This window comes from Schistosoma haematobium, chromosome 2 (genome assembly GCF_000699445.3).
Source record: "Schistosoma haematobium chromosome 2, whole genome shotgun sequence".
NCBI lineage: Eukaryota > Metazoa > Platyhelminthes > Trematoda > Strigeidida > Schistosomatidae > Schistosoma > Schistosoma haematobium.
This window is the reverse complement of record NC_067197.1, coordinates 4,325,631-4,453,688: the sequence shown is the minus strand read 5'-3', so window position 1 is coordinate 4,453,688 and position 128,058 is coordinate 4,325,631. Positions and strand designations below refer to the sequence as shown.

At 38.1% G+C, this 128,058-nt stretch overlaps 3 protein-coding genes across 8 annotated transcripts; all 3 read left to right on the top strand.

The window, feature by feature from the left end:
- Positions 1-44,313: 44,313 nt before the first annotated feature.
- Positions 44,314-63,462, top strand: MS3_00006056 (uncharacterized protein). Of its 4 annotated transcripts, XM_051214156.1 has the most exons (8): positions 44,314-44,434; positions 44,477-44,640; positions 44,687-44,906; positions 45,572-45,640; positions 45,675-46,020; positions 53,561-53,648; positions 59,842-59,899; positions 63,367-63,462. In XM_051214156.1, exons 1-4 carry the CDS (start codon positions 44,342-44,344, stop codon positions 45,620-45,622), a joined length of 528 nt encoding a protein of 175 aa, XP_051067300.1. In that variant the 5' UTR covers positions 44,314-44,341; the 3' UTR covers positions 45,623-45,640; positions 45,675-46,020; positions 53,561-53,648; positions 59,842-59,899; positions 63,367-63,462. The 4 variants fall into 4 exon arrangements, with proteins under 4 accessions (XP_051067300.1, XP_051067301.1, XP_051067303.1 ...); XM_051214157.1 differs by lacking the exons at positions 45,572-45,640; positions 45,675-46,020; positions 63,367-63,462 and having other exon boundaries at positions 44,314-44,452; positions 44,492-44,640; positions 59,842-60,694; XM_051214159.1 differs by lacking the exons at positions 53,561-53,648; positions 59,842-59,899; positions 63,367-63,462 and having other exon boundaries at positions 45,484-45,640; positions 45,675-45,940.
- A 368-nt stretch (positions 63,463-63,830) lies between these two features.
- On the top strand, positions 63,831-106,458 carry MS3_00006055 (uncharacterized protein). Its single transcript, XM_012942176.2, has 16 exons — positions 63,831-63,931; positions 65,755-65,878; positions 72,091-73,335; positions 75,655-75,815; positions 76,733-76,892; positions 81,026-81,139; positions 83,769-83,949; positions 84,922-84,963; positions 87,450-87,559; positions 90,358-90,534; positions 93,719-93,878; positions 95,195-95,311; positions 97,077-97,271; positions 101,743-101,841; positions 104,098-104,350; positions 106,148-106,458. The coding sequence occupies exons 3-16, from the start codon at positions 72,242-72,244 to the stop codon at positions 106,309-106,311; spliced, it is 3,027 nt and encodes a 1,008-aa protein (XP_012797630.2). The 5' UTR covers positions 63,831-63,931; positions 65,755-65,878; positions 72,091-72,241; the 3' UTR covers positions 106,312-106,458.
- A 9,945-nt stretch (positions 106,459-116,403) lies between these two features.
- DYNC2LI1_1 (Cytoplasmic dynein 2 light intermediate chain 1) lies at positions 116,404-121,665 on the top strand (the record flags this gene model as incomplete). Of its 3 annotated transcripts, XM_035734138.2 has the most annotated exons (9): positions 116,404-116,523; positions 116,563-116,612; positions 116,662-116,766; positions 116,802-116,890; positions 116,937-117,195; positions 117,228-117,305; positions 117,341-117,491; positions 119,027-119,121; positions 120,999-121,199. In XM_035734138.2, exons 1-9 carry the CDS (start codon positions 116,472-116,474, stop codon positions 121,197-121,199), a joined length of 1,080 nt encoding a protein of 359 aa, XP_035589151.1. In that variant the 5' UTR covers positions 116,404-116,471. The 3 variants fall into 3 exon arrangements, with proteins under 3 accessions (XP_035589151.1, XP_051067298.1, XP_051067299.1); XM_051214154.1 differs by having other exon boundaries at positions 116,802-117,195; positions 120,999-121,665; XM_051214155.1 differs by lacking the exons at positions 116,662-116,766; positions 116,802-116,890; positions 116,937-117,195; positions 117,228-117,305 and having other exon boundaries at positions 120,999-121,407.
- Between the last annotated feature and the right edge of the window lie 6,393 nt (positions 121,666-128,058).

Genomic DNA, 128,058 nt, shown 5'->3' with positions numbered 1-128,058 from the left:
GGATACCACTGCTTCAGGCAGCAGGTTCCAAGTATTGATGACTCGGTGTGAAAACCTGTATGCCACGGGTATTTTGTTCGTTCTTGGCTTTTCTACTCGCCTGCTATGTCCTCTGAGGTGTCCCGATCTAGTGGGAAGGAAGAGAGAGAATAAGTTAGGTCCGAAATCATTTCTCAGTATTCTGTACATCAATATTAGATCTCCCTTAGTCTGCGATAGGACAGAGTAAAGAGGTTCAGTTTTTCAAGCCGCTCTTTATATGATAAACCCCGGAGTTCCGGAATTTCACGCGTAGCTGCCCTCTGTACCTTGTCTAGTATGTCTGAGTCACCTTTTAAACAGGGGCTTGCAGCCTGAACACAGTTCTCTAACTTAGTTCTCACTAAGGATGTGTATAATGTGGTGAACCGGGTAGTATCAAGCTTAGTGAATGTCCTTTTTAAAGCCCAGAGGGTTCGAAACCCCTTAACTGCGACCTCCCGGCAATGGGCCGTCGTCTTAAGATCATTGCTCACTGTCACCCCTAGGTCCTTATGAGACCGGACTATGGGTAATGACACATCCCCTATGTTGTACGTTTTAACCTTTGAATCCCCCAAGTGCATGTAGACACTCTTTTCCGAGTTGATAGGCATTAGCCACTCTTTAGACCAGTTTATCATATTATTTAAGTCCGCCTGAAGAGTAAATGCGTCTTTGTCTCCAGTTATAACTCGCCAAATTTTTACATCGTCAGCGTATAATAACATTGGAGACTGTACTATACTTGTAAGATCATTAACGTACATTATAAAAAGTAAAGGACCTAGGACGGAACCTTGGGGTACTCCACTAAGTACTGGTCTCCAGATGGAGCACTTGGAATTTATTCTTACTTTTTGCCTACGACCTACTAGGAAATCCTTAATCCATTTTAAAAGAGGTCCGGCAATACCAAGGTTTGCCAACTTCAATAGCAGTCTGTTAGTTGGCACCTTGTCAAAAGCCTTACTGAAGTCTATGTAGACAACATCCACTGAGTTTCCATTGTCTAGCGCATTAATCCAGAGCTCCCTAGCTAAAGTAGTTCGAGAACACTTGAGCCTTACCAAAGTCGTCTTCCACTAATGATGAAGCAGTACTGTCTCCCCATAGAGCAGGAATATTTCCTTTTCTCCTTGTCCTTTGGTTTATAAAGGAATACAAGCGTTTAGGAAAATATATGGATTCCTTAACAAGTTTTCCTTCGTACAATTTTCTAGACTTACGAAGGGTCAAGGCACAAGTATTCGGAGCCTTTTGATACTGAGATTTCGACTCATCAGTCCCCAGTAACCTAAATCTATCCCACATTTTCCTTTTCTTACGGAGAAGGATACGGACCTCCCTACTGAACCATGGTGGTGAGTTTTTCGGCCCCTTCGGTATAGTGCAAGGGATGTGAGGTGTAGTAACTTTTAAGTATGAATTTCGAAATGCGTCCCAGGCCGTTTCAATGGAGAACTCTGGGTATATTGTCCAATCTATTAACGATGCTGAGTGCATGATGTCTGGTATGTTTGCTTTCCGGACGCTGGGTCTGGACTGGACTGACGCGTGCTAGTGATTGGCAGCCTAAGTTTTCCTATTAAGATTTCAGCGATCTGGACGTCATAACCAAACAAATTGCATCAGTCATATCTTAAAAAGCACTCTCACAAAAAACTGAGTTCTAACCGGAAAACGTACAGCAAAAGATGACGTCTGACAAATGACAGAAAGGTCGTTAAGTCTGTAGTGTAAAAATCGGTCAGTCCTCCAATAGGACGAGTACAAATGCTTAGCTTAATTAGTATCCAGCTGACTATAATCGTCCAATTAAGGATATTGATTCAACCGACAATTAAAGCAATAACCTTCAAAACAACAGGTTGGAGTTAAGCTATTCTAAATAGCCCTCGCACTTGAACGACCTACAGATTCAGATTCAGATTTGTTTAGTAAGGACAGAAGGCCTACGGCCTATGTTATTCCTTTTCTAGTATGCTTCTGTGAGTGTCCAGTCTTCTCTTGAAAGAGTCAATTGAAGGTGCGGATACCACTGCTTCAGGCAGCAGGTTCCAAGTATTGATGACTCGGTGTGAAAACCTGTATGCCACGGGTATTTTGTTCGTTCTTGGCTTTTCTACTCGCCTGCTATGTCCTCTGAGGTGTCCCGATCTAGTGGGAAGGAAGAGAGAGAATAAGTTAGGTCCGAAATCATTTCTCAGTATTCTGTACATCAATATTAGATCTCCCCTTAGTCTGCGATAGGACAGAGTAAAGAGGTTCAGTTTTTCAAGCCGCTCTTTATATGATAAACCCCGGAGTTCCGGAATTTCACGCGTAGCTGCCCTCTGTACCTTGTCTAGTATGTCTGAGTCACCTTTTAAACAGGGGCTTGCAGCCTGAACACAGTTCTCTAACTTAGTTCTCACTAAGGATGTGTATAATGTGGTGAACCGGGTAGTATCAAGCTTAGTGAATGTCCTTTTTAAAGCCCAGAGGGTTCGAAACCCCTTAACTGCGACCTCCCGGCAATGGGCCGTCGTCTTAAGATCATTGCTCACTGTCACCCCTAGGTCCTTATGAGACCGGACTATGGGTAATGACACATCCCCTATGTTGTACGTTTTAACCTTTGAATCCCCCAAGTGCATGTAGACACTCTTTTCCGAGTTGATAGGCATTAGCCACTCTTTAGACCAGTTTATCATATTATTTAAGTCCGCCTGAAGAGTAAATGCGTCTTTGTCTCCAGTTATAACTCGCCAAATTTTTACATCGTCAGCGTATAATAACATTGGAGACTGTACTATACTTGTAAGATCATTAACGTACATTATAAAAAGTAAAGGACCTAGGACGGAACCTTGGGGTACTCCACTAAGTACTGGTCTCCAGATGGAGCACTTGGAATTTATTCTTACTTTTTGCCTACGACCTACTAGGAAATCCTTAATCCATTTTAAAAGAGGTCCGGCAATACCAAGGTTTGCCAACTTCAATAGCAGTCTGTTAGTTGGCACCTTGTCAAAAGCCTTACTGAAGTCTATGTAGACAACATCCACTGAGTTTCCATTGTCTAGCGCATTAATCCAGAGCTCCCTAGCTAAAGTAGTTCGAGAACACTTGAGCCTTACCAAAGTCGTCTTCCACTAATGATGAAGCAGTACTGTCTCCCCATAGAGCAGGAATATTTCCTTTTCTCCTTGTCCTTTGGTTTATAAAGGAATACAAGCGTTTAGGAAAATATATGGATTCCTTAACAAGTTTTCCTTCGTACAATTTTCTAGACTTACGAAGGGTCGAGGCACAAGTATTCGGAGCCTTTTGATACTGAGATTTCGACTCATCAGTCCCCAGTAACCTAAATCTATCCCACATTTTCCTTTTCTTACGGAGAAGGATACGGACCTCCCTACTGAACCATGGTGGTGAGTTTTTCGGCCCCTTCGGTATAGTGCAAGGGATGTGAGGTGTAGTAACTTTTAAGTATGAATTTCGAAATGCGTCCCAGGCCGTTTCAATGGAGAACTCTGGGTATATTGTCCAATCTATTAACGATGCTGAGTGCATGATGTCTGGTATGTTTGCTTTCCGGACGCTGGGTCTGGACTGGACTGACGCGTGCTAGTGATTGGCAGCCTAAGTTTTCCTATTAAGATTTCAGCGATCTGGACGTCATAACCAAACAAATTGCATCAGTCATATCTTAAAAAGCACTCTCACAAAAACTGAGTTCTAACCGGAAAACGTACAGCAAAAGATGACGTCTGACAAATGACAGAAAGGTCGTTAAGTCTGTAGTGTAAAAATCGGTCAGTCCTCCAATAGGACGAGTACAAATGCTTAGCTTAATTAGTATCCAGCTGACTATAATCGTCCAATTAAGGATATTGATTCAACCGACAATTAAAGCAATAACCTTCAAAACAACAGGTTGGAGTTAAGCTATTCTAAATAGCCCTCGCACTTGAACGACCTACAGATTCAGATTCAGATTTGTGTAGTAAGGACAGAAGGCCTACGGCCTATGTTATTCCTTTTCTAGTATGCTTCTGTGAGTGTCCAGTCTTCTCTTGAAAGAGTCAATTGAAGGTGCGGATACCACTGCTTCAGGCAGCAGGTTCCAAGTATTGATGACTCGGTGTGAAAACCTGTATGCCACGGGTATTTTGTTCGTTCTTGGCTTTTCTACTCGCCTGCTATGTCCTCTGAGGTGTCCCGATCTAGTGGGAAGGAAGAGAGAGAATAAGTTAGGTCCGAAATCATTTCTCAGTATTCTGTACATCAATATTAGATCTCCCCTTAGTCTGCGATAGGACAGAGTAAAGAGGTTCAGTTTTTCAAGCCGCTCTTTATATGATAAACCCCGGAGTTCCGGAATTTCACGCGTAGCTGCCCTCTGTACCTTGTCTAGTATGTCTGAGTCACCTTTTAAACAGGGGCTTGCAGCCTGAACACAGTTCTCTAACTTAGTTCTCACTAAGGATGTGTATAATGTGGTGAACCGGGTAGTATCAAGCTTAGTGAATGTCCTTTTTAAAGCCCAGAGGGTTCGAAACCCCTTAACTGCGACCTCCCGGCAATGGGCCGTCGTCTTAAGATCATTGCTCACTGTCACCCCTAGGTCCTTATGAGACCGGACTATGGGTAATGACACATCCCCTATGTTGTACGTTTTAACCTTTGAATCCCCCAAGTGCATGTAGACACTCTTTTCCGAGTTGATAGGCATTAGCCACTCTTTAGACCAGTTTATCATATTATTTAAGTCCGCCTGAAGAGTAAATGCGTCTTTGTCTCCAGTTATAACTCGCCAAATTTTTACATCGTCAGCGTATAATAACATTGGAGACTGTACTATACTTGTAAGATCATTAACGTACATTATAAAAAGTAAAGGACCTAGGACGGAACCTTGGGGTACTCCACTAAGTACTGGTCTCCAGATGGAGCACTTGGAATTTATTCTTACTTTTTGCCTACGACCTACTAGGAAATCCTTAATCCATTTTAAAAGAGGTCCGGCAATACCAAGGTTTGCCAACTTCAATAGCAGTCTGTTAGTTGGCACCTTGTCAAAAGCCTTACTGAAGTCTATGTAGACAACATCCACTGAGTTTCCATTGTCTAGCGCATTAATCCAGAGCTCCCTAGCTAAAGTAGTTCGAGAACACTTGAGCCTTACCAAAGTCGTCTTCCACTAATGATGAAGCAGTACTGTCTCCCCATAGAGCAGGAATATTTCCTTTTCTCCTTGTCCTTTGGTTTATAAAGGAATACAAGCGTTTAGGAAAATATATGGATTCCTTAACAAGTTTTCCTTCGTACAATTTTCTAGACTTACGGAGGGTCGAGGCACAAGTATTCGGAGCCTTTTGATACTGAGATTTCGACTCATCAGTCCCCAGTAACCTAAATCTATCCCACATTTTCCTTTTCTTACGGAGAAGGATACGGACCTCCCTACTGAACCATGGTGGTGAGTTTTTCGGCCCCTTCGGTATAGTGCAAGGGATGTGAGGTGTAGTAACTTTTAAGTATGAATTTCGAAATGCGTCCCAGGCCGTTTCAATGGAGAACTCTGGGTATATTGTCCAATCTATTAACGATGCTGAGTGCATGATGTCTGGTATGTTTGCTTTCCGGACGCTGGGTCTGGACTGGACTGACGCGTGCTAGTGATTGGCAGCCTAAGTTTTCCTATTAAGATTTCAGCGATCTGGACGTCATAACCAAACAAATTGCATCAGTCATATCTTAAAAAGCACTCTCACAAAAAACTGAGTTCTAACCGGAAAACGTACAGCAAAAGATGACGTCTGACAAATGACAGAAAGGTCGTTAAGTCTGTAGTGTAAAAATCGGTCAGTCCTCCAATAGGACGAGTACAAATGCTTAGCTTAATTAGTATCCAGCTGACTATAATCGTCCAATTAAGGATATTGATTCAACCGACAATTAAAGCAATAACCTTCAAAACAACAGGTTGGAGTTAAGCTATTCTAAATAGCCCTCGCACTTGAACGACCTACAGATTCAGATTCAGATTTGTGTAGTAAGGACAGAAGGCCTACGGCCTATGTTATTCCTTTTCTAGTATGCTTCTGTGAGTGTCCAGTCTTCTCTTGAAAGAGTCAATTGAAGGTGCGGATACCACTGCTTCAGGCAGCAGGTTCCAAGTATTGATGACTCGGTGTGAAAACCTGTATGCCACGGGTATTTTGTTCGTTCTTGGCTTTTCTACTCGCCTGCTATGTCCTCTGAGGTGTCCCGATCTAGTGGGAAGGAAGAGAGAGAATAAGTTAGGTCCGAAATCATTTCTCAGTATTCTGTACATCAATATTAGATCTCCCCTTAGTCTGCGATAGGACAGAGTAAAGAGGTTCAGTTTTTCAAGCCGCTCTTTATATGATAAACCCCGGAGTTCCGGAATTTCACGCGTAGCTGCCCTCTGTACCTTGTCTAGTATGTCTGAGTCACCTTTTAAACAGGGGCTTGCAGCCTGAACACAGTTCTCTAACTTAGTTCTCACTAAGGATGTGTATAATGTGGTGAACCGGGTAGTATCAAGCTTAGTGAATGTCCTTTTTAAAGCCCAGAGGGTTCGAAACCCCTTAACTGCGACCTCCCGGCAATGGGCCGTCGTCTTAAGATCATTGCTCACTGTCACCCCTAGGTCCTTATGAGACCGGACTATGGGTAATGACACATCCCCTATGTTGTACGTTTTAACCTTTGAATCCCCCAAGTGCATGTAGACACTCTTTTCCGAGTTGATAGGCATTAGCCACTCTTTAGACCAGTTTATCATATTATTTAAGTCCGCCTGAAGAGTAAATGCGTCTTTGTCTCCAGTTATAACTCGCCAAATTTTTACATCGTCAGCGTATAATAACATTGGAGACTGTACTATACTTGTAAGATCATTAACGTACATTATAAAAAGTAAAGGACCTAGGACGGAACCTTGGGGTACTCCACTAAGTACTGGTCTCCAGATGGAGCACTTGGAATTTATTCTTACTTTTTGCCTACGACCTACTAGGAAATCCTTAATCCATTTTAAAAGAGGTCCGGCAATACCAAGGTTTGCCAACTTCAATAGCAGTCTGTTAGTTGGCACCTTGTCAAAAGCCTTACTGAAGTCTATGTAGACAACATCCACTGAGTTTCCATTGTCTAGCGCATTAATCCAGAGCTCCCTAGCTAAAGTAGTTCGAGAACACTTGAGCCTTACCAAAGTCGTCTTCCACTAATGATGAAGCAGTACTGTCTCCCCATAGAGCAGGAATATTTCCTTTTCTCCTTGTCCTTTGGTTTATAAAGGAATACAAGCGTTTAGGAAAATATATGGATTCCTTAACAAGTTTTCCTTCGTACAATTTTCTAGACTTACGGAGGGTCGAGGCACAAGTATTCGGAGCCTTTTGATACTGAGATTTCGACTCATCAGTCCCCAGTAACCTAAATCTATCCCACATTTTCCTTTTCTTACGGAGAAGGATACGGACCTCCCTACTGAACCATGGTGGTGAGTTTTTCGGCCCCTTCGGTATAGTGCAAGGGATGTGAGGTGTAGTAACTTTTAAGTATGAATTTCGAAATGCGTCCCAGGCCGTTTCAATGGAGAACTCTGGGTATATTGTCCAATCTATTAACGATGCTGAGTGCATGATGTCTGGTATGTTTGCTTTCCGGACGCTGGGTCTGGACTGGACTGACGCGTGCTAGTGATTGGCAGCCTAAGTTTTCCTATTAAGATTTCAGCGATCTGGACGTCATAACCAAACAAATTGCATCAGTCATATCTTAAAAAGCACTCTCACAAAAAACTGAGTTCTAACCGGAAAACGTACAGCAAAAGATGACGTCTGACAAATGACAGAAAGGTCGTTAAGTCTGTAGTGTAAAAATCGGTCAGTCCTCCAATAGGACGAGTACAAATGCTTAGCTTAATTAGTATCCAGCTGACTATAATCGTCCAATTAAGGATATTGATTCAACCGACAATTAAAGCAATAACCTTCAAAACAACAGGTTGGAGTTAAGCTATTCTAAATAGCCCTCGCACTTGAACGACCTACAGATTCAGATTCAGATTTGTGTAGTAAGGACAGAAGGCCTACGGCCTATGTTATTCCTTTTCTAGTATGCTTCTGTGAGTGTCCAGTCTTCTCTTGAAAGAGTCAATTGAAGGTGCGGATACCACTGCTTCAGGCAGCAGGTTCCAAGTATTGATGACTCGGTGTGAAAACCTGTATGCCACGGGTATTTTGTTCGTTCTTGGCTTTTCTACTCGCCTGCTATGTCCTCTGAGGTGTCCCGATCTAGTGGGAAGGAAGAGAGAGAATAAGTTAGGTCCGAAATCATTTCTCAGTATTCTGTACATCAATATTAGATCTCCCTTAGTCTGCGATAGGACAGAGTAAAGAGGTTCAGTTTTTCAAGCCGCTCTTTATATGATAAACCCCGGAGTTCCGGAATTTCACGCGTAGCTGCCCTCTGTACCTTGTCTAGTATGTCTGAGTCACCTTTTAAACAGGGGCTTGCAGCCTGAACACAGTTCTCTAACTTAGTTCTCACTAAGGATGTGTATAATGTGGTGAACCGGGTAGTATCAAGCTTAGTGAATGTCCTTTTTAAAGCCCAGAGGGTTCGAAACCCCTTAACTGCGACCTCCCGGCAATGGGCCGTCGTCTTAAGATCATTGCTCACTGTCACCCCTAGGTCCTTATGAGACCGGACTATGGGTAATGACACATCCCCTATGTTGTACGTTTTAACCTTTGAATCCCCCAAGTGCATGTAGACACTCTTTTCCGAGTTGATAGGCATTAGCCACTCTTTAGACCAGTTTATCATATTATTTAAGTCCGCCTGAAGAGTAAATGCGTCTTTGTCTCCAGTTATAACTCGCCAAATTTTTACATCGTCAGCGTATAATAACATTGGAGACTGTACTATACTTGTAAGATCATTAACGTACATTATAAAAAGTAAAGGACCTAGGACGGAACCTTGGGGTACTCCACTAAGTACTGGTCTCCAGATGGAGCACTTGGAATTTATTCTTACTTTTTGCCTACGACCTACTAGGAAATCCTTAATCCATTTTAAAAGAGGTCCGGCAATACCAAGGTTTGCCAACTTCAATAGCAGTCTGTTAGTTGGCACCTTGTCAAAAGCCTTACTGAAGTCTATGTAGACAACATCCACTGAGTTTCCATTGTCTAGCGCATTAATCCAGAGCTCCCTAGCTAAAGTAGTTCGAGAACACTTGAGCCTTACCAAAGTCGTCTTCCACTAATGATGAAGCAGTACTGTCTCCCCATAGAGCAGGAATATTTCCTTTTCTCCTTGTCCTTTGGTTTATAAAGGAATACAAGCGTTTAGGAAAATATATGGATTCCTTAACAAGTTTTCCTTCGTACAATTTTCTAGACTTACGGAGGGTCGAGGCACAAGTATTCGGAGCCTTTTGATACTGAGATTTCGACTCATCAGTCCCCAGTAACCTAAATCTATCCCACATTTTCCTTTTCTTACGGAGAAGGATACGGACCTCCCTACTGAACCATGGTGGTGAGTTTTTCGGCCCCTTCGGTATAGTGCAAGGGATGTGAGGTGTAGTAACTTTTAAGTATGAATTTCGAAATGCGTCCCAGGCCGTTTCAATGGAGAACTCTGGGTATATTGTCCAATCTATTAACGATGCTGAGTGCATGATGTCTGGTATGTTTGCTTTCCGGACGCTGGGTCTGGACTGGACTGACGCGTGCTAGTGATTGGCAGCCTAAGTTTTCCTATTAAGATTTCAGCGATCTGGACGTCATAACCAAACAAATTGCATCAGTCATATCTTAAAAAGCACTCTCACAAAAAACTGAGTTCTAACCGGAAAACGTACAGCAAAAGATGACGTCTGACAAATGACAGAAAGGTCGTTAAGTCTGTAGTGTAAAAATCGGTCAGTCCTCCAATAGGACGAGTACAAATGCTTAGCTTAATTAGTATCCAGCTGACTATAATCGTCCAATTAAGGATATTGATTCAACCGACAATTAAAGCAATAACCTTCAAAACAACAGGTTGGAGTTAAGCTATTCTAAATAGCCCTCGCACTTGAACGACCTACAGATTCAGATTCAGATTTGTGTAGTAAGGACAGAAGGCCTACGGCCTATGTTATTCCTTTTCTAGTATGCTTCTGTGAGTGTCCAGTCTTCTCTTGAAAGAGTCAATTGAAGGTGCGGATACCACTGCTTCAGGCAGCAGGTTCCAAGTATTGATGACTCGGTGTGAAAACCTGTATGCCACGGGTATTTTGTTCGTTCTTGGCTTTTCTACTCGCCTGCTATGTCCTCTGAGGTGTCCCGATCTAGTGGGAAGGAAGAGAGAGAATAAGTTAGGTCCGAAATCATTTCTCAGTATTCTGTACATCAATATTAGATCTCCCCTTAGTCTGCGATAGGACAGAGTAAAGAGGTTCAGTTTTTCAAGCCGCTCTTTATATGATAAACCCCGGAGTTCCGGAATTTCACGCGTAGCTGCCCTCTGTACCTTGTCTAGTATGTCTGAGTCACCTTTTAAACAGGGGCTTGCAGCCTGAACACAGTTCTCTAACTTAGTTCTCACTAAGGATGTGTATAATGTGGTGAACCGGGTAGTATCAAGCTTAGTGAATGTCCTTTTTAAAGCCCAGAGGGTTCGAAACCCCTTAACTGCGACCTCCCGGCAATGGGCCGTCGTCTTAAGATCATTGCTCACTGTCACCCCTAGGTCCTTATGAGACCGGACTATGGGTAATGACACATCCCCTATGTTGTACGTTTTAACCTTTGAATCCCCCAAGTGCATGTAGACACTCTTTTCCGAGTTGATAGGCATTAGCCACTCTTTAGACCAGTTTATCATATTATTTAAGTCCGCCTGAAGAGTAAATGCGTCTTTGTCTCCAGTTATAACTCGCCAAATTTTTACATCGTCAGCGTATAATAACATTGGAGACTGTACTATACTTGTAAGATCATTAACGTACATTATAAAAAGTAAAGGACCTAGGACGGAACCTTGGGGTACTCCACTAAGTACTGGTCTCCAGATGGAGCACTTGGAATTTATTCTTACTTTTTGCCTACGACCTACTAGGAAATCCTTAATCCATTTTAAAAGAGGTCCGGCAATACCAAGGTTTGCCAACTTCAATAGCAGTCTGTTAGTTGGCACCTTGTCAAAAGCCTTACTGAAGTCTATGTAGACAACATCCACTGAGTTTCCATTGTCTAGCGCATTAATCCAGAGCTCCCTAGCTAAAGTAGTTCGAGAACACTTGAGCCTTACCAAAGTCGTCTTCCACTAATGATGAAGCAGTACTGTCTCCCCATAGAGCAGGAATATTTCCTTTTCTCCTTGTCCTTTGGTTTATAAAGGAATACAAGCGTTTAGGAAAATATATGGATTCCTTAACAAGTTTTCCTTCGTACAATTTTCTAGACTTACGGAGGGTCGAGGCACAAGTATTCGGAGCCTTTTGATACTGAGATTTCGACTCATCAGTCCCCAGTAACCTAAATCTATCCCACATTTTCCTTTTCTTACGGAGAAGGATACGGACCTCCCTACTGAACCATGGTGGTGAGTTTTTCGGCCCCTTCGGTATAGTGCAAGGGATGTGAGGTGTAGTAACTTTTAAGTATGAATTTCGAAATGCGTCCCAGGCCGTTTCAATGGAGAACTCTGGGTATATTGTCCAATCTATTAACGATGCTGAGTGCATGATGTCTGGTATGTTTGCTTTCCGGACGCTGGGTCTGGACTGGACTGACGCGTGCTAGTGATTGGCAGCCTAAGTTTTCCTATTAAGATTTCAGCGATCTGGACGTCATAACCAAACAAATTGCATCAGTCATATCTTAAAAGCACTCTCACAAAAACTGAGTTCTAACCGGAAAACGTACAGCAAAAGATGACGTCTGACAAATGACAGAAAGGTCGTTAAGTCTGTAGTGTAAAAATCGGTCAGTCCTCCAATAGGACGAGTACAAATGCTTAGCTTAATTAGTATCCAGCTGACTATAATCGTCCAATTAAGGATATTGATTCAACCGACAATTAAAGCAATAACCTTCAAAACAACAGGTTGGAGTTAAGCTATTCTAAATAGCCCTCGCACTTGAACGACCTACAGATTCAGATTCAGATTTGTGTAGTAAGGACAGAAGGCCTACGGCCTATGTTATTCCTTTTCTAGTATGCTTCTGTGAGTGTCCAGTCTTCTCTTGAAAGAGTCAATTGAAGGTGCGGATACCACTGCTTCAGGCAGCAGGTTCCAAGTATTGATGACTCGGTGTGAAAACCTGTATGCCACGGGTATTTTGTTCGTTCTTGGCTTTTCTACTCGCCTGCTATGTCCTCTGAGGTGTCCCGATCTAGTGGGAAGGAAGAGAGAGAATAAGTTAGGTCCGAAATCATTTCTCAGTATTCTGTACATCAATATTAGATCTCCCCTTAGTCTGCGATAGGACAGAGTAAAGAGGTTCAGTTTTTCAAGCCGCTCTTTATATGATAAACCCCGGAGTTCCGGAATTTCACGCGTAGCTGCCCTCTGTACCTTGTCTAGTATGTCTGAGTCACCTTTTAAACAGGGGCTTGCAGCCTGAACACAGTTCTCTAACTTAGTTCTCACTAAGGATGTGTATAATGTGGTGAACCGGGTAGTATCAAGCTTAGTGAATGTCCTTTTTAAAGCCCAGAGGGTTCGAAACCCCTTAACTGCGACCTCCCGGCAATGGGCCGTCGTCTTAAGATCATTGCTCACTGTCACCCCTAGGTCCTTATGAGACCGGACTATGGGTAATGACACATCCCCTATGTTGTACGTTTTAACCTTTGAATCCCCCAAGTGCATGTAGACACTCTTTTCCGAGTTGATAGGCATTAGCCACTCTTTAGACCAGTTTATCATATTATTTAAGTCCGCCTGAAGAGTAAATGCGTCTTTGTCTCCAGTTATAACTCGCCAAATTTTTACATCGTCAGCGTATAATAACATTGGAGACTGTACTATACTTGTAAGATCATTAACGTACATTATAAAAAGTAAAGGACCTAGGACGGAACCTTGGGGTACTCCACTAAGTACTGGTCTCCAGATGGAGCACTTGGAATTTATTCTTACTTTTTGCCTACGACCTACTAGGAAATCCTTAATCCATTTTAAAAGAGGTCCGGCAATACCAAGGTTTGCCAACTTCAATAGCAGTCTGTTAGTTGGCACCTTGTCAAAAGCCTTACTGAAGTCTATGTAGACAACATCCACTGAGTTTCCATTGTCTAGCGCATTAATCCAGAGCTCCCTAGCTAAAGTAGTTCGAGAACACTTGAGCCTTACCAAAGTCGTCTTCCACTAATGATGAAGCAGTACTGTCTCCCCATAGAGCAGGAATATTTCCTTTTCTCCTTGTCCTTTGGTTTATAAAGGAATACAAGCGTTTAGGAAAATATATGGATTCCTTAACAAGTTTTCCTTCGTACAATTTTCTAGACTTACGGAGGGTCGAGGCACAAGTATTCGGAGCCTTTTGATACTGAGATTTCGACTCATCAGTCCCCAGTAACCTAAATCTATCCCACATTTTCCTTTTCTTACGGAGAAGGATACGGACCTCCCTACTGAACCATGGTGGTGAGTTTTTCGGCCCCTTCGGTATAGTGCAAGGGATGTGAGGTGTAGTAACTTTTAAGTATGAATTTCGAAATGCGTCCCAGGCCGTTTCAATGGAGAACTCTGGGTATATTGTCCAATCTATTAACGATGCTGAGTGCATGATGTCTGGTATGTTTGCTTTCCGGACGCTGGGTCTGGACTGGACTGACGCGTGCTAGTGATTGGCAGCCTAAGTTTTCCTATTAAGATTTCAGCGATCTGGACGTCATAACCAAACAAATTGCATCAGTCATATCTTAAAAAGCACTCTCACAAAAACTGAGTTCTAACCGGAAAACGTACAGCAAAAGATGACGTCTGACAAATGACAGAAAGGTCGTTAAGTCTGTAGTGTAAAAATCGGTCAGTCCTCCAATAGGACGAGTACAAATGCTTAGCTTAATTAGTATCCAGCTGACTATAATCGTCCAATTAAGGATATTGATTCAACCGACAATTAAAGCAATAACCTTCAAAACAACAGGTTGGAGTTAAGCTATTCTAAATAGCCCTCGCACTTGAACGACCTACAGATTCAGATTCAGATTTGTGTAGTAAGGACAGAAGGCCTACGGCCTATGTTATTCCTTTTCTAGTATGCTTCTGTGAGTGTCCAGTCTTCTCTTGAAAGAGTCAATTGAAGGTGCGGATACCACTGCTTCAGGCAGCAGGTTCCAAGTATTGATGACTCGGTGTGAAAACCTGTATGCCACGGGTATTTTGTTCGTTCTTGGCTTTTCTACTCGCCTGCTATGTCCTCTGAGGTGTCCCGATCTAGTGGGAAGGAAGAGAGAGAATAAGTTAGGTCCGAAATCATTTCTCAGTATTCTGTACATCAATATTAGATCTCCCCTTAGTCTGCGATAGGACAGAGTAAAGAGGTTCAGTTTTTCAAGCCGCTCTTTATATGATAAACCCCGGAGTTCCGGAATTTCACGCGTAGCTGCCCTCTGTACCTTGTCTAGTATGTCTGAGTCACCTTTTAAACAGGGGCTTGCAGCCTGAACACAGTTCTCTAACTTAGTTCTCACTAAGGATGTGTATAATGTGGTGAACCGGGTAGTATCAAGCTTAGTGAATGTCCTTTTTAAAGCCCAGAGGGTTCGAAACCCCTTAACTGCGACCTCCCGGCAATGGGCCGTCGTCTTAAGATCATTGCTCACTGTCACCCCTAGGTCCTTATGAGACCGGACTATGGGTAATGACACATCCCCTATGTTGTACGTTTTAACCTTTGAATCCCCCAAGTGCATGTAGACACTCTTTTCCGAGTTGATAGGCATTAGCCACTCTTTAGACCAGTTTATCATATTATTTAAGTCCGCCTGAAGAGTAAATGCGTCTTTGTCTCCAGTTATAACTCGCCAAATTTTTACATCGTCAGCGTATAATAACATTGGAGACTGTACTATACTTGTAAGATCATTAACGTACATTATAAAAAGTAAAGGACCTAGGACGGAACCTTGGGGTACTCCACTAAGTACTGGTCTCCAGATGGAGCACTTGGAATTTATTCTTACTTTTTGCCTACGACCTACTAGGAAATCCTTAATCCATTTTAAAAGAGGTCCGGCAATACCAAGGTTTGCCAACTTCAATAGCAGTCTGTTAGTTGGCACCTTGTCAAAAGCCTTACTGAAGTCTATGTAGACAACATCCACTGAGTTTCCATTGTCTAGCGCATTAATCCAGAGCTCCCTAGCTAAAGTAGTTCGAGAACACTTGAGCCTTACCAAAGTCGTCTTCCACTAATGATGAAGCAGTACTGTCTCCCCATAGAGCAGGAATATTTCCTTTTCTCCTTGTCCTTTGGTTTATAAAGGAATACAAGCGTTTAGGAAAATATATGGATTCCTTAACAAGTTTTCCTTCGTACAATTTTCTAGACTTACGAAGGGTCGAGGCACAAGTATTCGGAGCCTTTTGATACTGAGATTTCGACTCATCAGTCCCCAGTAACCTAAATCTATCCCACATTTTCCTTTTCTTACGGAGAAGGATACGGACCTCCCTACTGAACCATGGTGGTGAGTTTTTCGGCCCCTTCGGTATAGTGCAAGGGATGTGAGGTGTAGTAACTTTTAAGTATGAATTTCGAAATGCGTCCCAGGCCGTTTCAATGGAGAACTCTGGGTATATTGTCCAATCTATTAACGATGCTGAGTGCATGATGTCTGGTATGTTTGCTTTCCGGACGCTGGGTCTGGACTGGACTGACGCGTGCTAGTGATTGGCAGCCTAAGTTTTCCTATTAAGATTTCAGCGATCTGGACGTCATAACCAAACAAATTGCATCAGTCATATCTTAAAAAGCACTCTCACAAAAAACTGAGTTCTAACCGGAAAACGTACAGCAAAAGATGACGTCTGACAAATGACAGAAAGGTCGTTAAGTCTGTAGTGTAAAAATCGGTCAGTCCTCCAATAGGACGAGTACAAATGCTTAGCTTAATTAGTATCCAGCTGACTATAATCGTCCAATTAAGGATATTGATTCAACCGACAATTAAAGCAATAACCTTCAAAACAACAGGTTGGAGTTAAGCTATTCTAAATAGCCCTCGCACTTGAACGACCTACAGATTCAGATTCAGATTTGTGTAGTAAGGACAGAAGGCCTACGGCCTATGTTATTCCTTTTCTAGTATGCTTCTGTGAGTGTCCAGTCTTCTCTTGAAAGAGTCAATTGAAGGTGCGGATACCACTGCTTCAGGCAGCAGGTTCCAAGTATTGATGACTCGGTGTGAAAACCTGTATGCCACGGGTATTTTGTTCGTTCTTGGCTTTTCTACTCGCCTGCTATGTCCTCTGAGGTGTCCCGATCTAGTGGGAAGGAAGAGAGAGAATAAGTTAGGTCCGAAATCATTTCTCAGTATTCTGTACATCAATATTAGATCTCCCCTTAGTCTGCGATAGGACAGAGTAAAGAGGTTCAGTTTTTCAAGCCGCTCTTTATATGATAAACCCCGGAGTTCCGGAATTGCACGCGTAGCTGCCCTCTGTACCTTGTCTAGTATGTCTGAGTCACCTTTTAAACAGGGGCTTGCAGCCTGAACACAGTTCTCTAACTTAGTTCTCACTAAGGATGTGTATAATGTGGTGAACCGGGTAGTATCAAGCTTAGTGAATGTCCTTTTTAAAGCCCAGAGGGTTCGAAACCCCTTAACTGCGACCTCCCGGCAATGGGCCGTCGTCTTAAGATCATTGCTCACTGTCACCCCTAGGTCCTTATGAGACCGGACTATGGGTAATGACACATCCCCTATGTTGTACGTTTTAACCTTTGAATCCCCCAAGTGCATGTAGACACTCTTTTCCGAGTTGATAGGCATTAGCCACTCTTTAGACCAGTTTATCATATTATTTAAGTCCGCCTGAAGAGTAAATGCGTCTTTGTCTCCAGTTATAACTCGCCAAATTTTTACATCGTCAGCGTATAATAACATTGGAGACTGTACTATACTTGTAAGATCATTAACGTACATTATAAAAAGTAAAGGACCTAGGACGGAACCTTGGGGTACTCCACTAAGTACTGGTCTCCAGATGGAGCACTTGGAATTTATTCTTACTTTTTGCCTACGACCTACTAGGAAATCCTTAATCCATTTTAAAAGAGGTCCGGCAATACCAAGGTTTGCCAACTTCAATAGCAGTCTGTTAGTTGGCACCTTGTCAAAAGCCTTACTGAAGTCTATGTAGACAACATCCACTGAGTTTCCATTGTCTAGCGCATTAATCCAGAGCTCCCTAGCTAAAGTAGTTCGAGAACACTTGAGCCTTACCAAAGTCGTCTTCCACTAATGATGAAGCAGTACTGTCTCCCCATAGAGCAGGAATATTTCCTTTTCTCCTTGTCCTTTGGTTTATAAAGGAATACAAGCGTTTAGGAAAATATATGGATTCCTTAACAAGTTTTCCTTCGTACAATTTTCTAGACTTACGGAGGGTCGAGGCACAAGTATTCGGAGCCTTTTGATACTGAGATTTCGACTCATCAGTCCCCAGTAACCTAAATCTATCCCACATTTTCCTTTTCTTACGGAGAAGGATACGGACCTCCCTACTGAACCATGGTGGTGAGTTTTTCGGCCCCTTCGGTATAGTGCAAGGGATGTGAGGTGTAGTAACTTTTAAGTATGAATTTCGAAATGCGTCCCAGGCCGTTTCAATGGAGAACTCTGGGTATATTGTCCAATCTATTAACGATGCTGAGTGCATGATGTCTGGTATGTTTGCTTTCCGGACGCTGGGTCTGGACTGGACTGACGCGTGCTAGTGATTGGCAGCCTAAGTTTTCCTATTAAGATTTCAGCGATCTGGACGTCATAACCAAACAAATTGCATCAGTCATATCTTAAAAAGCACTCTCACAAAAAACTGAGTTCTAACCGGAAAACGTACAGCAAAAGATGACGTCTGACAAATGACAGAAAGGTCGTTAAGTCTGTAGTGTAAAAATCGGTCAGTCCTCCAATAGGACGAGTACAAATGCTTAGCTTAATTAGTATCCAGCTGACTATAATCGTCCAATTAAGGATATTGATTCAACCGACAATTAAAGCAATAACCTTCAAAACAACAGGTTGGAGTTAAGCTATTCTAAATAGCCCTCGCACTTGAACGACCTACAGATTCAGATTCAGATTTGTGTAGTAAGGACAGAAGGCCTACGGCCTATGTTATTCCTTTTCTAGTATGCTTCTGTGAGTGTCCAGTCTTCTCTTGAAAGAGTCAATTGAAGGTGCGGATACCACTGCTTCAGGCAGCAGGTTCCAAGTATTGATGACTCGGTGTGAAAACCTGTATGCCACGGGTATTTTGTTCGTTCTTGGCTTTTCTACTCGCCTGCTATGTCCTCTGAGGTGTCCCGATCTAGTGGGAAGGAAGAGAGAGAATAAGTTAGGTCCGAAATCATTTCTCAGTATTCTGTACATCAATATTAGATCTCCCCTTAGTCTGCGATAGGACAGAGTAAAGAGGTTCAGTTTTTCAAGCCGCTCTTTATATGATAAACCCCGGAGTTCCGGAATTGCACGCGTAGCTGCCCTCTGTACCTTGTCTAGTATGTCTGAGTCACCTTTTAAACAGGGGCTTGCAGCCTGAACACAGTTCTCTAACTTAGTTCTCACTAAGGATGTGTATAATGTGGTGAACCGGGTAGTATCAAGCTTAGTGAATGTCCTTTTTAAAGCCCAGAGGGTTCGAAACCCCTTAACTGCGACCTCCCGGCAATGGGCCGTCGTCTTAAGATCATTGCTCACTGTCACCCCTAGGTCCTTATGAGACCGGACTATGGGTAATGACACATCCCCTATGTTGTACGTTTTAACCTTTGAATCCCCCAAGTGCATGTAGACACTCTTTTCCGAGTTGATAGGCATTAGCCACTCTTTAGACCAGTTTATCATATTATTTAAGTCCGCCTGAAGAGTAAATGCGTCTTTGTCTCCAGTTATAACTCGCCAAATTTTTACATCGTCAGCGTATAATAACATTGGAGACTGTACTATACTTGTAAGATCATTAACGTACATTATAAAAAGTAAAGGACCTAGGACGGAACCTTGGGGTACTCCACTAAGTACTGGTCTCCAGATGGAGCACTTGGAATTTATTCTTACTTTTTGCCTACGACCTACTAGGAAATCCTTAATCCATTTTAAAAGAGGTCCGGCAATACCAAGGTTTGCCAACTTCAATAGCAGTCTGTTAGTTGGCACCTTGTCAAAAGCCTTACTGAAGTCTATGTAGACAACATCCACTGAGTTTCCATTGTCTAGCGCATTAATCCAGAGCTCCCTAGCTAAAGTAGTTCGAGAACACTTGAGCCTTACCAAAGTCGTCTTCCACTAATGATGAAGCAGTACTGTCTCCCCATAGAGCAGGAATATTTCCTTTTCTCCTTGTCCTTTGGTTTATAAAGGAATACAAGCGTTTAGGAAAATATATGGATTCCTTAACAAGTTTTCCTTCGTACAATTTTCTAGACTTACGGAGGGTCGAGGCACAAGTATTCGGAGCCTTTTGATACTGAGATTTCGACTCATCAGTCCCCAGTAACCTAAATCTATCCCACATTTTCCTTTTCTTACGGAGAAGGATACGGACCTCCCTACTGAACCATGGTGGTGAGTTTTTCGGCCCCTTCGGTATAGTGCAAGGGATGTGAGGTGTAGTAACTTTTAAGTATGAATTTCGAAATGCGTCCCAGGCCGTTTCAATGGAGAACTCTGGGTATATTGTCCAATCTATTAACGATGCTGAGTGCATGATGTCTGGTATGTTTGCTTTCCGGACGCTGGGTCTGGACTGGACTGACGCGTGCTAGTGATTGGCAGCCTAAGTTTTCCTATTAAGATTTCAGCGATCTGGACGTCATAACCAAACAAATTGCATCAGTCATATCTTAAAAAGCACTCTCACAAAAAACTGAGTTCTAACCGGAAAACGTACAGCAAAAGATGACGTCTGACAAATGACAGAAAGGTCGTTAAGTCTGTAGTGTAAAAATCGGTCAGTCCTCCAATAGGACGAGTACAAATGCTTAGCTTAATTAGTATCCAGCTGACTATAATCGTCCAATTAAGGATATTGATTCAACCGACAATTAAAGCAATAACCTTCAAAACAACAGGTTGGAGTTAAGCTATTCTAAATAGCCCTCGCACTTGAACGACCTACAGATTCAGATTCAGATTTGTGTAGTAAGGACAGAAGGCCTACGGCCTATGTTATTCCTTTTCTAGTATGCTTCTGTGAGTGTCCAGTCTTCTCTTGAAAGAGTCAATTGAAGGTGCGGATACCACTGCTTCAGGCAGCAGGTTCCAAGTATTGATGACTCGGTGTGAAAACCTGTATGCCACGGGTATTTTGTTCGTTCTTGGCTTTTCTACTCGCCTGCTATGTCCTCTGAGGTGTCCCGATCTAGTGGGAAGGAAGAGAGAGAATAAGTTAGGTCCGAAATCATTTCTCAGTATTCTGTACATCAATATTAGATCTCCCCTTAGTCTGCGATAGGACAGAGTAAAGAGGTTCAGTTTTTCAAGCCGCTCTTTATATGATAAACCCCGGAGTTCCGGAATTGCACGCGTAGCTGCCCTCTGTACCTTGTCTAGTATGTCTGAGTCACCTTTTAAACAGGGGCTTGCAGCCTGAACACAGTTCTCTAACTTAGTTCTCACTAAGGATGTGTATAATGTGGTGAACCGGGTAGTATCAAGCTTAGTGAATGTCCTTTTTAAAGCCCAGAGGGTTCGAAACCCCTTAACTGCGACCTCCCGGCAATGGGCCGTCGTCTTAAGATCATTGCTCACTGTCACCCCTAGGTCCTTATGAGACCGGACTATGGGTAATGACACATCCCCTATGTTGTACGTTTTAACCTTTGAATCCCCCAAGTGCATGTAGACACTCTTTTCCGAGTTGATAGGCATTAGCCACTCTTTAGACCAGTTTATCATATTATTTAAGTCCGCCTGAAGAGTAAATGCGTCTTTGTCTCCAGTTATAACTCGCCAAATTTTTACATCGTCAGCGTATAATAACATTGGAGACTGTACTATACTTGTAAGATCATTAACGTACATTATAAAAAGTAAAGGACCTAGGACGGAACCTTGGGGTACTCCACTAAGTACTGGTCTCCAGATGGAGCACTTGGAATTTATTCTTACTTTTTGCCTACGACCTACTAGGAAATCCTTAATCCATTTTAAAAGAGGTCCGGCAATACCAAGGTTTGCCAACTTCAATAGCAGTCTGTTAGTTGGCACCTTGTCAAAAGCCTTACTGAAGTCTATGTAGACAACATCCACTGAGTTTCCATTGTCTAGCGCATTAATCCAGAGCTCCCTAGCTAAAGTAGTTCGAGAACACTTGAGCCTTACCAAAGTCGTCTTCCACTAATGATGAAGCAGTACTGTCTCCCCATAGAGCAGGAATATTTCCTTTTCTCCTTGTCCTTTGGTTTATAAAGGAATACAAGCGTTTAGGAAAATATATGGATTCCTTAACAAGTTTTCCTTCGTACAATTTTCTAGACTTACGGAGGGTCGAGGCACAAGTATTCGGAGCCTTTTGATACTGAGATTTCGACTCATCAGTCCCCAGTAACCTAAATCTATCCCACATTTTCCTTTTCTTACGGAGAAGGATACGGACCTCCCTACTGAACCATGGTGGTGAGTTTTTCGGCCCCTTCGGTATAGTGCAAGGGATGTGAGGTGTAGTAACTTTTAAGTATGAATTTCGAAATGCGTCCCAGGCCGTTTCAATGGAGAACTCTGGGTATATTGTCCAATCTATTAACGATGCTGAGTGCATGATGTCTGGTATGTTTGCTTTCCGGACGCTGGGTCTGGACTGGACTGACGCGTGCTAGTGATTGGCAGCCTAAGTTTTCCTATTAAGATTTCAGCGATCTGGACGTCATAACCAAACAAATTGCATCAGTCATATCTTAAAAAGCACTCTCACAAAAACTGAGTTCTAACCGGAAAACGTACAGCAAAAGATGACGTCTGACAAATGACAGAAAGGTCGTTAAGTCTGTAGTGTAAAAATCGGTCAGTCCTCCAATAGGACGAGTACAAATGCTTAGCTTAATTAGTATCCAGCTGACTATAATCGTCCAATTAAGGATATTGATTCAACCGACAATTAAAGCAATAACCTTCAAAACAACAGGTTGGAGTTAAGCTATTCTAAATAGCCCTCGCACTTGAACGACCTACAGATTCAGATTCAGATTTGTGTAGTAAGGACAGAAGGCCTACGGCCTATGTTATTCCTTTTCTAGTATGCTTCTGTGAGTGTCCAGTCTTCTCTTGAAAGAGTCAATTGAAGGTGCGGATACCACTGCTTCAGGCAGCAGGTTCCAAGTATTGATGACTCGGTGTGAAAACCTGTATGCCACGGGTATTTTGTTCGTTCTTGGCTTTTCTACTCGCCTGCTATGTCCTCTGAGGTGTCCCGATCTAGTGGGAAGGAAGAGAGAGAATAAGTTAGGTCCGAAATCATTTCTCAGTATTCTGTACATCAATATTAGATCTCCCCTTAGTCTGCGATAGGACAGAGTAAAGAGGTTCAGTTTTTCAAGCCGCTCTTTATATGATAAACCCCGGAGTTCCGGAATTGCACGCGTAGCTGCCCTCTGTACCTTGTCTAGTATGTCTGAGTCACCTTTTAAACAGGGGCTTGCAGCCTGAACACAGTTCTCTAACTTAGTTCTCACTAAGGATGTGTATAATGTGGTGAACCGGGTAGTATCAAGCTTAGTGAATGTCCTTTTTAAAGCCCAGAGGGTTCGAAACCCCTTAACTGCGACCTCCCGGCAATGGGCCGTCGTCTTAAGATCATTGCTCACTGTCACCCCTAGGTCCTTATGAGACCGGACTATGGGTAATGACACATCCCCTATGTTGTACGTTTTAACCTTTGAATCCCCCAAGTGCATGTAGACACTCTTTTCCGAGTTGATAGGCATTAGCCACTCTTTAGACCAGTTTATCATATTATTTAAGTCCGCCTGAAGAGTAAATGCGTCTTTGTCTCCAGTTATAACTCGCCAAATTTTTACATCGTCAGCGTATAATAACATTGGAGACTGTACTATACTTGTAAGATCATTAACGTACATTATAAAAAGTAAAGGACCTAGGACGGAACCTTGGGGTACTCCACTAAGTACTGGTCTCCAGATGGAGCACTTGGAATTTATTCTTACTTTTTGCCTACGACCTACTAGGAAATCCTTAATCCATTTTAAAAGAGGTCCGGCAATACCAAGGTTTGCCAACTTCAATAGCAGTCTGTTAGTTGGCACCTTGTCAAAAGCCTTACTGAAGTCTATGTAGACAACATCCACTGAGTTTCCATTGTCTAGCGCATTAATCCAGAGCTCCCTAGCTAAAGTAGTTCGAGAACACTTGAGCCTTACCAAAGTCGTCTTCCACTAATGATGAAGCAGTACTGTCTCCCCATAGAGCAGGAATATTTCCTTTTCTCCTTGTCCTTTGGTTTATAAAGGAATACAAGCGTTTAGGAAAATATATGGATTCCTTAACAAGTTTTCCTTCGTACAATTTTCTAGACTTACGGAGGGTCGAGGCACAAGTATTCGGAGCCTTTTGATACTGAGATTTCGACTCATCAGTCCCCAGTAACCTAAATCTATCCCACATTTTCCTTTTCTTACGGAGAAGGATACGGACCTCCCTACTGAACCATGGTGGTGAGTTTTTCGGCCCCTTCGGTATAGTGCAAGGGATGTGAGGTGTAGTAACTTTTAAGTATGAATTTCGAAATGCGTCCCAGGCCGTTTCAATGGAGAACTCTGGGTATATTGTCCAATCTATTAACGATGCTGAGTGCATGATGTCTGGTATGTTTGCTTTCCGGACGCTGGGTCTGGACTGGACTGACGCGTGCTAGTGATTGGCAGCCTAAGTTTTCCTATTAAGATTTCAGCGATCTGGACGTCATAACCAAACAAATTGCATCAGTCATATCTTAAAAAGCACTCTCACAAAAAACTGAGTTCTAACCGGAAAACGTACAGCAAAAGATGACGTCTGACAAATGACAGAAAGGTCGTTAAGTCTGTAGTGTAAAAATCGGTCAGTCCTCCAATAGGACGAGTACAAATGCTTAGCTTAATTAGTATCCAGCTGACTATAATCGTCCAATTAAGGATATTGATTCAACCGACAATTAAAGCAATAACCTTCAAAACAACAGGTTGGAGTTAAGCTATTCTAAATAGCCCTCGCACTTGAACGACCTACAGATTCAGATTCAGATTTGTGTAGTAAGGACAGAAGGCCTACGGCCTATGTTATTCCTTTTCTAGTATGCTTCTGTGAGTGTCCAGTCTTCTCTTGAAAGAGTCAATTGAAGGTGCGGATACCACTGCTTCAGGCAGCAGGTTCCAAGTATTGATGACTCGGTGTGAAAACCTGTATGCCACGGGTATTTTGTTCGTTCTTGGCTTTTCTACTCGCCTGCTATGTCCTCTGAGGTGTCCCGATCTAGTGGGAAGGAAGAGAGAGAATAAGTTAGGTCCGAAATCATTTCTCAGTATTCTGTACATCAATATTAGATCTCCCCTTAGTCTGCGATAGGACAGAGTAAAGAGGTTCAGTTTTTCAAGCCGCTCTTTATATGATAAACCCCGGAGTTCCGGAATTGCACGCGTAGCTGCCCTCTGTACCTTGTCTAGTATGTCTGAGTCACCTTTTAAACAGGGGCTTGCAGCCTGAACACAGTTCTCTAACTTAGTTCTCACTAAGGATGTGTATAATGTGGTGAACCGGGTAGTATCAAGCTTAGTGAATGTCCTTTTTAAAGCCCAGAGGGTTCGAAACCCCTTAACTGCGACCTCCCGGCAATGGGCCGTCGTCTTAAGATCATTGCTCACTGTCACCCCTAGGTCCTTATGAGACCGGACTATGGGTAATGACACATCCCCTATGTTGTACGTTTTAACCTTTGAATCCCCCAAGTGCATGTAGACACTCTTTTCCGAGTTGATAGGCATTAGCCACTCTTTAGACCAGTTTATCATATTATTTAAGTCCGCCTGAAGAGTAAATGCGTCTTTGTCTCCAGTTATAACTCGCCAAATTTTTACATCGTCAGCGTATAATAACATTGGAGACTGTACTATACTTGTAAGATCATTAACGTACATTATAAAAAGTAAAGGACCTAGGACGGAACCTTGGGGTACTCCACTAAGTACTGGTCTCCAGATGGAGCACTTGGAATTTATTCTTACTTTTTGCCTACGACCTACTAGGAAATCCTTAATCCATTTTAAAAGAGGTCCGGCAATACCAAGGTTTGCCAACTTCAATAGCAGTCTGTTAGTTGGCACCTTGTCAAAAGCCTTACTGAAGTCTATGTAGACAACATCCACTGAGTTTCCATTGTCTAGCGCATTAATCCAGAGCTCCCTAGCTAAAGTAGTTCGAGAACACTTGAGCCTTACCAAAGTCGTCTTCCACTAATGATGAAGCAGTACTGTCTCCCCATAGAGCAGGAATATTTCCTTTTCTCCTTGTCCTTTGGTTTATAAAGGAATACAAGCGTTTAGGAAAATATATGGATTCCTTAACAAGTTTTCCTTCGTACAATTTTCTAGACTTACGGAGGGTCGAGGCACAAGTATTCGGAGCCTTTTGATACTGAGATTTCGACTCATCAGTCCCCAGTAACCTAAATCTATCCCACATTTTCCTTTTCTTACGGAGAAGGATACGGACCTCCCTACTGAACCATGGTGGTGAGTTTTTCGGCCCCTTCGGTATAGTGCAAGGGATGTGAGGTGTAGTAACTTTTAAGTATGAATTTCGAAATGCGTCCCAGGCCGTTTCAATGGAGAACTCTGGGTATATTGTCCAATCTATTAACGATGCTGAGTGCATGATGTCTGGTATGTTTGCTTTCCGGACGCTGGGTCTGGACTGGACTGACGCGTGCTAGTGATTGGCAGCCTAAGTTTTCCTATTAAGATTTCAGCGATCTGGACGTCATAACCAAACAAATTGCATCAGTCATATCTTAAAAGCACTCTCACAAAAACTGAGTTCTAACCGGAAAACGTACAGCAAAAGATGACGTCTGACAAATGACAGAAAGGTCGTTAAGTCTGTAGTGTAAAAATCGGTCAGTCCTCCAATAGGACGAGTACAAATGCTTAGCTTAATTAGTATCCAGCTGACTATAATCGTCCAATTAAGGATATTGATTCAACCGACAATTAAAGCAATAACCTTCAAAACAACAGGTTGGAGTTAAGCTATTCTAAATAGCCCTCGCACTTGAACGACCTACAGATTCAGATTCAGATTTGTGTAGTAAGGACAGAAGGCCTACGGCCTATGTTATTCCTTTTCTAGTATGCTTCTGTGAGTGTCCAGTCTTCTCTTGAAAGAGTCAATTGAAGGTGCGGATACCACTGCTTCAGGCAGCAGGTTCCAAGTATTGATGACTCGGTGTGAAAACCTGTATGCCACGGGTATTTTGTTCGTTCTTGGCTTTTCTACTCGCCTGCTATGTCCTCTGAGGTGTCCCGATCTAGTGGGAAGGAAGAGAGAGAATAAGTTAGGTCCGAAATCATTTCTCAGTATTCTGTACATCAATATTAGATCTCCCCTTAGTCTGCGATAGGACAGAGTAAAGAGGTTCAGTTTTTCAAGCCGCTCTTTATATGATAAACCCCGGAGTTCCGGAATTGCACGCGTAGCTGCCCTCTGTACCTTGTCTAGTATGTCTGAGTCACCTTTTAAACAGGGGCTTGCAGCCTGAACACAGTTCTCTAACTTAGTTCTCACTAAGGATGTGTATAATGTGGTGAACCGGGTAGTATCAAGCTTAGTGAATGTCCTTTTTAAAGCCCAGAGGGTTCGAAACCCCTTAACTGCGACCTCCCGGCAATGGGCCGTCGTCTTAAGATCATTGCTCACTGTCACCCCTAGGTCCTTATGAGACCGGACTATGGGTAATGACACATCCCCTATGTTGTACGTTTTAACCTTTGAATCCCCCAAGTGCATGTAGACACTCTTTTCCGAGTTGATAGGCATTAGCCACTCTTTAGACCAGTTTATCATATTATTTAAGTCCGCCTGAAGAGTAAATGCGTCTTTGTCTCCAGTTATAACTCGCCAAATTTTTACATCGTCAGCGTATAATAACATTGGAGACTGTACTATACTTGTAAGATCATTAACGTACATTATAAAAAGTAAAGGACCTAGGACGGAACCTTGGGGTACTCCACTAAGTACTGGTCTCCAGATGGAGCACTTGGAATTTATTCTTACTTTTTGCCTACGACCTACTAGGAAATCCTTAATCCATTTTAAAAGAGGTCCGGCAATACCAAGGTTTGCCAACTTCAATAGCAGTCTGTTAGTTGGCACCTTGTCAAAAGCCTTACTGAAGTCTATGTAGACAACATCCACTGAGTTTCCATTGTCTAGCGCATTAATCCAGAGCTCCCTAGCTAAAGTAGTTCGAGAACACTTGAGCCTTACCAAAGTCGTCTTCCACTAATGATGAAGCAGTACTGTCTCCCCATAGAGCAGGAATATTTCCTTTTCTCCTTGTCCTTTGGTTTATAAAGGAATACAAGCGTTTAGGAAAATATATGGATTCCTTAACAAGTTTTCCTTCGTACAATTTTCTAGACTTACGGAGGGTCGAGGCACAAGTATTCGGAGCCTTTTGATACTGAGATTTCGACTCATCAGTCCCCAGTAACCTAAATCTATCCCACATTTTCCTTTTCTTACGGAGAAGGATACGGACCTCCCTACTGAACCATGGTGGTGAGTTTTTCGGCCCCTTCGGTATAGTGCAAGGGATGTGAGGTGTAGTAACTTTTAAGTATGAATTTCGAAATGCGTCCCAGGCCGTTTCAATGGAGAACTCTGGGTATATTGTCCAATCTATTAACGATGCTGAGTGCATGATGTCTGGTATGTTTGCTTTCCGGACGCTGGGTCTGGACTGGACTGACGCGTGCTAGTGATTGGCAGCCTAAGTTTTCCTATTAAGATTTCAGCGATCTGGACGTCATAACCAAACAAATTGCATCAGTCATATCTTAAAAAGCACTCTCACAAAAAACTGAGTTCTAACCGGAAAACGTACAGCAAAAGATGACGTCTGACAAATGACAGAAAGGTCGTTAAGTCTGTAGTGTAAAAATCGGTCAGTCCTCCAATAGGACGAGTACAAATGCTTAGCTTAATTAGTATCCAGCTGACTATAATCGTCCAATTAAGGATATTGATTCAACCGACAATTAAAGCAATAACCTTCAAAACAACAGGTTGGAGTTAAGCTATTCTAAATAGCCCTCGCACTTGAACGACCTACAGATTCAGATTCAGATTTGTGTAGTAAGGACAGAAGGCCTACGGCCTATGTTATTCCTTTTCTAGTATGCTTCTGTGAGTGTCCAGTCTTCTCTTGAAAGAGTCAATTGAAGGTGCGGATACCACTGCTTCAGGCAGCAGGTTCCAAGTATTGATGACTCGGTGTGAAAACCTGTATGCCACGGGTATTTTGTTCGTTCTTGGCTTTTCTACTCGCCTGCTATGTCCTCTGAGGTGTCCCGATCTAGTGGGAAGGAAGAGAGAGAATAAGTTAGGTCCGAAATCATTTCTCAGTATTCTGTACATCAATATTAGATCTCCCCTTAGTCTGCGATAGGACAGAGTAAAGAGGTTCAGTTTTTCAAGCCGCTCTTTATATGATAAACCCCGGAGTTCCGGAATTGCACGCGTAGCTGCTCTCTGTACCTTTTCTAGTATGTCTGAGTCACCTTTTAAACAGGGGCTTGCAGCCTGAACACAGTTCTCTAACTTAGTTCTCACTAAGGATGTGTATAATGTGGTGAACCGGGTAGTATCAAGCTTAGTGAATGTCCTTTTTAAAGCCCAGAGGGTTCGAAACCCCTTAACTGCGACCTCCCGGCAATGGGCCGTCGTCTTAAGATCATTGCTCACTGTCACCCCTAGGTCCTTATGAGACCGGACTATGGGTAATGACACATCCCCTATGTTGTACGTTTTAACCTTTGAATCCCCCAAGTGCATGTAGACACTCTTTTCCGAGTTGATAGGCATTAGCCACTCTTTAGACCAGTTTATCATATTATTTAAGTCCGCCTGAAGAGTAAATGCGTCTTTGTCTCCAGTTATAACTCGCCAAATTTTTACATCGTCAGCGTATAATAACATTGGAGACTGTACTATACTTGTAAGATCATTAACGTACATTATAAAAAGTAAAGGACCTAGGACGGAACCTTGGGGTACTCCACTAAGTACTGGTCTCCAGATGGAGCACTTGGAATTTATTCTTACTTTTTGCCTACGACCTACTAGGAAATCCTTAATCCATTTTAAAAGAGGTCCGGCAATACCAAGGTTTGCCAACTTCAATAGCAGTCTGTTAGTTGGCACCTTGTCAAAAGCCTTACTGAAGTCTATGTAGACAACATCCACTGAGTTTCCATTGTCTAGCGCATTAATCCAGAGCTCCCTAGCTAAAGTAGTTCGAGAACACTTGAGCCTTACCAAAGTCGTCTTCCACTAATGATGAAGCAGTACTGTCTCCCCATAGAGCAGGAATATTTCCTTTTCTCCTTGTCCTTTGGTTTATAAAGGAATACAAGCGTTTAGGAAAATATATGGATTCCTTAACAAGTTTTCCTTCGTACAATTTTCTAGACTTACGGAGGGTCGAGGCACAAGTATTCGGAGCCTTTTGATACTGAGATTTCGACTCATCAGTCCCCAGTAACCTAAATCTATCCCACATTTTCCTTTTCTTACGGAGAAGGATACGGACCTCCCTACTGAACCATGGTGGTGAGTTTTTCGGCCCCTTCGGTATAGTGCAAGGGATGTGAGGTGTAGTAACTTTTAAGTATGAATTTCGAAATGCGTCCCAGGCCGTTTCAATGGAGAACTCTGGGTATATTGTCCAATCTATTAACGATGCTGAGTGCATGATGTCTGGTATGTTTGCTTTCCGGACGCTGGGTCTGGACTGGACTGACGCGTGCTAGTGATTGGCAGCCTAAGTTTTCCTATTAAGATTTCAGCGATCTGGACGTCATAACCAAACAAATTGCATCAGTCATATCTTAAAAAGCACTCTCACAAAAACTGAGTTCTAACCGGAAAACGTACAGCAAAAGATGACGTCTGACAAATGACAGAAAGGTCGTTAAGTCTGTAGTGTAAAAATCGGTCAGTCCTCCAATAGGACGAGTACAAATGCTTAGCTTAATTAGTATCCAGCTGACTATAATCGTCCAATTAAGGATATTGATTCAACCGACAATTAAAGCAATAACCTTCAAAACAACAGGTTGGAGTTAAGCTATTCTAAATAGCCCTCGCACTTGAACGACCTACAGATTCAGATTCAGATTTGTGTAGTAAGGACAGAAGGCCTACGGCCTATGTTATTCCTTTTCTAGTATGCTTCTGTGAGTGTCCAGTCTTCTCTTGAAAGAGTCAATTGAAGGTGCGGATACCACTGCTTCAGGCAGCAGGTTCCAAGTATTGATGACTCGGTGTGAAAACCTGTATGCCACGGGTATTTTGTTCGTTCTTGGCTTTTCTACTCGCCTGCTATGTCCTCTGAGGTGTCCCGATCTAGTGGGAAGGAAGAGAGAGAATAAGTTAGGTCCGAAATCATTTCTCAGTATTCTGTACATCAATATTAGATCTCCCCTTAGTCTGCGATAGGACAGAGTAAAGAGGTTCAGTTTTTCAAGCCGCTCTTTATATGATAAACCCCGGAGTTCCGGAATTGCACGCGTAGCTGCCCTCTGTACCTTTTCTAGTATGTCTGAGTCACCTTTTAAACAGGGGCTTGCAGCCTGAACACAGTTCTCTAACTTAGTTCTCACTAAGGATGTGTATAATGTGGTGAACCGGGTAGTATCAAGCTTAGTGAATGTCCTTTTTAAAGCCCAGAGGGTTCGAAACCCCTTAACTGCGACCTCCCGGCAATGAGCCGTCGTCTTAAGATCATTGCTCACTGTCACCCCTAGGTCCTTATGAGACCGGACTATGGGTAATGACACATCCCCTATGTTGTACGTTTTAACCTTTGAATCCCCCAAGTGCATGTAGACACTCTTTTCCGAGTTGATAGGCATTAGCCACTCTTTAGACCAGTTTATCATATTATTTAAGTCCGCCTGAAGAGTAAATGCGTCTTTGTCTCCAGTTATAACTCGCCAAATTTTTACATCGTCAGCGTATAATAACATTGGAGACTGTACTATACTTGTAAGATCATTAACGTACATTATAAAAAGTAAAGGACCTAGGACGGAACCTTGGGGTACTCCACTAAGTACTGGTCTCCAGATGGAGCACTTGGAATTTATTCTTACTTTTTGCCTACGACCTACTAGGAAATCCTTAATCCATTTTAAAAGAGGTCCGGCAATACCAAGGTTTGCCAACTTCAATAGCAGTCTGTTAGTTGGCACCTTGTCAAAAGCCTTACTGAAGTCTATGTAGACAACATCCACTGAGTTTCCATTGTCTAGCGCATTAATCCAGAGCTCCCTAGCTAAAGTAGTTCGAGAACACTTGAGCCTTACCAAAGTCGTCTTCCACTAATGATGAAGCAGTACTGTCTCCCCATAGAGCAGGAATATTTCCTTTTCTCCTTGTCCTTTGGTTTATAAAGGAATACAAGCGTTTAGGAAAATATATGGATTCCTTAACAAGTTTTCCTTCGTACAATTTTCTAGACTTACGGAGGGTCGAGGCACAAGTATTCGGAGCCTTTTGATACTGAGATTTCGACTCATCAGTCCCCAGTAACCTAAATCTATCCCACATTTTCCTTTTCTTACGGAGAAGGATACGGACCTCCCTACTGAACCATGGTGGTGAGTTTTTCGGCCCCTTCGGTATAGTGCAAGGGATGTGAGGTGTAGTAACTTTTAAGTATGAATTTCGAAATGCGTCCCAGGCCGTTTCAATGGAGAACTCTGGGTATATTGTCCAATCTATTAACGATGCTGAGTGCATGATGTCTGGTATGTTTGCTTTCCGGACGCTGGGTCTGGACTGGACTGACGCGTGCTAGTGATTGGCAGCCTAAGTTTTCCTATTAAGATTTCAGCGATCTGGACGTCATAACCAAACAAATTGCATCAGTCATATCTTAAAAAGCACTCTCACAAAAACTGAGTTCTAACCGGAAAACGTACAGCAAAAGATGACGTCTGACAAATGACAGAAAGGTCGTTAAGTCTGTAGTGTAAAAATCGGTCAGTCCTCCAATAGGACGAGTACAAATGCTTAGCTTAATTAGTATCCAGCTGACTATAATCGTCCAATTAAGGATATTGATTCAACCGACAATTAAAGCAATAACCTTCAAAACAACAGGTTGGAGTTAAGCTATTCTAAATAGCCCTCGCACTTGAACGACCTACAGATTCAGATTCAGATTTGTGTAGTAAGGACAGAAGGCCTACGGCCTATGTTATTCCTTTTCTAGTATGCTTCTGTGAGTGTCCAGTCTTCTCTTGAAAGAGTCAATTGAAGGTGCGGATACCACTGCTTCAGGCAGCAGGTTCCAAGTATTGATGACTCGGTGTGAAAACCTGTATGCCACGGGTATTTTGTTCGTTCTTGGCTTTTCTACTCGCCTGCTATGTCCTCTGAGGTGTCCCGATCTAGTGGGAAGGAAGAGAGAGAATAAGTTAGGTCCGAAATCATTTCTCAGTATTCTGTACATCAATATTAGATCTCCCCTTAGTCTGCGATAGGACAGAGTAAAGAGGTTCAGTTTTTCAAGCCGCTCTTTATATGATAAACCCCGGAGTTCCGGAATTGCACGCGTAGCTGCCCTCTGTACCTTGTCTAGTATGTCTGAGTCACCTTTTAAACAGGGGCTTGCAGCCTGAACACAGTTCTCTAACTTAGTTCTCACTAAGGATGTGTATAATGTGGTGAACCGGGTAGTATCAAGCTTAGTGAATGTCCTTTTTAAAGCCCAGAGGGTTCGAAACCCCTTAACTGCGACCTCCCGGCAATGGGCCGTCGTCTTAAGATCATTGCTCACTGTCACCCCTAGGTCCTTATGAGACCGGACTATGGGTAATGACACATCCCCTATGTTGTACGTTTTAACCTTTGAATCCCCCAAGTGCATGTAGACACTCTTTTCCGAGTTGATAGGCATTAGCCACTCTTTAGACCAGTTTATCATATTATTTAAGTCCGCCTGAAGAGTAAATGCGTCTTTGTCTCCAGTTATAACTCGCCAAATTTTTACATCGTCAGCGTATAATAACATTGGAGACTGTACTATACTTGTAAGATCATTAACGTACATTATAAAAAGTAAAGGACCTAGGACGGAACCTTGGGGTACTCCACTAAGTACTGGTCTCCAGATGGAGCACTTGGAATTTATTCTTACTTTTTGCCTACGACCTACTAGGAAATCCTTAATCCATTTTAAAAGAGGTCCGGCAATACCAAGGTTTGCCAACTTCAATAGCAGTCTGTTAGTTGGCACCTTGTCAAAAGCCTTACTGAAGTCTATGTAGACAACATCCACTGAGTTTCCATTGTCTAGCGCATTAATCCAGAGCTCCCTAGCTAAAGTAGTTCGAGAACACTTGAGCCTTACCAAAGTCGTCTTCCACTAATGATGAAGCAGTACTGTCTCCCCATAGAGCAGGAATATTTCCTTTTCTCCTTGTCCTTTGGTTTATAAAGGAATACAAGCGTTTAGGAAAATATATGGATTCCTTAACAAGTTTTCCTTCGTACAATTTTCTAGACTTACGGAGGGTCGAGGCACAAGTATTCGGAGCCTTTTGATACTGAGATTTCGACTCATCAGTCCCCAGTAACCTAAATCTATCCCACATTTTCCTTTTCTTACGGAGAAGGATACGGACCTCCCTACTGAACCATGGTGGTGAGTTTTTCGGCCCCTTCGGTATAGTGCAAGGGATGTGAGGTGTAGTAACTTTTAAGTATGAATTTCGAAATGCGTCCCAGGCCGTTTCAATGGAGAACTCTGGGTATATTGTCCAATCTATTAACGATGCTGAGTGCATGATGTCTGGTATGTTTGCTTTCCGGACGCTGGGTCTGGACTGGACTGACGCGTGCTAGTGATTGGCAGCCTAAGTTTTCCTATTAAGATTTCAGCGATCTGGACGTCATAACCAAACAAATTGCATCAGTCATATCTTAAAAAGCACTCTCACAAAAACTGAGTTCTAACCGGAAAACGTACAGCAAAAGATGACGTCTGACAAATGACAGAAAGGTCGTTAAGTCTGTAGTGTAAAAATCGGTCAGTCCTCCAATAGGACGAGTACAAATGCTTAGCTTAATTAGTATCCAGCTGACTATAATCGTCCAATTAAGGATATTGATTCAACCGACAATTAAAGCAATAACCTTCAAAACAACAGGTTGGAGTTAAGCTATTCTAAATAGCCCTCGCACTTGAACGACCTACAGATTCAGATTCAGATTTGTGTAGTAAGGACAGAAGGCCTACGGCCTATGTTATTCCTTTTCTAGTATGCTTCTGTGAGTGTCCAGTCTTCTCTTGAAAGAGTCAATTGAAGGTGCGGATACCACTGCTTCAGGCAGCAGGTTCCAAGTATTGATGACTCTGTGTGAAAACCTGTATGCCACGGGTATTTTGTTCGTTCTTGGCTTTTCTACTCGCCTGCTATGTCCTCTGAGGTGTCCCGATCTAGTGGGAAGGAAGAGAGAGAATAAGTTAGGTCCGAAATCATTTCTCAGTATTCTGTACATCAATATTAGATCTCCCCTTAGTCTGCGATAGGACAGAGTAAAGAGGTTCAGTTTTTCAAGCCGCTCTTTATATGATAAACCCCGGAGTTCCGGAATTGCACGCGTAGCTGCCCTCTGTACCTTTTCTAGTATGTCTGAGTCACCTTTTAAACAGGGGCTTGCAGCCTGAACACAGTTCTCTAACTTAGTTCTCACTAAGGATGTGTATAATGTGGTGAACCGGGTAGTATCAAGCTTAGTGAATGTCCTTTTTAAAGCCCAGAGGGTTCGAAACCCCTTAACTGCGACCTCCCGGCAATGGGCCGTCGTCTTAAGATCATTGCTCACTGTCACCCCTAGGTCCTTATGAGACCGGACTATGGGTAATGACACATCCCCTATGTTGTACGTTTTAACCTTTGAATCCCCCAAGTGCATGTAGACACTCTTTTCCGAGTTGATAGGCATTAGCCACTCTTTAGACCAGTTTATCATATTATTTAAGTCCGCCTGAAGAGTAAATGCGTCTTTGTCTCCAGTTATAACTCGCCAAATTTTTACATCGTCAGCGTATAATAACATTGGAGACTGTACTATACTTGTAAGATCATTAACGTACATTATAAAAAGTAAAGGACCTAGGACGGAACCTTGGGGTACTCCACTAAGTACTGGTCTCCAGATGGAGCACTTGGAATTTATTCTTACTTTTTGCCTACGACCTACTAGGAAATCCTTAATCCATTTTAAAAGAGGTCCGGCAATACCAAGGTTTGCCAACTTCAATAGCAGTCTGTTAGTTGGCACCTTGTCAAAAGCCTTACTGAAGTCTATGTAGACAACATCCACTGAGTTTCCATTGTCTAGCGCATTAATCCAGAGCTCCCTAGCTAAAGTAGTTCGAGAACACTTGAGCCTTACCAAAGTCGTCTTCCACTAATGATGAAGCAGTACTGTCTCCCCATAGAGCAGGAATATTTCCTTTTCTCCTTGTCCTTTGGTTTATAAAGGAATACAAGCGTTTAGGAAAATATATGGATTCCTTAACAAGTTTTCCTTCGTACAATTTTCTAGACTTACGGAGGGTCGAGGCACAAGTATTCGGAGCCTTTTGATACTGAGATTTCGACTCATCAGTCCCCAGTAACCTAAATCTATCCCACATTTTCCTTTTCTTACGGAGAAGGATACGGACCTCCCTACTGAACCATGGTGGTGAGTTTTTCGGCCCCTTCGGTATAGTGCAAGGGATGTGAGGTGTAGTAACTTTTAAGTATGAATTTCGAAATGCGTCCCAGGCCGTTTCAATGGAGAACTCTGGGTATATTGTCCAATCTATTAACGATGCTGAGTGCATGATGTCTGGTATGTTTGCTTTCCGGACGCTGGGTCTGGACTGGACTGACGCGTGCTAGTGATTGGCAGCCTAAGTTTTCCTATTAAGATTTCAGCGATCTGGACGTCATAACCAAACAAATTGCATCAGTCATATCTTAAAAAGCACTCTCACAAAAACTGAGTTCTAACCGGAAAACGTACAGCAAAAGATGACGTCTGACAAATGACAGAAAGGTCGTTAAGTCTGTAGTGTAAAAATCGGTCAGTCCTCCAATAGGACGAGTACAAATGCTTAGCTTAATTAGTATCCAGCTGACTATAATCGTCCAATTAAGGATATTGATTCAACCGACAATTAAAGCAATAACCTTCAAAACAACAGGTTGGAGTTAAGCTATTCTAAATAGCCCTCGCACTTGAACGACCTACAGATTCAGATTCAGATTTGTGTAGTAAGGACAGAAGGCCTACGGCCTATGTTATTCCTTTTCTAGTATGCTTCTGTGAGTGTCCAGTCTTCTCTTGAAAGAGTCAATTGAAGGTGCGGATACCACTGCTTCAGGCAGCAGGTTCCAAGTATTGATGACTCTGTGTGAAAACCTGTATGCCACGGGTATTTTGTTCGTTCTTGGCTTTTCTACTCGCCTGCTATGTCCTCTGAGGTGTCCCGATCTAGTGGGAAGGAAGAGAGAGAATAAGTTAGGTCCGAAATCATTTCTCAGTATTCTGTACATCAATATTAGATCTCCCCTTAGTCTGCGATAGGACAGAGTAAAGAGGTTCAGTTTTTCAAGCCGCTCTTTATATGATAAACCCCGGAGTTCCGGAATTGCACGCGTAGCTGCCCTCTGTACCTTTTCTAGTATGTCTGAGTCACCTTTTAAACAGGGGCTTGCAGCCTGAACACAGTTCTCTAACTTAGTTCTCACTAAGGATGTGTATAATGTGGTGAACCGGGTAGTATCAAGCTTAGTGAATGTCCTTTTTAAAGCCCAGAGGGTTCGAAACCCCTTAACTGCGACCTCCCGGCAATGGGCCGTCGTCTTAAGATCATTGCTCACTGTCACCCCTAGGTCCTTATGAGACCGGACTATGGGTAATGACACATCCCCTATGTTGTACGTTTTAACCTTTGAATCCCCCAAGTGCATGTAGACACTCTTTTCCGAGTTGATAGGCATTAGCCACTCTTTAGACCAGTTTATCATATTATTTAAGTCCGCCTGAAGAGTAAATGCGTCTTTGTCTCCAGTTATAACTCGCCAAATTTTTACATCGTCAGCGTATAATAACATTGGAGACTGTACTATACTTGTAAGATCATTAACGTACATTATAAAAAGTAAAGGACCTAGGACGGAACCTTGGGGTACTCCACTAAGTACTGGTCTCCAGATGGAGCACTTGGAATTTATTCTTACTTTTTGCCTACGACCTACTAGGAAATGGATAATCCTGCACCGGATATATTCAAAGCGATTATCCTGAACTTGTGGAATTGATTTTCAACATGCTTTTAAATTATGTACGACTGATGAAATATACATACATTTCCTAAATGTTTCTTGCAACGGTCCAATAATATTCTGAGAGTCACTTCTGCTCTGCAACAGTCAGTCGGCGCGCTTTTGTCAATTTGCTGAAGGGGTATAGATTAGGTAGCCATACGAACTTGAAACAAAATGAAATCGGGCTGCCTAAAGTATTATTTAAATCCTCTTATGAACTGGATACTGATGAGACTGTGGAGATAGGTCTGACAAGCTTATTTTGTAAATAGTTTTTAATATTGTTTGTGTTTATTTTGTCAATCTTTCACTGTCTGTATGTTTATCATTAGATGATTGTACCTGTCGTTTTAATAAATGACCTTGAACACTTTCTGTTGCAATGATGACGTAGCGTGACACACTTGTGGTTGTTCGCAAATACACCACTACGTACACACTCCTTGTTCTATTCTTACTCGTTACCGAGCCAATTGCATTCTAAGTCGAATATTATCCACATTTTAGACTGTTGTGCCATTACTATTACATCCCATGTCAAAGGAAACTTACTGGGGTCATATTTACCTCATCGGAGTTATTACTGATTTATAATTGTGGATTTTGGTACCAAAACTCAACGGAATGCGCGACAACTAGCTGATTTAAGTAACGTCCCTGAACTTTTATTTGTGTTACTAATTTATAAGTTGTTATTGTTACATTAACCTTTGGACGTAATAACTTTACTGTTAATTTTTTGGTTTGTATACTTTTTGGTCCACCACAAAACAAAATTTTAAAATTGAGAAGCGCGAAATACTTGTGCCTCGACTCCTCGTAAGTCTAGTGTTGTACGTAGAAAAAAAGGAATGCTACAAACGCTTGTATTCGTATGTAAATCAAAAGACTAAAAGAATTGTAAATATTCCAGCGCTATGGGGGACAGTAATGCTTCATCACTAGTGGAGGTTGACTTTGGAAAACCTGAAGTATTCTCAAATTTATTTAGTAAAATATATACCGTAGAAGCGCCTGAAGATGCAACAGGTACTTGAAATTTTGACAACGCTTTAACCAGTAACACCTAATATGAATCGTACACATCAAGTGAAATCAGAAGACAGAAACAAGGAGGTTCGAAGACATAGTTGATAGGCTATCAATATACCATGGATCGCCTGGTCTAGTTAGGCCAGCGATTGCACGGGATGTTGGGCTCAGCGTTCTCGCCTGTGGTTTGGTGCAGATGAATGACCGAGCGCCTTCAGCCAGGTGAGTCCATTAAAACTAATGTGGTCAGCATCAAACGCCGAAAACTTACAGAGCTACTTATTTTGGGGATTTATTTACCGCTACACGCCCTTCCCGTCAGTCGATACAAATCCCCTAAAATACACACTGTACAACTCGAGCGCTTATAAGCTCGATGTCGTTGGTCTGCTAAATCAGCTAGACAAAGGAAAATTCACGAAAACCTATGAACTTCATTCTAAGTTACTAAAGGAATCAACTAACTTTGTCGCAAACCCCATCAGTATATGCTTTAATCTATCCGTAACACAGGATCGTTCACAAGCCATCTGAATTATCAAAGCTTAACCGACATCCAGAATTACTACAGTCCTGAAGACTACATAATTTTTCCTCTTTGACGGGCTCCAGCGAATCAGCTTGTACCATGTTATCGGAAGTGAGCCTAGATAACTGAACACTCGAAGGAGTAGAAATTTTGTCCGCTGTCCAGCTCAATCTGTTGTGTTTCTGGTTTCCAGATATTTCCTGCAACATTTGTTTCTGAACTGGACGTAGATAAGTTGTAGAATTATGGTGTACTACGATATTAGTACTGCTCTAATAATAGACCTAATCCTAAAATTGTAGATTTGTCATGATATAACTGCTTAATCTTTAAGATCTTACGTGGAAGTCACACCATCGACTACACCAACTCACTGTATCGTATCAACTACCAATACATGATGTAGAACAAGGTTAGGCTAGAGAAGGAATAATATATTTATTATGAATAGAAAATATAAGGTAATATTCAGAGGGACCACGCCTGCATGGACGAGTCATGCCATCCGACCAACTCCAATTCATTCAATTCCTTGTTCGCGCCTTCTCCATCGTTAGGTATTTCTCCGCGTTAAATATTGAATATATCTATTTTCCGAGTAATTTCGTATTCAACTTTGAGGATTGTGTGGTTATGGTCCAATGCCACTACAAAGTAAACCAGGACTTCTAGAGATATTCTTGATGCTCCAAGTCATTAACTTGTCACCCCCAGGTTGTTTACATCCTAAGAGCCCCACATTAGTTTTCTGTTTCGGAATGGAAGAGGAGGCATTATGTCTACATACTCGAAGTAGAGTGAAATAGAACTATCAAAAAATAGCTGAAATTTTCCACTGTAAAACTAATGGAAATGTGCTTCAAGGCTACCAGTGTATGGTTTCACTTATGAGAATTTTTGTCACATTCTTCATACGATTTTTAATTATAAATAATCAATATACTCAACTTCTTCCGTTGAAGAGTCTTCTAAAGAGGACCTATTTAACTAGGGTGTGTAATTTACGGCATTTCACACATGAAGTGTCATACACTTCGAGGATTTGAACTCAGCCACATTATTGTCTTCCCAACTTTGCGGTTAAGTCAAATCCTCCAGGATCATCCTGGTTGCAAACTTCTCTTCAAAGTTCGCAATCGCCACCCGAGAATAATAAATTGGGGAACACTTTCTGGGGAGGGTAACTGACGTAAATTAAACAGAGAAGGTCCTTAGGCTGAACCCTTGGAAAAATCATTTGGACATCCTGAAACCTGAGATAACGAGTGATTTGAACTAGCCTTGAATGGTCTATCTGTCTTTCGGTGCTGAATGACTATCTAATAACTTGCGCGTAATTAAAAGACATTCGTGGTTGACCCTGTCAAAGATTTTAGGGATAATGTTTCATCAGTCCACTATGCTCAAAATATACTCTGTGCAGAAATGACCCAGCCTAAAGTCATCTTGCTCAAGCGAAAATAAATTTATGAATTGACGTAAACCAGCGATTTTATGACTTTTAAGGGCATTTATAGAATAGCTATCGCCCAGTAGTTTGAGGGATAGATGTTTCAGCCCCAATGAAGACTGGGGTGATGTGGCCCAGCTTTCATCTGTCTAACGCCGTTCATTCGGTCTCGAAAGTGTGAGGACGGTCAGCTAAGTGATTTCGTCAGAAGTGAGATATCTTCTTCCAGGTCAGTAGGTTAAACCACGCCATTCATTGCCGGCAGTTACGCAATCAGATAACTCGATCATTTATACCCTGAGTAGTCCCAGAGAAGCAGCACGGCCATCCCTGGATGTTCCAGGATATTCGCAGTTTACTAAGACAAAAGAAGAAATGTTGGAGTGTTGCCTTCAGCATTGGCACAGCAAGTACGATGTTATGCTACAGGTCAGTGAAAAATAAGCTTATAATTGTAATCCAGAAAGCTCAGAGGAAATATGAAATGCACAATTTGTAATCAAGCCGCCTAAGAGACTAGTCTCGTGTATAAATTACGGAACAAGGACGCATCATTGGATCCCCAACCTAATTACGGAAGAGAGCGGACCTAAATTGATAAGGGATGATCGGAATAAAGCGGGGCCTATGAGGAGCACTTTTCACTCAGGATCCTCTTCTAGATGATGAACTAGATTCATATACAAAGCTGATAAATCATCTGTTCACTCTGAACTTCGATCGGGACGATGTAATAATAATAATAGAATTCTGCCAGGACAGATACATGACATTTTACAGGTATAATCTACAAATGAGAATACTCGTTGGCTCACGGTATGCTCCCCCAAGTAGAGTCGTCAAATAGATAAAATCAATAAAAGTGGATAATAGTGCATTCGTGTAGATGTCTTAGAGCCCTTAGCACTCTAGACACGGAAAAGTCAACACGTCCGGATAGACTACACCTCAAAATCTTGAGACAAATTGCATAATATATTGCGGCCCCACTGACTGATATTCAGTATGTCACTTGGTCGGGGTGTGTTATCTACGGACTGGAAGGATTCAGTCGTCGCTCCAATACATAAAACAGGACCAAGACAACTTCCAGCGAACTACAGACATACCAGCCTCACCGATGTCGTAAATAAAATGCGGAAAAAGAGTAGTCAAAAGCCCATAGTGACACTCCTGGAAACCGACAACTAGTTAAACAGAAATAAATTTGGTTTCAGGAAAGGAGTATTTTGCACAACAGACCTCCTTATAAAAGAAAGTAATGGATAGGGGCTCCAGATAATGGAAAATCTGCATAGACTTTAGCAAAGCATTTCATAAGGTGCCGGAAAATAGATCGCTCTTGGAGACTACGTCTCAGTGCTGTTAGGTTGCATCTTAGTGGTTTAGAACCCTATGGGCTTAAAGACGGATATTCGCCAAGTAAGATACGGTTATGTTCACCATAGTATATACAACCTTGGTGAGAACTAAACCTGAAAACTGCGTTCAGGCTGCAAGCCCTTGATTAAAAGGTGACTCTAATATCCTGGAAAAGTGAAGAGGGCAGTTACCCACGCAATTCCATAGGTCCGAAATTCGCCATACACAGAGCGGTTTCAGAAGCCAGACCTATTTATTCTATCCAAACTCAGATTAAGAGGCGATCTGATTTCGACACATATTATACTAAGGAATGATTCTGGCCCTGATATATCTTCTCTTTATTCTTCTATCAGATCAGCGGACGAAAAAAATACCAGTGGCATGCATGGTTTCAGGATGGGTCACTCTCGTATAACCAACCGGCTGACTGCTATGGACAGGTGAACAACCACCCTTGATCGCAAGGGGAACGTTGACGTCGCTTGCCTTGAATTCTCAGAAGCTTTTGGTAGGGTCAACCATATAAGTCTTATCGTTAAGCTCAAACGATTGGGTATCAGACCACCTCTAATTGAATGGCTCACTTCATACCCTAAAAAGTCGACATTTTAAGGTCAGGGTTAACTCCACTTTCTCTCAGGCTATGGAATGTCCTATTGGGGTCCCCTAGGGTTCAGCACTAGGACCTCTTCTGTTCTTGGTTTATAGAAACGATCTTCCCCAACAGGTACCATCTGGCTTATTACTTTTTGCTGATGATTTGAAACTTTGGGGAGACACGCAACCAAGAGGATAAACCGGCACTTTAGAAGGATCATACCCGATTTCAGAATTGAGCAGATGACAATGGACTTATCTTTCACACTTCAAAGTGTAAAGTAGTCCATCTGAGACATGTTGCAGACTACAGTTGCAACTTAGGAAATTCCTCTCTAGAAGTATCCCAAGTTGAAAAAGATTTGTGAGCGCTGGTACCCTACGGTTTGAAGTCTTACGCTAACTGCGACAAAACTGCCTTTCGATCAAACCTTACACTGGTAACATTGAAGTGAATTTTCGACCAGTTTGACGGTGGAACTTTCCACCTAATTTTTAAAAGTTTCGTTCATTCCCATTTAGAGTACAGAGACATAGTATTTCCCCCTCATTCCAGTAGGATAAGGACACTCTGGAGTATATCCAACGGCGAGCCAAGAAACCAGTTCAGGGAATATAATTCAAGCCTTATGAAGAGCGCCTCCAATCACTAAAACTTTGCCCATTATAGTATAGGCGTCTTAGAGGAGACCTAATGGCTTACAGTATCCCTAACACTTCTGTACATCCCGTCAAACACCTAATTAAGTTTAGCTCTAATACAAACGTAAGAGGTAACACCCAGAAACTAGAGACAAAACACAGCAGAACGGTCTGTAGACACAACTTCTACTCCTCAAGAATTGTCAAATGCTGGAATTCGCTTCCGACTAAGCTAGTCCAAGCGACTTTCCAGGAGTCCTCTGAGAAGCAACTTGACATATTCCTAAGGGCTATGAATAATATCGTACCATGATTTACCAATTTCTTTTTCCTCTACTATCGTTAATATACCTAGGTTCCTGTCTGGAGGTACTGGTGATCCACAGCCAATAGACACGGAAGCCCGTAAATCGAAAGCCAATTTTTTTTCCGTCCACAACCTTTTGAACCATTTGAACGTTTTCACAGAGTCATCAATTCTTGGAACCTGTTACCCGGAGCAGTGGTGTCCGCACCTTCAGTTGACTCATTAAAGAGAAGAGACACTAACAGGAACAGAGTGGAAAAGAGTAACATAGGCTGTAGGCCTTCTGCCCTTACTATACAAATCTGAATCTGATCTGAAACTAAAAGATGTAGTTCGCGATGTCCTAACCCAATACTTGAATTACTATAAAATAACAGTTCTAGTTAAAGCATAAACATGGTACTCATCTAGCAATGAATTATCATTAATGTCATCTCGAAATATATGCATTGGATTCATAACGTCTTTTGAATGAACTACAGTTTGGTTTCTAATACCACTAGCACTGTTTCAAATAGTACCAAGGTCGCTGGATGGATCTACTTGCTAATTTTAATGACTTAGAAGAGTGTTTAATATCCGATGATCTTTTCGAAAATTACTTCAATTATTTCCTGTCGCTTCCGGTTAGAAATACATTTTCAGTATATACAGTATATTTATAACAGGTTTTTTCGCTTAAGTTACAGTACAATAGACTAAGTGGTGAATTTACCCTCACGGATTCGCATGAACTTGATACCAAAGAGTCATCACGTTTGGGTCTTTCGGAAGAAGATCGAGAACGCGTTATTAAATGGGCTGAGTCGGAACGTCTTCCATACTTTATGCGGTAACTTACCTCTTTGTAAAGATATTTTCAACACTTCCGTAAACAGGAGCGATATTTACAGGGAACTACTATTATGCAAGTTCTTGATAGCCCCACTTGAAATGAATACTGATCTCATCGATTATTGGGAGCCGTTCAGTGCAGATTTAGCTAGCACTTTAGGTTGTCATCCTGGAGTTAGTAGGCATACTTATACTTCCTGGACGACAGATCTCAGCACTTATGATGATGAAACAGAAAGCAGTTATGATTACAATTCTGAAAAAGTTAGTGAATTTTGCTTGGTCCGAGTTTATATATGAGGAAAATGCTGTGATTTTTAATGAACTATACTGATGACCTACGTAAAGCTAACGAGTACTCGTTAGTTTTACGTAGGTTTATATCAGTTTGTTGAAATAGCTCTCATTTAAGGAATTTTTCTTCAGCCTACGGTGATACGTTATTAAAAATAAATACCTGGCACTATTTTTTAAGCTTTTAGTACGGTGACGACATACTTTCCCTCTGAATGACTAAGTATTAGTTGCTTTCATGAATAACACTGGTAGAGGATTTCACCGTGTTACCGTGTCATGTCAAGAATTAGCTTCGGTACTCAGACGATTTTTTTCGTTTGCAAATCCTTTCATAATGCCTAATCACCCAGTCAAATGTAATTGGTAATCACTATAGAATCTGGCAATAACGAAGTCCAACTCAAACACAACCATCAAACTAAATTACTTAAAAATCTAAACTAAGAAGAGTTATTTATTTTTTGGACACTAATAAGGCAAGAAAAATGCTACGTAGTCGCAAAATGGCTGTCCTGATTATTTCATATATCATTATTACTTCTAGTGATTACAAATAATACTTTTGCACAGAAATAATTTGAAAATCTGGATTTCCTTAATGTATTCTATATCTTATCCGTGAGTTTATCTAGTGTTTCCCCATTTCCGGATTGAGCATAAAATTCGTACTATCGAAATCCTGAAAGTGTACTTCATCAGATGTAAGTTGTGCATTCCTAAATCTTTAGTGTCTAGAATCCGTACCATGCATATTCAAACATTCTTCACCAGAATCTCCGTGGACTGTTGAAAGTCATTCCCATGATAACATCTTACCCCCACAAACTGAAAGGATCTCATATTCGGACAATAAATACCCTCATCCAATAATTTTTGAGCAGTCTGTCTCGTTGGAGAATGTTTGGAATCCCTATTTTGCATCAAAAATGTGTTCACACTCTTCATTAGTTTATCTATTGTTGCGGTAGTAATGGAGTTATCAACATTTTTTAACACCTTGACGAAATTGTCCTTCTGACCGTCAGAACGAGTGTCTTTGGGAGCAACAAAGAGATGCTTTCAACCTATCTCATCCAACGAGGTAGAAACTTCATTTGTAGTAATATGAGAATCACAATTAGTCACTAATATCATAAGAACCTCTTTCCGACTGAACTGTTTTCCAAATTCTTGGATTGAGAGGTCAGTGCTCGCTAAGATTATAAAAAATAATTCGTCATAATTAAGAAAGGAACTAGTAAAAACAAGTGCATAATATTTGCCGAGAAATTGACTATAATAGTCTACATGAATTCTCTCCCAGGCCTCAAATAATACTGGTCATCTGGTCTACTTTGAGGGATGCTTTTTTGAGTTATGACATTTCTCACAGGTGTGCAACATCTTGATGAAATAGACAGGAAATCTCTGTTTCATATTATCGTTCCAATCTTTTTGTATAGCATTAAATAGAACTCTAAATAGTGAACGAGTTTCTCCACTAGGATCTGAATAGCTGACCGTTAAACACTGTATTGATCAAGTCAGAAGTATTCATAGGTTTATCTTGCGACGAATTTCTAGACAGCTAGTCTACGTGTTGAATTTATTCAGCACTTTTGTGCTAATTGGTTTGGTTTTAAGCTTTTGTAGTAACACTGTCGTTAAACCATGGCGGATGGGGAACATGCTAAAAATGTTTCGTGATGATAAATGATTTCTAAAACTTAATAACCCGGAACAAAAGTGAATTGCTTTCCAAATAAGTGTTTGCAAAGTTGTTTATCAGCCAAAAATACAGCTAATGCTTCTCGCCACATATAATAATAACATTATTTAGCGACAGTAAGTTCTCGTGAAACATAGATTACTGGTCTACCTCCCTGCTTTGAAACTCCACCAATACTCACAGGTGACGAGTCAATAACAAGTAAAGAATGTATACCATAAGAAAAAGTTCAAAGAAGTGCATCACGCTGAAAAGCACTTAGCAGACTTTGTTAGCACAACTTTTGCCCCACATTGCATATAAATGAGTTGTATGTTTAAATTTGAGATAGACAGCAAACACAATATAAGTGATTGGAAATTAAACGGGGATAATATTAAAGGGGACCTACCAATGAGTCTAATTCTGTAACGGATTGTGACGATGGTTCCTTTGTAAGCGAGTTTTTCCGCTTTAGACCTAGCTATAAACCACTGTCATCAAACAAACATCCAAGAAATTTAAAGACGGATACACAGAATAAACACTTATTTGAATATACAGGAATATTCTGCTCAAGAAGACGATTTAATGAGACAATAAGTCTCTGATGATGTTTATCTTTATAAACTTCATACCTTTAGGATTACCGACTATGTTATTCGTTAGTTCTTGAGAAATAGCTAGAGAACAACTTCAATGAAATGAAATGTAGTTCTATTTGAATAAATCAAGAGGAGTGTTAATCGTTATTAAAATGAATGAAGATTGATACAAGGGAATTCTAAGGTAAGGATCTTTTAAATTATTTTTCAAGGATGCTTAAGGATCACGAAGTCAATTAAGAATATCTTCAGCCTCAACCGTGGTGCGCGTTTGCTTCAATAAACAAGAGGTCGATGTTAACGTGCAACCACCATATATTGTGGGGACTTCACCATAAAATTTCACAAGATTGCATAGGATTTCCGAGGAGAAAGTTAATCGCGAGATAAACGCTTGTCAAAATTATGCTCACTTTTGTATGCTTCTTTAAAATTCTTTGTTGAATTAGTTATTATGTTTCCACGACAATGAAAGTCCTTACTAACTAACCACGAATTTGAGAGAGCCTAAGAACAGATTTTCACTATGAAAAATGAATAAGGTATCAGAGATTTTTACATGCCGAAAGTCAAGTTCATTCACTACCGTAAAATTAATACGACTTGTTCTAATCTCTTGAAGTGAAACTTTAAGTATTTAAATTAAATGTCTTTCAAATTTCGGGATGTTTATACCAGCAATCAAACTACCACGAGGTTGAATTTACAGCAGATTTTCAAATTTCAATTCTCACCCTGTTTTGGCAGTTCCAATTAGGAAGCCACAGAATTTCAGGCTATTTTAAAACACTATTTTATGGGAATTAGATCATTCTGCATTCAGATTAATTCACTGAAGATGGTTGAAAAATGATTGTTCGAGAGATTTTTCTGGAAGCGAAATTGGATCGTCCGGGAAATCAAGATTTTTGAGTAGGTTATATGTATATTTACTAAGGAATACAAGGAAATGAGGGCAAAGTTTATCATGCTTGACACTTTTTCTGATCAAACATCAGATTTCAAATCACTATATATGGTTTTCAAAACTTTCCCACTTGAATTAGCATCCAATTACCCAAGAGCTAACACCATCATGACCCTAATACGATAATTAGTAGCCGAATTCGATATACTAACTAGCAATTACCCGAACTATTCGATTTGTACTTGAGTAGTTATGAATGAAACAATATTCAAGTCATAGAAAATCAGTCAACACAAACAACAGTATTGTATTTTGTATTCAAATAAAGTGAGGAATGACGTAGAAAGGAACTGTTAATTAAATCAAACATCAGATCATCGTTAAAAAGTAAGGACTACTTACATCAAATCCCGAAAATTCGTGATTTAGTTAATAGCAAACAACTTAGATATTCTTCGTTTAATGGGTCGAAAAGTTGATTCGCACATATTAATCAAGTTCATAGTCAATTGCATTGTAGTGATCTATACTCTAGTTACCACGGTACACTGGCATCTTGACAACATTCTAATGCTATTAACCTTAGCAACTTGAATCGGTCTTTCGTATCTCTTAAATAAATATCATAATAAGTTAGTGTGTGATCACACCCTCATATTACATTATTCTGATGTACTCAGTTGTAAGAAAAGGAAAGGAACGACAATCAGGAAACTTGAGCATTTATTTTTGAGTGAATTAGTTAGTATATTTTTGATTTATGATATGATTCATGATATTTTCTGTAGCTTTAACTCTAAGCCAGCTTTTGTACTACTCTTACTACTCATAACTATCTTACTCAGAATTATGTCAATAAGAAAGAGACTATTGCCAGTTCAACGTCAAATATATGTTACTGCACATTTACATATCTCTTATGTTTCTGCTACAAAAATACTTAGAAATTCGCCAGAAATTTATAAGTTTCATACTTTGAACATGAATTCTGAGATGCAGGTACACCCAGCTGATGAGTCTTAAGTAGGACGAAACGCACGTTCTGGATTCCATTGCTAGCCACTATCTATCTTTGCTTAAAAAGCTTCTGAATTGAGACAATATCGAGGCAATCTGTACAGGATGTACATATGCCAACATGAGATTGACCAATGCGGTCTTAAACCTCAATGGGAAGATTCAAACAAAACAATACTAAGTGAATTTTATTTGTTTAGCTTAGAACTAGTAGGTTCGGAAGGTGAACATTCCTAGACATATGACCCGATTGTCCATAAATACTCTTGAGTATTCCAATGGACTTGAGCGACGTAATGAAATTGGTAGTATTGTTTATTACATACAATAGATTACTCCTAGTCTCTAAATAAGCAAGAAAACACTTCATCTCGATGAATGTATAGGATATTGTCAGATGGAATAGTACTTATTACCATGTGTTTCTAAAATGTGGTAGGACTATAGATTTAGATTAGTATAGAATTCAATTCGTCAACAGAGAATTCGAAGTCAGCAGTATTTAATTGTATGACGGAACTGACTAGAACTCAAATACTTATAAAAGTGAACCCAACAGAATGCGAATAAAAATCTGTTGAGAATATTCAGTTGACAACTGTCTGTAGTTTTGTTAGTCAATAATAACCTAGTTGTGCTTGTATTGTGACTGATTATTTTTGAAGTACTTTGTTTTCGTATAATAAGTGTATAAAAACGCTTATAAATAGTTACATCAAGTTTGTAGATAAGCCTTACTAAGAATTCTAAGCTAACATGAAATCTAGGTGAAGTGTAGTGAACAAGAACACTAGTGGGGGCAATCGAATGTATCCAACACAAAATTACAGGACTTGTTCATAAAATCTAACAATCATAAAGTAAATACTTAATTTGCAAAATGTCCATCAATTGTCTCCAAAATGACTCAGACTTCATTGTTCTTGCATTTTCATACAAATTGCATTCTGTTCCCATTCTTTACTGTTCGATTCTCTTGTGTCTCTGCTGCCAGACCTTCTGTTCACGACTAACTTCATCTACTACTTATGTCAATATAAGTAGCACACACCACAAAAGTAGTTTCCTGCTAATCTCTGCCAACTATCATCACATTATTGCTGTTATTTGACAACTAAATTTCTTGTGAAAATATACATATAATGACTCTCATTAATAGTTATACCTTAAAAATCTCAATTTGAGTATATTAAAAGAAATGGATGTATTTTCATTTTATCAACAATGTACATTACTTATATATAACGTATTGTTTTGTTAAATTACGGAATAATGACTCCGAGACACGTTAGTAGCTTCTATAGATGTTTCGTAACATTATAAAAATTTAGTAACTAGTAAGATGGATAGATTTTTCAAATAATTCAGTCAGTCAGTCAGCAACAACATAGAACTTCGTGTGTACGTACATCAGTTCAAGTTGACATACCACATTTGCACAGAGATACAATTGTCAATTCAAATCCCATAGTGGTCGACGTAGTAAGAGTATAAGTAGTAATCGTAAAAATTAGCGTTTGAAGATGTTATTCAAGGAGTATAATACAGTGAAATAAATTTGGAAAGAGAAAAAGAAAAGTGACATGAAAAATTCAGAAGATTAGAATTTATGAGAACACAAAGAGTGGATGCACCTGTGCCATTTCAAATTATTTTGAGTCATGTCATTCAAGGTCTCTAACCATCGGTTGCTATTGTTTCGAGGATCCCAACCAGGTAATCTACACCTACCAACATGGTTCAGTTCACTTGTTAGTGACTTCATGGATTTGTGCCATGTTTTGATCTGGCCATCGCTAGCTTTTTTTCCAACCTACACCTACACCAGAAAACATCGCTCGTCGGGACAGTCGGTGGTTCAACTCTTATTTACAATGTTTTCAAACGATTATTCGTCCTATGTACAAATCCTGAATATCAATCAAAGTTTATTGATAGGTGATAGCTATATTGTCAGCAAACTATCTGACATGAATGGTATATTTTTATTTATCTATTTATTTAAACACATATATATCAGTACAAAGGAGGCGCCAAACAGATATGCGCACCAAAATTCATTCGATTTGTGTGAGAGCTGGAATACTGCCCAGGTGCCCAAACTGAAGCAGGTAGTTTTCTTAAGGGGGCCACATTCGGAGTCCAATTCACAAGGTACTGGAACAACTTCAGGAAATGCAGTCCCATAGTAGCTGGTGACGAACAATAGGTTCATACACCATTTGTTCCCTTAGGATCCTGGAGCCCATGTATATCATTAGTTTGGAATGAGGGTTTCCCAACTCCCCTATGTGGACTCTCCGTGTCCACCAACTCGGTTAAAGTGCCGAACATTCGCTTTTCATCCTTTCTATTTCGCAAACAACAATAATGCCATGAGAAGGCAGTGTGTAAGACTTCCGTGGAAGTGATTGTATGCACGTGGCCATGTGAGGTCATTTCGAGGAAGGAAGAGTTGACTCTCCCCACACTTGGCCGTATCAGGGCATTTGGGGGTATGATTTGCACTAACAATGATTTACTCTAAAGAAATATTACACCAGAATATAGCCGCTTTATCTACTCTTAGCCTAGTATACTCCAATACACAATCATACAATGGATACTTATTGATAAAGATCTTTAAAAAATGTATAATGAGTTCAGTTTTATTAGCTACAGAAGCAGCAAACTAAGCAGTTACACAAAATTATGAATGATTTGTTTTTATTTTTCTTAAATCCATAAAACATGAGTTATAATTTCTTTAATTACGACCCAGTTATTCCTATTGCTTAGTATTCTTGGACACCAATTCACTAGACAAGTCCTCAAATCAGAAAACGGTTGAACAAGAACGAAATTATACTCCAAGTAAGAAAAGTAGATGGAAGTAAGAAGCACAATAAGAGATATGTTGGTATATTTATAGTATTTGCATGAGAAGCTTCTAGAGACTTTTCCAAGCCCCCAAATGCCCTGGTACGGCCGAGAGTAGGTAGAGTCAACGCTTCCGCTCTCGAAATGCTCTCACATGGCTACGTGCATATAATCACTACCACCGAAGTCCGACTCCCTTTTTTATCGTGGCATTACTGTGGTTTGCGAAATTGACAGGACAAAAAAACAAATGTCCGGCGCTTTAACCCGCTTGGTGGACACGGAGAGTTCACCTACCGCAGTTGGAAAACTCGGACTCAAAACGAATCGTGCACATGGGCTCCAGGATCCTAAGGGAACAAACAGCGTATGAACCAATTATTGGTCACCGATTACCATAGGATTGCATCTCTTGACGTTGCTCCACTGCCTTGTGGATCAGACGTTTAGGTTGAAGGCTCCGGGTGTTACCTCCTAAGAAAACCACCTGCTTCTGTTTGAGCACCCAGGCAGTGTACCAACCCTCACACAAATTGAATGATTTATGTGGCGCATATCTATTTGGTTCCTTCTTGTACCAATATCTATGTGTTAAAATTAATAAATAAATAATAATCCCATAAAAGCATGATAGTTTAGTACAAATCAAACCATATAAATAAACTGGTATTTTATTGATGAATAACTCGGATTATGTTAAGAAATTCACAATGAATTTAACAGACTCAAACAAATTCAAGGCTGGATATTCAAACAAGAACAAGAAACCATAGGAATATATATATATATCAATAAACCTAAACTATGAATAAAGAAAAAGTTTATAGAGTCTTTTAACTAACCCTGATCTTCTACTTAGTTACTATTATGTTTTACGGAATAATAATAATTCATTTTTCTTCCTAATTTTCAGGGTTTTTTTGTTTTGACTAATTTTACAAACATTGCTTTACCAACTGAATACAATATTCATGATATTGAGCGACTATATTCCATTGTCTTCGATGGGTAACTACCTCACACCCAACACCGATTAGCTCTACTGGTCATGGCTTCACACTAGAACTCTGAGAATTACCACACGAAGCTAGTCATTAGTGAGCACATAATAATTATCAGTATAAGGTTGTGGAGATTGTTGATTTTTTATTCAGATGATGAATTGATTAATGTTAGACTGCCAGTGGAAACTTGGGAGCAATAGACAATTGTTTTGTCCTAGTATGGGATTCCTCAACAACACAGATCCACGATCCTGCACACGGGACTTTAATAAGGGACTAATTGCAAAGATATATTTCTTTCCTCAACTTGTATTTCCAAGAATAAAAGTGTAATATTAGACAAACAATCGATCATATAATTTGAAGAATAATATACCATAGGTTGAAACTATGTAGATCGCGCTATACATTGTCTTGTTTAAATGAGTAAAGGTGATTAATTACTCAAATTAACTTATCTGTATTTGTGCTGATCTTATCTTTACGTAAATATCATTTTTTTCCATCTTCGATTCACTTTCTTTTTATGAATTCTTATATAGAATAGTAAATCTACTCCAATAAACAGTAACCAGTCAAATGATGAAACTCCTAATATAGTCAATGAATCTCTCAGTTATGAATCTTTCGGTAGGTTTTCTTTTCTTGATTTCTCATTTTTTGTCAATGAGGTTGTAGGAAGCAATTTTCTACAGGTGCAACTCTAAGCTATTCTCTAGACTGTCAAGCACAGAGTCTTGGTTTAGCCAAAGTCAGAAAAAGCAAGCTATTTGGCTTGATAAACTTTATCTGTTTTGAACAGTAACTGGAGGATAGGAAAAATTAGTCAACAAGGCGAATATTGTTTTATTACTTACTTACTTACTTACGCCTGTTACTCCCAATGGAGCATAGGCCGCTGACCAGCATTCTCCAACCCACTCTGTCCTGGGCCTTCTTTTCTAGTTCCCTCCAATTCTTGTTCATTTTTCTCATATCTATCTCCAATTCTCGGCGTAATGTGTTCTTTGGTCTTCCTCTTCTCCTTTGGCCTTGAGGATTCCATGTGAGGGCTTGTCTTGTGACGCAGTTGGGTGCTTTCCTCAATGTGTGTCCTATCCACTTGCAGCACTTCTTCCTGATTTCTTCCTCCGCTGGGATCTGGATTGTTCTCTCCCACAGTACGTTGTTGCTAATAGTGTCCGGCCAATGGATCTGAGGTATTTTGCGTAGACAATTGTTAATAAACACCTGTATTTTCTGGATGATGGCTTTCGTAGTTCTCCAGATTTCTGCCACATACAGTAGAACTGTCTTGACATTTGTATTGAAAATCCTGACCTTGGTGTTGGTTGACAGTTGCTTTGAGTTCCAGATGTTCCTCAGTTGTAAATATGCTGCTCTTGCTTTGCCGATCCGCGCCTTCACATCTGCATCAGATCCACCACCGTGTTCATCATTGATGCTGCCCAAATATGTAAAGGTTTTTACATCTTCCAAATCTTCTCCGTCAATTGTGATTGGATTGGTGCATTCTGTGTTGTATCGGAGAACCCTGCTTTTCCCTTTGTGTATATTGAGACCTATTGCTGCTGAGGCTGCTGCCACACTGTTCGTCTTCTCCTGCATCTGTTGTTGCGTTTGGGATAGAAGGGCCAGATCGTCTGCGAAGTCTAGATCATCCAACTGCATCTTAGATGTCCATTGTATCCCGCGCTTCCCTTCAGACGTTGACGTCTTCATGATCCAGTCGATCACCAGGAGAAAGAGAAAGGATGAGAGTAAGCAACCTTGCCTAACACCGGTCTTCACTTTGAACGACTTTGTCAACTGTCCTCCATGCACGATTTTGCAGTGTAATCCATCATATGAGTTCTGTATGATATTGAATATCTTCTGAGGCACGCCATAGTGTCGAAGAAGTTTCCATAGTGTTGTTCTGTCCACGCTATCAAATGCCTTTTCGTAGTCAATGAAGTTGATGTAGAGTGATGAATTCCATTCAATTGATTGTTCCACAATGATCCGTAGAGTTGTGATTTGGTCTGTACAGGATCTATCCTTACGGAATCCTGCCTGTTGGTCCCGAAGTTGGGCGTCTACGCAGTCCTTCATCCTGTTTAACAATACCCTGTTGAAGACTTTTCCCGGTATTGAGAGAAGAGTGATGCCCCTGTAGTTATCACACTTGCTGAGATCGCGTTTCTTCGGTATTTTGACCAGAAGTCCTTCTTTCCAGTCTGTTGGTACTTCTTCCTCATCCCAAATTTTGCTGAAGAGAATGTGGAGTATCCTTGCAGTTGCCGCTACGTCTGCCTTTAGTGCCTCTGCTGGGATGTTGTCTGGTCCTGCTGCTTTGCCACTCTTGATTTGTCTGATGGCCATGCTGATTTCTTCAATTGTCAGTGGGCCAACATTGATTAGAAGGTCCGTGGGTGCTGCTTCGATGATGGGTGGGTTCAGTGGAGCTGGTCGATTCAAGAGTTCTTTGAAGTGTTCTACCCACCTGTTTTGTTGCTCTTCAATGTTGGTGATTACCTTGCCTTCCTTGCTTTTTACTGGTCGTTCTGGTTTGCGGCGATTTCCAGAGAGTTTCTTTGTCGTGTCATACAATTGTCTCATGTTTCCTTCTCTTGCAGCCTTTTCCGCCGTCGTTGCTAAATCTTCCACATATTTACGTTTGTCGGTTCTGATGCTCCTCTTCACTTGTTTGTTTATTTCCGTGTATTCAGCTTGTGCCTTGGCTTTTTCTGCTCTTGTTCGACTGGTATTGATTGCTGCCTTCTTGTTCCTTCTTTCTTGAATCTTATCCAGTGTATCAACAGTGATCCATTCCTTGTGATGGTGCTTCTTGTGACCCAGGATCTCATGACATGTTGAAGTGATTGCCTTTTTGATCCCCTTCCAGTTGCTCTCCACAGTAGTTCCTTCTCCATTGAGTAGATCATGAAAGGCCTGGAACTTGTTGCTGAGGACTATCTTGAATTTGTTGAGTTTGCTAGTATCCTGGAGAAAGGCCGTATTGAACTTTTGTGATACTGTCCGCCCCGTTGTCCAGTGCTTCTTGAGTTTCAATTTCATCTTAGCGACCAGTAAGTGATGATCTGATGCTATATCAGCTCCTCTCTTGGTTCTCACGTCCTCTATAGTCCTCCTGAACGTTTTGTTGATGCAAATATGGTCGATTTGGTTTTGTGTAGTATGATCCGGTGAAGTCCATGTGGTTTTGTGTATGCGTTTATGTGGGAATATGGTGCCGCCTATGACCAGTTTATTGAAGGCACATAGATTTGCAAATCTCTCACCATTTTCGTTTCTTTCTCCCAGTCCGTGTCGTCCCATTATGTCTTCATATCCAGTGTTGTCCGTTCCAACCTTGGCGTTGAAATCTCCCATCAGAATGGTCAGGTCCTTTTTGGGCACTTCTCGACGATTGACTGCAGCCTATTGTAGAATTGATCTTTAGCGTCTTCATTGTAGTCGTTGGTAGGCGCATAGCATTGGATGATGTTCATTGAAATGCCCTCTTTCTTTGTTTTAAACGAGGCTTTGATGATCCTTGGTCCATGAGATTCCCATCCTATAAGTGCATTTTGTGCTTGTTTGGACAGCATCAATGCAACTCCTTGTGTATGTGGTGCATTTTCTTCTTCATGGCCGGAGTATAACAGGAGCTCTCCTGTAGTTAGTCGTTGTTGTCCAACTTGTGTCCAATGTGTTTCACTGATCCCAAGTACCTCTAGGTTGTATCTTCTCATTTCTGCAGCAATTTGGAAGGCTCTCCCGGTGTCCCACATTGTACGAACATTCCATGTACCTAAATAAATGGTCTCTCTGTTTGTCAGAAGGGGCATCGGCCTCGTAACTTCCGAAGGAATTCGGCTTTCATCATGAGGCGTCATAATCCTTCTAAATGAAGACCTTCTGACTCCCAGGACAGAGTTTAAAAGATTTGAATAATTTTTTCTGGTTAGCGTTTTTTTAGCGAGTTAGTTTTCTACGGGATGGGGACGCTAACCCCATTCCCAACCCTCCTCCTTTATCCGGGCTTGGGACCGGCAGTAGCCCCCGGAGGGACTCCAGGCGGAGTTAATATTGTTTTATAATGAACATAAAAAATTGTGATTGGTATATATGCAAGACATAGTCATACAAGGTCGAAGAAAGTTAATGTGGTGGTGGGCGTTTCACTTTATCATTTGTGAGTTCGTTTATCGGTCACACTTTACACTCTCCCGAAACACGCACCACGTCCATTGTCCTGGGTCGTTGTCGCCGTCAGATAGCCGGCTTCTTCCAGTAGACAGAAGTAATGAAAAGATGAAAACTACCCAGTAACCATTGGACAATAAATAGTGTTACAATTTTTTAGTTCACAGTAGTAACTAGATTTTATCTAAGTAGATAGTTGATTGACACTTTAGTAGTTAAATAGTTTAATCTTTGTCCCATTATTATGAAGAGTTTGAATCATCCGATTATTGATGATATTCGGAAGACAGGATTTCAATCAGTCTTAGTTGGAATATCATCCATCTTGTTCACATTATCTCAGTTTGAGCATTAACGCGGGGATCTAAAAACATTTAGTTGATAGGTCCCAAGTAAGAACAAATATACTTCTTAGATTCCACTACTAACTACAATCTATCTATTTTACAAAACTTATCAATCATCTAGTTCCATTCTTAATCTCTTATTCAGTTTGAACAGCTAGGTAATACCATTAGTTTTCATACAACATATATTTAGTGTCAAGTTTAACGCCCGAATCTATACTTGATTTTAAATAAATTCTAATCTCAATGAAAAGAGTTTGGTATCGATTAATTGAGAGTGTCCTCAGAAGATAATCAATCGATAAACTTCAATTGGTTCACGTGGAGAACATAGATAACAAGACACTAGGTAGTATTCGGTAATTAACTGATTTAGCCCTTTAGAAATTAACTTGAACATATGAAATTCATTAATCACTCAGCCTACGAAAATACCTTTGTGAACTAAATCCATTTCCTTAAAGTTAGGTATGTTATTGATTTCACAATTGATTGATCACCACCCAGTGATCAATCAATTGTGAATACATTTCAGTCCTACAGGAAGTCAGTCGCGGCCCGGATAGCTCTGTGGTAAATTCTCTGACTGTGAAGCTGGGTGACACGAGATCGAATCTGCCAGGGAGCACCAGTTCCCTCAAGATTACAGGTACACGTTGCTGACGAGTGCCAAGTAGCACGAAACCCGGGTCCAGGGTTTCCTGTCGACTACCTTCAACCACCATCTAATCTCAATGTTATTGGTTTATCAACTATGAAATTTTCACAAAATCTGGATCGAACAGTTTTCCTTGTTGGTTACTTTTGATCAATTACAAAGGTCTCGCTCTATAGGGCGAGACTGAACGATAGCAAACTCTTCTACACATTGCAATTAGAAAATATGGATTAACCTTTTGGTTAATAATAAAGGAGAAAATGATACTAATGGGAAGAAATTCTATGCATTTGATCACATACATACACAGATAGATGAATGTGAAACCATGAGTTTTGCTATTTGAAAGAATAAAGAGACGTGTTATATGCACGTTCCTCATAGACATTATACAACAGATAGTGTTAAAAAGCTCCAAACAATTAGTAGGAAAACTTTCGTGAACAAGAGCTATATCATGCCTTCATTTTATTATTTTTATGACATAAATATTTTAGCATAATGAGGCACTGAAGATAATGCATGACACTAAAAGGACTGATAATGTAGATGAAGAAAAGTCATTTAGTCACTGAACAAATGGATGATAATAGTAAAAACTAGAGTTCTTAGTTCAATTTTCGGTAAAAACAAGATAAATTTCATTCACTTGCTAAAGATCGTCTTAACTCTATAAAGTATATGATAAAAAAATATCAGACAGCTCACGGGCTTCTATTCCGAACCTCATTTGATAACTTTCTATGTTATAGAGTTTAATGGTCTTTAGAGCCCTGGCAAAGGAGTTGCATTAGATCAACATCTATCAGTCTTATACCTTTATCTTCTACATTACAACTCCATGCTATAAGGTGACTACGTCTTCGCTGTTTCCATGCAAACCCAGCATCAGCAAACAATACATACTATACAAAAAAAAGCAGGATGATATTCTTGAAAAATATCTATGGACCTGAAGCCAGCGCTTCAAAACTGTAACACCAATCAAATTATCATCATTTTTGCCGTATACGCACTTCTCAACCACCGCATGACTTAGTTATCATTATCGATAGATGTTAGAACTCATTTGAAGACGACATATAAGGTTTCTGAACACCCTCTTCACTGAAGGCCAAGGTTTGATAAATAAGAGCATAACTATTTTAAATGACATATTGCATACCCGAGCTTTTACTGTCACATTAATATGGATGAAATTGGCATAAGCTCTGGATTAAATTATCTCATTTACTACGCCATCACCAGTACTTATGCAGCTACCAAGATATATAAAATTGTGAACCATTTCCAAAAAATCACCACAAAGATTGTATGTAGACATAAGCTTCTAGGTAATTCCTTTTCTGATACATTCGCGTGAGACTGGAGGTCCTGGGTTCAAGTCCCGCATGTGGGATCGTAAATGCTCACTATTGAGGAGTCCCATACTAGGATGAAACGTCTGTCCAGTGCTTCCAAGTTTTCGATGGTGATCTAGCTTAAATCGACTCATGAATTCAACTACTAAAATTTCTACAACCTCCATAAACCCTTATTCTGATCATTTTAATATGATTAACGTAATTTATTTAAGTACTAATATTCTACCAGTTCATACATATAGATATATATTGACTGCTTTTAGATACACTAAAGTCGGAAAGACGAAGAAGTCGTGAATACTCAAAGTATTTTAAAACTAGGTAAGTAAATTTATGTCATTAAGAGAATGTCAAATTGAACAAACCACAGATCTTATGAAGAAATAATTAATCAGTTATTTATTTAAACACATAAACATAGGTACAAGAAGGCACCAAAAAGATATGCGCCACATAAATCATTCGATTTGTGTGAGGGCTGAGATACTACCTGGGTACCCAAACAGAAGCAGGTGGTTTTCTTAGGAGGTAACACCCGGAGCCTTCAACCTAAACGTCTGATCCACAAGGCAATGGAGCAACGTCAAGAGATGCAATCCCATTGTAGCCGGTGACCAATAATTGGTTCATACGCTATTTGTTCCCTTAGGATCCTGGAGTCCATGTGCACGATTGGTTTTGAATCAGAGTTTTCTAACTGCAGTAGGTGGACTATATGTGTCCAACAACCCGGTTAAAGCTCCGGATATTTGTTTTTCGACGCTAAAGAGACCTTGAGAATGTCCACCTTACATACTACGGCTAAATAAGATTTATAAACCAGTGTGAGGAACTAGGAATAATATTTACAGTTGGTAGTCAGGGTTAGGGTTAGGAATAAGATATAGGGTTTTCATCACAAACTGACGTCAGCTATAATGCCAAAACTCTATATTGCTGAATGAATGAACTTCGCGCCAAAATTTAAGACCTGTCATCGTAAATCTGATTGATTCGACTATAAATTATGGTCTCGCCAAACTATATTTTCCATGACTCGTTTCATTCTATGATCAGTATTGTTATGCCCCGATAAGCATAATGAATGGTAACTCTTGGGATCCATCTATGAACCAGTACTATACGTATAATTTTATCATATCATTGTTAAATAACTAAACTATTCATATTCATGTGCCTCTTATTATGAGCCTTATTTTGACCTATGAACTATTATTATACAATTTACCATTCTTCATATTTTATGGTACGATGTGGTCTGTTTGGTTGATATATGAACCCAGTATGCTTGAAATAAATGATTCATATTGCAGAGGTTGAGATTGGTGTTCTGGACTTAACTGGTTAGGCTAGTCAGGAAGCAGGACTAATAAGGACTCTAGACTGCTTGCACAAGTTTTACGCGTCATTGATCCGATCAATAATTCACTGTTCTCTAATTGGCAGTATCGTTACGTTATACATTAACAGGGTACACAGGCCACAAATTATAACAAGTATTGATATTTTGATCATTTGCATTTTATTTTGTCCTACATTTTCTCTTGTACTTTTGCAAAATTTTGCAATTTTCTATGATTCAACCTAATGTGATAACGACTATAATAATCTATAATTTTCAACCAATAACCTTGAACTAACTTAGTTTTAGCGAATATTAAACTATAGATACGTTAGATAATTAGCAATGAAACTAACGATAACCAAATTCTGATTAACCTTAACCTCTTACAAACATAATCCCATTTGAGCCAGCATCATATACTGGTTAGATGTCAGCTTATCTATGAATGAAGTATGATTTAGCTAGTTATCTCCAATACATGTTTACTTCCATTGATTCTCAACATCAACACAGGTCAATTTCTAGGAAAAAAAGATGATCTAACTTGTAATTATAGTAAAACTATATATGTATTCTTATTGTGTAATTGTTAAGTAACTAAACAACATATATTTATGGATAGTAGGTAGCGGTGGAATCTAGGACGCGCGTATCGTTCTATTTGGGACTCGTCAGTTGGATATACCTGCATCTCAGAGTTGATGTTGACTCTGGGACTCGAACCCAGTACCGTTCGCTCCAAACGCCATCGCGTTATTCACTTAGTCACTGAGTTCTGATAGCCACCTGCTTATGGAACAGGTTGAAGTTATATTTACCTGGTGTTGTTTATCTGTATCTCTCCATCTTTATTTAGGACTGAAATTGATTAGTCTCTTGATCGGGACTCAGTAGCTAAGTAGATAACGCGATGGCGTTTGAAGCGATTGGTACTGGGTTTGAGTCCCAAAGTGAATATCCACTCCGAGATGCAGGTGCAAACAGCCGATGAGTCCCAAATAGGACGAAACATGCATCCTGGATTTCACTGCTAGCCACTATCCATCCTTGCTTATAAAGCTTGACTTAAGGCAATATTAAAGCGGTTCGCACAGGATGCATGTATGCCCATAAGACACTGATCAATTGCAGTCCTAAATAACAATGGGAGGATACAAGTAAACAACACCAAGTGAATATATATATATTTATGTTCCTCTTATAATAAGCTCCTTATTGACCTACCGGTTACTGTTATATGATTTACTATTCTCAAATTATTCTCAATCTATTAGTCACAGTTCCTCCAAATTACAGCCACTTTAGGCTAGATCTTGTATAAATGTTATTTTCCATTTTATGGTACGATGTGGTCTGTTTGATTTGTATATAAACCCAGTATATTTGAAATACATGATTCGTATCGCGGAAGTTGATATTGACATTCTGCACGTAATAGTCAGGGCTAGGCGGAAAAAGGACTAATCTTAAGTGTAGGCTGCCCGTACTGGTGTATCCATCATTAATGTAGTCGTATAAGTCAGTGTATCTAATTGGCGGTATTATCACGGGATATAATTAATTCAGGCATAAAGACTGTTATAACTTTGTGCCTTGTGTCCTATCAATATATGATGTAATGATACCATGAGTTAGAGAACAGTGATTTGTCGACCGAAACAATGACTCGTAAACCCGTAAAACCAGTTCAGAGTCCTTATCGGTCCTTCTTCGTACCTAGCCCTTCCAGAACACTAATCTCAGCCTCTGCAATATGAATCATATATTTCAAACATGCTGGGTTTATATACAAACCAAACAGACCACATCGCTCCACAAAATAGAAAAATAACATTTGTACAAGATCTAGCCTAAAAATGGCTGTGATTATGAGAGACTGTAATTAATAGACTGCCTATAACTCAATAATGGCAAATCGTCTAATAAAAGTCTATAGTTTCAATAGTTAAGATCATGAATCAGTTGAAGCTAGACCACCATGGAAAACCTGGAAGCACTGAAAGGCAGTCCCGTTCTATTATGGGACTCCTCAGCAGTACGCATCCACGACCTCACTCCCTGCGAGATTCGAACCCGGGACCTACTAGTTTCGCGCGTGAGCGCCTAACCACTAGACCACTGAGCCAGCATCCAACGGTGTTAATATCTAACTTCAACTAATCCACGAAATTGAGCGACACATTCACCATTGTCTTCAGTGAGTTACTATCTCACAACAGTCTATAGGTCAAAATGAAGCTTATAATAAGAGGAATATGAATATGCATAGTTTAGTTACATAACAATTATACAATAAATATATATATATATATAGTATCAGTCCATAAATGGATCCCAACAGTTACCATTCATAATTCTCATCGGAATATATCAATGACATAACACTACTTTATACTTTTTTTTACTTCAATAAATCATTCACTATTTTTTCCCTTTAAATCAGGAGATTAACCATGTTTGAATGTAATCTAGGAAAAATGAATGATCTAAATCGTCCAAGTCCATTAATTGAACAAACTAGTTGTGATGAAAATAGTCATACTACAAGTAATAATAATAATAATAATAATAATAATAATAATAATGATATTAACAAAAAATATCGACGTCAATCAGAACCAATTAAATCATTGAATTATTATTATTATCATCCATATTCTTATTCTAAAAATGATCCATTCAAAACTATTGAACAGATTCAACAAAGTTTAAAACAATTAAATGAGGGAAAATTAAATTCAAGTAAAACAAGTCCAACTACTAATACTAATACTACTACTACTACTAATAATAATAATAATAGTAGTAGTAGTAAGAAATCAAAATCTCTCATATTTACTATTGATAATAATAGTGATAATTGTAATAGTAATGGTGATAGTAATGATAGTACAAAAAGTATTTTATATGATGAAATCGATGAAAAGAATATATTTCATGAAATTCAAGCTATGGAACAAAGACAAAATATACCGATGCAACAATTAAAAGAATTATTATTATCATCTGTAAGTATGATTAGAATATATATAGATAGATAGATCAGTATTTAGTCTTTTTTATACGTTGTTATTTCGTGGATTAACACCATTGGATGCTAGTCGACTCAGTGGTGTAGAGGTGAACCCTTTCGCGCGCAAGACTGACAGGTCCTCGGTTCGAATCTCACGAGGCGGGATCGTATTTGTACACTGTTGAGAAGTCCCACAACGGCCGTCCAGTGCATCCAGGTTTTCTATGATGGTCTAGCTTCAATTGAATCATGATCTCAATTATTGAAATTATGTTGTTATTCGTTTGTTGGGTGAGTCTATAATTTATGGACGACCTTTGGGTGACGCTAGGCTGACCTTGAGACTGTTCATCTAATAACTAGAACTAAATGAGGGTCATAAACCTGTGTGGGGAATTCGAATTATGATTTACAGTTGATGACTAAGGTTAGGAATTAGATTTAAGGTTTTTCATCACGAACTGACATCAGTTATAATGTCAAAATAGTATTTAACCAAATGAGTGGATAAATTTCGCGTCAAAATCCGAGATCTGTTTTCTTATATCTAATTGGTTCATCCATAAATTATAATCTCGCCGTTTGATGAACTCGAAAAATAATGTGAACAGAGAAACAGGAATCCTTGACAAACTAAGGAATCTGTTTTGGGGGGACGTTATTTCATTTGATTCAAAGCTTATAAAACAGTAACATTTATTTTTGTCCCTAGTCTATTCTACAGAACATAAGCTGTCGTTTAATGTATGATTTACTGCCATAGCCATTTTTGTTTCAAAGATATTGTACGTTAAACGTAATCTTTTGTACTCTATTTTCTACTCTGATTCCCAGTTTCAGTCTGGTTAGTTGTCTATATATTCGTGTATCTTTTTACACTAATCTGAAATCGGGAAGCAGATTGGGATTGGGAATAAATCATGTAGCGTCCCAGTTGACTTGTCTTCTCTCACTCGCATGCTTGTCAGCCAATCAGGCTATATACTATAGTTTTCATCTCTCTACCCAATTTATTTATTTTTATTTATTTTACCACAAAGATATTGGTACAAAGAGGCAGCAATTAGATATGAGTCACATAACTCATTCGATTTGTGTGAGGGTTGGTACACTTTCCAGGTGCCCAAACCGAAGCGAGTGGTTTTCTTAGGAGGCCACACCTGGAGCCTTCAACCTAAAAGTCTGATCCACAAGGCAATGGAGCAACGTCAAGAGATGCAATCCTATGGTAGTCGGTGACCAATAATTGGTTCGTACGCCATTTGTTCACTTAGGATCCTGGAGCCCATATGCATGATTGGTTTTGAATCAGAGTTTTCCAACTCCGGTAAGTGGACTCCCCGTGTCCACCAAGCGGGTGAAAGCGCCGGACATTTGTTTTTCGTCCTCTCAATTTCGTAAACAACACCCTCGCTGTGAGAAGGCCGTGAGTAGGACTTCTCTGGCAGAGGCTATATAGGCGTGGCCGTGTGAGAGCATTTGGAGAGGGAGACCAGACTCTCCCCAGGTAGTTGGTGTCACTTCGAATTCACGCATACTAGTTTCAATGTTAAGCTAGTCAGCCTATCTCGTCAAGGTCTTAATCTAGGTTAGACAAGCTATCCTCTGCACAAAAATATTGGATACTACTGAATTGATAATCTCTGTATGTAGTTACATGTTTTGACATTTAATATCAAACTCCGGATGAACTCTGTATAACATGAAGTTGATAAAATTCAACTCTGTTTGTAACCACCTCATATTTTCTTTACATTTCAGAAATCATTTATTTCAGTGATTATATGAAAAATATTATTATCTGTTTTTTCTTTCAAGCGTGATGGAATGAAAGATTTTATGGCTTTTCTAGTGACAACTAATGGAATACATCTTGTTGATTTTTGGTTAGATTGTGAAGCAATTAAAATGATTTCATCTATGCAGAATTCAAGTTATGAAAGTATTAAATTAAAATTTAATTTATTACGGTAATTCATAAATCTGTTTTTTATTGAGATCATGAACTGATCAATGTTAGACAACTATTAAGGACCTGAAAGCACTAGACAGTTGCTTCGTCCTAGTATGGAACTTCTCGACAGTGCGTTTTCACGATCCCGCATACAGAAATAGAACCCAGGACATTCGGTCTCGCGCGCGAACGTTTGACTTCCAGACCACTGAGCCGGTATTCAACGGTGTACATGTCTAACTTCAACCACTCCGTCATATTGCGCGATCATCTTCCATTGTCTGAGGTATATACTTGTCTCTATCTGACATGGATTAGATTCATTGGTCACGGCTTCTCACTAGAACTTCGAGAATTACCTCCCGAAGCCAGTCACTAGGGAATACATGATATGTATTGGTATAGGTTTATGGAGATTGTTGAATTTTTATTGATACCATGAAGATCAGATCATTGAAATCAAAGCTTACAGATTGTCAATGGTCGTCTAACATTGATAGATCCATCATCTCAATCAAACCCTAACTTTATTTATAACCCTATACTGATAGTTTACGATTTGTTTAAATTAAAGAGAAAAAACGTTTCAAAAATTCTATACAATCAGTTTCCTTGATAAATCTAAACAGTTGTAGAACGACAAGGTTTGCAGAGTACAATGAATCCATTCTATTTAATGGTCCTCTGATCAGTTGGAAACAGCCTGAAATTACAAAACCTACTATGATTATAATTATAAACAAAGGTCTAACTTACTTTAGTCGGTGAAGTTGAAATAAACGTGATCTTGTTAACGTTACACAACAGATACCTCTGCAAAATTGAGTAAAATAGATATTTGGTTGGTTTTTTAATTGTTTTAAATGTATATCTGATATTGACTATATCTCTATTCTCTATCAAGTGAATAGTGATTGCATTTATGAAGGCTTTATTGTCTTTTAAGCATAGGTTACTCGAAAACTGATTAGAAAACCTGGTAGAAATCTTTTTTCCTGCCGTTCGTGTTTACCTGCTGCCCTTTACTTACCTACTTGTTTACTCCTGTTACCCCCCATGGACGAGCATAAGCTGCCTAACAGGGTTCTCCAGGTATACGTAAATTCATATATGAATTTGGAGGTGATATTGAAAAGAACCATCTGAAAATGGATGCCCAAAAATAATTATTCTGAAATCTAGAAAGGAATATCCTAAAAGTCATAGACAACCGATTGTTTTCAGGAAGCCTATCACTATCTATATTTTATTTAGAGGAAATAAAAATTTCAGGAAGAATTAATGAACGAATCCGGATGTCACTGAGAAAAAGCTTTCCTAATGTTCAGTTTTTCTCACTATCTAACATTAGTTATTCGTTAAGCCAATCAAAAGTAGATCAATACGCTTCTGATGTTAGAGTTGTATTATTCATAAGTAATAACTTTTCCATACTCATAAACCAGATAATGTCTTCAAATATTCTTATTCCCCAGAGGGAAATAAAGCACAAAGTGTAGTAATCCTACTCGTTATATATGTATGTTATTGTTCACTGTAATCTATTAGTTAATAATATATTCCATTCAGTTACATTTTAGTGGCCCAGGATCTGATTCCAATTAGATTGTATGAATGTAGCTCTTATAGGGTTGCTGCCGGTCCCAAGCCCGTGTAAAGAAGGAGGGTTGGGCATGGGGTTAGCGTCCCCATCCCGTAGAAAACTAACTCGCTAAAAAAACGCCCACCAGAAAAAATAATCCAAACCATTTTAACTCTGCCCTGGGAGTTAGAAGGTCTTCATTTAGAAGAATTATGACGCTTCATGGTGAAAGCCGAGTTCCTTCGGAAGCCACGAGGCCGATGCCCCTTCTAACAACCAGAGCAAAAATTTTTATAGGTACATGGAACGTTCGAACAATGTGGGAAACCGGGAAGACCAATCAAATAGCAATGGAAATGAGGAGATACAACTTAGCAGTACTGGGAATCAGCGAAACCCACTGGACCCAAGCTGGACAGAAAAGGCTAGCTACGAAAGAGATGCTGCTATACTCCGGTCACGAAGAGGACAATTCTCCACACACTCAGGGAGTCGCTCTTATGCTGTCCAAAGTAGCACGAAATGCACTTGTAGGATGGGAATCTCACGGATCCAGAATCATCAAAGCATCATTCAAAACAAAGAAGGAGGGGATCTTAATGAATATTATCCAATGTTATGCACCCACCAATGATAGCAACGACGAAATTAAAGATCAGTTCTACGAGCGGCTGCAGTCAATCATTGAGAAATGCCCAAGAAAGGACCTAACTATTCTGATGGGAGACCTAAATGCCAAAGTCGGAATAGACAACACTGGATATGAAGATATTATGGGACGACATGGACTGGGAGAAAGAAACGAAAATGGAGAAAGATTTGCAAATCTATGTGCATCCAACAAATTGGTCATAGGAGGCACAATATTTCCACACAAGCGTATACACAAGGCTACATGGATCTCACTGGACCACACTACAGAGAACCAAATAGATCATATTTGCATCAACAAAACATTCCGAAGGACAATGGAAGATGTGAGAACCAGGAGAGGTGCTGACGTAACTTCAGATCACCACCTAGTTGTAGCCAATTTAAAACTGAAGCTAAAGAAAAACTGGACAACTGGACAAACAGCAATACAAAGGTTCAATACAGCCTTCCTTCGAGATACTGACAAACTCAGTGAATTCAAGATAGCTCTCAACAACAGGTTCCAAGCCTTTCAAGATCTACTGAAAGAAGAAGAAACTAGTATGGAGGACAACTGGAAAGGCATCAAGGAAGCATTAACTTCAACGTGTCAAGAGGTTCTCGGTCTAAAGAAATACCATCATAAGGAATGGATCTCTACAGAAACACTGGACAGGATCAAAGAAAGGAAGAACGAGAAGGCAGCAATAAACAACAGCCGAACACGAGCAGAGAAAGTCCAAGCACAAGCTGAATACATAGAAGCAAACAAACAAGTGAAGAGGAGCATTAAAGCCGACAAGAAGAAATACGTGGAAGAACTAGCAACGACAGCAGAAAAAGCTGCTAGAGAAGGAAATATGAAACAGCTTCACGATACAACGAAGAAACTAGCAGGGAAATACAGTAAACCAGAGAGGCCGGTCAAACACAGAGAAGGCAAGCCAATCACCGAAATTCAACAACAGCGTAACAGATGGGTAGAATACTTCGAGGAACTCCTGAACAGGCCGGCTCCAATGAATCCACCGGACATCGAAGCAGCACACATAGATATTCCTATAGATGTCAATCCACCAACTACGGAAGAAATTAGAATGGCCATCAGACAAATCAAGAACGGGAAAGCAGCAGGACCCGACAACATACCAGCTGAAGCACTGAAATCAGACATCGAAGCAACCACAAGCATGCTTTACCTTCTGTTCAAAAAGATTTAGGAGGAGGAACAAGTGCCGATGGACTGGAAAGAAGGACACCTCGTCAAGATTCCAAAGAAAGGAGATCTGAGCAAATGAGAAAACTACAGAGGCATTACACTACTGTCAATACCAGGGAAAGTCTTCAACAGAGTGTTGCTGAACCGGATGAAGGATGCAGTAGACGCCCAACTTCGAGATCCACAAGCTGGATCCCGTAAGGATCGGTCGTGCACAGACCAAATTGCAACACTACGGATCATCGTCGAACAATCAGTTGAGTGGAACTCATCACTATACATCAACTTCATTGATTATGAAAAGGCATTAGACAGTGTAGATAGGAGGACATTATGAAAACTTCTTCGACACTACGGAGTTCCTGAGAAGATTGTCAATATTATCCGGAACTCATACGACGGACTACAGTGCAAAGTAGTGCATGGAGGACAGCTGACAGATGCATTCCAAGTAAGGACCGGAGTCAGACAAGGCTGTTTACTCTCTCCCTTCCTTTTTCTTCTGGTGGTCGACTGGATTATGAAGACCTCAACATCTGAAGGAAAACACGGAATACAATGGACAGCTCAGAACCAATTAGACGATTTGGACTTCGCAGATGACCTAGCCCTCCTAGCATGTACACACGAACAGATGCAGATGAAGACAGCCAGTGTAGCAGCAGTCTCTGCATCAGTAGGCCTCAGCATACACAAAGGGAAAACTAAGGTCCTCAAATTCAAAACGGAGAACAACAATCCAATCACACTTGATGGCGAAACTCTGGAAGATGTAGAGTCCTTCACATACCTGGGAAGCATCATCGATGAACAAGGAGGATCCGATGCAGACGTAAAGGCGAGGATCGGCAAAGCAAGGGTCGCATTCCTACAATTGAAGAACATATGGAACTCAAAACAACTTTCAACCAATATCAAAGTGAGAATCTTCAATACGAACGTCAAGGCAGTTCTACTGTACGGAGCTGAAACTTGGAGAACTACAACAACCACAATCAAGAAAGTACAAGTATTTATAAATAGCTGTCTACGCAAGATACTCAACATCCATTGGCCGGATACCATCAGCAATAGCCTTCTGTGGGAGAGAACAAACCAACTTCCAGCTGAAGAGGAAATTATGAAAAGACGATGGAAATGGATAGGACATACATTACGCAAATCGTCAAACTGCATCACGAGGCAAGCCCTAACTTGGAATCCTGAAGGGAAGCGGAAAAGAGGAAGGCCAAAGAACACATTGCGTCGGATAATAGAAGCAGATATGAAAACGATGAATTACAACTGGACGGAGCTAGAAAGGATTGTCCAGGACAGGGTTGGATGGAGAATGCTGGTGAGCGGCCTATGCTCCTTCACGGGGAGTAACAGGCGTAAGTAAGTAAGTAATGTTATTGAAGTACACATGTCGTCTATCCTCTTATAAAATTATCAACTTAATTCGCGTTAGTGTATAACAGAATGAAGTTTTGAATACGTATATTTTGTATACATTGATCTGGGCAGGAAATCAGAGGGACGAAGGGAAGAGAGGAGAGCGAAGCGAAATGACACGCGGTGGAGGTGTATGAGCCAACTCTCACAGTCTAGATGAATTGGTTGAAATGATGCGGTGGGTTGTGCTCGGGTAGTGGCTTGATCGACATCTTGAACGCATATTGCGACTACGGGATATCCTGTGGCTATGCCTGTTCGAGGGTCGGCTTTTCATCTATCACGGTGCACATTAAGTCGTGGATTGGGTGAGTGCCTGCCGGCGTGTATACCTGCATATCAACGCGGGTTGCTGGTCAAATGCTCCGTCCCAATAATACGGGCCACCAAAACATTAATTATAAACAGTCTTCTAACCAGCTAGGAATTAAAGAAAAACTATCCACTATATCTGATTTGTTTAACAACTTTAAATACCAAGACTTTTTATTCAGGAGCGTTTACGTAATCAAATAAATGTATGAAATATTCACATTTTAACACCGTATCACTTGTCACCAATATAATTTAAACTAAACATTTGATGGTTAAATTGAGCGCTATACTCCACTTAACTATTATTTGAACCACTTAATCGAATAGAAGTTAACAACTAGGTTTCCTGTATTCACTGTAAAAACTCTCAATTATAAACCATAGCTGACGAAAGGCATTCATAACTACTTAAATCAACTAAAATAACAACAAAGTCTAAATAAGTAAAGATGGATTGTGGCTAGTACTGGAATCTAGGACGCGCGTTTCATCTTATTTGAGACTCGTCAGCTGAATGTACTTGGGAAGATACAAGTAAACAACATCTAGTGAACACAGTCTATAGTTTGATTTATATAATCCTTCATCATCGTTTTTAATGTCTTTCTTTAATGACCTTGAAAATCGATCAAAATCACTTCGTTATTTTAGGAATTGCTCAATCTCATCTCTATATTATATTCTTACCTAAATATAATTAAGATCTAAATTCACTTAGTATTATTTGCTTGGATCTTCCAATTGTTATTAAGGACTGTAATTGATCAGTCTCTTATTAGCATATGTGCATCCTGTACGAACTGTCTCAATATTGCCTTAAGTCACAAGCTTTATAAGCAAAGATGGAAAGTGGCTAGCAGTAGAATTCAGGATGCACGTTTCGTCCTACTTTGAACTCGTCAACTGAATGTACCTGAGAAGATAGATACAAGTAAACAATACTATGTGAACAAAATCTATCGTTTGATTTATATGATCCTTCATTACAGTTTTTCTTTCTTGATATCTATTGTTTAGTGATCTTGAAGATCGTTACCTTCTTCAATTAACATCTAAAGCACGTGAAAAATTATTTACATCAATAAATACAATTTCTGATTATTTTCTAACAAGTCGCCATGATAAGAATAATAATCCGAATGAATCCTATTTATATCAACTTGGTAATATGATGTTTGATTGTGTACAATATGATTGTTTACGTCGTTTAAGATATTATTGGTTACCAAGATGGTTATTACATTGGGAAAGAATAATCAATAATTGTCAGTTTTTACCAAATCAATATGGTGGTTCTAATTTATTTTATATACCACCATATTGTTCATTAATTAGATCAAATCATACATTATCATCTAATGCATGTATAGAAAATATATCAATAAATAGTTCTGATATTGAACAAGATAATGATCTTGATCTTATGGATCATTACAATCATCATAATGATCATGATCCTACTGTTCAATATGAAGAATATCAATCTAATGAAGTTATTAAAGATAATGATACTTCTGTAAATTGTCATAGTTCATTACAAACAACTGAAAAAACAATAAAGGTATCTAATGATGAAAAATCCTGGAATAAAGAAATCTATGATCTAATTATTAAAAATGCTTTAACAAAAAATGGTCTTATTCAATCAGATCATAATAGAGATATATTAAGAAATATATCAAAACAACGTTTATTATCATATGCTCCATCATCTACATTGAATTCATCTCATAGAAATATAAAATTATCTCGAATGTCAAGTAGTACTACTACTACTACTTCTACCAGTACTACTCCAACTAAATATACATCAACTATACCATTCTTTAAACGATTAAATATATCATGGACAATACCCTATGATCCAAATGATGTGATTGGTTTAAAATTATATCCTGGTTTAAAATGGGAACATTTAAAAAAAATCAATAATTGTCAATTATTATCCTCCTCCTCGATACAAATGGATATCATCAATAATTCAATCAATTATGATCATTCCATTATAATTGATTCATTGATATCTACATTAGGAATAAATAATAATGATCATCCTAATGAGAATCATAAAATGACATCATCATTTAAACAAGAATTCATCAATAGGAAAAAGATGGAATCTTCAAATAGAGGAAAACTAACTTCGTTCATACATTCAAAAGAAAAGAAAAGTTCAATGGAAGAAATGTTAAAGAAAAAATGTTTAATAGCAATACATGGTGATGCAGCATCTGGTGGTCCATTTCAATTTTATTTAGAAAGGTAAATTTAGGCAAGACTCTAATTTATGGACGAGCCAATCAGAAGCGTTTTAGAGATTTCAAGGTTACGGCGCCAACTTCAGTGCTTAATGCTAACATACGATCGGTCCACAGGGAATTTTATACAAAATGTGATAATTGAGCGGCTATAACAAATAAAATGGCGAGACTATAATTTGTGGACGAATCAATCAAGTATAAGATAATAGATCTCGGGTTTTAACGCGAAAACCTTTCATCCATTTGGCTAAACAGATTTTTGGCATTATAGCTGATGTCTGTTCGTGATGAAAACCCAATATGTATAATTTCTAACTGAGGCAAATTACGACAATTATCGCGGACTGGATAATAAAAGCACTAGTAACACTGGCTGCAGCCAGGTACTACAATATATACGGATGTTTGGAGAGCGTACAGACTCCTACATAGGCTTGGTTATGTGCATTGTGTCGTTATCCACAAGTAGCATTTTGTGCACTTAACAATCGGAGTGCACATAAACAATATTGAAGCTATGTAGTCGAGGCTGAAAGAGTTTTCGAGACTTAATCATGGCTCCGGAGGCCTACTATTTCTACTGCATGCATTACGATTTTAGATCCTCTGAACGCCTTTCCAACCTTGACAAGTTTTTGAACCACGTATAAGAAGTTTATCCACTTTATTTCCATGGTTTTGTATAACATATTTTTACTCTATACTTTCTGTTTGCTGACTGGCTAATATTTCTCAAGGTCACTTAAGATTCGTTCTAAGTTCGTTCATAAATTAGAGTCTCGCCGTAAATTTGAAATAAATGTAAGGTATATACATGTTATATTGAAGATTGTGAATAGGTGTAATGACAAAGATTATTACTTATATTCACTTGATATTTTGTTTACTTGAATCTTCCTATGCGAACTGTTTCGATAATGTCTTAGATTATAAGCATTAGAAGCAAAGATGAATTGTGATTAGCAGTAGAATCCAGGATGTGCGTTTCATCCTATTTGGGACTCGTCAACTAGATGTACCTACATCTTGGAGTTGATGTCTCCTCCGGCACTTGATCTCAGTACCGTTCGCTTCAAACGCCATCACGTTATCCATAAGATACAAGCAAATAATACCAAGTGAATTTAAATTTCACCTCATTGCACAAGCAGGTGGCTATCAAGACTTAGTAGCTGAATGGATAATGCGAAGGAGTTTGAAGAGAATGGTGTTGGGTTCGAGTCCTGCAGTAGACATAAACTCTGAGATGCAGGTATATCTAACTGAAAAGTCCCAAGTAGGACGAAACGCGCATCCTGAATTCCACTTCTAGCCACTATCCATCTTTGCTTATAAAGATTGTTACTTGCTGATCAAGTAATGCAAACCAGTTGATGGTAATAACTGTTAGAGATATTTTCACGAATAATTTTCTGGTTAACGCTTTTTTAGCGAGTTAGTTTTCTACGGGATAAAGTCGTTTACCCCATGCCCAACCCTCCTCCTTTATCCGGGCTTGGGATCGACAGTAGCCCCAAAGGGGCTCTACGCGTAGCTATATTTTTATGAAAGTGCCATAATATTTAAACTTGAAGTACATTTGATTAAAAAAAGACGTTGAGAAAAGCTGGATAATATACGGTAGTAAATTGTTTCAATTTACCATAAAACTCTACATACAAAACTGAAAGTCAATCACTACGACAAAGTATTATAAAAAAAACTTTAAGGGCATTTATTTCGAATTGAGATCATGAACCGATCAACGTTACACTATTATTAGAAATCTAAAAGCACTGATAACCGTTTCTTTTTAATATAGGGCTCCTAGATATACACCCATGTTGGGAGATGCAAACTACTCAGTTACGGTCCTCACGACGATCGTAATCAATGGTTGGAGACTGTGGGTGACATGGCTCAGAATCGATCACAATGGCGTCAGTGTATACAATCTCTGTTTTCCCTTAAACTATGAGATTAAAATCGTTTCACATCTTTCTTTCTATCAACTAATTCATTCTTCCTGTACTATATCCTTATACAAAATCTTTATTTTATATATTTCCACCTCTGAATTAACTACTTTTATGAATTCGGTGTCCATCTTGTTGTGTTAATGAAGTATGGGAACTTGAACCGATGCATATATGTGCCTGGTCCTACGTTGTAGCCGACTAAATGACTGACTGAGACTTGCACCCAGGACCTTCGATCTAGAACAAACGCTTAACCTTTAATACATTACACAATGTTATTTGTTTAAAATGATAAACTTTTTTAATTATTACATCATAATTACCTTACTTTTTTCTAATTTCATATGGAAACTTATTCACAGAAATGGTTTAGAAAGACAAAATCGTATACTTGGATTTTTACAAGCTATTTATGATTATTCTAGACAAAATTTAAGTTTAATGGCTAATCGTTTTACTAAACTAACAAAAATTTGGTATATTGTAAATAATTTTCTAAGATCAAATAGTCGTTGGAGTATAGGTAAGTTCTTTTTATTATTATTTAAACATTGTATTCATTAAATTCAAATTGTACATACTACTGTCATTATGATTCTTAAAATACTTCTTGGAAAGATTATTATCTATAACAATTGATCAGTCAGTCAACAACTTCGTATGTACGTACATCAGTTCAAGTTGCCATACCACATTAGCACACAGATACAATTGTCCATTCAAATCCCATAGTGATAGAGATAGTAAAAGTACAAGCAGTAATCGGAAAGATTAGGATTTGAAGTTGTTATTCAAGGAGTATAATACAGCGAAATAAATTTAGCAAGAGAAAAAAGAAAGAGACACGAAGAATTCGGAAGATTAGAATTTTGGAGAACACAAAGAGTGGATGTACCTGCGCCATTGCAAACGATTTTAAGCCATGTGATTCAAAGTCTCTAACCATTAGTTGCTATTGTCTCGCAGATCCCAACAAGATAGTCTACACCTACCAATATGGCTCAGTTCACTTGTCAGTGAATTCATGGATTTATGGCATTATTTCTAAAATGAAGTGATGAATTGATTGTTCATTCAATATTCAATCATCTATTTCTTTAAAGCAACGGTAATGCTTGATGTAAACATTAAATTAAAAATAAATGAGTTAATAGTCATAGGTAAAGGCTTACTTACTTACTTATTTACTTACTTACGCTTGTTATTCCCAATGAAGCATAGGCCGCCGACCAGCATTCTTCAACCCACTGTATCCTGAGCTTTCTTTTCTAGTTCTATCCAATCGTTGTTGGCATATATTCTAAAATATGCTTATGAACTCTTTCAATATCAAGTTCAGAACTATATAATCCGGCATTGAACTCACAAAAATATAAACACAATCATCATAGATACCATTTTCAAGTTTAATGATAACTTATTAATTTTATTGCTTAATAGATATTGATTTGTCATTAGTGAAATCAATCATTGAAGTCATTCAAGCCAAAAAAGATACAACTCCTGTTCAAATATTCGACACAGTGAAAAATATTTGTTTAAATGAAATCTATCCATTTTGGATTGAATATATGAAATCTGATGCTTTTCAATTTGTTTAGTAAGCATTTTAGTATGAACAAAATGGGTAGTTTTATGTATTTGTCTATTTAAATTAACTACTAATTGTTTACTTTATGAAAGATCTATCTGCTACACTGTTGTCCATGATTCAAGATTTGAAAGAAGTTATTTTACTTGATCCGATAAATTGATGGCAATGTTTGAGATATTAACAATGTATAATACATAGACTGAATTTCCAAGATTGGGTCAATTCGCTCAAGGTTGTTAACGTATGTCAGTAAGTGAAAAATTAAGCCAATAAACGATCAGTCAAGTTATAAGTACTCGTGACTAACTAAGAAATGGCTTGCATATCCTAAATGTGAGACAAATATTATTGTTGGGTTAGTTGTCTTAGAGATAAACATTTGCACTCAAGTTTAGCGTACAGACAACCGGATGTGATTAATTAGTAAAAGCTTCCTTTTTACTAGAGTAGTTGGTTGGGGTAGTTTATAAGAAAATTTTCCCATATTCCCTGTTAAAGCCGAGGTTGGGCAGAGCCCGCTTTCCCCCTCGATATGCTCCCACATGGCCACTTTCACACAACCACTGCTAGGGAAGTCCTGATCACTGCTTTCTCGCAGCATTACTATTGTTTAAGAAATTGAGAAGAAGAAAAGCGAATATCCGGCGCTTTAACTGGGTTGATTGGCGGATATGGAAAATCCACCTAGGGGAGTTGGAAAACCCTCATTCCAAACCAATCGTGCACATGGGCTTCAGTATCCTGAAGGGACAAATGACATATGAACCTACTGTTAGTCACCGGTTACCATGGGACTGCATCTCCTAACGCTGCCTCACTGTCTTGTGGATAAGACCTCTAGGTCAAAGGCTCGGAGTGTGGCTCTCTAAGGAAACCACCTGTTTCGGTTTGGGCACCCGGGAAGTATTTTAGACCTCATACAAACTGATTAATTTGTGTGGAGCATATATATTTGGTACCTCCTTGTACCTGTGTTTGTGTTTAAATAAATAAATGAAAATCCCTATCACTATCAGACTTGGACATCGTACAAAAATCCAAATTGATTTCTACATGTCAGTAATGAACAGATGGAGATAAAAACTCAATGTAACTAGGTATCAATCGAGCCAAACATCATAGCTTCTTGATATTTTGATTTTAAATCTTTGGTTGCACTCAATAGGAAGTACACTCACAAATAATAGATCATCACTATTCTGGAAAGTGAGATAAACTAATCGGGGATTCATCATTGTAGTGCAAGTAACATGAAGAAAATACTTTGAAGAAACTCACTACTATCGTAAAGTCTAGATTGCTTATGTTTGAGAATAAATCACTGATATATTCTAACAACGTCAGAGAACTTCGTAGTGTTTCAGAGATTCAAACCGATACGTATATTATCCTCTCAGTTAATGATGTTATCACTGTGTGGTTCTAAGTTTCCATTTAGTCAAAGGAATGTACTGCTTATCTAATTTAGATTGCTTTTGAAACATTTAAATAATTTTTATTCGTCATATCAAAGACTTATGAAATTACAATCATTGATCATGTTACTAAATATATCCAATATTTTAGTGATAAAGATGTTAAATTATTGTATAAACAAGGTAACATTCCCACCCACTTGTTGCTAAACTTCGATTATCTTTAAAAGTTATTTTAGTAACAATCTTACGATTAGTTTTGATAACAGTTAATCCCTGTCAAACCCTTTCATCTGACAATGTTGTCGACATAGTTACAATTCGTCGGTGCAGACAACCGTGTAGATCTAATGTAACTGAGGGACTATCCCCCCCCAACTATCCATAATAACGGCATCAGCTAGCGTTACATCTTCGAATAGCAGTGATCTTGTGGCATCGGATCTCAGCTTGTTTAATTTGCTGTCCATTGTTTGCAAACTCGTCAAACCATGGTAATAGATCCCGAAATCAAATAAGAACCTTCAGATGAGTATTGGATTATCCAAATATCTGAAAATGACGTTTTATTCAGTAGATCTCCGAAGTATTTTCTCCAGCCAGATACTCATTCAAGGAAGTGTCAGGGATAGACTGTCTGGGCCACCTGAGAGTGCGTCTACCTGTTTATTTGCTCTTGTAGAGCAGGTTATATTAACCTTACAAGGCAAGGATTTGGTAAAAGAATATCTGAGCACTACCTTGCATGGTTATCTAAAGGGAGATAAAAATCGATCAACAGCTCAGTTCTTGAACACATTTCTAATTGAGGCTATAGTAATTCACCATTTCAAACTTAAACTCTGAGTACAGAAGAGACATTTTCAATTTCTTATTCTCTCATAATCTTAGCACTCCTTTGAATTTTATAAATTGTAAATGCTAATTCTTACCTTTTTGCTCTCCTTTATTTAAGTAGACAGTTATCTTTAGCATTTATTAATCCGACCGACAAATGATGTAACAATCAGTTCTTTGTATTTTTAATCTGAGTTGGACAGTTCCCGCTAATATATTCAAATGATTCTTTTTTTCTATAATTAAGCCATCTAAAATGGTTTAGCTCTTATGGCCTATGTGTGTTTTTATACAAGGATGATATCTGAATTAAGAGTAAAACCAGAACTAAGCAACTAAATAAGTTTCACTGATTGAAATCACGAGTCCATTGAAGCTAGACCACCATGGAAAACCTGGAAGCACTGGACGGCCGTTTCGTCCTGTTGTGGGACTCCTCAGCAATGCACATCCACGATCCCGCACCCCATGAGATTCATACTCAGGACCTATCAGCCTCGCGCCAGGCGCTTAATCAACTAGATCCCTTCTGATAACTAAATAAGTATCAAATTTGATATGTTATTAACAAGAATTTTGAATTAGTTCATCGGTGATAACCCAAAACTGAATTTAAATTAGTACTTGTCGGTACTTGTACATCTTATAAGTATTACCTCGATATCGTATTTTTTGTTCAATGTCTTATAGAATAGATGGATTGTAACTAGCAGTGGAATTCAGAATAATGGAATTCATGCCATATTCGAGGCCATTCACAAATGATGCATTTCAGTCAAAAAAAGACTGACTAAAATTCTGTCGTGAAAATCAACATTGAACTAATTCCAACATGTAGTAATGATAATTTCATCATCATACACTTTGAACAGGTTCGTACTTATCTAGATTCAATAACTCAATGGGTAATGTGTTGACGTTTGAAACGAAGTTTGCTGGGTTTGATCTCCAGTGTGAATATCAGCATTCAGATTCAAGCACATCCAAATGACGAGTCCCAGTGAGAATGAAACGCGAGTCCTGGGCTTCACTGCTTGTCAGAATCCTCCTATTATATACAACCAATAACTTGGTTGATCATTATAAAAACACTTATTACTTACTTATATGTATATATACATTGAATCCATACTTCAACCAGTCAGCTACAACGTAGGACTAGGTACATATGTGCATCGACCTAAGTTGCCATACCTCATTAACACAATAGTATGAACTCCAGATTCATAGAAGTAGTTAATTCAGTAAAATAAAGATCTTGTATAAGGATATAGTACAGGAAGAAAGAATTAGTTGATAGAAAGAAAGATGTGAAACGATTTTAATCTCATAGTTTAAGGGAAGACAGAGAGTGTATACACCTACTCGAGTGTGATCGATTCTGAGCCATGTCACCCACAGTCTCCAACCATTGATTACGATAGTCGTGAGGACCTCAACCGAGTAGTCTGCATTTACCGACATGGCTCAGACTAAAAGTTAGTGACTTCAAGCACTGATGCCACGTTTTGGTTTGGCCGCCCCTAGCTTTCTTCCAACTATCCTCAACGCTAGTCAGCGTACCATACTTGATATTTAATTATTAAAAGCAAAATTACAGAATATCACAGTAAATCTGAGAACCATACAGTAAATAATTCATTTGCAAAATGTTGATCAATCGTCTCGGACTTCATTGTTCTTTCGTTTCCATACCAATTATTCTTTGTTCTCCTTCTCTTTTCTTTGATCTTCTTAACCACTTGCCTCCAGGTATTTCACTTTCGATTGATGATACATACTACTTATATCTGTCGAAATCCGGAGCATACAGCACAATGATACTTTACTGAAAATTTTGTGAACGGTTATTGATTATTTTCTTTTGTTTTGTTTATAAAATTTCAGTGCTTCACATAAAAGCAAAAATGAAGATTATATGATGCCTAAATCATCGAATGATTTTGATGTACTGTTGGATGAGAATTCTAACTTAATAGTACAACGTAAACCAATAGAAATGTAAGATGATAGATACCTATCAAAATATATTGTCTGTATTTCATGTTCATCATTATTTTTCAAATGAAGTAAATTATTTCATTTTGTAGACGGTATTCGTCATGGATTTGAAGTGATATTCAATGATACCTACAGAATAAAGTGATCTTCACAAAACAATACATTTAAAACATTAGTTACTCACTCACTAATGATTTGCCATGATAATTGAACAAAAACTGATATGACTCAATGTAAAGAACATAATATAAAGACTTCGGATGGAGATGTAGGATACAATAAAGATTCCTGAATACATTGGTTTTGATTTGTTTTATTAGCATGGATCAATGGTCAGATTATAATAAATTGAATTATGTAACACTTGACACTAAGTAGTCAGTAGCTTAATCTATAAACATAAGATACATTATCATAGGATTATACTACTTTAACCAATAAATTAGTCGATTCACTGAGTTATATGATAAATCCCTCGTAACAATCAGTTAATGATGAGTATTTGAAGTTCTATTATTAAGTCGCAACCAGTGGAACTTAGTGTAATAAGTAATACTGACGTTACCAATAAGTTTTAACGATCATCACGTCATATCAGAAATTGACTGGAATTAAAAACTTGTGCTATAAATAATTTATGGGATTTTTATCTTGTCTTAAGTGTAACTTCTCGTTCGAGTTATTAACTATCATATTGTAATGAACGAGAACACAAGTGGGGACAATCGACTGTACATGTAGTCAATACTTACTTACTTACTTACGCCTGTTATTCCCAATGGAGCATAGGCCACCGACAAGCATTCTCCAACCCACTCTGACCTGGGCCTTCTTTTCTAGTTCGATCCAATTGTTGCTCATTCTTCTGATGTCTGTCTCTATTTCTCAGCGTAATGTGTTCTTTCGTCTTCCTCTCCTCATTTGGCCTTGAGGATTTCAAGTGAGGGCTTGTATTATGACTCAGCTGGGTGCTTTCCTCAATGTGTGTCCTATCCACTTCCAGTGCTTCTTTCTGATTTCTTCCTCCACTGGAATCTAGTTTGTTCTCTCCCACAGTAGGTTGTTGCTGATAGTGTCTGGTCAATGAATCTGAAGAATTTTGCGTAAACAATTGTTAATAAACACTTGTATCTTCTGTGAATCATAAACAATAACAAAAGATTTGGTGTACATTGTATCGATGCAAGTTTCCATGTTTCTTATCAGTACAATAAGAGGAAACCTAAAAGAAATGTGATAATTATGTCAATATTACTTGTGAAGTAACTATAGAAAGTATAACCCCCGGAAGAATAAATGGTTTCATGGAATAAAATGTATGAAATCAGAATGTCCGGTAGCAGAGACACAAGAGGACCGACCAGTAAAGAATGGAAACAGAATGCAATTTGTATAAAAATGCGAGAACAATGAAGTCTGAGTCATTTTGAGACAATCGATGGACATTTTGTAAATTATGTATTTACTATTTGATTGTTAGATTTTATTAACAAGTCCTATCGTTTTGTGTTAAATACATCCGATTGTCCCCACTGGTGTTCGTGTTCACTACATTAGTATTCAGAGAAATATCTATGACAAGTTTTTAAATAGTGACTATCAGCTATTCATATTTATCCGTAAATGTTTACAACCAGTCTTGCTCCTATGTTATCTCTTTTCAGTCAGTCAGTCAGCTACAACGTAGGACTAGGCACATATGTGCATCAGTCCAAGTTGCATATCAGGACATAGTACAGAAAGAAAGTTATGAAGCAATTTTAATCTCATACTTTAAGGGAGAACAAAGAGTGTATCTTGGAATATTTGATGTCTGAATTCCTTTGTAATCATCTTTTATTACTTTTAAGGATAGAGAAGGAAAAAAAGGAAAATATCAGAATCACCTTGTTAATACTCCTAGAGTTCTCCAGTAACTAAATTTGTGATAAGTTGTAAACTTTTTTGAAAGTAGGTAAGTACAACCTGTTGGCAGACATAATTTTGATGGAGTTTTGTTCTCTGAGATGAATGGTTTGGTCGTGGAGCTTTCACCGTTTTTCTGAACGAAATCATCAACACAAACTTCATGTCGCTAACTAAAATACGTCTAAAATAGGTGGATTTATGACAATAAATTTAAACACAAGCCTGAATAAATATGATGATCTGGAAGCTTAAGCAATCTGTCACATATCGATCGTAGAGTCTGTGCCTTCCCAACTGGCTCATCCCAATAGTCAGGTTTACCCTAAGCATGTCTGATGCCTCCATTTTAAAGTCATCTTTCTCAAAACTGCTTCTATATTAGCCTCTATAGCATATGCATCCAAACCAATGAACAATCCAGTGTTCCTTATCTCTACCTAAAAATCTATATTTCGCTTGAGGAGCATCATTTCTCTCAAGCTAACAAATATTGATTGTTAACAAGTGCCAACTAGTATAGAACATAAATCTAGGATACCCTAACCGTTATGAACGATTAACAAACAGTAGTAAATGTATTTTACCACTGATCCAATGATATAATCATATATTTTCAATGGGTATACTTGAATTGAATTGAACTGTTACTTATCATTGCAAAATTGAGCTTACATATATTAACATATAATACGGAATTCCTAAATCTGTTTTCTTTCTCAAGTCCACCAACAAATACATCATCTGATCAGCTTAAACGTTCACATAGTTGGGATCATTTAACACCTTCCGAAAAAGAAGAACGTATTCGAATGAAATTAGAACAAGTTAGAATAACTGAGAAAGAACGAAGAAAAGCTGTTCTAGCTGCACGAAAACGTCAACGTGAAGCATTAAAACCTAAAGTATAATATATATACTTAAAGATGTCTTTATAATTTTTTATGATATTACATTCTTAGACCTTAATAATTTAACTGTATGTATAAGAATATTACTTAATTAAAATTATCGATATGGGGATTTGTAGCGATTGCAGTATTTTAACAATTGAATTCACGAGTCCATCTAAGTTAAATCACCACTGAAGACCTAAAAGCATTGGAAAGCCGTTTCACCCTAGTATGGGACTCCTCAGAAATGCACATCCATAATCCCGACATTAACTTTTAAATGCCAGAACATGAGACCAAAGGTCCTGGGTTCGAGTTTCGCATGTGGGGTCATGAATGAGCACCGCTGAGGAGGTCCATACTAGGAAAAAATGGCTGTCCAATACCCTTCGCACTCTCAGCCGTACCAGGGCATTTGGGGAGAACAGGAGAGCTGTTTCGTCTTATTGTGAAACTCCTCAACATTGTTCATGCACGACCGAAATTGCAAGAATCGAATCAGAGAATATATTTCAGACGAGTGAAATTAATAAACTGGTAGAGTCAGCCAATTAGTAGTAAAAAATTGATAAGATCATTTTGCTAGTCGAACGAGATATTTTTTGAAGTCAGTCTAGAAAATACAACCTTAAAACTAGACCTGGTATTTTTTTATTCTTGAATTTTGTTTTACAGTGATTGATCATGAAGTCAGATAAATATATCTGCATTATGTGGAACATAAGCAAGGTGCATTATCAGTTTTGATGGAACTGATACTCTCAGTGATGTTTAAACCCTTGCCATCCGTTTTCACAGTATAAGTTACAACTCAGCGATTTGTACCACGATTAATCACTCAACATTACAAGTATTGCACGTTGTATTACAACTTGATAAATAAGAATACTATTAGCACTAGTGACTTGACAACAACAACTAATTAGTATCAGTTATTTCAATAACTTATAAATGTTTTGTTTCAATATTGTTTTTTATTTTCAGAAACAAGACAGCTCATTATCAGGATTGGTCAAGTTAACCGAGGTTCGTTTTATTTGAATTTAAGTTGGGTTTTTTTTTTCAATAAATCCGATGCCTTTCTAACATTGATAATTAAACACTGATAGGACATTGGGTTCAAAATTGCCGGTTATCAAATAAATGTTCCTTGTTAAAATATGTATATACGATACTTGGTAGTAGATGAAAACAACCGACAGGCAGACTTACATTTCTAAAAAAGGTCAGTTGCTGTTAGTATAGGGATGTGAATATTGTTGGGTTTTGATTGAAATCATGAATCGATCAGTGTTAGACCACCATTGAAAACCTGGAAAAACTAGACAGCCATTTCGTTCCAGTATAGGACTCCACAGCTTTGCGCATCAACGACCCTGCACACGAGGCTCGAACCTAACACCTTTGATCTCACGCGTGATTGCATAACTTCTAGACCACTGAGCCTGAATGCAGCGGTGCCAATTTCTAACTTCAACCAATCCATGATAATGCTTGAGAGGCAATTCGCGGAGTTGTAGTGAGAAACCGTGACCAGTGGAGCTAGTCAATACTGAGTGTGAGACAGATGCCCATCAATAGCAATGGAAGATGGTTAAAGTTAGACATTAACACTGTTGGATCCCGGTTCAGTAGACTGAAGGTTAAGGTTTTGTGCTAGAAATCTAAGGTGTGAGGTTTGAGTCTCTTGTACAGGGTCGTTGATGCGCAAAGCTGAGGAGTCCCATACTAGGACGAAACGGCTGCCTAGTGTTTTGAGGTTTTCCGTGGTGGTCTAGCTTCAATTGACTCATGATCTCAACTACTGAAATTACTCCAATCTGCACAAAACCCCTTCGAATACCAAATGAATTTAAACTTCACCCCATTGCACAAGCAAGTGGATAACAGGACTCAGTAGCTAAGTGGATAACGTGACGGCGTTTGGAGAACACAGCACTGAGTTCGAGCCCCATAGTGAACATCAACTCCGAGGTGCAGATAAATCCATCTGACGAGTCCCAAATAGAACGAAACGTGCGTCATGGATTTAACAGCTGCCCATTATCCATCTTCGCTTAGAATAATAAATCGTTGGATCATTGTGAAGTTTAAGCCACTGTAAACCGTATTCATACAGAATAAATTTTATTAACATCAGCAGTTAATTTCTTAGCAGACTAATGTTAATGTTTTCATTATCTTTATCTGCTTTTTTCCATCTTGAATACTAGTAGATTCCTGTATAGGAGGGGAATGAACATGTACAACATTTTTACTAGTTCATTGAATAGTCTACCTGTGATATATGAAATCTTAAACTTACTCTGTATTGTACATAATACTGGTGATATACATCTAATAATCTGATTTCCTTTACCGTTTTCTCATTTCAAGATTGATTTTGTAATTATCACTTATAATAATGATTATTTTCATGTTGTTGATATTCAAGAGTGAATTTTGATCAATCTTTGTTAATAAGTGGACTCATTAAAAAATCTGAGTGATTAGTTCATTGTATTTTAGACTACACCGCTAGATATTTTGAATATCAGCAATAAAATAAAAACACAAAGTATTTCAACAAGTTTCCATTTCTTAGTTCTTGGTCAATCCTGACGATAAATATTAAGTGATTGACAGTTAAAAGTTAGCAGTCCAGTCGATCGACATCTAAATAATGTACATTCTTTTGGTTGCATATTGCCAGCAACCAAGATATTTTTGATTGGGCATCTTGTAACTTGTACAACGAAAGGTTGTACACTTTTCAGAAACGCACTTGAATAGGTTATGCAATTAATAGCCATAATGATGTAACCCGCGAGCAGGATCGTTGATGTGCACTGCTGAGGAGTCCCACAATATGACGAAACGGTCGTCCAGTGCTTCCAGGTGTTCCGTGGTGACAGGTAGCCCAGACGTTCTAATTTTTCCTGATCTTATTTATGGTGTTATATCAAGAATTCAACGTGTTCATTTTTGCATCAAACGTCGCTAAAATTATTCACATACATCAATACAAACAATGGAGTATGATAGTTAATTGATGTTTCTGCAAATAAAACTAAGTGGTCGGGCACTTTGAAATACATTCTGGTGATTTCAACTAGAAGAATAACGAGATTTTTAGTTAGTATAGGGCTGTGGAGTTTATGAAGTTATTGATTGAGATCTTCAACCGATTGACGTTAGACCATCATTGAAAACCTGTAAGCACTGGACAGCCGTTTCGTCCTAGTATGGAATTCCTCGACAGTTCTCATCCACGATCCTGCCTCACGAGATTCGAGCCCAGGACCTATCAGTTTGGCGCACGAGCTTTCAACCACTAGATCACTAAGCTGGCTGGCATTCAACAGTGTTATTGTCTAACTTCAACTAATCCAGGTTTTCCATGTTTGTCTAGCTTTAAATGACTCATGAATTCAACTATTAAATTCTTATAATATCCACAAAAACCCTTTTCTGATTATAATTTGTTTTGTTATTGTTAATGTTCACAATTCTTTTTATTATCTACAATTAAGTCTGATGAAGAAACTCGATTAATAAAACAAACAGAAAATCAATCAAAATCACAATCAAGAAGAATATCAAATCAAGTATTCAATTTGAAATCTATGCTTGATAATAAATTGTAAGTAGTATATAAACATAATATTGTAATTTCTCTGTTTTTAGAAAGTTCATAGGTCAGAATATAAATTACAAGATATGATCCTTTAATGTGACTAGATAGATTGATCATTAGTACATAATACTATTTCAGATTGTTTACTATGGGAGTAGTTATATTCTAATGAATGAGAACACAAATGGGGACAATCGGATGTTTCTGAATATAAAATTACTGAATACCTCAGTAAACTCTAAGAACCATACAGTAAATACTTCGTTTGCAAAATGCCAATCAATCATCTCAGATTTCACTGTTTCTTCTGCAAAATGTCAATCAATCATCTCAGGATTCATTGTTCTTTCGTTTCCATATTATTCTCCTTCAGTTCTCGTTGTCTTTTCTTTGATCTACTTAACCTTCTGCCTCCAGGCATTTCACTTTAGATTGCCCCCAAACACCCTGGTACGACTGAGAGTGGGTAGAGTCAGTTCTCTCACTATCTCTCGAACTGCTCTCACATGACCACGGGCATACAATCACTACCACGGAAGTCCTACTCACTGCCTTCTCGTGACTATGTTGTTGTTTACGGCACTTTAACTGGGTTGGCGGATATGGAGGATCCACCTAATGGAGTTGGAAAACCCTGATTCCAAACCAGTGGTGTACATGGGCTCCAGAATCATAAGTGAATAAATGGTGTATGAACCAATTAGGACTGCATCTCCTGACGTTGCTCCACTGTCTTGTGGATCAAACTTTTAGGCCGAAGGCTCCGGTTGTGGCCTCCTAAGAAAACCACCTGTTTCGGTTTGGGCACCTGAACAGCATTGCAGTCCTTACACTAATCAAATGACTTATGTGGCGCATATCTATTTGCTGCCTTCTTGTTCCGATGTTTATGTGTTTAAATAAAATAAAATAAATAACATATCTGTCGAGATCAGTAACACGCACCAAAATATTACCTTGTCAGAATATCGACTTAATCGCCTCTATTTCCTATAGGACCAGTGACCTCATTATCTAGTATCGCAGCAACCCTCTCTAAATCAATATCTCAATTATTGTGAATACTGATTAATGAATCTTAAGGCTCATTGAGTTATGAGGCCCATTTAATCAAAAGATGAAGACAGCGAGCAGATTATTACTCTATTTTACCCTACACATTCATAACTCAAAATTCATATCACAATATATATCGAACACCTGACGGCTAAGCAACACAAGTTAGTAATTACAGTGTGTGCATAATTCAATCATAACTGATATAAAACGGAGCAAAATGATAATTTAATAATGGCAAATTTCTGCTCTATCCTCGTCTACCATTCTTATACTTAAAAGAACAAGGAACCATTACAATTACCTATGATGCGAAGTACTAATACCAAGACTGGTAAAAGTGAATATTTATTAAACTCCAGACATAACGATAACCCTAGTCGAAAATACACTCTTTTATACATTGATCGTACACCCATTTTAATAATTAATGGTGAGACTATAATTTATGGACGACCTTTGAGCGATGTTAAAGTGACCTTAAGAATGTCAACCTACTGACTAGGGCTAAATGTGGGTTATAAATCAGTGTGGAGAATTAGAATTATGATTTACAGTTGATGGTTAGGGTTAGGCATTAGATTTGAGGTTTTCATCATTAACTGACATCAGTTAAAATGCCACAAACGCTATTTAGCCAAATTGTAACACGTGTAATCATTAGTCACTGACAGGCGGGGAAGACCTGAAAGCACAACACACAATGTTAGCCGAGCACTTCACACCAAGAGAGAGAACACAGAATGAAGCCACCAGTCGTTTATTTTGAAAATTAAAATTCGCGGGTTATGTACAGAAGGGAGAGCTAGTTTACAAAACAGTCTTATGAGTCATCCTGTAGGTTCAGTGCATGCAGAGCTTGCTCTTCTTCTTCTAAAGCATTTATTCTTGGTTGCCCTGAAATAGAAAGAAAACAGAATCTATTAATAACACCATATATGATGATTTAACCCCGTTACAACGTGAATGAATGAATTTCACGCCGAAATCCTGGACCTGTTTTCTTAAATCTGGTTGGTTCATCTATACATTATAGTCTCACCATTTTATCGAATAGAATATCACATTGAAAAACAAAAACAAATATTTTCCTCAACAATCATCATATTGAATGAGAAAACGGAATTAATTTTAAGCAAAAAACACAATGAATTAAAAATGTCATTTCACCTTCTTATCCCATTACACTGAAAACAATAAAACACGTATTTCTTTAAAAAAAAAATTAATAGAAGTAAATATCAATAAATTAAATAGTTGAATTCATGAGTCAATTGAAACTAGACCACCATGGAAAACCTGGAACCACTGGACGACCATTTTGTCCTATTATGGGACTCCTCAACCGTGCCCACCCATGATCTCATCTCGTGGGATTCGAACCCAGGACCTATCAGTTTCTATTGTGGACTGATTGTGCATGAACTCCTTCTCTGTCTATAATCTGATTCTTCTTTGTCAATCGGATATTGTATCCGTGTATACCATATGATCTAGAACAATAGTCTAACAATTTAGTGTCCCCAGTTGGATTAATCAATTGACTATATGATAATATCCTATCTCTATTCTGAAGTATGATTGTGTTGTCACAAGCATTACAAGATTCCGTCTTAATCAAACTCATAACATACACCTACATTATTAATTTAGTTGCGATTTTGTTCACTAACTTTTTTTTGTGGTATATTGAGCACTATTTTGTGTTTCTATGATTTTACATGTTACCATGGCAACAATAAACACAGATTAATTTCAATGTTTCAAGAATGGCTTAAAACATTGGACCAATCAGAATTCAATTATAATTCATCAAATAATTTAGCATTTATTTTAGAAGTAAATCAATATTTAACAATCACCAAAAATCAATTAAATATGGAAAAACTTAGACAGAGAATCGATAAAGCAAATTGTATTTATGAGTAAGTTACTTGGACTATTTATTAATCAATATCAAAATCAATTCAAGATGTTGTCATCGTTTATGACTAATTAGATAAACAATGTTAACAAATTCAAATTCTGATGGAGTTTTGTTCTTTGAGTTGGATGGTTTGGTCATGGAGCTTTAGTCGTTCTTCTGAACGACATCATCATCAGCAGCACAAACTTCAGATAGAAGTGGAGTGTTCGAATTTCTCCACATGCGGTTCACAGCTTGTCCTGTACATCTTGATGTTGATTGGTTATTGTTGACCCTTAAGATGTTATTGTTTACTTCTTTGTTTTCATTGTATCTTCCATTGTTTTGATTTTTGTTCCTATGTTTGTACATAATATTCCTGTATAAATTTCCTGACCAGCCGTACTCATCATCAGAAACAAAGTCTAGTACAGAAATCAATAAAAGGATCACCCTACCATACATAAAAGGCATATTAGAAACGACAACAGGACTGCTGAAATCCTTCGGAATAGGTGTTGCACACAAACCAACAAAATCCCCACAATTAATCCTATGGTAACCAAAGGATGAAATGATAAAAGAAGACAAATCAAACATCATCTACAAAATAAATTATGCCAACTGCGAACAACACTATATCGGACAAAGTGGACGCCCTCTTCATCTTTGCCTGAACGAACATCAATTAGCAGTCAAACACCATGACATGTCCTCACTCATATCAATGCACATGGACAACTGCAGACACACACTCGACTGGAAAAATTCGGACATTTCGGATAGAGACAATTCCAAAAACACCACAGAATTTTTACAAGCATCGCACTCAGCTCAATCAGTAATCAACAAGCACGTTCAAATCGATCCAATTTATCAACCAATCAAGAGAATTATGCACATACATAGGAACAAAAACCAAAACAATCGGAGATACAACCAAAACAATGAAGTCAACAATGACAGGTTTAAGGTCAACAATAATCAGTCAACATCGAGATGTACAAGACAAGCTGTGAATCACATGTGGGGAAATTCGAACACTTCACTTCTATCTGGAGTTTGTGCTGCTGATGATGATGTCGTTCAGAAGAACGGTGAAAGTTTCACGACCAAACGATCTAGCTGAGAGAACAAAACTCCATCAAAATCATCCACCTGACCACAAATCTACTCCATCATCTCAAATTCAAATTCAAATTTGTGTAGTAAGGACAGAAGGCCTACAGCCAATGTTATTTCTTTTCTAGTATACCTCTGTGAGTGTTTAGTCTTCTCTTGAATTAGTTAGTTGAAGGGGCGGACACCACTGCTTCAGGTAACAGGTTCCAAGAATTGATGCCTCAGTGTGAAAACCTGTATTTCACGAGTAGTTTGTTCATTCTTGGCTTTTCTACTCACCTGCCATGTCCTCTGAGATGTCTCGATCTAGTGGGAAGAAAAAGAGAGAATATATTAGGTTCAAAATCATTGCTTAGTATTCTATGCATCAAAATCAGATCACCTCTTAATCTGTGATAAGACAGAGAAAAGAGGTCTAGTTTTTAAAGCCACTTTTTTGTATGGTAAACCCCGGAGTTCTGGAATAGCACGAGTAGCCGACCTCTTTACTTTTCCGAGGATATCCGAGTCACCTTTCAAACAAGGGCTTGCAGCCTGAACGCAGTTTTCAAGTTTGGTTCTCACTAATTTTATGTATACTGTAGTCAAATGGTAGTATCTTACTTGATGAATACTCGTCTTAAATTCCATAGGGTTGCAAACCCCAAATCTGCAACCTCCCGGCAATGAGCCCCGGTCTTAAGATCATGACTCACTGTCACCCCAAGATCCGTGTGAGACAGGACCACGAGTAAAGGTACTTCCCCTATGCTGTACTTACTTACATTCCAAAACTTACAATTTAATAACGTGAGAGGTTTAATGATCGATATTTGATAGATTGATCCAACTATCCCTTAGACTGGCTTTCAAGTACCTATTTTCATCGACAAAATGGTCGATGCTGACATTCAAGGCTTATCGCTAAGATTTTCGAGATCTTTTTTTCCTGAGCCACAAATAAGCGATTGAGATGAACAAAGATTAGTTTTTAGGATTTGAAATATATATATATATATATATATATATATATATATATATATATTTGCATGTGTTCGATAGTCTTAAATGGGTCACTTTATATCTCACACCTTTCAGTATACTTAACCGTTTCATTTTTTACAGATTGATATCCGCTTGAAAACTATCAGAAAGCAGGAAATACTAGACAACTATTTCGTCCTGTTATAAGGTTCCCAAGCAGTATGCTTTCATAACCTCTCCAGAGATCAAACCTAGGACATTCAGATCTCTCAGAAAGCACCTAATCAGTAATCTTAGGTGTTTTTAGCTCAGAAGTAGACAAATTGATAAATTTTCTTTAACTGAACAACTATATCACAAAATAATCTAGTTGAACACTGAGGGAATTTTCTCCTACATAATTACAAAATCCAATTGTTAACAATAACTAGTATAGGGGTTGTGGAGATTATTAAGTTTTTGATTGAGATCATGAACCGATTGATGTTAGACTACCTTTGGGAACCTGGAAGCACTGGATGGCCGTTTCGTCCTATTTTGGGACTCCTCAGCAGTGAACATCCACGATCCCGCCAGTGGGATTCGAGCCCAGGGCCTTCGGTCTCGCGCGCGAACGCCTAACTTACTGGACCACTGAGCCGGCATCCAATGGTGATAGCGTTTAACATCAGTCGTGACCAGTGGAGCTAATCCATGTCGGGTAGAGACAGGTATTTACCTCAGTACAATGGAAGTTGGTCGCGCAATTTCGTAAATTGGTTGATGTTAGACACTATCACCATTGGATGCCGGCTCAGTGGTCCAATAGGTTAGGCGTTTGCGCGCGAGGTCGAAGGCCCTGGGTTTGAATCCCACTGGCGGGATCGTGGATGTGCACTGCTGAGGAGTCTCAAGATAGGACGAAACGGCCGTCCAGTGTTAACAATAAACTGGATGGTCTGTTGTACTAATGTTTTAGGTACACCATGCATGAACTAATAACATTCATAAATTCTGAGTCTGGTAGCGTCTAATGCTACACACCAATTCTCAAAATGTAAACCTTATATGGTTTTAAACCAAAAAATCTGATTGATAACGCTGACAAAACGAATCATTTTCTTGTTATAATTTGTTAGTAATTATCTACGTATATCATGTGAAAAGCCAATAGAATTGCCAGAAAAATTTGTCAAACGATTAGATCAAGAAAAAGATCGTCCAACATCAGCTACATTAAAAGGCCTCCGAGATCATCATTTAAACAATCTCTATTCCTTGTTTAATGAATTTTTAAATGTAAGTTAACTTTTTTTTATTAAAACCACTTATTCATTTGTAAAGAATAAAACCTCACTCAAACTAAATGTCAGTATCTAGTTGATTTATTCTATTTCCATAGACACAATCTAGGCCCGAGCGATGAAGCCTCTAATTACACTATGAATACATATATACAACGAGTTATTTCATTTGTTTGAATCATCTTCAGTTGTTCATGTAACAACAAATAGAAATCAATCCCAGAGAGCTTCTTGGATCACACTTGTATGCTACTTAAACAATATTAAGTAGCAATGATAGCTAAAAACCCGCTGTCTATTTATTTGTTCTGAAATTTATATTAGGTTATCAAAAAAGTACAGGTTTTTACAAACATTTGTATATGCAAGATACTCCAGATCCGTTGGCCAGACACTGTCAATAACAACGTACTTTAGCAGAAAATAAACTAACCTCTACCTGAAGAGAAAATTGGGATAAGACGCTGGAATTAGGTAGGACACATATTGTTGAAATAATGAAACTGCAGTACAAAGTAAGCCCAAACTTGAAATCCTGAATGTAAAATGAAGAGGTAGACCAATGAACACATTGCACCGGGAATCGCAGACAGACGTTAAAAGAATGAATAGGATATGGAAACAACTAGAAAGGATGGAGCAGGACAGAGTTGACCAGATATTACTTGTCGGTGCTCTATGTTCCATGAGGAGTTACAGATGTAAGCTATTACCTCCTGATGACTAATTAATGTAAACTTTTCTATCAAAATAAAGATTAATTGCAGGATGACATTTCTATCTTCAACCCAATACTTACTTACTTTACTTACTTACGCCTGTTACTCCTCGTGGAGGAGCATAGGCCGCTCAACATCATTCATCATCCAACTCTGTACCAACTAATCCTTTACAGCTCTTTCCAGTTGTTATTCATAATTTTCATATATGCTCCTATTTCCCGACGTAATGTGTTCTTTGGCCTTTCTCTTTTCCGCTTCCCTTCAGGACTCCAAGTTAGGGCTTGCCTCGTGATGCAGTTTGGTGATTTGCGTAATGTACGTCCTATCTATTTTCACCATCTTTTCCTAATTTCCTCTTCAGCTGGAAGCTTGTTTGTTCTCTCCCGCAGTAGGCTGTTACTGATGGTATCCAGCCAATAGATGTTGAGTATCTTGCGAAGACAGCTATTTATAAATACTTGTACCTTCTTGATGATGTTTGTAGTAGTTCTCCAGTTTTCAACTCATTTTATTAACGATCTATCAAATTGAGTTTACATCAAGTGTTCTTTTTCTGTTCTAAATCTTTGAATATCTTTTTCTTCTTTAGGTAACAGCTAAAAAGCTTGGTTTGTCAGTGTCTCAACTTTGCCAAATGCCTGAAATTGAATTAGCCCCATTAGTTGTAACTCCAAAAACACTTAGTCAGGCTTCAGAAACAAAACAGGTAATATTATTTCTTATTTATGAAATGTTTTCATAATATTTCTAATCAGTGTTACCAAACTAAACGACTTGATTTTTTTGGTAGATCCTGAGACATTTTATTTTCTTTAACACTGTCATCTTCATCAATTTCTTGTCCATTAATCATTCAGAACATTTTCAGCTAAAAACTCTTTGTCTATAGTCTGATTACATAACTTTTTGATTCTATAAACATTTTCATGAACTGAATACGTACTGAATGATGTTATATCCCGATGAACTCCGCACGGAGTCCCTCCGGGGGCTACTGTCGGTTCCAAGCCCGGATAAAGGAGAAGTGTTGGGCATGGGGTTAGCGACCCCATCCCGTAGAAAACTAACTCGCTAAAAAAACGCCAACCAGAAAAAAAATATTCAACCTATATCCCGATGAGAATTATGAATGGTAACTGTTGGGATTCATTTATGGATCAATATGATACACATATTTTTATTGTATGATTGTTAAGTGGTTAAACTATGCATGTTCATATTCCTCTTATTATAAGCTTTACATTGACCTATAGACTATTATTAGACGATTTACCATTGTTGAGTTATGCCCAGTCTAGTAATTACAGTCTCCCATAATCACAGCCATTTTTAGGCTAGATCTTGTAAAAATGTTATTTTTCTATTTTGTGGAGCGATGTGGTCTGTTTGGTTTGTATATAAACCCAGCATGATTCATATCTCGGAGGCTGAGACTGGTGTTCTGAACTTTAACAGGCATGGCTAGGAATGAAGAAGGACCTATGGAAACTATAGACTTCCCGTACGCGTTTACGAATCATTGGTCCGGTCGACAAATCACTATTCTCTAACTGTCGATATTATTACGTTATATATTAATAAGGCTAATAGGCCACAAGTTATAACAAGTAGAATTTGTAAAACTGAATATTTTTCCTCCCATTTGTGTACTTTATTATAGCCATTCTTAAGAGGTCACATTCATTCTTTAAAAAAAATCTAATCTCCATGGCTTTTGCAATAGAAATGCAGTTATGTACTAAAATCAGAAGAACGAAAATGTAAACGTGCATTATATACAGAATAATTCGGTATGAAATCACTAAAACTCGTAAAATTACTATGACATTATTGGTAGTATGAATAAATTCATCAGATCAGAAATATCTTATATACTTACTTACGCCTGTTATTCCCAATAAAGCATAGGCCACCGACAAGCATTCTCCAACCCACTCTGACCTGGGCCTTCTTTTCTAGCTCGATCCAATTGTTGCTCATTCTTCTCATATCTGTCTCCATTTCTCGGCGTAATGTACTCTTTGGTCTTCCTCTTTTCCTTTCGCTATGAGGATTCCATGTGAGGGCTTGTATTATGACTCAGTTGGGTGCTTTCCTCAATGTGTGTCCTATCCACTTCCAGTGCTTCTTTCTGATTTCTTCCTCCACTGGAATCTAGTTTGTTCTCTCCCATAGTAGGTTGTTGTTGATAGTATCCGGTCAACGGATCCAAAGTATTTTGTGTAGACAGCTGTTAATAAACACTCGCAAAATGTGAATCTCCCAAGTTCTAGAGTCATGAGGAAACACTGTTAACAACCCCCCTCCTCCGCCCAAAGCATAATATGACAAACGTTCAATGATTGACATTTCCCATTACTTTTACCGTTTATGTCAATTATAACAAGGTTTGTATAAATATCAAACTACACTAGATCATTGATATACATTGACTACTTATATTTATTTATTAACTAAATCTATAAATTTAGAAATTTTCTATTAAAATGAGACCAATGTTAGAAGATAAAGAAGAATTATCAAAATTATTAAAACGTGCAGCTTTTCAACCGCCTGATTTTAAATTAATACTATTCTATCAGTATTTAGTTGATTATGGATTCAAAGAAAATTGTCCATTAATTGATCAAGATTTGATATTTCATATTGAAATTTTACGTTTTGAAGTAAGTTAGCTTATATTAGTTGAATTAATCACCTTTGGACCGGTAATAATAACTATGGAAACCAACCATGGAAAACTCGGAAGCACTAAACGGCCGTTTCATCCTAGTATGGGACTCCTCAGCAGTGAGCATCCACGATCCTGCGCCACGAGATTCGAACCCACGAACTATCAGTCTCGCGCGTGAACGCTTAACCTCTAGACCACTGAGCCGGCCAGAATCCAACAGTGTTAGTGTCAAAGCGTAATCAATCAACGAAAGTACACCACCGTCCACTATTTTCTTCAATGGGTTACTATCTCATAACAGACCAGGTTGAACTCCACTGGTCACGGCTTCTCACTAGAACTCCAGGAAATAACTCTTGAAGACAGTCACTAGTGCTTCCAGGTTTTCCAAGGGGTCTAGCTTCAACTGACTCATGAATTCAATTATTAAGTTGTTATTATTATTATTATTATTATTTGAAGCAGTTAGTCCCTTTGATAAATTTTGATAGTGTAATAAGAAGACGAAGATTGATTATCAGAACTATGTGATATATTAGCCTAATACATTTCGAACAGTCTGTTACATAAAAATAAAAGGTCAATTAGACTAGAAACGAAGGGTAAAAGGAGACAAAGATAATAAAGAAAGTAATATGGAAACAGTCTTGAACCTGATCATACTGGATAATGAGTTAATATTAGCAGGGTACGTTTAAGGTGAGAACAAACTGTTTTTGTATACATGAAAGGGGGTTTGAATTTCCGTATGGCTAAGGCTTCAATAAACCTTAGTATACGCCCCTTTACACCTTTGTGCAATATCAAAAGTTAAGATCAATCATATGGCCTGTTTCAATTGAGGATGATGGATGTTTATCCTCTACTCTTATTAGATCATTTAATTTTATTTGTTTATGCAACCATTTAGGTACATGTTCACACACCCTAATTTTGAGATCACAATTACTCCTCCCTATGTATGTATGCGTGATCAGATTGTTCAAAATGTATTGCGCTAATAGATCCACATAGTTCTGATAATCTTCGTCTTCTTATTACATTATCGAAATTTATTATTATGAGATGGTGAGGAAGATTTGTAGCTCAGGTGGATGATTTTGATGGAGTTTTGTTCTCTCAGCTAGATCGTTTGGTCGTGAAACTTTCACCGTTCTTCTGAACGACATCATCATCAGCAGCACAAACTCCAGATAGAAGTGAAGTGTTCGAATTTCCCCACATGTGATTCACAGCTTGTCTTGTACATCTCGATGTTGACTGATTATTGTTGACCTTAAACCTGTCATTGTTGACTTCATTGTTTTGGTTGTATCTCCGATTGTTTTGGTTTTTGTTCCTATGTATGTGCATAATTCTCTTGATTGGTTGATAAATTGGATCGATTTGAACGTGCTTGTTGATTACTGATTGAGCTGAGTGCGATGCTTGTAAAAATTCTGTGGTGTTTTTGGAATTGTCTCTATCCGAAATGTCCGAATTTTTCCAGTCGAGTGTGTGTCTGCAGTTGTCCATGTGCATTGATATGAGTGAGGACATGTCATGGTGTTTGACTGCTAATTGATGTTCGTTCAGGCAAAGATGAAGAGGGCAATTCACTTTACTTCTATTTGAAGTTTGTATTGATGATGTCGTCCAGAAGAATGATGAAAGATCCACGACCAAACCATCCAGCTCAGAGAACAAAACTCCATCAAAATTTATTATTATTATTATTATTATTATTATAACCGTATAGTTACTTTTCAAACACATACAAATACATTCTTCCTCTTTAATATCTCACATACACCTTTGTTTGTAAAAAAAAACGGTCGATAGCACTTGTAACCCAGATTATTGTCGCTTTAACGGACAAAAATTGAAAGATCGTTTAAGTAATCATTATGAACTCGACAATGAATATTGTACGAAGTATGTTAAATACCTGAACTTTATGTTTTATTCTATACTGTTTATGGTACCAGAAAAAGATTTTAATCCCTCACATAAGAAGTAAGAGGACAATTCACCTTCAACATATGTTTTTTTATAGTAAAATATTCAAACTAGAGCAAAAAAGTTGTTGAGTACTATCTTAGTGTTAAGTTCCCTACTTGATTAACGCGGAATACGGTTTACGACTATGACACTCGGATGTTGAAACTTCACATTCGCAAATCAGAAGACAGAAGAAAAGCTGGAGAAGTGTTTATTTGGTAAGAATCGAAATGTACAGAAAGTCACGGGTATTTATAGATATTAGCATTTATTAAATCAACATTATAATTCGGCCAATCCGTAAAGAGACATATTATTCTACTGTCCAATAGTAGCATGCCACGTTGGTATTCTAGAAAGCTCCATCATGTTCTAATTGGATGGAAACTTTTCGGCTTCATTAGCGCATCTGGAGGCTCTGTTGTAGTTCTTGGAAGCCGACTCAACACTTAACATTTAAACGCCTAACTACAATGTGAATCTTATTTAATTTATTTCAGGTAAAATTGTTTCATAAAAGATATACTAAGAACCTCCGTACAAAAAGACAATCAGCACTCAACCTAAGAAAGTCACATTCAATGAAAATTAAGTTGTTTCATTCCCTTATCTTATAATAGGAAAGTTTGTTCAGTTAAAGATTACTGGTATTTTCGTCATGTTACATTCATCTAAATGCACTAAACTAGTTTATCGTTAGCGTAATTCGATACATGAAAGAGCCTATTACTTAGGCTAAAATCTTTTTTATTAGATGATACAAAGACTAGGAGTGAAACCTCATCGGTTGTTCTGTGACCTTTATTTTAATGATTAATTAACCATTTATCATTTGGTAAGTTATACTATCTTGACTGAATTGGCATTCACTCAGTTGCTCTCTGTTAAAATGAAAGCTGGGGACAGGTTCAGTCAGTGACATGTGAATTTGGCCAGAGATTCATATTTTTTTACTAAATCTACATATTCAAATATATATTTAGCACTGCGGTTCACTAAGTTTCGATGTAACAGTCCCAATGATTTAACCAGCCACTTTACTGTTGAGTGGTACTATTAGTTTAGCATATTCAGAATTGGACATAATGGAGTTCCTTGTTCGTGAACTTTGGGTAAGCCATGAAGTCATCTCCTAAATTCTGTAAAAGAAAGTTCCCAAAAACTTAGTCCGTGCATTTGTCGAAAAGATTAGGCAGAGGGCTCAAGTTTAAATGACATTAACTACTATTGAAATGTGATATTTTTTAATCATTAAATATAACTTCGTCGAGTTCGATCTTTATATGTAACTGTCGAGGATTTTGATTATGGAGGTCCCTTTTGATGATCCTGGCCTATCGATTATCTTGATGATAACTTACAGAGTTGATATCAGGTGCATTATTGTAGTACACAAAATACTGGAATGATGTTTACAGGGATGAAAACAATTACTACCCAGCAATGAACTGGTGCATGACATCTCAATCTTCGGTGAGACTATAATTTATGGACGACCTTTGAACGAATCTTAAGTGGCCTTGAGAAATATTAGCCAATCAGAAAGCAGTTAGTATAGAGTAAAAACATATTGCACAAAATCAAAGAATTAAAGTGGATACATTTCTTTTACATGGTTGAAAAACTTGTCAAGGTTTGAAATAGGTTCAGATATTCTAAAATCGTAATACATATGGTAAAGGAAATCATCCATATGGCTCCATAATAGTCGGCCTCTGGAATCATGATAAGGTCGTGAAAACTCTTACAGTCCCGACCACATCGTTTCAACATTGTTTGTGTGCACTCCGGTTATTGGGTCCACAAAATGCCGCCTGTGGACAACGACATGATGCACATAACAAAGTCTATGTAGGCATATGTACGCTCTCCAATCATCCTTATATACTGTGGTACCCGAGTGCAGCCAGTGTTACTAGTGCATTTAATATCCAGCTCGTTAAAAATGTCATCATTTGCCTTAGTCTCAATCTGGATTGAGCAAAAAAATCCTACTCTAGCAGACTACTTCTGCCAACACATATTACATCGAAAGAAAACATCACCATGATAGTCTACACTAGGTCCATAGTTCATTTGATTACCACAATCACAAATAAAGGGACTTCTTAGTAGTCCCATTCGTTGTAGCCGCTCAATTATCACGTTTTCTCTAAAAATCCTCTGTAAACCGATCGTACATGAGCATGAGGTACTAAAATTTTGCTCTGTGACCCTAAAATCCCTCAAACGCTTCTGATTGGCTCGTCCATAAATTATAGTCTCACCTCTTAAAGTTAAGAATTTAATTTCAAAGGGAAATGGGGCGTATTACTACTGGCAATTCATGGTTAACATCTTATTTCGAATGATTTTCCAAAATGTGATATTAGTCAATAAGAACTATTCTCCCAATGAAATAGTTTGTATGTTTTCTCCTTATATGTACACATGTGTAAGACTACTTAATGACAGTTTTTATGTATATCTTAATTTCATTATAGGAACTTCATCGTGGTCATGTTGAACATAGTTTAATAAGGAAAAAGGTTTTATGTATTTTGCAAACATTTTTAGAATCTGTTTTTCCACCACAAATTCAAGTAAGTCAATTAATTATAAGTGTATGATAAAATGAAGTACTTTTCTTTTGCAAGAGCTCTTGTTAACTTTAAATCACTATGATGAAATGATATACCAACCTAAATTGACGTACACATATGCCTGACTATATTGTGATGGAGAATGGAAAGAAGCACCTTAGATACCGTTACTGTTCTACATCACAATATAGTGTTCAGATTGGAAAAGGGTAAGAAATATGTTTGATGCACTTTTCTGGACTATACTTTTGCTTTTGATTCTATCCCAAGACAACTTTTACTTAATAAGTTAATTAGCGTCAACACTGACAGTTGGATAACCAACTGACTATTTTCCTACCTCTCTGGAAAAGAACAGTACACTATGTTTAGAGGTAAGTGTTCAACGTCTCTACTGTCTCATGAAGATGTGCCACAAGGAGCTGTTCTTTCCCCTCTTCATTTCTCCTTTTTTCTACATGATCTGCCAGCTTCCACAGAAAACATTTTTGTGAAATATGAGGACGATTTCACTGTATGTATGCCGATTTCTACCTCTCTACATCTCATAAAAATGAATGGGTTTTTGTCTCGTACTGATTGTTTGTCTGTTGGTAATGGTCTCATACTTAATCCGTCTAAATGTCAAGTTGTTAACTTTAGCCTAGGATATGAACACCACCTAGACACCATGTTGCGATCCCATAATGCTTGTACGATTGAAGATTTTTTTGATAAACGCAGTGTCGAAGGTCAATTATCTTAGTGTTACCCTTTCCTCCGAACTCTCTTGGTCTTCTCATGTTTTACTGTTATCCATCTGACTCATTACATAAAGAGGCTACATACTTCTGGGATTACTCGACATTTACTTTTACAATTTGTCAATTCTTGCATATTACCTATCATTCTTTACTGTTCTGCATTATTCTTTCCCCGACTTTTGAGAAAAGACTTTGCTGCATTGTGGAGAGTGCTGAAGGCAGTTAGCAGAGTGTGTGAGTAATCTTTCGAGGGCATTATTAATATGATTGTGAATAGACATCTAAAGTCTTGTAAACTGATGCCAGATGCTACCTTATCAGATACTAACCATCCTCTTCATTCATATCTTTCTTCTTGTATGTCTTCTGGCAGAACGAGATGTCAATACATTAAAATCCATACACTCAAGCAAGGGTATAAAAGCTCTACTATACCTTATCTAGCAAATATACTCTGTGATGAACAGGTCGTTAAAGTTGACCTAATCAACAACCTGTATTCTTAACCATGTCTCTAATTTGAAAAGTTGTACAGATTCAGATCTCTTTTCACCCTTTCCTTCTTTCAATTTGCAAAAGAAATTTGTTGAAATACCTCGTGCTGAGAATTCCATATTGTACCGAAATATAATATTGAATGAAGCCATTAGTAATAATAATAATAACTGTCTACTGCCAATTCATACCAGAAGATACTGTTGAATGCTGTCGAGAGGGAGTCTAATTGATCATAAAAATCAACCCAGTACTTTCTCATGAGAAAACCAATACTCCACTGTACTTCTGTCTACTAATCGCTTTAAAAGTTGCATCTATAACTACTAACTTATCAGAGTGAATGATGTATTTACCTTTAACCAAATTAAACTTTAAAATATTTAATTACACAACTCCTTGGTATACATCCAAGAACATTCTCCTAGAAATGTCCCTCTGTTTTATCGATACTTTTAGTGGTGTAGATTGATACAGGTAAGGGGTCAAAATGTAACTAGAAGTAATTAATGTAGAATTATGGTCTACTTTGTTATCAGTACTGTTCTAATAATTGACTTAATCCTAAAATTGTTGATTCGTCATTATGTAACCGCCTAATCTATAAGATCTTACGTGAAAGTCGCATCATTGTCTACCCTGACTCATCGTATTGTAACAATCATCAATGTATGATGAAGAACACATTCAGGCCGGAGATAGAACAATATATTTAGTATGGATAAAAATTATTTTACATAAGTATGACCACGCCTGCAAGGCCGAGCCATGCCATCCGATGAATTCAATTTCGAATGAATGTTATCGCGTTCGCCATTATTGACCTTCTCTTAGTGTTGCATGTTGAAAGTCTATTTTTCCAGTTATCTCATGTTCAGCTTTGAGGATTGTGGTTAGGAAACAATGCCACTACATTAACAACTACCTTTCATATTGGGTAAACTTCCTAAATACTAATAGTAAAAATAATAATGTATTCATTCCCATTTTACTTTATAATATGCCGTTTCATTTTCAGATTGGCCTACCAAATGAAGTTATTAATCGATTAGTTGGGAGAATACATCGTCAAACTGATCATAAAGGTCCTATAAGTTTAAACTTATTTGACGAAGCAGTTAGGTTAACTTTCAATGAAATTTTACCATTTTGGGCTGGATTCAAAAGAAATATTTTATGTAAATCAGGCAGCACACAATCACGAATCCAGTCAACAATGAAATCGGATTATCAGCAAATACATGGAACACCTTGGTTGTCTAGTCCATTGAGTAAGTGTTGTTGTTTTTTTTAAGCGATTTGCATACTATAGTTTGGGAGGAGTTATATTATAGAGATGAACGTAAGCGAATGTCGAAGTCGTTTGGGGAACTTTTGCCCCACCCCTCTCCCTCTCTCTGATTTTCCAGACCAACTCTTCTGGATAATAATCTGTCATTCATTTCCTGTAATTGGTGGTGTAGCGCTAGAACCGCCTAAAATACAAAATAGATTCTTACTACTTCTTAAAATTACTTGTGTTTTTAGAGTCAAAAATAATTGTACAATAATACACGCTGTCTAGATTGCTTCAACGATTAGAAAAGTGGCTTTCAGTTGAACTTCGAGCACTTGAACAGATCACTAAATCCTTCGAATTCCTTAAATCCAGATGTTCATAGCCGCTGTTTAGAAATGATGACCATATTTGTTAGCATTACAAAAAATGTGTGCTGTTGATCTTACCTGATGTAGAATGTTAACTGCAAAAAGATCCTGCAAACTCTAGAGTTCTTAAATATTCTGTGTAAATGGTAGATCCTTCAATCATGCCCTTGAATACTCAAATATGCTAAAACATAATGATTCATTGATAACAGACATGTTGAATAGTGCTTATTTTAGTTTATACATCCAATAATTGGTTCAAAAACCTTCTACAGTCAAATTTTCATAAGAAAAGGACATTAAGCAAGAAGTGTAGCTCTATTCGTGTTAGTGAGATCGATTCAGTTATTTTGAAGGTGAATAATCAAAGTTAGCAACAATATAAGGCATTCCCAACAAACAGAAAACATATTTTTATTCCTGAAGGATAGATCAAATCGACAAATTCAAATATGGATAATCAAAGAACGATAAACTTATATGATGCCAGCCGGAAAATAATGTACAGGAAAAAAAAATTAATACAGACAATAAACACTGTACAAATAAAGTGGAACATTGACAAAACTAAAACGACTAGTAAAATAAATATATAAATAAGATCCACTGTAATTAACATTGGACATAACACATAAAATGGAATCATTGAGAATAACGACTGTACATTCAAAACTAAACAAAGAGATATTGTCAGTTGGAGGATTCAATTTCAATACATATACAAATGGAAGGACTTTCACATACCTTTCGTGCCTGTAGGTAACCCTCGTGCTATTGATAGAAGAAACCAGACACGTAGTGAATAGGTCTTCATTTAGATCTTCACGCAGTCACAACCGAGCGTGAGATTATTTATTTAGACAAACAAAGCCTCTCAATATTCAGTATAAGATAATAGGAAATATAACGCCTATACAAAATAAGGAAGTGAATGAATACTTGAACTCTACTGTTTTGACATATGCTTAGTTGTTTGAGGTGAACTCTTAACCAACCAACCTAAGTTGTTACATTAACTGGCCCCTAGAATCGACTTCCATAGGAACGTTGGTTCGATTAACCTATCTATCAAAAACACCTTAGTTCTGTTTTCTCAGCCCAAGGGAAAATTATCAACTCGCTCACTGTTTGACTTTCAATCAATGACGACTAACTCCGTCAGAAATCAACGATAGTCCATGGGTGTCTCTTCATTTGCTAGCTTGTCATCTTATTATATTTAGATAAAACAGCCGCCCTTTATCTTTTGTCTGAAATCAGCAGCTAATGAAAACAGCCTACAAGCGTAATAGACATCTATCTCTAAAACTAACCAGATAAATTTCAACTTGTACTTTTGCTTGTTTTATGTACATTTCACAAATTAACTTGTAGGTTTATGTACTAACGTGTTAAACTAGTTTTTTTTCATTTTTTTTCAGCTTACAAGTATCACGAGGTATTAGAAAACCGTTTAAAAGCACATCAAGATTGGAAGTTACCGTCAACAGAAATACAACTTCCCAATATGCCACATGATAAGGAGGCAAATTCCTTCACTTATTCAATACGAAAAGGTGTAGATTGGCAAAATGTCGGACATTGATTACCTAATATATCCCATTGTTTTACTTGAGCCATGGTAGCAAATTAGATTACCAGAATTACGTCTAAAATCCTTCCACATAAAACTGACATTTTTTTATAGACAAAGTTATATTACAGCTAATTAAAATAAAGAGACGATTCGGCTAAGAAAATTTCCTTTTCGACGAAATCATTTACTTAAGCTGCACATTCGTATTTACAGATGTATAGTAACATCCTCTTGTAAAAATATGCTGTCTCAGTATATTTTTATCCAGTGTATTAGAGACCTTTATGACTAAAGGCAACTTAAAGCTCCATAAAATTTTTGAGTTCAAAATCCACGCAAACGATATGAAGAATAAGTGTGAACCGCTTCTCCTGCTTCCTTATCAAAACCACGTAAAAGGATTGGACTGAGAATACTAACGTATTAAAAAGGGGGAGTAGCACTGTAGTGAACAGAACACGGGTGGGGACAATCAAATGCATTTAACACAAAATTCCAGAGCATCTCAATAAAATCTGAGAACCACATATCGAATCGTTAATTTGCAAAATGTTCACCAATTGTTTTAAAATGCCTCAGACTTCATTGTCCTTGCATTTTCATACAAATTGCATTCTATTCCCGCTCTTGCTTTCTTGATCTCCCCCCATTTTCTGCTGCCAGATATTACATTCCTGACTCGCGTCATATACTACTTATATCAATATAATTAGCACGCATCACAGAACTACCTCATCATCATACTCCTGGGTATTACCTTACACTGTTGAATTTTGTCCAGAATTAGTTGCACTTCTTTCGGCTAATTCTCAAACATATTGATCGAAGTTAGTTTACCGTGGCAAACACTCACCCAATATTCATTTTAACAACCCCACCTGGAGCACTCTTTGTGTTACTGCTGTTCCTAATCCTGGATAAAGGAAGAAAGTTGGATGCACGGTTACCAACCACATATCGTAAAAAACAACCTTACGAAAAAACCTTAACCAGAATAAACAATTTAAACCATTTAAACTCTGTCCTGGGAGTTGAAATATCTTCATTCATAAGAATTATGACACCTCATGATAAAAGCTGAGATCCTTCGGGTGTCACGTAACCAACGCCCTTTCTAACAATTAATATAGGTTCATCGAATGTCCAGAAAATATGGTAGACCTATGAAACCAACCAAATAGCTGCGGAAGAAGAAACTACGATGGAGGGTCGTTGGAAAGCGATGAAAGAAGCATTAACTTCAACGTATCAAGAAGTTCTGAGCCACAACAGACATCAAAAGGAATAGATTTCTATCTGGTTCCCAGACAAGACTCATGAAAGGAAGAAAAAGACAGTAATTAACAACAGCCGAACAAGATCAAAGGAAATCAAGGCACAAACTAAATACACAGACGTAAACAAACAAGTGAAGAACAGTATTAGAGCCGACAGGCAGAAATACGTGGAATACCAAGCAACGATAGTGGAAAAAGCTGCAACATAAGGAAATATCAAACAACTATATGACACGACGAAGAAACTGGTGGGGAAATATAGTAAACCAGAGAGACCAGTCAAGGACAAAGATGGCAAGCCAATCACTGAGATTCAAGAACAGAGAAACAAATGGGTAGCACATATTGAGTAACTCTTGAATGGACCAGCTCCACTGAATCCACCGGACATCAAAGCAGCACCTACAGACCTTCCTATAGACGTCAAGAGAAAATCAGGATGGTCATCAAACAAATGAAGTGGGGAAAAGCAGCAGAACCTGGCAATATACCAGCCGGAGCACTGGAGTTAGACATACATGCTTCATACTCTATTCAGGATGATTTGGTGGGAGACTTCGAGAAAGCATTTCACGATAGAGATAGGAAAGTATTATGGGACCTTCTTTGACATTATGGAGTACCTAAGAAGATTATCAACATCAACCAAAACTCATACGACAGACTACAGTGAAAAGTGGTTCATGGAGGACAGCTGACAGATTCATCCCAAGTAAGGACCGGGGTCAGAAAAAGCTGTCTACTCTCCTCCTTCCTCTTTCTTCCAGTGGTTGAAGGGATTATGAAGACCTTGACATCAGACGGGAAGTACGGAAAGTTTGAATGCAACTATTTGGACTTCAAAGATGATTTAACCCTTCTATCCTATACTCACGAACAAATGTAGCTCGAGACAACCAGTGCAGCAGAAGCCTCTACATCAGAAGGCCTTAACATACACAAGGGAAGAAACCATACCCTCAAATGCAACAGGGCGAGCACCAACCGAATCATACTTGATGAAGAAAGCTTGGAAGAAGTGGAAACTTCCGTGCACCTGAGTGGCAACATCATCAATAAATAAGGAGGATCCAATACGGACTTAAAGGTGAGGATCGATAAATCAAGAACAGCATTCCTACAGTTGAAGAACATATCAAAGTAAGAATCTATGATACGAACATGATGATAGTTCTGTTGTACGGAGCTGAAACTTGAAGAAATACCACAACCAACATCAAAACAGTACAAGTATTCATAAACTACTGTTCACACAAGATACTCACTATCCATCAGCCGTATATCATCAACAACAGCCTATAGTGGGAGGAAACAATAAATTGTACTAATCGATCATCATCAACTATCATAGTAGAAAGCTATCTTCAAGCGTATTCTGCTTCAGCTTTGGTTTCACCGATGTCTTTAGTACAGATAAACAAGCAAGTACAGTAAAATAATCACTGGTACAACTGGTTATAATAATAACTGTGTCCACCAAAACAAATGGCGTCCACTTCGTAAAAGTAGGTCACTACAGTTTAATAAGAATGTTTATCACCACAGAGAAAGAATAAACGACTATGTATTTATCGCCAAATTAGTAACAAAAATGAAATAGAAAATAATTGTGAAACTTATTAATGTAGTAGGATATGAAGCTAGAATCGATGTCTGTGTAGTCATAGTTTGGAGTGATGTTATGAAATTCCCAATTAAGTGAAAAGGATAACCAAATATCAATATGTATGAGTCATATATGCATAGTGAAGATAAAATGAGTCTGAGAAGTTAATTTGAACGTAACACAAGTTATTGTCTTAATTACAAGCATCGTAATTTTAAGAATAATATTTATTAAGAAGTAAAAAAGAGGGATAAAAGTAATGAACACAGTGAAGGAGTTAAACCATGATAATAATAATAATTGTTCAATGAATATCAACCTCTGAAGAAAAACAAGCGCCAACAGACTAGAAACAAGGATAACTCATCATATCATGGAGAAAAGATCACAGCTAGTGTGAGAACGACAGAGCCCACAAACTAATAACGCTAACAGAAAAGTTTCTCAACCGAACGTTGTTAACCTAAATGAAAGATCCAGTAGATACACAACTTCCACATCAACAGATTGGATTCCGCAAGAACAGATTGTGTACCGACCAAATTACAACATTCCTATAAGATCCATTTTCAATGTTTCGTGTGTGAAAATCCCTCCATGTATACACTTGTAGTTTGTTCCTATTGATTCTTTTAGTTATACATTGTTAGCCTTTTTTATTCCATTTGAGTTGTTAATATTTGTATTTTATCATAGTTTTTATTTTTCTTACGCCTTCACTAAGTTTCCGTGTCTCTTCCTGAACTACGTTTATATTGTTTTACTTGATACTTAGTCTTGGCGGCAGTCATAATGGTTTGTTCCTCATTTTGATTGCGTTGCTTGTATTGACTGGAGCTGTACATTTTTGATTATGAATTGAGGCACTCTTCCAGAATTGGAAACACTGTTATAAAGCAACCAAATATTATCTTTTGAACGAATCTGTGCGTGGTCTATTCGGACAGGATAGAACAACAATTATTTGTAGTGATTGGTAATTTTCTCGCATCGTATATCAACTTCCTTATTTATTGTAATTTAGATTTGATTGGTTGAACAGTTGTTGGTTGGATTGCTGGGTGGTCGTATTTGTTTAGGTAACGATGTAGATTTAAATTTATGATGAATTATAGAACCGTCATTTTACCCCATTGATTTTTTTGGCTTCAACCGGGCAAGGGCGCGTGTCTAACCCACCTAGACAGCCATTCTTCAGTCAAAACCTTAGTTTGTATCTTACAGTCATCCTTCAACAACATACGCTTCAAACTCTGTAATCTACTGTTTGCTAGTTCATAATTCCCCACTTTCATATTTGGATTCTTTTTCCATGGTATAGGAACTACAAAATAACCATTGTAGAAGCGCGTGCCCCTTTCCACAATCTCTATAGCCGCCTTGTCTTCTACTGATACTGACTTATCACTTGGATACAAAGCTTACGTATTTGGTTCTCCAATGTCTGTACTTTACTAGTACGATTAACAACTCTCTTCCTGAATTCCGGGCATGATGCAGGTCCAAAGACAGTCCACTCTAGTGACTTTTTCACAGCGTATGGGTTTTTCCTTCCACCCAACCGCTGGTCTAACACCCAATGTGCTTCCGGCACATCGCAACCAATCAACAGCATAACTTCTATAGAGTCTAGGCTATCTGTTGGTACATCACTTAAATGCGGCCACTTAACTAGGTTGTCCATTGCCGACTTCGTTGGCTTATGCCCTGGTATATTTGCTACAATCAGAGCTCCTTCAGTCGTAATGTGTTCAGACCGATCTAAAGAATATACCTCAAAAGGCGCATTAGTGACCTTCGTTGTTCTATCACCACCCACAGTCTCAACTACCACTGACGCTTGGTCTTCCTTCAGCCCGAGAGACCTCAAACAGTTTGATTTTATCAATGTCACATCAGAACCGTTATTCAACAAAGCATAACCCACAATTTCGGAATTTCCCGCACGGGAATCATTCCTAAACACAGTTGACTGTTTAGTAATTTCGTGTATCCGCAACAATTCTGAGTACCAGGTTAATCATTTGCGCCGTTGGTTGTCGAATCGCTGTGCAGCAGAGAGTGGTGTTTCTTCTCACACCTATCAACGTTACAGTGCTTTGTCAGCTTACATTCATTAACTTTATGTCCTTGCCTAAGACAGACAAAGCAGATACCCTTGCTCTTTGTGTGAGACCATCGATCTTGAGATGTAAGCGCTAAAAATCGTGGATATTTATAAACAGCGTGGTCATCGGAACACATGATGCATTTAGTTTTGTCTGTCGAACGACTCCACTGCTCCGATTGCAAGTGACAATTCGCCTTAATGTTATGTCCCTTTCTTGAACGATTCGCCAACTGATCAAACCTACTACTAGCTACTCTTGCACGAGATGCTATAAACTGAGTGACCTCGTCAAACGTTGGTTCTCTATCATCTTCAGTCGATTTATCCACCACGTTCGCCCACTGAGCTTGCATAGATTGAGGCAAAAGCCTTAATATTCTCTCTAAGTTAATTAAAGAATTTAAATCGGCTGTATACTTCATATGTTTCAAGACCATGGAACAATTTCCCATTCTTATAGCTAGGTTTGACAGCTGCTCCGGACCACTGTAATCAACATTTGCAGGTTTGAATAAGTCTTCTAAAGTTTTTCGAGCAATCACATGTGCCTGTCCAAACAACCGTTTTAGAATTTCCTTGGCCTTCTTGTAGCCAGAAGAGGCATCCAACATAACATGCCCCCCAATGGCTGTTTTTGCTCTACCCTTAAAATAATGTATCAAATGAAGCAGGCGTTGACTATCATCCATGACCCTTGATTCTACGTAGGTCTCAAACTCTCTCAAAAACTTCCAGTAACCTCTTGGTTGTCCGTCGACATAACTGAATTCAGCCTTTGGTAATTCCATACCTAGAAAATTACCAATCACTACAAATAATTGTTGTTCTATCCTGGACCGATGCACATATGTGCCTGGTCCTACGTTGTAGCTGACTGACTATCCTGTCCGAATAGACCACGCACAGATTCGTTCAAAAGATAATATTTGGTTGCTTTATAACAGTGTTTCCAATTCTGGAAGAGTGCCTCAATTCATAATCAAAAATGTACAGCTCCAGTCAATACAAGCAACGCAATCAAAATGAGGAACAAACCAATATGACTGCCGCCAAGACTAAGTATCAAGTAAAACAATATAAACGTAGTTCAGGAAGAGACACGGAAACTTAGTGAAGGCGTAAGAAAAATAAAAACTATAATAAAATACAAATATTAACAACTCAAATGGAATAAAAAAGGCTAATGTAACGGAAAGAGAACAGTGAAAATCCCTCTGCAGCTTCTTTGTTGAACAGTATTTTCATTTATTTGTTCCTTCTCCCTTTTGTGTATTCCAACCTGTGTTTCAATCTCGTTTAACCATGCCTTTTTTCCTCAGTCTTCCCCGTTTGAGCCTTTTTAATGTGATTTTGATTAAAGACTTATTTTTGTTACCTAATTTTCTATTGCATGTTGCCGGACTATTGACAGTAAGGTTGTGTTTGACTAAGCTCAAGGTCACGGCATGGTTCAGTTTGTGACTGTTAACCATCTGACTGTCTGCTTGGGAACATTGCTGCAATCCCTGCAGATAGAAATTTGATCCCATCTTGTTGGGAATATTTGTGTTGATTCTCAGGTATCAAACCCATTAGTATTAACTGTCTCTTTCATTGTTTAGCGAGCTACTTTGCGTTAGAGAAACTTCTGACTGTATAGCACAGGCTGTACCGTTTGAGGTATTTTGTATTTTTGATGTAATTTGTTCTGTTTTCTTAATTAGAATCGTTTATATTGAGCACAGAGTTTGTGTCTTGATATAATATAATACAGAGGAACTTGGTCTGGTCTAACCGAATAAATTTTGGGTTCGTCAGTCCGTTGTTCCAACCGAATATTGGCTGTTCGGTCACTACAGCTAACAATGTATAACTAAAAGAATCAATAGGAACAAACTGCAAGTGTATACACGGAGGGATTTTCACACACGAAACATCCAAAATAGATCTTACAGGAATATTGTATTTTGCTCGATACACAATCTATTCTTGCGGAATCCGATCTTTTGAAAAATAAAATCTGTAATTAAATGCAAATATTAACAACTAAAATGAAATTCTGTGCACATGCTGAACACATTTCGACTTTTCAAATGATCTTCACTTCCTATCCCATACACATACAATAACAAATTCAGGTGAATACAGACAGTGTGGCAGCAGTCTCTACAATAGTAGACCTCAACATACACGAGTGAAAATGCAGCACCATCCAAATGAAACTTGATGGTGAAACTGTGGAAGAGGTGGGAGCCTCTACTCACCTGAACAGAATCAATCAATAACAAAGAGGATACGATGCAAATGTGACGGCACGAATCGGCAAAGCAAATGGAGCACACATACAATCGAAGAGTATCTGGAACACATAATAACTAACTGTCGGAGAACACCAAACTCACAATCTTCAACACCATCATTGAAATAGGTCTATTGTACTGAACTGAAACTTGCAGAACTACTACAATCATCACTGAAAATGTTCACGTATATATATGAATAACTGTGAATGGAAGATGCTCCATATCCATTGACCAGACATCATCAACAACAACCTACTATTTCAGAGGACAAACCAGATGTGAATTGAGGAGGACACAAAAAATGACGCTGTAAACGGAAAACCACCAAACAACATCGTAACATGGAATCCTGAATGGAAGTGGAAGAAGGGCAGACTAAATAACACATGGAATAAGGAATTGGAAGTAGACGTATGAGCACGAACAGAACTGCGAAGAACTATAAAGGAGAAAGTATTGCAGAGATTGTTGGAGGATCCTGGTCGATGGTCTTTACGGTGGTCCATGAGGAGTAACAGGAGTAAGCAAGTAAATAAGTATCCATTTTGATATATCTCCACACATTATTTGTACCTTCTCCTCTCTTTTTTGACACACTACAATCTTCCTTACATTGAACAATTCACACAGAACTTACTTTTTAAGCATGAAACATTGTTTTCTGTATAAATTCACCCTGACAAGATTAACGAATTATATGATGGTTTCAAATTCACTCCTCACTAAGTATGTGAGTACCTAAGTATGGGGAACACTTGCGTCATCCGTCACTGTTAGCACACAACAAGAATCGAGTTGTCGAATCAATCACTGTTTGTATGACGCACTCATCAGACAGAAAAACTAAATTCAATAATTAGTGAGGACCTAATACCATTAGTTCTGTCTTGTTGCCTACATTCTGAGATGATCATTTTTGGTTGTATAGGGTGATAGGGTACAGATTGAACTCCTTCATTCGTGTGGATTTACGGTTATTGTAGGTCACCTAGCCCACAACATATTTGTTCCGACTGTGTTTCTATTTTTAGTTAATAACCTATCGTTGACCCAGCTGGTTATTATAACTTGAAATGGTAGATAATTGTGCCAGTTAAACAAATTAATTGAAATGTGTTACTTATACATTTTAGAAACCATGCAAAACGGGGTTAATTAGAGCGATCTAAATCGCTTCTGCGTAAGGATATTTCTCTACCAGGGAGAATAAAGGATTTTCGCTCCGGCCACGAGCTTTTTCATAGAAGTTTTAATGTCAGAAACAGTCAAGTATTATAATTTCTTTTGATAAGACAAGAAAGATGAGACGCTTTAGAATATTGCTGGACATCCTGGGACTATCCAGACTGTGTATGGGAGTTGTATATCATCATAAATTCTATTAGTTATTTGAAAATCTCTTGTAACAAGGAAGATTCCCGTACTGTATAGCCTGTCCATCTTCAGGATCCTACTCCCAGTGAACATCAGTTTCTCGATTAAAATATACTAAAAAAGAGGATTTCTTGGAGGCCCTATGACATTTTTCCAGAAAATCTGTCGCTTAAAAAACTCTATCTAACACTTTGACAAATTAAGTATTTTGATATCTAAGATAAGATGCTGTAAATTTCCATTATAGTGGCTTTCTGGTCATAACTAGAGTTAAGTGAAATGGCTTACTTACTACGGTTTATAAAATTAGCATTATTTGTTGGTACCATGATTGTTTAGAGAAAGAGAAAAGGTGGTCGGTTTACGACATGAATTTCCAAGATACTGAACGGGTATTGATGTGAGTTGGCCTACCTCGACTTCCAAGACAAAGTAATAAAGATCGTCGATTCTAGTGACGTGAGATACCTGTTTAGCTGAATAGGGGTTGAAACAGACTAATGTTAAGGATTGTTTCAGAGAAGTCTTCACAAATAATAATAACCTAGAGATCATTAGGCTCTCTATTAGCACACTTTATTGGAGTTGAAGGAGTTCAACTTTACCTCACTCGAAAAATAAGTAGAACAGATTTAAGAGCAGATCATATGGTCAAAGCAAGACCTCTGAAATATCAAATCAAGCAGTGTGAAGCCAAAATGTCTGAGTTCAAAGTTATAAATAAACATGTTCACGAAGCAGGCAATTCCTCTCGGCAAGCACTTCTGTAGATATGAGCATCTGATCTCGACATAGTTTTAGTAAAGGTAACCAGCTAAAGTCACGCTACCAAATATCGAAGTCGTTCAACTTGCGAACCGCAGACGTGACTGGTATCGCTATCCTCAGAGCTTTAAGCTTAGTTACCGTAGCTTAGTCAACTTTCGTTTCCCATACCAATACTGTCCATTAGTTCATCGACAATAGAATGAGTGTGTGTACATTATCATGGTATATTTGTTGTAAGCTTGAACCTATGTGTGAAAATCGATCGCAAAATTTCTTTGAGCCTGGGTTAATTAAATGCATCTAGTCTCTAAACACTCAAGGGGCAACTCGTACATTACAAGAAAGAATGTGATCACTAAAAAAGGTATCGATTAAAGCCTCCTCATGCTAACAGGTCACTTGTATGTATTGGATCAAAACTCTACACACTTAAGTAGGTCGTACGAATGTAAATGCCAACTCTGCTGTAGCAAAACCCATGACTCGTAAAACAGGCTCACCATAGCTGGCTAAAAGAAAAAGTAAGTTGACTCCATCATGTTCAGATTACACACTTTATGACCAGTCACAGTAATCGATCTCTACACTTTCTTAGCTTCTATATTATTGGTAAAAGGTCTCACTATCTTGATATATAATTAAAAGTTTGCATACTTCACAAATGAAACATTGTACTTGCCGTTTCTTTTTAAAAAATTGAAGAATGAACAACAGTTGTCGTTGCTGTTTACATTTAAACCCGGCGTTTTAAAATGCCAGAAACACTTTGGGAAATTGCAGTACAGCAGAATAGAACTAAGTCAGGTACTTTTCCATAGTCTATACTCTTTACTAATAAAAAAGTACAAATAGGTACAGAAAACACATTAATTTTTGCTGGGAACAAAGGATCAGTAAGTATAATTATTTAGCATATTTGTTCATGTTTTCATCCCTTTACAGGGGAAAAGTACAATTATCAACCGATTTCTCGAAAAAGACGAAACTCCTAAATCTACTCTAGCTCTTGATTATAATTTTGGACGGAAAGGTGCCGGAAATTATCATGTTAGGTTTTTGCGAACTTATTCGTGACTTAGTAGACTCGAGTTGTGTCGCATATATGGGAGTTAGGGGGTGGTACCAGACTTTCAGATCTAATTGGTGTCGTAATGACATCCAATAACATTTTGTTTGTTACTTTTAAATTACTTAATAGCTCCTTCTATCACTTGAAGGAATCTTCACCTGATTTTAGTTATTGATCTATCCAAACCAGAGGAACTTTGGGATACTGTGGACACTTTGTTGAAGTCAGCTTCCGCTCGTGTTGATCAGATTCTAAACCGTCTCCACCAAAAAAACATAATGCGCATCCAAAATATTTTTGGTGAAAAGTGGAGAAACCGAATTCCACCAACACATCCTGACATAGAACTGTTGAACCCCTTTCCTTTGCCCCTCACATTCCTGGGGTCAAAACATGACCTTTTGATGGTATAAAATGATTTCATACTGAAATTCTTTAGACCCGAGACACTGAACAGCAGAATCTAATTTGTAAAACAATCCGCTTTCTCAGCCATTTTTATGGAGCGTCTGTTTATGTATGTAAGCTCAGCATCTTTTTAATATGCTACAGTTTTCCTCCACCAAAGAAGATGGGATACTTAAAAGAATAAGGGCTGTTCTCAATCACATCGCTTTCAATGGCAAGGACATAACCAACGTCCAAATGGAAACAGGGAAACCGTTGGCAATCCCAGTTGGTGTCGACTCATTCTCAAATATCGGTAATCATTACTTGATCAGCTATGTAATTTTTTGGTAAATAAGCGTTTGTAAATGTTGTAAATCACCAGCGTAGATGATCTATGTTGAATGATTGGGGGCCTACTAGAGTTGGAAAGAAATGGTGTGACGAACTAGCTAACGTCGAAGTCACACCTCACAGTCAGCACCTTACGTGAATTGCCCCATCGACGTATCAAGGTGCTAGAGATTCTTTGAAGACTGTACAACACAAAGGACGCCCCATGGGCCATTCCATGGCGAACGATTAACTGACGCACGTTGGTCGTCCTTGACCCTGACAGAGATTGATGATCGGTTCAATATCCGGGTGATTTGGCTAGGGCTTAGTGACATTTCACTGGCCCTATAATGTGTTTTGGTACAAAAACCAAATCGACAACTGTTGTAGGAAATAAAATTCTAAGAATTAATCTCACTCCATGTCAAAGGTTTGTGATACTGGTTTAATGTATTTATACTAAAAACCCCTTAGGTATTATTCTGCTAAAATAGAACTTTGTAAAATTTCAGTCCATATCGGTTAGTGGTGAGACTATAATTTATGGACAACCTTGAGCGACGTCAATGACCTTGAGACATACACAACGATTAAGCTGGTGAAAGTTCAGACAATCATGTGTAAATATTTCGGCCTCAAAGTTAAAACAAAAATCAAACAGAAATTATGAGTCCAAATAGCTTGAAAATGATGTATCACATATTCCAGGAGTAAATGAGATAAAAGTATAATATACCGACGACCTTGGGTTACTTATCAGTCACTCAGAAAACACGGCCTACTTATAAAACAATTAACAATGCAAAGTAATGAAATAACAGTGGAATAACAGCTTTATCGTAATAATTAACCCCCACAAGTCAAATTATCCCTCCTAGTGAAGACAAAACGGCAAATTTACATCTACATACTAGGAGTTAGTCTGGTACTTCGAGTTGAGGTTAACACCCTATGCATTTTTCGTCACCAACAGGCATCAGTTATAATGCAAAAAGGTTAGGGTTATGTATTAAGAATTAAACATGACTTTCGTGTTTGGTTTACAAGTTGGAGTTAAGGTTTTCGATACAAATTGGCATCAGTTATAATATAATGCCTTGCAATCTTCCTGTGTACAAACTTGGGAAACTTAGGGTTAAGATTTAGAATGACAGAGGAAAGGGAGAACATTATCTAGATTCACTAAACACTTAATTATCCAATGAATGACACTCAGTACTTTGACGCAATGTGTTATGTAATTTAGCTTAAGCACTATCTAATAGATATTTTCATTAATTTTAAACATTTTGAGGACTAAGTATTGCTAGTTTTTTTCTTATTAACAATAAAATACTTGTTATTAATCAGTACACTTTGAACTGCGTGCAAAATAATTATGGTGTTATCTTAATATAGTAGTATGTAAATACAAGTCTAAATATTCTCTACTGTTGGTTTACTTCATTGTGTCCTTTAAAATACAATTACAAACTAAATCATAATCCTTGTGAAAAAATGCTTTATAAATTTCAGGAACACCACCACATGAAAATATAGAAATAGGACGTCTTACTGCAAATTCTCCATTGGAAATGTGGAAAAATATTTTCTGTAGTAAATTTCCTCAGGTAAAATTTTATTTTTAACATTGATCATCTAAAAAAAATAATTTGATAATCTTAATTATATTCACATTAATATTCATGAAATATACAACATAATGACTTGTCTAGTTAGACATAAGTTAAACCAATCAGTAACATTTTATTTATATAATGTTGAGTTTATCATTGATTTGCTCAATTGGATCCAATATAAAAACTATAACTAGTCGTATCATTTAAACCCAATTGGTACATGTGAGCTGATCAGTATACCATAAAATACATCTTCAGAATTTAAAGTACTCGCAAAAACTATATAGCCTTCCTTAATTGTGTCTTTTATGTATGATCCAGGCGTGCCGTTCACTAGGTTTTCTTTGTACTGTAATTAGAAAAGGCCCGTAGATAGAATAAAAACCGAAATCAGACACTAGTCATATGGGTCCAGAAAATGAGAAAAGTAGGTCATAAATTAATTAAGTAATCAATTATGTCGTCTCACTACTTACTTTCCATATTTTACATCAAGAAATTATATTGGTTAGACAACCACTGATAACCAGGAAACATTCGACAACGTATTTTATTTTGGTATGGAACTCAGAACAACTATCAACCAACATCGAAATCAGAATCTTCAATACGAACATCAAGATAGTTCTACTGTACGAATCTGAAACTTCCAGAACTACCACAGCCATCATCGAAAGGTACAAGCATTTATAAACAATTGTCCACGTAAAATACTCACTATCCGTTGATCGGATACCATCAACAACAGCCTACTATGGAAGAGAACAGATCAGCTTACAACTGAAGAGGAAATTAGGAAAAGACACTTAAGGTGAATAGGGCATGCAGTGCAGAAATCATCAAACTGCATCACGAGGCATGTACTAATTCGGAATCCTGAAGGGAAGAAGAAAAGGGGAAGATCAAGGGACATATTGCGCAGAAAATTGGAAGCAGACATGAAAAGGATGAATATCAACTAGGAAGAACTGGAAAGGATTACTCGGGACAGAGTTGGATGGAGAATGCTGGTGAGCAGCCAATGCTCTATCTTCATCAGTTATCATAGTTGTAATACAGTATGCTGTGGAAATTCGATTGTGTTGGGTTTTCAAATCACTGAATGATAATAGATGCCACTCTAAATCTGATTTTAACCTAATCTCCACTACACTATTTACTATTTTAAGTATAGATCCCCCAATAAATACATTTTCAGGAAATTTTCACGATGCCGGGAGTTTGTTAGTCACAGTTTTAAACACCTTTGTTTTTGTACTATGATTATCATATTGCTTTATCCTCAAGTATGTTCTACAAATAACTAACACCTACCATAATACTTTAATGTAGATTATCTAAATACAATCATTCGTTAGTAAACATAAAACAAGTGACATTTTAAGGCTTAAGATATAGCTCGTTCAAAAAATACATGTAACATGACATTCGGTTAAATCTGCAGGTTACAACTAATTACCTTCAAAATGAACAATTGAACAATCCCTTCTTCCATCTCCATCCCACAGCATTTTATCCTTTATTAACCCGCTAGGATATTAGATCAAGTCTGGTCTTTGACTAGGAATAATCATCATTTACTATGAATATAACTCCTTATAATACATTTTAACTAACCTAGAATTACACCGAGAAAAAGGTCGAATGGTTCATAATAATTGGTTTAACAATATTATGGAAACTTCTAGAAGCTTTAATAATATTGAAGCAGCTACTTCATTGTTCAATAGCCAATTACTAACATACAATTACATTATCTTCAAATTGTATCTTACGAAATTATGCCACAGATATGATGAGAAGGTTGGGTTTTTTTTCTTCTTTTACCATAATTAACTTCTTTCTCTGTTACTATTCTTTAATTTCAGAAATCTGGATTAGCACTCTCATTGAGTAATATAACACATAATTTAACAGATCCAAGTAAAGATCCACAATATTCTGAACCACTTATTGATTCTGCTCGAAAAGTAAAAGATGAAGAGTTGGAAAGTAAACGACGTCAAAGTGAACGACATATGTACAATTTATTACAACAAATTACTTCAGAAGGATTAATTATTGTTTAAGTTTAATCTTATATTTTAAGTCCCACCTATGAGTCTATATGTGTGTGTGTTGTTTTAGTAAACTAGCATGCAAAATAAAAGATAATTGTCTCCAGATGAAAACTACCGTTTTACAGTTCTTTCTTTTTTTATTACAATACCTTCAATTTTACAAGATTAAATGTTATCCTGATCAAATATTTCCAAACAAATAAAGTTATGATCCTTATTTTGTCATTGTTATGTCCGCTGAACGATTAACTGACTAGTGTTTGGTACTGAACATCCTAAATCCGATTACCTATATTGAAAACATAAAGACAACTAACAATGATTTATTTCAATAGTTGAGATTATGAGTCAAATGAAGCTAGATCACCATGGAAAACATGGAAGCACTTAATAGCCGTTTCGTTCTTTTGTGGGACTCCTCAGCAGTACGCATCCACGATTCCGCCTCGCGAGGTTCGAACCCAGGACCTATCAGTCCCGCACACGAACGCTTAACCTCTAGACCATTAAGTTGACATTCAGTTGTGTTAATGTCTAAATTTAACTAATCCACAAAATTGGGCGACACATCCACCACTGTCTTCAGTGAGTTATTATCTCACAACAGACCGGGTTGATCTCGGGCATAAGTCAAAACGATATATATGAGTAAATAAACCACGTTTTATATGGTCTATTTACAGTTAGATTCGTACAATTTTAATTGAATAGTATTTATCATCAACTAATTACTAACGTACTAGGTGAACACATTTACAATATCATGCAATTAAGCATCTATAACCAACGATTAAAACCGATTGAACAATTTATATAATTACTTCCAAAAATATGATTTGGTCATAGATTATCAATTAATTTCATATGGGTCGGTCAGCAACAACGTAGATCTTCGTGCGTAAGTACGTCAATTCAAGTTGCCATACCACATTAGCACAGAGATACAATTGTCAATTCAAATCCCATAGCGGTAGACGTAGTAAGAGTATAAGTAATAATCGTAAAAATTAGGGTTTGAAGATGTTATTGAAGGAGTATAGTCGAGTGAAATAAATTTGGAAAGAGGAAAAAATGGACACGAAAAATTCAGAAGATTCGAATTTAAGAGAACACAAAGAGTGGATGCATCTGCGCCATTACAAACGATTTTAAGCCGTGTCATTCAAGGTCTCTAACGATTGGTTGCTATTGTCTCGCAGATCCCAACCAGATAATCTACACCTACCAACATGGTTCAGTTCACTTATCAGTGACTTCATGGATTCATGCCATGTTTTAGTCTGACCGCCCCTAGCTTTCTTCTAACTTACTCCTACACCATAAAACATCGCTCGTCGGGGCAGTCGGTGGTTGGGCATACGTAACACATTCCCCAGCCATCTCATGTGTTTCATATGAGAATCATACTCCAATAGACAAAGTCATTACTTTTTATATTATGTTTACCTTTCGTATTCTTTATGAAAAAAGGAAACCTGGAAGGTTTTCCTCTCCTATGAGAAAATATTTCTTGTGTATTTTAAAACGAATTTTATCATTTAATGATATTGGTGAATTAACTATCGGATATGATGGTATATCTACTAGAAATATGCCTCTTTAAATTTATCATCGGTGAATCAATCCGACTTCTCCCTTAAAATCAAAACTTTTGAATAATAAAATAATTAATGTTTCCTTAATTCCGTTTTAATAATAAAACCTCAGGAAAATTCATGGACCCATAATGCTGAAACTTACTTACTTACACCTATTACTCCTCGTGGAGGAGCATAGGCCGCAAACCAGCACTCACCATCCAACCTTGTCCCAAGCAATCCTTTCCAGCTCTTCCCAGTAGTTATTCATCCTTTTCATATCTGATTCTATTTCCCGACGTAATGTATTTGGCCTTCTACTTTTCCATTTCCCTTCAGGATTCCAAGTTGGGACTTGCCTCATGATGCAGTTTGGTGATTTTCTCAATGTATGTCTTATCCATTTCTATTGTCTTTTCCTAATTTCCTCTTCATTTAAAAGCTGATTTGTTCTCTCCTACAATCCCGAATGGTTCTCAATTTTTAAAAAATGAATAAACTGTCTTATACAGTTTTAGATACAATGTGTTGATCATAAAATATAAACTATTCAACCCCTACCTAGATTGCTTATTATAGAAAAATTCGTAGAAATACAAAGAGTAACCAATGCTTGTAAAAATCTAATTTTGTATATTCATGAATTCTTTGGCAATGGCTTAATATAACCAACAATTGAATTGTTAACTTGACTTTGAAAACAAGAGATTTTCCAATTCAATTAAAATGATCTGATCAGTTTGTATAAACATCTTAAGATCTAGTGTAGTTGTGCATTGCTTCGATTTATTTCCTTTTCACATCAGTTACAAAGCGGATAAAAAGATACAATAGTAGTATTTAAGAATATATACAAGACTGCCTATTATTAAACAACTGGAAACAGTGGAAATAAGCCATAGAATTACAAAATGCATAAGATCTACATCACATCAATTAATTTTAATTGTGACCATTTAACGTTCCTCTTTAACCATGGATTTATGTTGTATTATGGACACCAACTAGAATGATGGTGATATTTATTCTGCTTATAATTTCGAACTCTATTTATCTGTACCAAACATCGTCTATAAAAGTGGATGCCCCCTTGGTCTTCGTCTGCACGAACATAAACTAGCGGTCAAACCCCATGATATATCTTCATTTATATCAATGCATATGGACACATTCGACCGGAAAAACATCGAGACCTTGAAGAGAGGGAATACTAAAAGCATCAGAGAATTTCTAGAAGCTTGGCAACCAATCCATTCAGTAATCAACAAATACATTGGAATCTATCAATCAGAAAAACTATGGACAAGCATAGGACCAAGAATCAGATCAAAGGGATATACAACCAAAATAAGGAGTTAGACAATGACAGGTTACAGGTTGGCAACAACCAATTAAGTTCGAGGTCGATAGGACAAACTGTAAGTCAAATTTTAACATTTAACTTTTACCTGAAGCTTGTGCTGCTGCTGATGTTATTCAGAAGAACAATGAAAGCTCCACGACCAAACCGTCTAGCTCAGAGAACAAAGCTCCACCTAAATATATGTACTACTTACTAATATTCAATAGCTTATGTTATTGCCATTCATTTTGAAACGTGGAGCTCATTGTCTCCATTGTAATTTGCTGATATTCTTAAGTGGATACATACATTCTTGACGTTTTATTATTGTCGTTGTAAACTCATACTATTCTTAATTGCTTGTCTTCATTTCGTTCTTAGATTACTAGTATTCCATCATAGGTGTCTTTAAAGAATTTTTCGTGTATTTTGGGACCACATAATAAGCTAGTAGTAGTAAGTAGTAAGTTACGAATAAGGTACTATGCAAAGATGAAAAACCAGTTAATGAAGTAGTAAATCTCCAATTAAGGTGGTTGGGACATGTGTCACGTATGCCAATCACCGCTTACCTCGACATAGAATGTTGTCTGGTGTAGAAGTAGGAGTAGAAAATCTAAGGGTAGCCGAACCAAAACATGACGTTAGTCCCTCAAGCCAGTGACAATTAGATTGAGCCATGTCAATAGGCGTAGAATACCTGGTTGTGGTTTGTATGATTATCGTAACTTATGATTAAAGACTTTAAATGACATATCGCAAATTTGTTTGCAATTACGCTCGTGCATCCATCCTTTTTCTTCCCTCAAATCCTGAATTCCTAATATCTATATATCTATATATCTATCCACCTACGCCTACATGAACATCAATTAGCAGTCAAACGGCATGATATCTCTTCACTTATATCAATACACGTGGATAACTACGGACATTCATTCGATTGGGAAAATGTAGAAATCTTAGACAGAGGAAACTCCAAAAACACCAGAGAATTTTTAGAAGCTTGGCACTCAGGTCAATCAGCAATCAACAAACATATTGAAATCAATCCAATTTATCAATCAATCAGGAAAATCATGCATAAATATAGGAACAAAAGTCAAACCAATGGGAGACACAACCAAAACAAAGAAGTAAACAATGATAAATTTAAGGTCAACAAGAACCAATCAACATCGAGGTGCACAGAACAAGCTGTGAAACACATATGGAGAAATTCGAACACTTCACTTCTATCTGAAGTTTGTGCTGATGATGTCGTTAAGAAGAACGATGAAAGCTCCACGACCAAACCATCCAGCTCAGAGAACAAAACACCACCAAAATCTATTTTGTGTTTTCATATTTTCTTGAATTGTACTGTGACTACCTCTACTGTTCTAGGATTTGGACTGACTTTTCCATTTCTCTGTACTAATGACATATGATAACGTGAACCGATATACGTACACACAAGATTCCACGTTGCGACTGACTGACTGACTTTTATTTTGTATTTATTCATAAAAGCTTCTAGATTTGATATTGTGTAGTTTAACTGGTTAATTGTCATTACTGATTTGACACAAATTGGTAGTTGTACTCTATTTATCTTGTGTTTCTATAAATCACTTCTTAGTTAATTGTTTAAAAGGTTCACCTTCCCTCAACTTTTAACCTAAAATGTCATTAGTGCATTAGATACCTTATGGTTTAGGCTTGTAAACCATACTGTCTATATTGATTTTATATGAACGGCACCGTTTTTTTAAAGACAAATTTTGTTGTAATTTTGAGATTTGATGTGTCACTTAATCATCTGATCAAGATCTTTGGATGGATTCAATAAGCGATTTTGACTTCCTGATGTTTAGGAGCTTCTATTTTATCCAGCTCAGTTTTTGATTTGAAACAAATTATTGGTCCACTTTAAAACTTTGCACCCATGCCTGATTACTAAGATTATCAAATGGTATTCATAAGTGCTTACTGTTTAACATGATGTAGCTTCTATGAGATTTATTCAACAATTCTTATCCTGTCAGTATAAGATTAGCCCGAGAACACTATGCTACTGTGAAAAACAATAAAAGTCTAAAAACCTCGAATCATGATGTCTCTGAACACCAATTACATTGTCAAGGTCACTTTTATAAGAACATGAGATCTTTGTATCAACAAATAATTACCGAGTGACGAAATAGACTATAAAATAGCAAACAGTACATGTGTACGTCAAGTGGGAGTATAAAGGATTAACAAAAATAAGTAATAATAACATCTAATACACACATAAACGGTTTGTATCGGACGTATAAGGCAAGTTTGCTTCTGCATTCCTTAATATTAATCTGAGGCTGAACAAAAGACAGAAAAGAGAAGTATGAAGCTTTCTTCTTGTAAACTTGTTCGATACGAACCTTCAAGTTTATACAAATGTAGCATTGAAAGTTGTCCATAAAATCCCATATGATTTATTCAGTTCTTCTACGTGATTCTTCCCACATACCTCTGGAGCCATAGGTTTTCATCTAAATAGACTTAACTTTCACATCCACAGAACATTTATAAGGTCACGCTCCCTATCATAGCTGTCTAATTAATTTAAAACCTATTCTTTCATTTTTCATCTTAATTGCCATGCCATAATGTGACCGCAATAGTTAATAGAGTACTTATCTTAAACTTATAATTGTACGGTCCTTTTTCATTTCTCACCTTTACTATTATGTAATCACACCGAGTAACTAACTCATTTCTAAGCCTAACTTCATGTTCTTTTAAATCCTAGTACTAACAATTCAGTGGAAACAACCAACTGATTCTTAAATCTTCATTATTATGTAACCAGTTTTAATAATTAACAAACTGAACCATTTTTGCAGCCCTTTTTATGATTTTTATTGAGTTGTGTGGCGTACCAGCTATGAGGTTCCTCAAGCTTCTTGAGTAAGCCAACTACTCGATGACACTTAATTGACAGTGATTTCTGAGTTCAGGTTTAAAGCTATTTATTAGTGTATGACCATAATAGAGAGCTAATTAAACTCAAGTATCCCTTCACTCAAGATGGATTTCTAGAATATGAGTGAAAATGTTGAAGTTGCTGAAAAGAAATTAAACACAATGTTTCAAAGTTAGAAAAATACCTTCTAAAACGGGCAAAAATCCAAACAGTAGAGTAGCCAGGAAGGGATATGATACCGTTATAGGCACAAAAGAACTGGCTAAAACATAGAACTAACAGTATAAAATGATGGAACAATTTTTTTGTTGCTACGACAAAAGCAGCATACTGATCATTAAAATAATCTAAACACCCAAACTACTGAATAGTAGTAGTGAGTAGTATATAGTACACAAAAGAAGCTAAGGTGGAGTGAATTTAGAAAGTGAAAAATACGCTTCGATGCGGATGATAATATTTCCTTAGGAGGTTAAACTCTCTGCCTACAACATAAAGAATGGAAATTTATCGGATTCATGTGATGAGGGATATATTTAATTTCCTGTTTCTACCGTTAGGGATCCAACCGTAGAAGCTTGCTAACTGCCCAGTAAACCAATGCACTGTAATCGAATCTTTATTGTACCGACTGTTGAGTTACTAACTAAAAATTTAACAATTTAAATTGTTTGTTTTAATAATATCAGCATTTAGAGTAAGTCTTGATCTTCGATAAGAATACAGAGGATGACGTTACAGTCTTTATCTGTTCATAGTGATAATCAGCATTACGTTGTAGGGCCAGCGAAATATCGCTGAGCCCTAGCCAAATCATCCGGCATTTGGGTCACAGAATATCTAACAAATCGTCGACCCCTGTCAAGGCCAAGGACGACCAACGCGCATTAGTTGATCGTATGTCATGGACTGGCGCACGCGGTGGTGGTCTCTCTATCTTTTCTATGCTCATTCTTATTAATATATTTCCCTAATAACGTCCTTTCTGTTATACCGTCTTTA

Coding starts and splice junctions, on each gene's coding strand:
- MS3_00006056 (XM_051214157.1), top strand. CDS start 44,342: ATGGATCTACTTGCTAATTTTAATGACTTAGAAGAGTGTTTAATATCC. Junction 44,453..44,491: donor CGGTTAGAAATACATTTTCA/GTATATACAGTA, acceptor TTTTCGCTTAAG/TTACAGTACAATAGACTAAG. Junction 44,907..53,560: donor ATGATTACAATTCTGAAAAA/GTTAGTGAATTT, acceptor ATTCTTATATAG/AATAGTAAATCTACTCCAAT.
- MS3_00006055 (XM_012942176.2), top strand. CDS start 72,242: ATGATGTTTGATTGTGTACAATATGATTGTTTACGTCGTTTAAGATAT. Junction 90,535..93,718: donor AAAGCAAATTGTATTTATGA/GTAAGTTACTTG, acceptor ATAATTTGTTAG/TAATTATCTACGTATATCAT. Junction 101,842..104,097: donor TTTTTCCACCACAAATTCAA/GTAAGTCAATTA, acceptor TTTCATTTTCAG/ATTGGCCTACCAAATGAAGT.